At 38.1% G+C, this 144,179-nt stretch overlaps 1 protein-coding gene across 1 annotated transcript; it reads right to left on the bottom strand.

The window, feature by feature from the left end:
- Nucleotides 1-14,803: 14,803 nt before the first annotated feature.
- Nucleotides 14,804-18,717, bottom strand: LOC128470178 (placenta-expressed transcript 1 protein-like). Its single transcript, XM_053452020.1, has 3 exons — nucleotides 18,473-18,717; nucleotides 15,955-16,147; nucleotides 14,804-15,041 (listed from the first exon to the last, which is right to left on the bottom strand). The coding sequence occupies exons 1-3, from the start codon at nucleotides 18,672-18,674 to the stop codon at nucleotides 14,969-14,971; spliced, it is 468 nt and encodes a 155-aa protein (XP_053307995.1). The 5' UTR covers nucleotides 18,675-18,717; the 3' UTR covers nucleotides 14,804-14,968.
- Nucleotides 18,718-144,179: the final 125,462 nt, after the last annotated feature.

A 144,179-nucleotide genomic window follows, 5' to 3' on the forward strand; every position in this document is an offset into this window, starting at 1 on the left:
TCCTCGGCAAGCCTTATTTTATTTATTACTCCTACAGTACTTTTATTCTTTTATCGAAGAAATGCCCTTGGAAATGGTGGATGTTTTTATATGAAAATAATGTAGTGACATGAAGGTGGGAGCCATGAAAGTATATAGTGGAGAGGGTTGGGTCAGGCCTAAGGCAGTCTCGAGACAAGATATATATCGCTGGCTATGGCTGTCGATATCCATGCCGGGAGATTAACCCTCCATATTGGTTATGTTTTTTTTTAATCAATATATATTAATTTATATTGAACACTGATCTCTCCTGACCAGCCTACTGAGCTGTGAAATCAACCAAGGTCTCTGCCGTGACACCATTGACCTCGATCACAGCTCAAACCCCAGCTTCCATTTCCATAAATGTAGCTCATTAACTTTGTAAATGTTTAACTGCTGTGTGCATTAGAGATTAGACTCATAAATAACCAAAAAACCCAACTAAAATGTATCATGGAATAAACTTTACTAGATCTAGTCTACCAACGTCACACGGAAAAAGTAGCAACATTCTCAATATGTTTAATCTGTATGTAGCCTGATCGGCAGATCAGCCATTAACTGATAGTATTGCACTTATCTAATCTGTGTATCTATTGCTATGCCACCGGTGCTCATAAAAGTAAAAGCAGTTCACAGGCATCTATATAAAGCAAACTGACTTTTTGCTTCAAAAAAAAATCAAATGATAACATGATTTTAACTCAAATTAATTATTTTAATATACAGAGGAACCAGAAATCCAAATTTGAATATTACTGTTAAATTATAAATGATAAGATATTTCAATATAATGCTAACTTGAAAGTATTAAAAAGTGTTTATTTTACTTCAATTTTAGCTACTATGACATTTGCCGTGTGTTTGCCACTTAATATGCAGATCAAGATTTCTAGTTAAGGACATGGCGCGCACAGACACCAAATATATTTTATGACAATAGCATTGCCTAACACCATTGAACATTTCACATCACAAAATGTTATAAATGAGGTCATTCTTACAAAAACTAAAAAGGAAGTTCAAGTATAATCATTTGCAAAAAGCACGACCTGTCTTATTGAGGGGTCAGGTGTAGGGACAGTGAGAATAAAGGGGTTCATATTTCCTTTTTGATAAATTAAAGATCAGATCTGCAGATCCTTTTCATCCTTTGAATGGATTTATGGCCAAAATAATGGGAGTGCCACAATAAAACTGTTACTTCTGCATACTTTATAATAAAAAAATAAAGTTATTAGATATATATATATATATATATATATATTATACAGACTATTTATAGTATAGGTAGGATGTATTATTTGACAGTAAAAATATGGTATTGCAGTATTGCAGTTGAAAATTTGGTGGCACCGCCACTAGTAGCAGGCAACGCTAGTCACACTTAGGTTGCCCCATTGAGGTTGCCCCAAAATGGCTAAGATTTCTTTTTGGAAGGATACAAGATGCCCAAAGTGCCAGATGATAAGGAAACATGTTGTCATTTAGAATATTGGAATGATAAGAGGCACTCTGTACTTTGTGGGTAGATGTTTGTCTTTTGAACCTGTTTCTTAGATATATATATAAAGAGCCACATTGACCCACACACAACCAACAAGGCCCCTGGGAATTAGCATAGCTTAATGTACAGGACACATGTATGAGTGTGGGTGAGTGCGTAGTGATTGGTGGGTGCATGGCGTGGGGGCGTACATGTCAGAGGGTATATAGGGGTGAACTTTAGGTGACCTGGGTCATTGCCATTTTAATAGCCGGCTAGCTGTCACTTCCCTCCCTCCCTCCCTGTGGTTTGTCTTATGTTATTTTTCTTGGTCTCACTTTTCTTTCTTTGTCGCAGCAGGCATGTGGTAAGGTCAATGATCTTGGTTGTGCCCACCGAGCTTATGGTCGGCTGGTGGTCAGCACTGGTAGATGGCAGCACAGGGAGCTGTTTTTGTGATGTTGGACGAGGGGGGAGGTGAGTTTTCAAGTATGGTAGCCGGGCCGGCAAGGACAGAGTTAATTTATTACTGTGTTTTTGGCTCTTTTTTCTGTGTGAATTATTTATGGTTAATGTTTGTTTGTTTATAAGTGTGTTTTCTCTTAAAATATAGGCACACAGAATGGTTTGAGTTTTATGTAATAAAAGCTGTGGCCTGTTTTCATCCATATTCAGTTGTCCATGTATTATTCGGTAAGTGGTTGTGGGTTGGTTAATGGGTGGTATTTTGCCCGGAGCACTATCCCCTCTTCTTCATACATGTCACTTTTCACAGAGGATTCAAGCTGAAGCAGATTTAATTCTTTCTAAACATAATACTTTCAGACAGAATTCTTCAAAACGTGAGATCCTGGCATTGCAGATGTTATCTATGAACCCATCTATAGTGATTCTGCTGATAATGAAGGAGGCATGGTGGACCAAAGCCATAAAATGTATTGCAATTAAATCATTTTTTAACTATCTGATTATTTGATCTTGCATTATCATTGGGTTACAGTGATGAAAGTACATTTGAGTTCTTACAAGACAAGCACCCTGCGTCTCCAGTTTTATACACACTCCCCAATTTGCTTAAGGATGCTAAGCGTCAAAACACGGGCACTACATTGCACTGCACTCTTGTTTTGTTGACAACATCTTTTTGTTCTGGATGTCCACAAAGCTGATGCTTGGGGAAATGTTCAGATGTTCAGATCTCTAAATGAGCTGGAGTCACTGATACGCCTCACAATGAATTGTATCAAAACCCCATTGTGTGAGTGTTACCTGCTTTCTGCTGGCTATCATAACCCCATTGTGTTAGTATTACCTGTGTTCTACTGGGATATCCCAACCCCATCATGTAAGTATTACCTGTGTTTAGCTGGAGTATCATCTTTGTGCCTACATATTGTACGCATATCAAAACTTCTGTACAGTGTACTTATTATATGACTGCACTTTTTCTACCTTCACCATAAACTGGGCTTAATAAACTATAGATGCATCTTCACCATATTGGCTTGTGTCCTAGGAAAGATGTTTCGGTTGGCTCATTGAGGTTTGGTTGGCTCCTTTGACTCTGTGTGTTTTGCCCATCACAGCTAGATCAGTAGGATATCGCTACAAATTGGTGAGCCATGGACTTTTCAACACGCAGCCACCCACTTCCGCAGTAAACGACACCCCCAAATACACTGCTGTATAATGCAGTTTGTAGACAACGACTTGCGCTATGCATTATTGTAGTGGTGCTACCACATGTTTACAGTCATTTTATTCTTCAATATGATATTATCGATTTTAGGTAAATAGATCAATATTTTGAAATAGTCTGCATAAACTCTTTTCATCCATTTGTAAATAAAAAGCTTCAAAATAAGTAAATTTTATAAAGGTCTAAAATTTATTAAATCAGTTACAAATATATTACATGCTTTTCTTAACAAAATATGTCTACGTTTAATATACATTATTACATAATTGTAACTCAATGTCATATAAAAAGTGCTCTGAATGTCTCATAGACCATTGGAATAATAAAAACAATACTTGGGCCAACAGAAATTATAACATTGGTTGCAGGTGCTTTCGGGGTTTTGGCAACAGGTTAAATCAATCAGAATAATTCCAAATGATTTTATATAAAACTAAAAGATAATCATCAATGTATCTTGCTGGTTTTATTTTGGACCCATATTTTCTCCCTCTTAACACAGGACATCACATGTAATTAACTAAATATCTCAGCATTACTGCATTTTCTGTCTGAGTTACCCAAGTAGGCTAAGTAGGCTATATTTACCCAGATTTATAATTATGCCTTCCCTTCTGCCCTCTTTATACACGCATAAACTTTAATGTCAATTGAGTTTTCACATTATGTTTCATATCAAGGCATTAGCAATATCTTATCTACCACAACCCACTAAAACAACATTCGGTATCAGAAAACACCAAGTAGATTTTACTTTCAATTATTAACAAGTAAAGATAATATTTCTGTTCAAACTTAACTTGATCCATTATTGGTACAATGAACAATGTTGATATTGTTGTCTTATCAAAGCTCCCTTATAGTGTTACAATGTTAAATACGTATACAGTTTCCATTTTGTTAATTTCTCTTATGACAGCAGTCTGCTTGTAATCAAAGTAAAACCAAATATCTCGATCAAAGCCATTAAAATGAAACTGGGGTGCTTTGCAGAACCCACATTTGTGACTTTTGAGAGCAAAGTTGAATTTCCTGGGGGGAAAAAAAACGAGATCACTTTAGTAAAAAATATCCAAGATGTTATAATTTATACTTATTTATTTACAATTTACAATGCAAATAAAGTACGAAATCATCTTCACAACAAGAATGGATATGTTCATTAGCAATAATGTATAGCTAATAAGAAGATGATAGATAAATGGAACAATCTTCCAGCAGAAGTGGTAGAAGCTAATACTGTGAGGGAATTTAAACATTGCATGAGATATAAGGCATATGGCTCTGGGATCTAAGACAAGACTAAGGACTGTTTAAGGTCATGGTCTTTACACCAGGAAAAATGGGTAAATTCAAATTCAAGTTTCAATTAGCTAAAGAGAAGATGGATTTTTTAGTCAAACATTTGGGACCTCCGATGTTTTTCTGTCCATGTGAGATCTTGAAAGCTTTACATTTTTTTTCTCTGTTCGATAAAAGGTATCATCTTTGAATAATTTTAAGCATTTCAGAGTTTTGTAATTTTGGGACTAAATACATTTACGTTTGAATTGTAATAATTATTTAACAAGATCTCCATATGTAGTTGGATTTAGTTTTTTATAAATTGTTGGAATTTATACTTTTGTAATATAAAAAAGTTTCAATAGAAAATAGTTGCATAACCGGCACTGAACTACAGGCTATCATCATATAGCAAATATATTTCCTACTTAATTATCAAATATCTGGTACAAATTAAACTCTATGCCATTTTTCATATTTCAGAAAATGAATTGTTTCTTTTTAACTAACCTGTAGTGGCAGTTGTGTTTCCTGAGACGCTGGGTGCTGTAATAAGGAATGAGACATATAATGTTATTATGGCAAACTCTCCCCGATCATAGGAGCATACCTGGGAACTCTCCGGGTTTGACCCAGAGATTGCCGGGTGAGCGCTGCTCCTCCGGTTCTCCGGGTCAAGACCCGAATCCTCCGGGTCGCGGGGTCTTGACATGCCCCGCTCCCCGCCCATTTTTCCTTTAAATGGGGGTGTTTCCTGCTGCTGTGAGCGGGAACTACCTGACGTCAGTGGGAACTCCCCCGCTGTCAGTGGAACTGCCCACCCGCATCAGCAGGACCGCCCACCAATGTCAGCGGGACCGCCCGCCGACATCAGTGTGCAGTCCTGGCTGCGTCCCGCGAGGGAAGGCTCCAGGTGGCCGGAGCCCAGAAGTTCCCAGGCATGCATAGGAGTCTAAATACATGTTAACACAGACATATTAAACTTAATACTATACACAGTAGTTTATGTATTTCATATGCATAAAATGTAATTTAAAAACTATTTACTAAAACAATAATAATGATAATAATTACTAAAACATTCATAATTGCCTAGATTTTATTTATTTTTAAAAGTACCAGCATTGGGAGGGTTTTTGAAACTCTTTTTCATAATATAAGGTTGTATTTTAGTTTCAGTTCATATCAAGGGGATTTGGACACACTTTTACTGCTAGTTAAGCTTATTTTAAAGTAATTGTTCAATTATCTTGATGTAAATTTGCTGCCTGGAAGTTTGCTTTCAGCTGCAAGCAGTGATTTTTAATAAAAAGATAGCATTCCTTATAAATTAACCTGCACTAAACATGCACATGGGCTTGAAAAGTTAGTGCTTTTTGCTTGACTGTGTTCCCTGGGAGTTGAATTGCTGACTTTATTTAGGACTCATTGTGTTTTTTCTGGAAACTAGTCATTGAATCTTGTCCAATGTTTTGTATAGAGTCTAATTTGGAAGGCATAGTTTAGTTGAATCTCAACTAACCTGTAGTTGCATTTACAGTTGTGTTCCCTTGTACAGGTGGAGCTGAAAAAAATAATTATGATAAGTAAATATGATGCTACAAATGTAGTTTAAAAGCTTTCCAAGCACGTATCGTTGGCATTGCACTACTGTAACAAAGCTTGGCCGCCCATTGCTTTAGGGGCCCATATAGTTTAGCTATCTCTCCAGACAACATACATTTTAGAGGATGTCATAACTATCTATGTTAAAACTTCTTCATTATTTAAATGAAATATAATGTGATTAGGGAGACTTTTTCCATAGAACAGAGCAAATGTCTAGAGTCCAAGCATCCTCGGGGGGGGGGGGGGGGCACTGCTGTCTCAGTTCCTGTCTGAAGGTCAATTATTGGGGACGGAAAATAAAGAATGGAGTGTAAATCTCTATTTTCGTTTATCTAATTTCCCCATTGCAACCTTTGCAAAGGGATAGATTTATCATTGGGATTGAATCCAGTTCAATATGCAGAGTGTGGCCTTGTGTTGTATTTTTGCTTGACCATAGAAACTGTTTGAATGTGTGCATTTACATGAGAGGATTATGATTTACTTACCTGTTGTGCTTGGATTGTTAGTAGGTGCTAAAATAAAATAAAAAAAAAATCACATTAGATTCAATCATGGCCATGGGTTTACAAGGTTACTTTTAAAATGATTTTTATCTCATTAGGCACGTTAGGTAACAGATTTGTAATGATCAAAAAATAGCCTTGTATCAAACGCCTTATGTGTATCTGCTCCACGTCATAGACTTAATTGTCCCAAACTAAAGATATTTATACCCTGACTGGGTGACATTGTGTTATGGTCTAGCTGCTTTTCTGCTGCATTGCTGGAGGCTATACAGCCTGGCTGGGTTGCCATGGCTACACTCCTGTCACTCCTGTGACTCAGCCCATTGTCCAGCCCACAGCCAGCCCCTTTTGGCTATTTAAGCAGCTAAACTTCACTTCCTCCTTGCCCTTGTGTTGTTTCCGGCTGCAAGTGCTATTGCTGTGTTCCTGTGTTCCTGAATTCCTGTGTATGACCTGGCTTTCTCTGACGTCCATCCCGGCTCCTGATTCCTGGCTTGTTCCTGACTTCGCTGATCTCTGTATTCCTGACCCCGGCTTGTCTGAGTATCTGTCTTGGTTCCTGACCCCGGCTTGTCTTTTGGTATATGCTTTTGGATCACGATTTGGCTTTGTTCACTATTGTCATTACAATAAAGGTGATTGCATTTTACGTTTTGTGTCCGTCTGGTTCCTGGTCCCTAACATTACACAAGGGCCATGAACCCAGTAGGGGCAGGCAATCCACCAAATGTTTTTACCAGGCTGGACCAGGTAGACCAGCGCATGGACCAATTTGCACTAGCTCTCCAGACCTTGTTGCTCCGTACTGCACATCTGGTTCTGCCAGCTCAGGTCCCCACGGCACAGGCTGCCTCTACACCTGCTGCTGCTTCCGCTCCGTCTGCCACTGGTGATTTTAATACTGCCAGAGGCTTGACAGGGTCTGCTCCGCTTCCCGAACGTTATGGGGGCGACCCTAATTTGTGCAGAGGTTTTCTGAACCAGGTCAGTATCTATCTGGAGATGGTACCTCAGGCCTTTCCGTCTGACAGGAGTAAGGTGGGCTTCGTGATTTCTTTACTCTCAGACAGGGCCTTGGCATGGGCGAATCCCCTTTGGGAGACACAGAAACCTTTAGTACACAATTACCCTGAGTTTGTTGCGTCTCTAAAACGGGTATTTGATGTACCGGCACGCTCTGCTTCGGCTGCCAAACGATTAATGTCCATTCGGCAGGGTACAAGGACGGTTTCGGACTATGCTATTGAGTTTCGCACCCTGGCCGCTGAGGTTGGTTGGAATAATGAGGCTCTCGTGGCTGCTTTTTCTAATGGGCTCTCGGATATACTTAAGGATGAGATTGCGGCCCGGGACCTTCCCAGTGATTTGGAGGAATTGGTCTCTTTTTGTATCCTTATTGACTCACGAATCCGTGAGAGACCATCCTTCCGGGAGCACCTGCGGAGGCCTCCTATACGCTTAGCCCCGAGCTTTTCATTCCCACCCGTGCCTCCCTCTCCTCCCATGCCTCCTGGTCTCGACACTCCGGGCTTTGTGGAACCCATGCAGCTTGGATTTACTCGTCTCTCGGTTGAGGAGAGGGCCTTTAGGAGAAGGGAGGGTCTCTGTCTTTACTGTGGTAAAGCAGGGCACCTGCTGCGAACTTGCCCTACACGTCCGGGAAAACGCCTGCACCTAAGGCTCCAGAGGGGACAGTCCTTAGGTGGCGTCTCGGCGTCCCCAGATGTCCAGAAGGATAAACCTCTAGTCTCGGTGGGTCTCACTTGGGGCAAGATTTCTGTCATTTCAGAGGCACTCATTGACTCGGGGGCAGCGGGCCTTTTTATTGACAGCACCTTTGCTCAGAAGCACTCTATTCCGTTGCAGCTTCGGACTGCTCCGCTTGCCATTGAGGCGATCGATGGCAGACCGTTACAGCCCCCGCAGGTCACCCATGAAACTGCTCCTTTGTCTATGGCTGTCGGGGCTCTCCATCATGAAATAATTCAACTTCAGGTGATACACTCTCCTCATTATCCTGTGGTTTTAGGATATCCATGGTTGCGCAAACATAATCCCGTGTTTGATTGGGTAAGGGCCGAAGTCTTGGCATGGTCGCCTAATTGTTCCAAAACATGCCTAGGGAGAGTGGTGAAGGTGCTAACCACTTCCCCGGTCTCTTTGTTGCCTGAGGAGTATCAAGAGTTTCATGATGTTTTCGATAAGGGCCGGGCTGGTGAGCTCCCACCTCACCGCCCGTACGATTGCGCCATTGAGCTGCAACCTGGTGCCATACCCCCTCGAGGTCGAGTCTACCCATTATCTGTCGCAGAGAATAAGGCCATGGAGGAGTATGTTGTGGATGCGCTGTCCCGGGGGTTCATCCGTAAATCCTCTTCCCCTGCTGGGGCCGGATTCTTTTTTGTGAAAAAGAAGAGCGGCGAACTGAGACCCTGTATAGATTACAGGGGGCTCAACCGTATCACGGTTAAAAATGCCTACCCGATTCCACTCATTACCGAGTTATTCGATCGCTTAAAAGGGTCCAAGGTATTTACAAAGCTCGACCTGCGAGGGGCGTATAACTTAGTAAGGATAAAGGAGGGCCACGAATGGAAAACCGCGTTTAACACCAGGAGCGGGCATTATGAATACCTAGTTATGCCCTTCGGTCTCTGTAATGCCCCCGCGGTTTTCCAGGAATTCATAAATGATGTCCTAAGGGACATGCTCCAACAATGTGTGGTGGTATACCTAGACGATATTTTGATCCATTCCACCTCCATAGAAAGCCACCACGCTGATGTAGCCCGAGTCCTACAGAGGTTACGAGAGAATAATCTCTTTTGCAAACTGGAGAAGTGCGAATTCCACCGCAAGCAGGTCACCTTTCTGGGGTACGTAATTTCAGAGGTCGGTTTCGCTATGGATCCTGAAAAACTCTCGTCTGTTCTCGAGTGGCCACGACCTGTAGGTCTCCGCTCCCTTCAACGGTTCCTCGGCTTCGCTAACTATTATAGGAAATTCATTCGGAATTTTTCCTCTATTGTTAAGCCTCTTACGGACATGACCAAAAAAGATGGCAATGCCTCTCTTTGGTCCCCAGGGGCCATCAAAGCTTTTGAGTCATTGAAGGCCGCTTTTGCCGCAGCTCCTGTTTTGGTACACCCGAAGCCTGAACTTCCATTCATACTTGAGGTCGATGCGTCTGAGACAGGGGTAGGCGCCCTCCTGTCTCAACGTCCTACTCCTGAGAGCCAGTTGCACCCATGTGGGTACTTCTCCAAGAAGCTAGGTGCTGCGGAATGCAACTATGAAATTGGTGACCGTGAGTTGCTTGCGATAATACTGGCTCTCAAAGAATGGAGGCATTTGCTTGAGGGAACTTCTGTACCAATCCTAATTCTCACGGATCATAAAAATCTCACCTACCTGTCCGAGGCTAAACGCTTAACTCCGAGGCAGGCCCGTTGGGCATTATTTTTATCCCGTTTTAATTATGTGGTCTCGTACCTGCCGGGGACCAAAAATGTCCGGGCCGATGCTCTCTCTAGACAGTTCTCGAAAGCTAAAGAGGAGTGTCCTCCTAGTCCGATTATTCCCCCTGACCGAGTACTGGCTACCATACGTACCAGCATAACATCTCCCCTCGGGGACAGAATACGGGCCGCTCAGGTGGATGCACCTGCTGAAACCCCCTCAGGGCGATGTTTTGTACCTGTCAACCTGCGTACCAAGTTACTTTCCACCTATCATAATCCTAAATCAGCAGGTCATCCCGGGAGGAACCAACTTCTCTGGTCGGTTTCCCGTCTCTACTGGTGGCCAGGCATTAACAAAGATATTGTTGCCTTCGTAGCAGCCTGTCCAGTCTGCGCGCAGACTAAATCACCCCGTCACCTTCCAGTGGGCCTTCTCCAACCCATACCTACTGGTGAGAGGCCATGGTCTCACCTTGCCATGGATTTCATAGTCGACCTTCCGCTGTCTAACGGTAACACTGTTATCCTCATGGTTGTTGACCGGTTTTCTAAAATGATACACTGCATACCATTCAAAAAGCTCCCTTCCGCTAAGGAGTTGGCTACAGTTTTTATCAAGGAGATCTATCGGCTACATGGGGTTCCCAAAGTCATACTTTCTGACCGGGGTAGCCAGTTCGTCTCGAGATTTTGGAAGGCCTTCTGTGCGCAACTGGGTATCCAACTCTCCTTCTCCTCAGCCTACCACCCACAATCTAATGGGGCTGCGGAAAGGGCCAATCAGGGCTTGGAGCAATTCCTGCGGTGCTACATCTCGGACCACCAAAATAACTGGTCGGATCTGCTATCCTGGGCGGAATTTGCTCATAATAGTGCTGTCTCGGCCTCTACCCGGTTCTCCCCTTTCATGGTGAATTATGGGTATCAGCCCTCCATGATTCCTGATAATTTCACTTCCCAGGGGATTCCGGCACTGGAGGATCATCTCCAGCAGATCCGTTCCACATGGGTGCAGGTTCAGGAGGCACTTCAACGCTCACAACAGTGTCAGGAGCTCCAGGCTAATCGTAAACGCCTACCCGCGCCTTCCTATCAGGTCGGGGAGAGGGTCTGGTTATCCTCCAGAAATCTCCACCTCCGGGTGCCCTCCCAGAAACTGGCTCCCCGGTATGTGGGGCCTTTCCGTATCCTTCGACGGGTAAACCCTGTGGCCTATGCCCTGGATCTTCCTTCTAACATGCACATCCACAATGTGTTCCATGTCTCTCTGTTGAAACCTCTGATCTGTAATCGTTTTACTACAGTCACTCCTCGCCCCCGTTCGGTGACTGTAGACAACCATGAGGAGTTCGAGCTCCGCTCCATAGTCGACTCTCGTTGGTTCCGTGGGAAGCTCCAGTATTTGGTCCATTGGAAGGGGTACGGTCCAGAGGAGAGATCTTGGGTTCCAGCCTCGGATGTCCATGCTCCCGCTCTCCTTCGTGGCTTTCATTCGCGTTTTCCCCTCAAACCAGGCCCTGCTCCGCAGGGAGGGGGTCGTTGAGGAGGAGGTACTGTTATGGTCTAGCTGCTTTTCTGCTGCATTGCTGGAGGCTATACAGCCTGGCTGGGTTGCCATGGCTACACTCCTGTCACTCCTGTGACTCAGCCCATTGTCCAGCCCACAGCCAGCCCCTTTTGGCTATTTAAGCAGCTAAACTTCACTTCCTCCTTGCCCTTGTGTTGTTTCCGGCTGCAAGTGCTATTGCTGTGTTCCTGTGTTCCTGAATTCCTGTGTATGACCTGGCTTTCTCTGACGTCCATCCCGGCTCCTGATTCCTGGCTTGTTCCTGACTTCGCTGATCTCTGTATTCCTGACCCCGGCTTGTCTGAGTATCTGTCTTGGTTCCTGACCCCGGCTTGTCTTTTGGTATATGCTTTTGGATCACGATTTGGCTTTGTTCACTATTGTCATTACAATAAAGGTGATTGCATTTTACGTTTTGTGTCCGTCTGGTTCCTGGTCCCTAACACATTGTTCCACTTACTTTTGGGAGTCAGTGCCACTTTGCCAATTATATGCTTATTACTGTGTAGTCATTGAAGATAAATGTTATTTTACATGCATGTACTTTAAGGCTTTGAGTTATGGGCACTAGTGAAGTATTTTGGCTGATTGCTACCCTAATAAGATCATATCGCAGTGCTCAGCCTCTTAAGGTGCCAGGCACAGCATGCTATGGAGACAGGGTGGGCAAGACCTCCATATATATTATATAAATCTTTTCACCACATCACATTAAAAGATCACACACTTTCTCAGGGGCATCTTAGATATATCCTGCATCTGCCCCTCTCATCCATCTTTGTTTACTTCACCCATGCTTTGAAGAACAAGTTGCTTGGTCTTGTCTGAATGTGCTCACAGCCATGGAAGCCAGATATACTTATAAAAAGCATGGTAAAAATTATAAGTTTTAGAATTGTGTTAAGACATCGACCTTGTCTATGTTAATAGCCATGGTGGCATGGTGATGCATGACTGAATATAATTCATTATTTAAACACATTTAGAATTGTAGAAGGAATTTTTATGGATGCTGGCAGGCAGAATGTCGAAATCAAATGTAAATGAACCCTTTTGGTTTCATGTCCAATTGTAAATTAACCATTTGTATTAAAGAGTACACTGAAATGTACATTTAAAACTACTAACTTTATGTAGTTTAATCAACACATAAGCTGACAAAATAAAAAAACTTAGTGAGGATTTTCTAAACAAAAATGTACCAATTGGCCTCAACCTTGTCTTTTAGTGCTCCAAGGCTGTATATTCCACGTTCTCTGTGTGTCACTCGTGGGATGTATGTGTTCTTGTGTGTATGTGTGTGAGCATGAATGTGTACTTGTGTGTGAGAAAGGGCATTTCATAAATTGATTTGCATTTTACTCAGTGAAGTAAGTATTTGACCCCTTTGCAAAACATGACTTGGTGGCAAAACCCTTGCTGGCAATCACATCAGGTTTGCACACATCTCAGGAGGGATTTTGTCCCACTCCTCTTTGCTGATCCTCTCCAAGTTATTAAGGTTTCTGGGCTGACATTTGGCAACTCGAACCTTTAGCTCCCTCCACTGATTTTCTATGGGATTAAGGTCTTCAGCCTGACTGGCCACTCCAGGACCTTAATGTGCTTCTTCTTGAGCCCCTCCTTTGTTGCCTTGGCCGTGTGTATTGGATCATTGCTGGAATACCCATCCATGACCCATTTTCAATGCCCTGGCTGAGGGAAGGAGGTTCTCACCCAAGATTTGACGGTACATGGCCCCATCCATCGTCCCTTTGATGTGGTGAAGTTGTCCTGTCCCCTTAGCAGAAAAACACCCTCAAACCATAATGTTTCCACCTTCATGTTTGACGGTAGGGATGGTGTTCTTGAGGTCATAGGCAGCATTCCTCCACCTCCAAACACGGCGAGTTGATGCCAGATAGCTCCATTTTGGTCTCATCTGACCACAACACTTTCACCCAGTTATCCTCTGAATCATTCAGATGTTCATTGGTAAACTTCAGACGGGTCTGTACATGTGCTTTCTTGAGCAGGGGGGCCTTGCGGGTGCTGCAGGATTTCAGTCCTTCACGGCATAGTGTGTTATCAATTGTTTTCTTGGTGACTATGATCCCAGCTGCCTTGAGATCATTAACATAATCCTCCCGTGTAGTTCTGGGCTGACTCCACACCGTTCTCATGATCATTGAAACTCGACGAGGTTAGATCTTGAATGGAGCCTCAGACCGAGGGAGATTGACAGTTATTTTGTGTTTATTCCATTTGTGAATAATCACACCAACTGTGGTCACCTTCTCACCAAGCTGCTTGGCGATGGTCTTGTAGCCCATTCCAGCCTTGTGTAGGTCTACAATCTTGTTCCTGACATCCTTAGACAGCTCTTTGGTCTTGGCCAAGGTGGAGAGTTTGGAATCTGATTGATTTATTCTGTGGACAGGTGTTTTTTATACAGGTAAAAAACTGAGATTAGGAGCACTCCTTAGTAGAGATTAGTGCTCCTAATCTCAACTCTTTACCTGTATAAAAGACACCTGGGAGACAGACATCTTGCTGATTGATAGGGGATCAAATACTTATTTCACTGAGTAAAATGCAAATCAATTTATAATTTATTTGAAATGCGTTATTCTGGATTTTTTGGTGGTGATTCTGTCTCTCACTGTTCAAATAAACCTACCATAAATCATGTCTTTGTCAGTGGGCAAATGTACAAAATTAGCAGGGGATCAAATAATGTTTTCCTTCATTGTATGTTGGAGGGGGGCAAGGGGCAAAGAAAGCACAGACCAGTTGTGTGATGACACAGACTAGCTGTTGAAGTTGGGGGGCCCCCGGGGCACTTTTCGCACCAGGGCCCAGTGGTCTCTTGTTATGCCCCTGAGTTCTTAACTAACAAATAAAAAACATTCAGTGTTCTAAGCAGCTTGGAGACTGGAGGACCAAGGATTCTATCTTATACCAAGCCGTGCATTTCAACTAATGTGTAAATGTAGTCATAGAGGGGTAAACTGGAAATGGCTTTCATCTGAGCTCCTGGCCAACATATCTATGAATATATGAAGTATATGAGACAGATCTGTGCAAGGCTCAAACTATTCTTCTCGCATAGTATTACTTTACTTTGGGGCATTTATTCACATACTTGCAAGGGCTTTCCTGTATATATTTTTATGTTGTCGGCAAGTGCATCTTGGCACATGTGCATATTAATGAAGGAGATCCAGCTCAGTTTATGTCACTCTATTTGCCGTATTGTCTACCTTTAAATTTACTGGCTACTTATATACTCATATGACTTTAATTGTTAATTAACCTAATAATTTAATCCAGAACGAAATAAAACTAAATTTAAATAAATGACAACTTACCAATATCCAATAATTTAGAAATGGTAACATTTGTATTGCCAGTGATGTAAGCGCTGAAAGAAAGCCAAAAAATAGTTTACTGCAACAGTGCCCCAAACATCCTTGAATCACCTAAATAAATTTCACCTAACTAAATCAATTAATAGAAACATACTATTGTAAGGCACTAAGCCCACCACCCCGGGGGACACCACCCCAGACCGCCGGTCTCTCCGTGGTGTGGCCGTACTTCTGCGAGGTGGGCTGCATCTTCGCGCGTGCGCTTTTGATGGAGAGGGGGCGTGGCTTAGTCTCCGTGGGTGCAACAGCCCAATGGAGAGAATCCAAGAGGAAGGGAGGTGGAGTGTTCTGACTTCACCTCCTGCCTGGTGTCACGGGAGGGAGGGGACAAGGGAAAATGGGGGGATCCTGCATACTACCCCTATGTAAACCCTCCAGACACCTCACACAGGGCTTACTAGTTGAGCTGTGTACCTTGCTACCATATAATAACTACATTGAAGTCTTCCTGGTTCTGACCCCTGGCTTGTGACCCCGATACTGTTTGATTGCTGCCTGCCTTGACCCCGGGATTGTGACCCCAACTTCTCTTTTGGATTTTCCCTCGTGATTGGATTTTGTGGTCCTGTTTTCCTGCGCTATGCTCCACATCCCGGCCTGACAACCATCTAGTCTGTCTGTTTTTCATGATGTAAAGACCTTAATCAGTCCTTAGGCTTATCTTAGATTCAGGACAGCTTAATGCCTGTCCCATGCATGTTTAAATTCCCTCACTGCATTAGCCTCTATCACTTCTGGTGAGAGGCTGTACCCCCCTCTTAGTAAAGAAAAACTTCCTTACATTACATCCTCTGGCCCTCTAGTCTCTAGAACATTTTCCCTCCTTTGAAATCAACTTCCATCGTGTACTTTGTTAAATCTCTTAATACTATATTTCAACTTCATATTTTTACTGCTGTTATTTACCTTATTTGAACTGTGGATATATTATTTGGTGAGGTCCAGTTTGCGACTATAGTGTTACTTGAATTCTGAAATGGGTTCACATATGAAAGACTTCCATTACAACTGCCATTTGCAGCTGCCCAATTTCCCACAGAGGAAGAGTTTGAAATAGCTTGCAAACTCACTGAAACATTACCACTTCCATTCACCGTAACTGTAGAAAGAACAACAACAACATTACCATTAATATTATACAAAAACGCACCACACATTTCACATGATGATGATAATACCATAAACATACACTTCCTAATATACTGAGATAAAACTCTATCATTGCATGAGATGTTCTGGAAAGTAGATGTCAAGAGCAACTTTACTAACATATGGTGTTTGCACTGCTTAGGCTATGGAAGGAAAATGTATCAGCTAGGATTTGAGAACACTAGAACATATAAAGCATAATTTTCGTAGAACAGCACGTACAGCATTAATAAAGCCTTTCTGACTCGGAGGTTCATTTCTGGAGGAACTTGTTGAATGTCCCATTATAAAAAGAACAGATATTGTCCTGTTGTTTTAAGAAATATTGGACATTTGTTCTCCATTATTAAGGTAATAGTCCTGTTGTTAAACTGTCCCAAACATATTAAGGAGAATGCTACATCAACACATCTATATGGTTATCGTAACAAATCACAACATTAAAAAATGACAGGTATGTTCTGTGTCCATAGGCTGATTTCAATGATCAATGTATTAAAGTGTCATAAAGATTATTCTGGGAAACAGGTGCAGATAACAGCAAAGTATGAGAGTATGAGAGTATACTTTGAAAAATAAGGTTTATTGAGTAGATTTCTGTAAAAGGTATACAATGCAATAATATTATTCTGCACCATATCATTCTTTGTAAGTAAAGGACTCCCAACATAAAGAGTCAACTGTAGTTTACCTGCAGCACATGCCCTCTAATTCTACTTGCACAACTTTTGACTTTGTTTTTGCTACACTGCTGCCATTCACTGCCATTCTTTAATTATTACATTTGTATCTTGTCCCACAGGTACTAAATTTGCTCGTTGTTAAACTACAGCCCTATTAATAAATTACAAAACCAATTTGGCGCAGACCTCTGTGGATTCTAGGGCTAAATGCGTCCATATTCCCATTCTCTGATAAAGCTATAATGGCAAAACATGAGTTTACTAAGGATAATACTACTATTTAGAGATATTCACATTCTGAATGTGAATATCTCTAAATAGGTGCTGTAACCTTTAGCTCACGTGATAGATGAGTTTAGATAAGGGAAACCTGAAAAAGTTAATTATATATCTTTGTTAAAATGTGTAACATACAATGAAAGTTTTATATAGTAACCTACTCTTTCTTTCATGGACGTCTGTTTGCACCTCTATAGTACCTTAAGAGTCCAGAAGGCAGAAAACTGTGATATGGTGCCATATGCCAAGGCTCCGCATGAAGAAGATGCCCAGAGGAGGAGAAAGGGCACCCCTTGAAATGGAAGTTTGGGGACTGTCATGGGTAAGGCTTAGGAAAGCAACCCCAGTAAATACATAATTGAATGTAGTCCAGACAATTCATAAATTATCACCATTTTCGCTATGAAAATCGAATTGCAATTGCTATTACTTAACTTGTTAGCATAATTACTTAATTAATATTAATTGCCCTAAGAACTATAATTATTACAAACAATATCAAAAATTGAATTGGTTCCGTGGTAGTAAAATGTTTGAAACAAAAACAAAATTAACCATTGCCTTATAAGCTTCTATATAACCAGTCCAAAGCGAGTGATATATGATATTATATGGCTATTTATCCACCAGTCTTTTAATTCATAAAGGACTTGCGCTATTGAATACATAATAAATGTATATATATATATATATATATATATATATATATATACTGGAATATTCAAGTTGAGTATTACACCACGCCCATATAAAGTTTTATGAAAATAGAAAATAATTATGTTTAAATTTATAGAATTAATTTTATTTTAGATGTAACTATCAATACATTTTAACCCTTGGTTTCTCATTAAAGAACAGAAAGTTCCTTTAAAAAGTATATAATAACAGAAAAATCTGATGGCTTTTCATACAAAACACAGTTAACCGTTTATTTCCACTCAATATAGTTTTTCTACTCAATTAAAAAAACAATGTGTGCTAAAGATACTTTTTTTTAGCATTTAATGTTATTGTATAGCATTGAAGGGCATGCTATTTTATAATCAGATATTTAAAATAGAATACAAAGTGAGTAGTGCGCAATAAAATTATATAAATAATATGAAATACAATTATACAAGCTACTATAAGATATTTAAAATAGTTCAACTTAAAACTATTTAACAAGTAGACAATTAACTCCAGTTGTAGATACACTATAATTCTTATTATCCATGCTCTTAAATCACTCACTAAGAGATCAGTAACAATTACTATTTGAGAATAAAGGATTAACTGTAACATCAAATAGGCAGATAACGAGATTCACTTACCTGTGTATACTGTGCTCCCACTCAGAGTGCTAGGTGACACTGTAATCGTGAAATTGCCATTACTACTGGAATTACTACTGGCAATATTACTGGAATTAAATGCATTGCAGACTGGATTAGTGTCATTCGCACTTATGGCGGGAGAGACCACAATACTAAGGATGCAAAGGACAGCGAAGGCTTCTCTCAGTGCCATTGTCATAGGAAGTTCAGTCCCGTACAGGTGATGAAGAGCAGTGAAAACCAAGGACCATGCTGCTATATAGCAAGCTACCAGGATGCAAATTTTTAAGGGCAGGGCTAGGTAGTTAAAAAAAAAATAGCATGTTTCTTCCTCCTTCATGATCTTCCTTCGGTGGAAGTTACCTATTAACTATTTCACATGTAATTACTAACATACCTGGTGAGCTCATTGCCCACAAATAGCAAGATAGCTATATGATAGGTTAATAAAAAAATATATACAAATCTAATTATCCCCTAATGTATTGGTCTTGCGTAATGCTGTGGATATGTATCCGTTTGAATAGATTATTAGCCTGTGCAAACATGCGATTTGACTTACTGTGATGCATTAATTGTAATCGCACAGTTTGCCTACATTTATAAAAGGAGCAAAATGAGTGGTGGAACAAAACTTTTATATAGTTTTATACTTATTACTACTTTTATTACTGGGTGCAGCCTGTAGCACTTCATCACTTGTAGTCACAAGGAATACGCTGGGACATCTGTCTCCTACAAGCGAAGTCCCAGCTGAGACTTGGGAATTTACTAAGATACTATTAGTCTGCCATTAAACTGATGTGTGGCTTGGGGAACACAACCAGGAATGGAAAAAATTCACAGGGGTATAGTGTCGAGAAGACATACTAAAAAGATCATAGTTAACCCATGGCTGTGTAAAGAAAATCCTGGTATTTTTACTCATCTGCTGGGTTTTCTGACTCATGGAGTCAGACATGACCATCCATGGTGTACTAAGTGCATATGTGGATACTGTGTTTTTAGCTGGATGTGGCTAGAAATTTGCCACAGAGTTAGCTGTTACTTAGCCTTGGCTTCGACACACATTCGCAATACACCAGTTAGGAAATTGTGTGAAATAACAAATCTTACAAAATATGGGATTGTAACAATTTCATTTTTAGATTCGTATACAAGTATTTTTAGTAGTCTCAGGGCTACCGTTATTATTATTATAATAGCGTCGGTATTTTCCACTAACAGTTCCTATAAGTGTTCTATTTTAGTTTGAGCTATAATTAGGTATGTGATCACCGGCAACCTCAAGGTGATTACATGTTATCAACATAAACTTTAAGCAGAGTTGTAAATGATGACGTTGAAATCTAAGTCACAACGCCGATTCATTAACCAGGCCGTTGTTTTATGTTAACGTTTAGGGGTTAACGTAGATTAGCTTCATGACGTTGACATATAAAATCCATATATAGATTAAAGGTGTGAATAGTAATACAACTTCAGGCTAGTCATTTCTACTTTGTGTTAATTATTAGCTCCCCCTTGTGCTCATAAATACAATATACATAATAGCGAGTGCTTTAAAGATTATCAGAAGCAGGGGCCTCCACACCCAAAATGTGTGCAAAAACAGCAAAATCTCTCCTTATATAAACTTATATATGTAACAAACTCAATCACACCAAACTAACAACTCAAAGGAGCGCAGACGATCACGTATTTAGGTGTTTTAAGGGAACGTGATAGAAACACTTGCATGACCCTTGTTTCATTTTACTGTACATTATGAAGCTCAAAACCCAGTGAGCTTCTGCTGAATGAAGAGCTTGACTAGGCCTGCATAATGCATTGTTAAATTGGTGAGTTTCCTTCAAAAATATCCTTACACATTGAATTATGCATTATACAGGGCTAGCTCAGCCTTTCTCGTTGGAGAAACCTGTAGGGCAGTGTTGGCCCTTCGTAATGAAATATGAGAGTTACAACTACAACTTACAAAGTTTCTTTCCTGCACCTCCTTTAGTGAATAAACCCAAGCGATTTTAACTTAGTGTTACGATGTGAGCCCAGACGTGAACCCCGTGGTCAAAGAAAACTAACATAACTCACATTGACCTGGTCTAACAGAGGCCAACACATATATTTGTGCAGTGCTAGAAATCTGTCTCATCAAATATCTCAATAAAATCTACTTTACTGCAAGGCTGCTCCTGGTTACAGAAACAATAGGATAATATTTTTATGGTTATGGTTATGATGTTTTGTTTGGACATCAAAAAATAACAGGGTTGATGTTACTAAAGCCAGAACCAGAAGTATTCGTTAGTAACAGAAACTTTTTTTGTATATCTATAAATTAGAGTCATAATTTAATCTAAAGCCAAAAGGTACACATAAGTAGGTCATATTTATTAGGGATTGGTTTTGACATTGGGTAATTTATGAAAACAACACAGAACAGGCTGTAGCAAGAGAAAGTTATTTCTTGGTGTTACATGGCAGAGGTCATCTAGAGCAATAGTATGAGATCAGCTTGCAGAACAGGATTGACAAGTACAACAGAGACAGGAAAGTAAAATACCTATATTGTTTGAATGTACCATGATATGTACCATGATATGTACCATGATATGATTTAGATGCCCAATGTTAAGATCCTTTAACGCGTCCTGGTAAGTTTTATCTTGTAGTCCATGAACCATTTTAGTAGCCCTTCTCTGAACTTTCTCCAACATATCTATATCCTTCTGGAGATCCGGTCTCCAGTACTGTACACAATACTCCAAGTCTCACCAGTGATCGGTACAACGGCATGAGCTCTTCTCTCTTTCTACTGCTAATACCTCTCGCTATACAACCAAGCATTCTGCTAGCATTACCTGCTGCTCTACTGCATTGTCTGCCTACCTTTAAATCCAAAGAAATAATTACCCCTAAATCCCTTCCTCACACTTTGAGGTGAGGAATGTATCAAATATTCCATAGTCACCCAACAAAAAAAATCAACATGTTATTTTTGATCTTGAAATCCATGTGACTTCAGATGTTGAACAATCCTGTCCTTTAACATAGTTTGCATTAATTTCCCCACTACAGATGTAAGACTTACTAGCCTGTAATTGCCCAATTCCTCCCTACTGCGTTTTTTGTGCATGGGCACAACATTCGTTTATTTCCAATCCCCTGGGTCGACTCCCGTTACCAATGATTCGTTAAATAAATCAGTTAACGGTTTTTAATAACTTGGGGTGTATCCCATCAGGCCCCATCAACTTATTTCTCTTTACCTTAGACAACTGAAGTAGAACCTCCGCCTCGATAAACTCACATATTTCAAATGACTCAGTCTTTTTTCCTAATTGAGGTCCCATTCCCTCATGGAAGAAGGGCTAACCAATGAGAATGAATGGTTGTCGAGAAGGTAGGAGTTCTGGACAATGAGAGACATGAAACTACAGCCTGTAGAAAGAACTTGCTAAACCCAGAGCATTAAAGGAGTCAATATACTGCACAAAGCTGGACAGCACATCTTGAAGGTTGCAGATAAGCTAAAAGGAAACAGTCACCTCTTGATATTTACAAAGCTAGACCTCCAAATGGATGTGCAGGGGCAAGCTAAATTGTGAATTGTTATCATCTACAGAATAGCTGTTTTTAAGTAACAAATCCAATGTGTTTTCGTTATGATTTTTCAAAATTATGGTATGCGTGAAAATTTAATTTTTATCTAGTAATAACATTAAATTAAGCAGTTTGAGTAACAAACATATTTTTATTTAGTAAAAGTGACAGATGCCACTTTGGAGTGTTATCACTATAGTAAAGTTAGGGAACTGGCCCTAGCCATTGTGTACAGGACTGAATTTCCCCAATATTTGTAAAAGTAAACAAATAGTTCCCTCAGAGTATGGGAGGAGATGGAGGAGCAACAGCAGCAGTAGTAGGGCACTGGTTTTGGACAGGCACTTGGTTAAGTATTAAAAAACATTTTTAAGTATTAGTGTCACAATACTTAAAAAATGTAAAAAATTATCCCCAGGAATAAGGAAGGAGACAGAAGAGCAGTAGAAGTTGTACGGCATGTGCCCTGGGCAGTCACTGACAGATAAAGGGAACACATAGCTGCTTGGTGCAGGACTGAGTTTCCTCAACATTTGATAAATCAAAAGAACTGGTCACCCTGAGTTAGGAATGAGACAGAACAGAAGCACTAGACTATTGAGTGCTGGGTAACCTAATTTGGGCAGAATTTCAAGGAAGCCATCTGCTCCACCAGGTATGGGGAGAGCTATGTTTTCTGGGTGTTGAGTATGTTGCCTGCCACAAAAAAAGCAACTCAGCGGGTCAGTAGCAGGAGCTAGTGGCAGATTGTGTGGTGGCAAGCGCTAGTCTGAATTTTTGGCAGATTGCGTGGTACACACTAAAGTATCAGGGCCTCTGCCCAAATGGGTGTTGTTCTGACAGCTCTGGTACTTCATAGGTGCAAAGTGTTATGAATTGGATGTGTGGCACTACTGCCACTGCCACTGGGAATTTCAACTCCCGCATCTCTCCTTCGTTTAGCATGCCCGTTTTGTGCTGCATCTCACGCAACCTATGGACAAGAATGTCATTCCGAAAATAATCCCTATTAATTATGAAATCTTGATAAAAAAACCTCTCTCTTCTAATAGAAAGGATGAAGTTGGTGGAGGTGTCCTGGCTTAAAAGAGTGAATTTTATAAAATCCTACTTGATTCCTAAAATTTTGTACTTGTTTAGAACTATAGCACTTCGTGTCCCTGGGTCTGTCTTGGATAGACGTTCGAAATTACTTTTCTCATTCGTATGGAAATCTGGGAAACCTAGAATTAGGCAAGAAATAATTGTAAGAAGTTGTAGATACCTGGGATTAGGCTTCCCAGACATAAGAATCCTACATGAAGCCTCAATGTTTATGCATGTACTTCACTGGGATGTTAAAAAGATAAAAAAAGTGGAGGATGGAAGATGAGAAAGGTAAGAGATGGGGAGAAAGGGGTGTAAGGGCAATGTATGTATGTATATATATATAGATATATATATATATATATATATATATATATATATATATATATCTATATATATATACATATATATAGATAGATAGATAGATAGATAGATAGATATATATATATGTGTGTTTGTAATCTTGTGTGTGTGCGTGTGTGTAAGAGCAATGTAGGTATTTGTGCGTTTGTAATCTGGTGTGTTTTTGTGCATGTGCATATATTTGTGTGTAAGGGCAGTGTATGTGTCTGTTTATGGGCAGGTGTGTGTATGGGCAGTTGTGTGTAAAGGGAGTGTATGTGTATATGTGTGTTTATGGGCAGGTCTGTGTAAAGACAGTGTGTACGGGCAGGCGTGTGTAAGGGCAGTGCATGTGTATATGTGTGTTAATGGGCAGGTGTAAAGGCAGTGTATATGTGTGTTTATGGGCAGATGTGTTTATTGGCAGTGTATATGGGCAGCCATGTGTAAAGGCAGTGTATGTGTATATGCGTGTTAATCGGCAGGTGTGTGTAAGGGCAGTGTATGTGTCTGTTTATGGGCAGGTGTGTGTAAAGGCAGTGTGTGTGGGCAGTTGTGTGTAAAGGCAGTGGATGTGTATATGTGTGTTTATGGGCTGGTGTGTGTAAAGGCAGTGTATGTGTATAAGTGTGTTTATGGGCAGGTCTGTGTAAAGACAGTGTGTATGGACAGGCGTGTGTAAGGGCAGTGTAAATAAAATAGCCTCTGTAAAAAAAAAGGGGGGCACAATTTTCCATTCCTGCCTTGGGCACAAAAGGAGCTAGCTACAGCTCTGGTCTCACACTCCAACTCTCATCACTATGTAGCTGCTACTGACAAGTTAAAATGGTGTTAAAACACATATATATATATAGCTATGCTTGTCCCTTCCCTGAAAAGGATAAGGTAAAAAAAAACATTAATTATAAACATAACCATCAATGAGACCATCCCCCAGTTTTGTGGTTACTTCTACAGTCATATGTTTGTATTTATTGCACTTAATTTTGATTTCAATTGGCAGGCGTCCTAGGTGTGCTTGGGGAGGGTGAGGGTTGGGGGGTTATTGTAAGTAAAGCGCTATGTCATGTTAGTTGACTTGCAGAACTTGGGAGTGGGCAATATTGAAAACGTTTCTGCTGTCTTGATTTTCGTTAAGAAAGGCGCAGCTGTTCCTTTGTCTTCTACTGTCACCTGTATGCAGAGCAAGATGCTATATAGTCATGCTGAGCTGATTGGTTTTGTTTTTTTCTTCCCGGATCATACTATGTACTCTGCAATCTGTAACATGGTTTGGTGACAAAGTACATTTTCATATGCTTTATACTTTACGTGCCAATAAAACTTTTCATTGGAAAAAAAAAATTGGGCCATATTTTACTAGGTATGTGGAAAAAGAAAAAAAAATTTCCATTGCAACAATTTATTTTACTACATTGTCAAACTTTTTTAAACACAAGGTTTCTGAGAATTAACACAAATAGATAAATATTGATCCCTTTATTTCTTTTTCCTAACATGCAAAGACAATCAAACCCTTGAAGCTGGCTTTGGCATTTATTCTTTTTAGAAATTTTACAATACAATAATAAATCATCTTTGCAAGAGGCTCACATTTTGGTAATGTAGATATTGCTAAAATGTATGGCATGAAAAAAATGCAGAGATGAGAAACACCCAAAAAGCGGTAAGAATGCTATAATATGCCCTTAGAGTTTTCATAGCATTTTTCCACTGATAATGAAGAAACTAAGAGGATGTTGTCAGGGGAATTTACAAAATATTTTTACATGAGATTCCCCAATCAGGTTCTTTTGCACTGTCGTTACAATTAAATTACTTTACATTTTATAAGGTGATTTCTGGTGATTACAAGCAGACCTTAAATACCTGAATTGTAAATATTACCACTGTGAATGCTTTTTTACGGAACCAGAGCATGTTGTCGATGGGATAGGAGTTGACGTCGAGAAAACTGAAATTGTGGCTGAATTTTTTATTAAAAAAATGAATGGAAAGAAAATAATCGTAACTGTACCATGTTAGTGTAGCACTGCTAACGGAACCCTTAAAGCATTAACCCCCTATTTGAAAATATTTACAGTTGTCTTCCCTTTCTGCATGTTTTTGTGGTGTTTAACCCCTTAAGGGCAATTGGTTTTGCCATGAAGGGGTTAATATATGTCTTTAAAATACTTTGTAATAGTAATGTGGTTAATGGTGCATATACACCTCCCAACCACAATGTTAAGATACTCATCTTCTTTCCTTCCATTACTATTACTGACTTCTTAATACTGCCCTATCTGAGACTGATTTATAAAACAAAAAGCACCAATCCCGCCTCATTTTAGCCTTCAGCGCTGAGTAAGCATAAACTCCCCACTTGCTTGCTGTTGTCCTATGCATGGTAAAATCTTCTGCTGGGATGTAGGGAAAGATACTGAGGTCTGAAGGCTAGGCCAAATGGCAATTGTGGATTTGGGGGAGGAGTTTTAGAGGGGGGGTATTTAAGGTTGGTGGACACAGGGGTAAGGAGCCATTTTTTTGTATAACTTTACCTGGTGTTGTTTGTCCCACCTTCCCTCCCCTTGTGTATTTGATCGTGGGGTGAGTTTTCACAGTCGTGGGCGGTAGCTTGCCAGGCATCCAAAGGGTTCATGTGGTGCTACGACCATTGGTAGTCATATAACAAGAAAGGCAGTCAAGATTTTTTATCAGAACCATTGTGTTATTACCTGACGCAAACCTAGCTGTGAGACTGTCACAAAGTCACATTTTTCTTTATGCACGCTACTGGCAATTCAAATATTTTGAGGGAAGGACGAACAAACAATGTTCCTTTGCTAAAACTGCTTTATCACGGCATAAAGACATAATTTACAAGCATAGATTTAGTTGTTAAAATACTGCATAGTACAGTGATGTCTGTAGACATTGGTGTGTGTGTGTGTTTCACCAGGTTGGTATGTATCCCATAAGGATTTTATTACATTCTATGCTCGCTATATGTTAATGTATACACAAACAGAGTTATTAAAAGTAAAAAGGCAGGGTAATCCTAACACCTAAATCCTAAAGATCAGCACCTTGCAGAAGTAACTTTTATTCCTGTGTCTATGGTAAGAACACACTAATGAGAGAAACAAAAACAAAAATGGGGAAAACGCAGTAATGCATCAATTTGATACCTTCAAAGTCCATTGCAAAAGGTCATAAAAAAACAATTTGCTGCCAGATCTCCTGTAACAGTGTTACAGTTTTTAGTGCCTGATCGCGTGATTGAGGATTCCCTTCTGGGATGCGTCACTGCTGAAGTCACCCGGAAGGTCATCGGAGGACAGGATATCCCCTGCAGGGTCTGCCTAGACCCTGCTGGGATATCTGATCGCTCCGATGAGGCATAGATAAAACAGTGTAATCGGTGCAGGGGATCGCAGGGAGGAGAGTGAGAAACCATGTTTTCACTCTCCTCACATGTTGAAACACAAAACAAAAAAAACACTTAAATAATACAATAAATAATAATAATAAAAAGTGAGCCAAGTGATGTCATTGTGACATCACTGGCATTAAAAACATATTCAATAGGTCCCTAAGAAGACCTCTAACCATACTGCACTGATAACATTTTTTAAAAATAAAAATACAACAAATACAATAAATACAATAATTTTTTTTTAAAAGATAATAAAAAAAGCCCTGCATGAAGAGTGCCCAAATACCCCTGATATGATAGTCTGGGTTGTTTGTTTTGAAGAAATATATACTTTTGTGGGTATTTTTTGTTTAAAATTAGAGTAGTTAAAAATGCATGTCTAACGTGTATATATATATATATATATATATATATATATATATATACACACACACATCTGACACTGTGACAGATATTTGATCCGTAAATATATATAAAATATTATTTTATTGAGTTGCGTTAATTTCAGGCTGAGACTGAACATAATAATCTTATATTTCACCTTTCTTTTCACCCCGTGGGTCTTTTTGCGGCACTTTTTTTCCGGGGCGGGGGGGGGGGCAGCATTTCACACTTCGCCCCAGGCAGCACAATGTCTTGGGCCGGCCCTGACTAGAATACATGGTATGCTTCTAGCAAAATGCATGTTATGTATGGTTTCATATTTTCTTGCTTCATTTTATTTTTAATACAAGTAATTCATAGAAAAAATAAAATGACAAATAAAATAAACAAATACATGATATTTATTAATGCTGTGTTAGATACTGCTTAATGCTTAGACACAGAACTTAATTGAATCAGTATCCGTGTCACACCCTGAAACAATAACTCTGCTTTAAACATGACACATTAAGGAAAACATTTTTATTAGTAGTACTTTCCAGCTGCTGTGAAACATCATCTATATAACTAAGAAAATGTTTTTACACTTCCTGTAAACTTCGTTTTCCACCTAATTGATATTCATTTAATTTCCCAGATGTTGCTTGAAGTTAATTGAAATTCCTGAATCATTTTTTTTATCCAAGGGTGGTACTAGTATTTAATTGTTAGTTACTGTGCTCGAATAATTTCCATTATTGCAAGTCAAGCTTAAACAAGAACTGATTGGTCCAGTGCATACATAGGTAGGAATGAATGATGAAACATGTTCCTGATCTTACAAGCCAAATTTCAGGTATCAGCTATGTCAAACATGGAAGAATTAAAAAAACAATGTGAATATTTCCATGTTACAATTACAATGTATCTAGATGAGTTGGTACTATTTTACTGCCCAGGGATTTCTTTATTTCGAAACTGGAACACTATGATCACATTTGTTTTATTAGAACTCATCTTACTTATTTTGCTCTCTCTTGTTTTTCCTCCTAATATTTTTCCTATTCGTTCCACACTTGTATCTTTGGTCCATAATGTATCAGACCCCGTCTGAATGATGGCCAAAACTTTACTGATGATTTTTAAAAAGCTTTATTGTAAACTTTCCTTTAACTCCAAAAATTCACCGTAAGAGCTAAACAAAATACAAATAATATGCATTAATGACTTATCCCTAAATTATCTATCTTTTGCATATTACTAATACAAAGTAAAAAATATACAGACCTTATGCCTTTTCAGGGGTTTGCTAAACAACCTTGTATATGAGGATGGACTCTGATAACTCTTGTTGATATGCTGGCTCTCTTGTATTACAGTTATGACCAATATGACTGTTATGACCAGTATATCCCAAGACCATTTCCTTCTGAGTAACAGTCCTACCCCAAACACATTCCCCCTGCAACATGGACAGTGTAAACCCTATCCACATTTAAAACTTGCAAAAACTATGAGAACATGAATACAACAAATTATAACATAAATGACAGAGTTAAGTCTGTTACACTCCCACCAAATTATACATGTTTTCCAAACATGAGTAATTTCCACTTAATAACACATTAATAACTATAATAAATTATAGTGAAGTCCTTTAGAACATTCAGTCATTCAGCTTCCAATAATAAGATCCACTTCTGTGCTGGTCTCTCTACTGCTGAGATCTTGTTTATCCGTTCTCCTTTCTTGCTTAGTGTTTTATCACCAAGTGCTATTGTGGCCGTCCTTACTAGTCCATCTGGGCTGATTATGGTGTCTATAATCCGTCCAAGTCTCCATTCATTTCTTGGCAAATTATCATCTGCATCCATGACCACATCACCAGTTTGAAAATTCCTCTTGGAAGCATGCCAACACTGCCTAGTAGCGATGTTGAGAAGATACTCCTTTTTCCATCTGCTCCAAAACTGTTCAGTAAGATACTGTACTCGTCTCCATCTCTTTTTCCCATATAAATCTTCTCTTGTGAATTCTCCTGGTGGTGGAAGGGCTGTGGTGGATTTCATGGTAATCAGATGGTTAGGTGTAAGTGGTTCTAAGCTCTTGGGGTCATTTAGGTTGTCCACTGTAAGGGGGCGACTATTGACTATAGCCATGGCTTCATAAAACAAAGTGCGTAGTGAAGCATCATTGAGTCTGCCCGATGAGAGGGAAACTGTAGCATTAAGAACACTCCGTACAGTTTTGATTTGACGCTCCCATACACCACCTGCATGACTGGAATGAGGGACATTCATAACAAAATCACACTGTTTATCTGCAAGAAAAGCAGTGAGCCTTTTTGAGTCAAGCTCCTGTAATGCTAAGTTAAGTTCATTCTTTGCGCCGATGAAATTGGAACCTTGGTCACATCTGATCTGCCGTACTGTGCCTCGAATTGCAATAAAGCAGCGTAAACTGTTGATAAAAGCATCCGTGGACATATCTTCTAGCATTTCTATATGAATGGCTCTTGAACAAAAGCAAGTTAGAAGCAGACCATACCTTTTGTGCTGTTTCCTTCCTTCTTTAGTCATGAAAGGACTCAGTTTTCTACAAGTTACACAATTGTGAATGTAAGATGTGACAGCTCTGTTTATTCCAGGTATCCATTATCCGCTAGATCTGATTTCATTAATTGTGAAACCTTTTCCTTGATGCTTTACACTTTCGTGATAGTGTGCAATTATCAACCTTGTTATATGATGATCTTTAGGAAGAATCAGTGGGTGCTTGAATGAGTGAATGCACGACGAGTGGTTTAATCTCCCTCCCACCTTGATTATACCATCTGTATCTAAGAAGGAGTCAGGTGATGAAGTTTATTATGACCTGGAAGTTGTTTTCCTTGACTCAGAGCATCTATTTCTTTCTGATATATTTGTTTTTGGACACCCTTAAAAATCAAGCGTTTTGCATCATCTTGTTCACTTACGGATGCAGGTGAATGGGTTTTATCTTTCTTAATCCGCCTCAGAAGGCGTGCAATGGCCTTGACAGCCTTAGACCAAGATGAAAATTTGGACAAATGGTCTACAAGATCTTTACTTTCTGTTGTCTTTGTTTGTAATGTCTGAATTTTTCTTACTTCTGGGTCTCCTACTGTGAGTTCCAATACAACATTTGAGGTTGGTATTTCTTTTTTCCATAAAAATGAGGGACCGGAGAACCAGTTAGATAAGAGTAACTCATTTATTGTTCTTCCTCGAGAAGCATTGTCTGATGGGTTTTCATCTGTTGGGACGTACAACCATTGTTTGGGTACCGTGCGTTGGCGTATTTTCTGGACTCTATTGGCTACAAACGTATGAAAACGACGGGCGTCATTATTTATGTAACCCAGAACCACTTTTGAGTCTGTCCAGAAAAATTCATTGACATTGCTAAGGTCAAGCTCATTTCTGAGCATATTGCTCATTCTGACGGATACCACTGTTGCCGTCAACTCTAATCTCGGAATTGTAGTAATTTTTGTAGGAGAAACACGAGCTTTGCCAATGAGTAGAGTACAGTGAATCTCTTCCTTCTCATTAATCACTCTCAGATAAGAACACTGACCATAACCACAGATACTCGCATCAGAGAAATGATGTATTTCTGTTTCAACAATTTGACCGAATTCAGCAGGTACATAACATCGTGGTATATTCACCTTTTCTAGATTGAAGAAATCATTCTGCCATCTCTCCCACAAAGGGCTTAGTGTAGGGGAAAGTGGATCATCCCAGCTTATACCTTGACGACACATTTCTTGCAGGATCCTCTTACCATTGAGAACATATGGCGCTACAAAGCCCAAAGGATCATATATGGAAGCAACGGTTGACAGTATGCCACGACGTGTTGTAGATTGTCCCTTTAATGGGCTGTAGAACTTGAAACTATCACTTTGTATGTTCCAATGAATTCCTAAAGCTCTCTCGAGTGGCATGTCATTGAAGGTAAGATCCTTTGTTTCAAAGTTTACAGCACATTCTGATGCTGGTATACTTTGCAGAACAGTTTTGTCATTTTAAATAAACTTGTGAAGTCGAAGACCACCTTTTGCACACAACTCTCGTGCTTCCCTTGCCAACTGAATGGCCTTTTCTACTGTCTCTACACTTGTGACTCCATCATCTACATAAAAGTCCCTTGTGATGAACTGAGCGCCTAATGAGTGTGTTTGACTATGCTCATTGGCTATATATCTTAGTCCATAGTTTGCACAACCTGGTGAGGATACTGCACCGAAAAGATGCACTTTCATTCGGTAATCTTGAAGCTTTGAATTTGTGTCTCCATTTTCCCACCATAAGAGGCGCAGGTAATCCCGGTCACTTTCTTGAACATGGAACTGGTGAAACATTTTCTCAATGTCACATATTATAGCTATATGATGTTTTCTGAACCTCAGAAGGACACCTGTGAGATTGTTTATCATGTCTGGTCCTGGTAACAAATGTTCATTAAGACTTGTGCCTTTAAATTTTGCAGAACAATCAAAAACGACACGTAGCTTATCTGGCTTTTTTGGGTGGTAGATGCCATGATGAGGTATGTACCATTTTTCGCCGTTAGATCCATCCTCATTTACTGTTTCTACATCACCTCTTTCAATTATGTCCTTCATGTAAGCAATATAGTCTGTCTTGTATTTTTCATTTTTACAGAACTTCTTGTGCAACTGATTAAGTCTGACTTTAACATGTTCTCTATTGTCAGGTAAGTATGGACGTTGTTTAAACGGAAGGGGCATTTCATAATGTCCTTCAGCATTTTTCTTTATGCTGCCCTTCAGTTTGTCTAGGAACGCAATATCATCTTGTGAGATTGTCTGGTCATCTGCTGTGACGTCCTTAAAGTCTGACTCTAGTATACGGATTGCATCCACGGGTGTCAATGCTGGTATCTCCTTTGTGGTTAATCTGTGACAAAGACTGATTGCTGATGATACGTTGATGCGTGGTGTGCAGAAGCCCACAATACTCCATCCTAAGTCTGTCAGAATAGCATAAGGTTCATCTTCTTTACCTAGTATGACTTGCCTGGGAGCTAGCACTCTAGGGCAGTTGTGGCCGATCAGTAAACCTACTTCGCAATTGAGAAGAGGTGGCATTTCGTTCGTAATTACCTTCAAGTGAGCCCAGTTATTTGCTGTTTCTTGCGTTGGTATGTGATCATGATTAATAGGAATACACTCCTTTGTGTATACTGGAGGAAGATTGATATACACTGAGGAATTGTACCCTCTTACACGAAGATTAGACACTCTTTTACTTTTGATGACCATATTGTCTCCTATCATGGTGGTAAGTTTAAGTTTTATTGGGTGAGTATCTACTTGAAGTACGTTACTTATTTCTTCGTCAATAAAAGTACTGTCACTCTGAGTGTCTAACAAAGCATAGACAAGCTTTTCATCGGATGGATTTTTAACAGACGACACCCATACAGGTACTATCATAGATGTCATGACTGAATGACTTGTGCTTGTGATGTTAAGTGACGTGGCATTAGTAGTTTCACCATTCTGTACATGCGCATTGCTTACCATGGACAGTGATTGTTTCCTATCTTCGTTAGCCTCATAGCTGTAATCGTGAAGACATGTGGGATGACGTAACTTGCATACGTCACATGTGTGGCGACGACGACATTCTTTGGCGCAGTGACCTGGTTTTATACAACCATAACAAAGTTTATTATCTTAGACATATGCTCTTCTGTCTTTCAGAGACTTTTGCATGAATTCTGGGCACTTACAAAGTGGATGATTGTCATCTTGACACAACATGCATGGTGTTTTTAACTGTCCCTTTGCTTTTGTCTGTTTATCATTGTTTAAAGCTGTTTGAGTTTTAAAGACAGTTGCTTTGTTTCTTTTGGTTTCCTTTTGAGACTCACGTAAATGCAGAGCTTGAAAGGAAGTAATAGGATTACACATAATCTCTGCTTCCGTTGACATGAATTTTACAAAGTCTTTAAAGGTTGGAAATTCTTTGCTATCCATAAGGGATATTGTGACCTGGCGGTTCCACCTGGAGGCTGCCCAGTCAGGAAGTTTCTGTACCAGCTTTTGGTTCTCTTCACAGTCATTTAATATGTCCAGGCCTTTAACATGAGGTATGGCTTGCAGACAGGCATTTAAGAAGTCTGAAAATGCTCTCAGACCTTCTGCATCTTTGGACTGTATTCTAGGCCACTTTGATAGCTTCTCCCGGAATGCTCTTTGAATGATAAAGGGCTGCCCGTATCTTTGGTTAAGCTTGTTCCAAGCATCTTTGTAGGATTCCTCATCATTTCGATAAAAGGTGCCTTCAAGACATCTGTGTGCTGAGCCACTCACGTACCTTTTCAAATAATAAAGTTTGTCAGCTGCAGAGATGCCCTTTCTATCTATAAGTGACATAAATGAGGCTTTCCAGTTCACAAACTGAATTGGGTCTCCGTTGAAGACTGTAGGTTCAGGTGTGGGTAACCTGTTGATGGCAATGCTGTCCTAAACTGCTTGAGCAAGGAGAGCCACTTCACTGAGATTTGTTGACTGAACAACATTGTATTGTGGATGTGTTGTAGAAGAGATTTCGTTTCTCTCACTTTCATGTTCATTTTGTATCAAGTTCAATTGACCTTTCGCTTCTTGTTTTATTACTTCATCATATGATTTTACTCTGGCACGTGCAACTTCTAAGTCCTTTTCTAACTGCAGCCGTTCTAATTCAAACTTTTGAATTTCTAGCTCTTTTTTGAGTTGCTCTTCTAGAGTTTTTATTTTCTCCCTTTGCTGTCTTTCTGAATGCATCATCTTGTATGCAGCCTCTTTTGCAGCAAGCTCTGCCACAGCATCTGCTCGTTTGCTTGTTGCACCAGAAGATTTAGAATAGCTGCTGACACTTGCTTGTGAAGCATTAGAATCGTATATAGAGCGAACATAGCTATGAGCTGAAAGTTCACGTAGACGGCTCCTTTCCCTTTCTGCATCAAACTCATCATCTGCCATGGTTAATCTTTCTTACACAATTTTGACAATGTCATTGGTCACAGCTTCACATGCATCAACTTTACGTCTTAAATCAGACACAGGTGTTATATGTTCCCTTATTTCACTAAAGATTTTCATAATACAGTTCATTTTATTTTCCAGAGAATCAGCAATTTCAGTGAGCTGCTTATCAGATATGTTTGATTTTAACTCATGTCTCGCCTTACGAACATCTATTTTCCATTGTTCATACAAAGTATTTAGCCTTTTTTCTTTCTTACAACATTCATCTTTCTGGTAAGCAAGCATTTTTTCTGTAATAATATGTGGACGTTCTGACCGTCTAGGTCAGGGGCGTCCAACCTGCGGCCCTCCAGCTGCTGCAGGACTACATCTCCCATAATGCTCTTTCAGCTAACTGGCTGACTGAGGAGGATGGGAGATGTAGTCCTGCAGCAGCTGGAGGGCCGCAGGTTGGACGCCCCTGGTCTAGGTAGTTCTTCCCTTTCTTGTACATAACACTGTAGTTCAGATATATTTTTATCTTTAAGTTTCACTGCTCCCTTCATATTATTTTCCCTTTTACCTTCTATTTCTGTATGAGACAGGCTTTCATATTCTTGATATTCAGTGTCCATCTCCATAGTGAACTCTTTTACAATGTCCTAGCACCTTAGACCATCATGCTGATTCCAATATGCTGCAGTCCCTTAAATATTGCCACCTTAACCCCTTCGAGACAAAGGCTGATTTTACTTTTTGTACCCTTTGTGACAATGGCCTTTTTAACATTTCTGCGCTGCTTGTGTTTAGCTGTAATTTTCTTCTTTCCCGTTTACTGAACCCACACACATTAGATATTGTTTTTTTCAGGACAAGAAGGGCTTTCTTTAGATGACATTGTTTTGATTGTATCATATTATTTACTATTAAAAAAATTATAAAATATGGTGAAAAATTTAGAAAAAAATGACTGTTTCTAACTTTTAGTTGAAAAATCTTTTACTCATCTATAAAAGGTAATGAAAAAACCTGCTAAATAGATTCTACTATTTGTCCTGAGTTTAGAAATACCCAATGTTTTTATGTTTTTTTGCTTTTTTCTACCCATTATGGGGCAATAAGTACAGGTAGCGTTTTGCTATTTCAAAGCCATTTTTTCCAAATCTGGTAATTCTTCCCCCCTTGTGCCATTTCGGGTATCTTTGAACCCGGCCAATGCAATTTACCCCATCAAGTCATATATTTTTGAAAACTAGACAGCCCAGGGTATTCCAAATGCTAGTATTTTAACTCTTTCCATGCACCATATCTACCACCAGTCTTTGTCAAACTTTATGGTAGTCATTTTTTTGCATTTGTTTTGTCATACACATTTTACTTCAGGTATGAATTAAAATGTTCTCGTTTATGTCACTATCACAAAACACCCCAATATGTGTTCAGCAACATCTCCTGAGCGCAGCGATACCCCACATGAATGATTTTGCCTGGCTGTTTGGGGGCAAAAGGGCCACATTTGGGGCATGCGCATTTTTCAATGTTGAACTTTGGCATTTGGGGATCCACTGCCCATGCCCTATTTGGTACATCTTTGAGCCGGGCCATTTCAGTGTGCCCAATAAACCCATATATTTTTGAAAACTAGACACCCCAGGGTATTTCAAATGCTAGTATTTTAACTCTTTCCATGCACCATATCTACCACCAGTCTTTGTCAAACTTTGTGGTAGTCATTTTTTTGCATTTGGTTTTCCACACACATTTTAATTCAGGTATGAATTAAAATGTTCTCGTATATGTCACTATCACAAAACACCCCAATATGTGTTCAGCAACATCTCCTGAGTGCAGCGATGCCTCACATGAATGATTTTGCCTGGCTGTTTGGGGGCAAAAGGGCCACATTTGGGTCATGCGCTTTTTCAATGTTGAACTTTGGCATTTGGGATCCACTGCCCATGCCCTATTTGGTACATCTTTGAGCCGGGCCATTTCAGTGTGCCCAACAAAACCATATATTTTTCAAAACTAGACACCACAGGGTATTTTAAATGCTGGTATTTTAACTCTTTGCATGCACACATTTTACCACCAGCATTTTTTCAAAGTTTGCAGTAATATTTTTGTGTGTGTATTTTTCCCACACACACCTACTTTATGTATGAATTTACAGCTCCTGGTATATGCCGCTGTCACACGACACCCCATAATGTGTTCAGCAACATCTCCTGAGTGCAGTGATACCCCACATGCATGGGTGTGTCATTTTTGGGGGGAACTAAAAGGCCACATTTGGTACGTGTGCATTTTTCTAATTGGAAATTAGATGTGTGGCCATCCTTCCCCCCGTGTTAATTGGGACGTTGTTGAACCCGGCCAATTCAATTTACCCCATCAAATCATACATTTTTTAAAAGTAGACACCCCACGGGCATTTAATATGCCAGTATTTTAACTCTTTCCATGCGAGAATTGTTTTAAGCTAATATGCTAATTTTAGGACTTGCTCACAAAAATATATTTTTTATATATATATATTTTTTTTTATTATTATTTTTTTTAAAAAAAATTTAACATTTTTTTTCAACTTGGAGGTTCCCCTGATGATTTTTACATTTTACTGTTTTTTTACTATTTTTTTCTAATTATTATTAATTTTATTTTATTTTTTAATTTATTTTTTACTAATCACACTGTGATTAGAAAGCTGGGCTCCATTGACTTGCATGGTGAATGCAGTACCTGTATTCAACCTGCAAGTGGAGCCAAAGTTCTCTAGATGGTCTGGACCATCTAGCGAACTTTTAAAATTTGTGGTTCCTGTTACAGGACGGCGGCCATCTTCCTTGATGGCGAAGATTGCCGGCAGCTGCGGCTGTGACCGCTCTCAGGAGCGGTCACAGCCCATCAAAAGGTTAGTGTTTGGTGTCGCTGGATGCCTCCTGATCGAGGCATTCCAGCGACACCATTTAAGTTTAGGAGGCGATCGTCGATCGCCTCCTAAACGCTTTTAAAACGGGCGTCCGCCGCCATACAAAGTATGGCGGATGTTGACGCCCCGTGGAGGGGCCAGAGATGGCCCCTTCGCGCCGATCGCGGCGTTGCTGAATGCCTCGAGGTCGAGGCATTCAGCAACGCTTTTTGGGTGCAGAAAGCGATAGTAGATCGCTTTCTGCACCCGTTTAAAGACGTGCCGGTCCTGGCACGTCAATTGTCGTAAAGCACATGCTTTTCCGTGCCGTGCCAGGACCGGCAATTGTCATTAAGGGGTTAAGCAACCATGTGCAGCAGGTATTTGAACCAACGAAGGTGAAGCTCTTACTGTAACAGACCTCGTCTGAATGATGGCCAAAACTTTACTGATGATTTTTAAAAGCTTTATTGTAAACTTTCCTTTAACTCCAAAAATTCACCGTAAGAGCTAAACAAAATACAAATAATATGCATTAATGACTTATCCCTAAATTATCTATCTTTTGCATATTACTAATACAAAGTAAAAAATATACAGACCTTATGCCTTTTCAGGGGTTTGCTAAACAACCTTGTATATGAGGATGGACTCTGATAACTCTTGTTGATATGCTGGCTCTCTTGTATTACAGTTATGACCAGTATGACTGTTATGACCAGTATATCCCAAGACCATTTCCTTCTGAGTAACAGTCCTACCCCAAACACATTCCCCCTGCAACATGGACAGTGTAAACCCTATCCACATTTAAAACTTGCAAAAACTATGAGAACATGAATACAACAAATTATAACATAAATGACAGAGTTAAGTCTGTTACACATAATTCACCCCAACTTTCAAGAGAATGCAGATAATATTCATGTAAGGGGACAATCAATACAAGTGACTCTACAAAGGTCTAAAATATATTTGGCAACCATTATGGCTAGTGCTTACTATCCCAACCAACCGCAACCCAACACTCAACAAACCGTACACTCACCAAAACTTATGCCTTGTTATTCTAGACACTCTGCGGATAATGTGTAGTCACATGCAAAATCCAAGGAAAGTTGTGTTTGTGATCCAAAACCTTGAAATTAGCGCACTCCAGTGATCACACACCCCTTTTGCCAGCCCATTCTCTCTTTTCAGTTCCCCATTACTTCCCCCTCTCCAGACCTAAACCCTATTGAGCATCTGTGGGGCATTCTCAAACAGAAGGTGGGGGAACGCGAGGTCTCTAACATCCACCAGCTCTGTGATGTCGTCATGGAGGATTAGAAGAGGACTCCAGTGGCAACCTGTGAAGCTCTGGTGACCTCCATGCCCACGAGGGTTAAGGCAGTGCTGGAAAATATTGGTGGCCACACAAAATATTGACACTTTGGGCCCAATTTGGACATTTCCACTTAGGGGTGTACTCACTTTTGTTGCCAAGGTTTAGACATTAATGGCTGTGTGTTGAGTTATTTTTAAGGGAACAGCAGATTTGCATTGTTATACAGGCTGTACACTCACTACTTTACAATGTAGCCGAGTGTCATTTCTTCAGTGTTGTGACATGAAAAGATATAATAAAATATTTACAAAAATGTGAGGGGTGTACTCACTTTTGAGAGATACTGTATTTAAATGATCTGTTAATCACAATAGCTATAATCAGAAATGTTAATTAGAGACATTTTAATTTGTGTTAAACAGATGTTATCCCTTGTGCTATTACCAAAGACAACATAACAAATGATACATTAGATCATTTGTCGGAATTGATAATGTACTTATTCCTTAAGTCTGTTCCCAAAATACTTTTAGGGCCTGAGCAAGGCAATTTTTTAGAACAGAAGTTGAAATATAATACTCTATATAAGAAAAATCTTTGGAAGCAATGTATAAGAGCATGGTATGTGATAAAATGAATGAATTTTGGCTAATGTATGCTGCACAGTTGTTCTGTGATTCAATGAAATGTAACTCAATATGTGTGATACAGTATATCCAGACTTAGTTTACAGTTGCAATCAAAATCATTCAACCCCTATTGCAAATCAAGTTTATTGTCAACCTTACAGAATTTCAGCAGTTTGCAATGAACAAATAAAACAAAAATAAATGAACTAGCTCAACACAACAAATGCTTCAAGTGGTTTCCCCAAATTCTACTGAAAATGTAACTTATAATGACTTTACAGTCTCAAAACTATTCAGCCCCTTCATTACAAGCATCTTTAGTACTTAGTGGAGCACCCTTTTGCTTTTAAAACCTGCTGCAAATAAGGTGCCTAGCCAGACATCATGTGTTGTTCAAAAACGAATTGACCCAAAAAATGTGCTGAAGGACATAACAAATCTGCGTAAAAATCTCCTGTCCTCTGTAGCCTCATTCACTACAGAGTTATAAACTGCCTGAAAGCAACATTAGCACAATGACAGGAGAATGCTGTTTTTCAGGATTTGGCTAAGCCCCTTAGTTCAAGTGAAAGGGGGACAGGGGGGACAGACAGGGCGATCTGTCACAAAGACCGGGATCGCCGAACAGTGTGTTGTCTGCCTGGCGCTCGAGTTCGGCACATCGCGGATCGGGTTGACAGATTACTGGGAGGGGCTGGAGAAGACCCAGCTGTCATGGTGCACATTGGCACCAATGACAAAGTAAGAGGTAGGCGGAGTGTCCTTAAAAATGATTTCAGGGACTTAGGTAGCAAGCTCAAGGCGAGGACCTCCAAGGTAGTATTTTCTGAAATATTACCTGTACCACGTGCCACACCAGAGAGGCAGCGGGAGATTAGGGAGCTAAACAAGTGGCTCAGAAGCTGGTGTAGGAAGGAGGGGTTTGGGTTCATGGAGAACTGGGCCGACTTCTCTGTCGGATACAGGCTCTACGGTAGGGACGGGCTGCACCTCAATGGGGAGGGTGCAGATGTGCTCGGGGAGAAGATGGCCAGAAGGGTGGAGGAGTGTTTAAACTAGGGAAAGGGGGGGAGGGAAACTACAATATAGAAGGGGAAGATAGTATAGCTAGAGAGCTGGGGCTTATAAATGTACCTGGGGGTGGAGCGGAGGGAGGGGTTAGAATAGTTAATAGGGATAGGCTTCCTAGGAGAAAAAACCATACACCTCTAAATTGTATGCTTACTAATGCCAGAAGTCTGACCAATAAAACTGACGAACTGGAGTTAATAATATCTGCAGAAAATTATGACATAGTGGGTATAACAGAGACATGGTTGGATGATAGCTATGACTGGGCGGTTAACATACAGGGTTATAGTCTATTCAGGAAGGATCGAAAAAAACGAAAAGGGGGAGGAGTTTGCCTTTATGTAAAGTCCAGCCTAAAGGCCACACTGCGGGAGAATATATGTGAGGGAAATGATGATGTGGAGTCATTATGGGTAGAAATATATGGAAAGAAAAATAATAAAATACTGATTGGGGTTTGCTATAAGCCACCAAATATAATTGAAGCAGCAGAAGATCAATTATTAAAGCAAATAAACAAGGCAGCAAATCACAATGAGGTGGTTATTATGGGGGACTTTAACTATCCCGACATAAACTGGGAAACCGAGACCTGTGAATCTCATAAAGGAAACCGGTTTCTGACTATAAGTATAGATAATTATCGGTCCCAAATGGTACAGGACCCAACCAGAGGGGGCGCTCTACTGGACTTAATATTAACCAACAGACCTGACAGAGTAACTAATGTGCAGGTCAGAGGGCACCTAGGAAATAGTGATCACAATATAATACATTATAACTTGTCGTTCAATAAGGGAACTCTTAGAGGAGCCACAAGAACTATAAACTTTAGGAAGGCAAAGTTTGATCAACTAAGAGAAGCCCTTAACAATGTAAATTGGGAAAATGTCCTCAAAAACAAAAGCACAGATACTAAATGGGAGATTTTTAAAAATATCTTAAATTCTCACTGTGAAAAGTACACACCATATGGGAATAAAAGTGTCAGGAGCAAGAGAAAACCAATGTGGATAAATAAAAATGTAAAGGTGGCAATAAATGGCAAAAAAAGGCATTTAAGCTACTAAAACAGGAAGGCAGTGAGGAAGCACTAAGAAGCTATCGGGAAAAAAATAAAATATGTAAAAATCAGATAAAAGCAGCAAAAGTGGCGACAGAAAGACTCATTGCCAAAGAGAGTAAAACAAACCCCAAAATGTTCTTTAACTATATAAATAGTAAAAAGGTTAAAAATGAAAGCGTCGGCCCCTTAAAAAGTAATGAGGGAGACGTTATAGACAGGGATCAGGAAAAAGCGAATCTATTAAATATATTCTTCTCTGCTGTATTCACAGAGGAAAATGAAATGCCAGGTAATATACAGCAGGATGAGATAAATGCCCCAGTACATGTCGCCTGTCTAACCCAGGAAGAAGTGCAGTGCCGCCTAAAAAAAATCAAAATAGACAAATCACCAGGTCCAGATGGCATTAACCAGTTAAGGGAGTTAAGTAATATAATAGACAGACCCCTATTTCTAATATTCAGGGACTCTATAGTGACCGGGTCTGTTCCCCAGGACTGGCGCATAGCAAATGTTGTGCCAATATTCAAAAAGGGGACAAAAAGTGACCCGGGGAATTATAGGCCTGTTAGTTTAACTTCTGTTGTATGCAAACTGTTCGAGGGTTTCCTAAGAGATGCTATTTTGGAGAATCTCAATGAAAATAAATGTATGACTCCATATTAGCATGGGTTTACAAGGGATCGGTCCGGTCAAACTAACCTGATCAGCTTTTATGGATCGGGGAGAATCGCTGGATGTCGTATATCTTGATTTTTCCAAAGCATTTGATACGGTGCCACATAAAAGGCTGGTACATAAAATGAGAATGCTTGGGCTGGGGGAGAATGTGTGTATGTGGGTAAGTAACTGGCTCAGTGATAGGAAACAGAGGGTGGTTATTAATGGTACATACTCTGAGTGGGTGACTGTTACTAGTGGGGTACCACAGGGGTCAGTTTTGGGTCCTATTCTTTTTAATATATTTATTAATGACCTTGTAGAGGGATTGTATAGTAAAGTATCAATCTTTGCAGACGATACTAAGCTCTGTAACGTGGTTAACACAATAGAGGACAGTGCACGATTACAAATGGGTCTGCATAGGTTGGAGGCTTGGGCTGGGATGTGGCAGATGAGGTTCAACACAGATAAATGTAAGGTTATGCACATGGGGAAGAAAAATCCAGGCTGGGAATATGTATTAAATGGGAAAACACTGGGGACGACTGACATGGAAAAGGACTTAGGAGTCTTGGTTAACAGTAAATTTACCTGTAGCGACCAGTGTCGGGCAGCTGCTGCTAAGGCAAATAAAATCATGGGGTTCATCAAAAGGGGCATGGATGCCCACGACAAGGAAATAATTCTACCATTGTACAAGTCACTAGTCAGACCACACATGGAATACTGTGTACAGTACTGGGCACCAGTGTACAAGAAAGATATAGTGGAGCTGGAGAGGGTTCAAAGACGGGCAACCAGAGTAATAAAGGGAATGGAAGGACTACAGTATTCAGAAAGATTATCAGAATTAGGGTTATTTAGTTTGGAAAAAAGACGGCTTAGGGGGGACTTAATAACTATGTATAAATATATAAGGGGCAGTACAGAGATCACTCCCAGGACCTATTTATACCCAGGACTGTATCTATAACAAGGGGACATCCTCTACGGCTGGAGGAAAGAAGGTTTCTACACCAGCACAGACGGGGGTTCTTTACAGTAAGAGCGGTGAGACTATGGAACTCTCTGCCAGAGGAAGTGGTAATGGTAAACTTAATAAAAGAGTTTAAAAGGAGCCTGGACGTGTTTCTTGAAAGCAATAATATTACAAGTTATGGATAGTAGATTAATAGGGACAGAACGTTGATCCAGGGATTTATTCTGATTGCCATATTTGGAGTCGGGAAGGAATTTTCCCCCTGGTATGGGGCAATTGGCAGCTGCTTCATAAGGGTTTTTTGCCTTCCTCTGGATCAACACGGTAGGGACACAATATGTATATAGGTTGAACTTGATGGACTTTGGTCTTTTTTCAACCTTATGAACTATGTTACTATGTTACTGCAAAAGACATTTTAGATGACTGTTTATTTCCAGCTTTGTGGCACTAGTTTGGGGAAGGCCCTTTCCTGTTGCAGCATGACGTGTCCAAGTCCAATGTCCATGAAAACTAGAGTTGGGTACCAGGGAGATCTTCGTGTTCGTCTTCGGGGGAAAAAAAAATCTTCGTATTCTGCGAAGATTGGTTGATGGCAGACGAGCCCCCTGCTGGCGACCAATAGAGTCGCTCGTACAGACTTTTAAAATCCTGGTGCCGTAACTTGACCGGCAGAGACCCCTTGTCTCCCTGCTCTATCAGTTAAATGTCCGTACAAGTGACTTTATTAGTCGTTCGTACGGACTTTTAACTGTTGCAGCAGGGAGTACAGTGGTCAGGTTGCACCTTAAGGAGTTAAGGGGCCATGCAAGTGAGCCTATTGGTCGCTTGCACGGCACTTTAACCTACGGATTTCCGGTTCCGTTATCTAACCTGCGGATTTCCGCTTCCGTCAACTCCTGCGATTCCACGAAGATAAGGTAGGCTAGATGGGGAAGGGACCAGGGAGATTAGTAGACGAAGACGATCACGAAGATTCTTCGTGTTGTGTGTCTTCGTCTTCATCTACGTTTTACCGCCGCTATCTTCTCTTCTTCGTGTCTTCGGAACGAACACGAAAACACACTCTTCATGTTCGCCCAAAGACGAATGCACAAGTCTAATGAAAAGATGTTTTTATGGTTTGTTGGAGAAACACAAGTAGCCTGTATAGAACCACTGAACACATTTGGGATGAATCAGAACACGAATAGCGAGTCAGGCCTTGTTCAACATCAGTGGGTGACCTCACAAATGCTCTTTTTGGCTGAATGGGCAAACTCTGTATTATGAAGCAGGAAGAAATATTGTAAATAATGTTTTCTATTGTATCACAATAGAACAGAGATAAATATAATTGTTGCCTCTTTCAGCAAATGGAAAAATGGCTGAGCTTAGTGAATTTAACACCACCCCTCTCTAACCTTAGTCTACCATAGATTTGTAAATTAAAAACTACTCTTAAAAGGAACACAGGAAAGCCAGGCTTCTGCCCTTTGACAAGATTAGTGATCAGTTAACTTTCTTCACTTTAAGAAGTCAAGTTGATTTAGTTATCTGTGAACAGACAAGTTGCTATATGCCTTCCATTTGAACAGTGAGTTAGGAGTCGCTTCAAAATTGACTTCAATTACGGTTAATTGAATAGACCAGTTATTTATTGAGAGTTGTTCCATTTCAGTCAATGGACTGCCAACTCCATTCAACTCGAATAATAGGGAACAGATCTATTAACATGGCATATTTTCAAAATAAAAAAGTAATAAATGTGATAAACATATAAAATATTAACCTCTAAGGAAGAGATTCACATTCAGTTTTTTACTGTAGGACCACCATGACATGGGCATGGCTGATCATCAATTACCCAATAAAGACAAGGAGACCTGCTGGATTTTAAAACGGTCACAGATTTTATTAAAACATAAACGTAAACTTAAAAAAATGTAAACATATTAATATCCCTCAATTAACCCCAGCTAATAACATCATAATAAAGTGCTTAAGCAAAAAACGTCCTAGCTTACTAGAACGGGATCCCCAGGAATGCTGGCGCAGGCGTAAACAATGTTAAGAACGCTTACCGGCGTCCTCCCTGCACCGTAGCGAAACCGATATAAACTCCCCGGGGCCATCCCATGGGGAGTCCCGCATGCCACCCAAGTTGCCATACCTCAGATGGCCAACTCCTGTACTGACTCCAGACCCCAAGGGACCCCCTGCCATACACAGAACACAACAGAACACAACAGAACACAACAGAACAAGGGAGGGTGGGGGGGGACTTCATTTCTATATAACTTTCTAAAACTGAAAGGAAATCCCCTCTGTGCAGCCAGGGGTACTTCATTGGTTGATGGCAGAGGAGGCCCCTGTAGGCGACCAATAAAGTTGCTCGTACGGACAGTTAAACTGCTGGCGCCAAAGCTGCTGGCGCCAAACCGAACACAGGAAGGGCGAATACGAAGATTTTTCCCCCCACAAAGACAAACACAAAGACGAACAGGAAGAGTTGTCCGGCGCCCAAATCTACTACAGGCCCTCTATTGGATTCTCCGTTATTTGACCTTTGGCTCTCCTATTGGACTACCCAGTTTGTCTGTTTCCTGACCCTAGCCTGGACTACTATTTTCTCTGATCGCCTCCGCATTTAAGACGAGACCAAGGACTGAAAACATTTTCAGCCAGGGATTTGCAATGCATTTGGTGTAGTCTCAGTAGTTGGCAGGCACAGAATATTAATATCCAGTAATTACAGATGTGTCATACTGTATTCTAAACATAAGAAAACAAAACCAAAAGTGTATGGCGTAAGGACACCAAGACAACTTGAAAAACAATAAATATTGCACAACAGTGAAATAGATAAAATAAATGGATGATAAATGAAATGGCAAGTAGTTGCACTCACAAACAGATGGGTAGAAACATATGAGAAAAGATGAGTTCTTTCTTCTTCTTTAATAAACACTTCAATTAAAACACAGAAATACCACCAATTACGTATTATCTAAGAAACACGGGAATTCCACAGCTAAAGTATACACTTACAGGAGCCACATTGAAACAAGTGTGTAAAAAATGTAGGCAAGATAAATCCAGAAGTTCAATACAAACGAATCAATAGAATGTCCTCTCTATGCGTTTTGCCCACAAGAATGGGATTCTTCAGGAGAAAATGTACTTGCATCCTTCTACAATGCTTGACCGGATTAAGAATTAGTGAAACCAACCATAAGTAAACCATAAGTAAAAAAACATAACACGATTTTGGCTACAAACAAGCTGTGGTATTTTATTTAGATTTACAATTTACAAACACTTCACTCATAAACATAAACAAACAACTGTTTATACCAAGCCATCTGCGCTTAAGCCAGAAGCCCAATTTAAATAACCAGTTAACCCATTGAAAAAAAAACAACGGACACTGCTTGCTAGCGCAAACGCAACTAGAAGCTTCTAATCTCTTTTTTTTAATATCACAAGCCTACCTGCCTGACCTTTATTTGAATCCCTATCCCCACGGCCACATGCAGCCCTTTTCATAATTTCAGTCAGGGCTATTTGTCATGGTAACCCCCTGAGGCTGAGGACACATAGGGGTAGGTTTGAGTTTGGGAGGGTGGCCATGGCGGATTCAGTCCCCTCTTATGTCTATTAAGAGGGGACTTTATGTTTGTGTATAAATATCTGTGCTGTTCTCAATGAACCTAGTTCTGTTTGCACCCTACACTAAGTCTTGACTAGTGCTTGGTTGATTACAAAGGGTTAATCCCTTGAGCAATTGAGCTGTCAGCACCAAGGAAGATCTCTATGGCAGAGCTACTCTGAGCTAGTCTGAGTACGGGTCTCTGTCACACAATTCATTCACAGAGTGTTATATTTGTGTTAATTAATCTTATCTGTAAGAAAGAATAAGCTGTTATATTAGAAGCCCTGCTCTTAGGCCTCAATTATATCGAATTGAGGTGTAGGTCTCCAAATGTGGTTACTGTTTTTCAGATGTCAATGGACTTTAACAGAGTTAATCATTCACAACTATACCAGTTGTAGACAGCAGACATAAAACATACATTTGTCATTAACCCCTTAATGTCCAATGACGTGCCAGGCATCTAAGATCGATTTCTTTGTTTAAACTGTGTTGCTGTAATGTCGAGTCATTCAGCAACACCAAGAACTGCAGCAGGGGCCCAGTGTGGCCCCTCTCCGGGGCATCAACTTCCACTATATGCTATATGGCAGCAGATACCTGATTTAAAAGTCAACGATCCCTTCCATGGAAAGATTAAAATCCACGAAAGGGTCCGTGTCCATTGGGGAGTACCAAGGAATTCCCATCTTGTCGACTATTTTAGAGATGTTTTGTTTTTTACGTTCATGTCTCAGTCTGCGTGCAAGCATTAGTTTGGCTTATGGAGTGCCAACTCAAAGATGTCTTCTTTTGTAGCTTTTATCTTGTAGAATATCACTATTATATATGCTTTATGTGCCTGCGAGATTGTGTTGTGATTAACTTCTGGAGTTTTATAATATAATGAATGTCTTAATCTTTTGTCTCATTTCAGCCAAAGTGGGTCCATCAACAAGAAGTCATCTAGTCTCCATATGCTCTTTGTGCAAGTTTGTTCTGGCCCCATGGTCAGACCGTGTAAACAGGGATATTTTAGTGAAGGCAAGTTGATTAGTCATGGATTGGTTGATAAAGATCATATTGATCCTTGTGTAAGTGGTCTGGTAATGCAAGTACTATGTGAAGTGTAGTAGTTTAGGATGGGTTACTCTCCTTGAGTCTACCATGGTAATTGTTTTAGGAATTTGGTATTAGCATGTTTGGGCTTAATGAGGTTACGGGTCCTGTGGTCTATATATTTATGTTGTGTTAACATCTCCAACACCATTAGTTGGAGATGTTAGTTAGTCAGTCGCAGCAAAAGATCAGTTAGTGTAGTGAACTGTAGTGTAAAATTAATCTGAGTGGGCAGGTGCATATACATTGAAGACAAGTTGTTGTGTGAGCCTATAAGGAGTAGGTATCTACTGTCTTTGTCTGTCTTCAGTGTTTGTAGCTGGAAATTGAGGTGGGCCTTTAGAAGTATTCATTATGGAATGGGTGAGATGATATGTGAATATCCAATGTTTCTTATATTATCCAATGTTTCTTGGAGTATGTATCACCTACAACTGGTGTAATAGTGGATAGCTTGTCTCCTTTTCCATGGGAGCTTAATCTGTTTTCTTATTTGCTTTATATGGTTATTATAACCTTTCACCAGTTGACCATTTTCCATTGCCTCACTATCCACGTCTGCTGGTTTACATTGCTTTATTGCCCCTTTCTGACCAGTGTTTTGTTCCTTTATACTTGTTATTTGGCTCTGTGTGCCTTTTAAACAATTTACTTGTTTAATTAGCCTGTTTAAGAAAAACACGATTCTATTCAGTTATGTTCCACCTGTTCATCTAATGAAAACTCATGTTAAATGAAATAAAGCATTGTAAATATAAGGTCAACTTATATTTGTTGTGTTCATTAATTGGTCAGAATGAATTACTCATGAATCCCTCTGTGCAGGTTCAGGACCCTGTTCTGGACTTTTGTTTAAAAAAGAAACGTTCCAACCAGGACCAACCCATTCGCGGATGTGGAAACGTGGTAGATAGCACGATGTTTCATGACCCTGTAGTAAAAGTGTGGCTGCTTGCACAGTGTTTTTGTAGCTTTCACACAGTGTGCAAGCAGATATTAAAAAAGGCTCCAAACAAGGTAAGGGAGTGTATGTGTAAAAACGTTTAGAAAGTGCCCTTCCGACCTGGAGCACACCGTAAGTGGGGTGAGATGAAATGTGTGCTAGTAAGTATGAGTAAGTGTATGTAATTTGTGTGTTTACATATGTAGTATGTTGGAGCGGGGGAAACAGGCAAAGAAGGCACAGACAAGTTGTTTGGGCGCAACGATTGCCCAGATCAGCTGTTGAAGTTTGGGGACCCTGGGAAAAATTTTCGCACCAGGGCCCTGTGGTTTCTAGTTATGCCCCTGATGAAATTTACCAGTGCTGGCTACCCACAATAGTTTATGCAGAATTATTCTTGGGGTCCCATATTACTATATTCAAAGTTCATTATTCAGTAAAGCTCACCTAACACATTGTACCAACATTACTTAATCCCTTTGTCAAATTGTATCTTGTCAGTTTTAATGTTATTGTTAATTTTTACTGTTACCCTATAGTAAGAGCCTTACAGAATCTGTTGGTGCTCATTAAACAAATGTGATCTAACAAATGCCCATAGTGCATAAAGGTTTTTGTGAAGTGTCCATAGCAAAGCCTGTTGTTGTCTACCTCGGTTCCCACTAGGTTTTTTATGCAAAATGTGGCAAGCACTTTAAAAAAGGACCATGACAAAGAAAATGCTAAAGACCTGCGAGTAGACGTAAACTAATGCCAGTCCAATTAGGATTTAATGCACCTTTTGCCATCTACTGAAATCCTTGGAAAAATATGCATATATATACCAACTAGTCAACTTGTTTGGTACTCAATTAACCATATGCTTCCTAAATTGAGAAGATTCTCGTGGGACTATAATAAATTGTAAAAAATAATTGTAAAAGTAATAGCTACTTGAATTATACTGACATCTAGTGTCATTCTCACATACTGCTGTCTTAATGCACTCTAACACATTTTTGTAACCAGTGCAAGCAGTCTCAAACACTAAAGTCACTTTAAACCGATATCTGACTATTATTAACCTAAATAACCATTTTCTGTTCATAATTTGAATCTATTTTATACTAATGAATTGTAATGAATTGTTAATCTAAAACATAATAAATGTCGGTCTATATATATGTATGTTGGTGGTTTGCTTTCTTGATGTGCAGGATAGAAATATGATATATGATTATAATGAGACTACGAGCACAATGATTTATAGCTGACACCAACTGTGTCCATCAGGTCCTCCATTTGATATGGCTGACCATTATTAAATACTAAAAGTATTTGTGATCCCATATAATGATATATATTGGTTCAATAAATTGCTGGAATATGTACTTTATATGCACTTTAACACACATGATGAATGTGAGGTCCATTTCAATTACCATGGTGTACATTGGCCAAAAAATAAAAAATGTGTATTTTGTTTTGTGACTTGTGAGCCTGTGAACTTTCAACTTTTATTGGTAGAGTTTTGTTGTTAAAAAATTGAAAAATTAACATATTTAAATAAAGAAATGTGTCTTTATTTTACTTCTTGTATCTCTCAATGGCAGCACGGATTTGGCTTTTTTTTTACCAGCATACCATAACATCTCGCAATAGATCAGCTGGCAGCATGGTGTAACGTTTACATTTTCTTCCTGCGTTTGTTGCCATAATAGCAAGCAACAATATTAGGCTGTCTGCTCCATGGACTGCACAGCAAGCAAACTTAAATGTTGGTTTTTATTTTTAGAGAAGCTGCTGATTGGAAATATGAAGCATTCTCTTCAGTTCAGGGGAAGCCAGCGCGTTTAACACTAAACATGCATCTTTCCTCTCTAGCAGAAGTCTTGTGCCCACTATTAAGTGAGTGAGATTTTCACCTCAAGAAAGTAAGAAGGCTGCTGGTCAGCTCAGGAGCTGATCAGCAGCCATCACTACCAAAACGCTGCCATTACTTGTAGCTACATGGAATTATGGAGAAGGAACCCCTGAATGCCACTTCATACATGGTACGTATTTGCCACTCTAGCCCTTTTGAGACGCTAATATCATATACATAGTTGCCACTACTCTTTATGTATGAAAACCGTAAAGACACAGTCATGTCTCCTGACAAATCAATTACCGTATTTGCTCGATTATAAGACGACCCTGATTATAAGACGACCCCCCAAAATCTGAATATTAACTTAGGAAAAAAAGAAAAAGCCTGAATATAAGACGACCCCAAAGGAAAAAAGTTTTACCAGTAAATGTTAATTCATGTAAACTATTTTTTTTAATAAAAGCTATGATTGAGAAAAAGATTTTTTTTGTTTTTATTTCTTGTATTTTCCAACCTGTCCCCCAATTACGCACATCTGCCCCCAGGCTTGCCACTCCAATATGGCACTGTGGCCCATGATATGCCTTTTAACCCTCTATATGCCACTGTGCCCCATGGTATGCCTTTTGACCCCCTATGTGCCACTCTGCCTCCAGAAATGCCTTATACCCCTATATCCCATTCTGGCATTTAGGGGGTTAAAATGCATATTATGGGGCAGAGTGGCATATAGGGAGGTATAAGGCATTTCAGGAGGCAGAGTGACATTATGGGAGTTAAAAGGCATTGTATAGAGCACTCTGCCTCCAGAAATGCCTTATACCCCTATATGCCACTCTGCCATTTAGGGGGTTAAAAGGCATATTATGGGGCAGAGTGGCATATAGGGAGGTATAAGGCATTTCAGGAGGCAGAGTGCGCTATTAAATCCCCCCTTAACGCCACTCCAGAAATGCCCTATGCCCCCATTTAACACACACACACACCCTATACCCCCATTTAACTAACACACACACACACACACACTCTCTCTCTCTCGCCCCCCCTCCCTCACCCCCCTTCCCCCGCTCTCCCCCCTCTCTTACCGGTGCTTCCAGCCGGGGCAGCGGGTTGACGTCGCCTTCTGCTGCAGCCGGAAGGATGTGTGGCTAGCAGCGGGGGTTTGTATGCGTCCGTCGCGTATACTTTCCCCGGCTGTCAGAGATCAAAGTTCCCCGCACCGGTGCGGCACCGGTGCGGGGAACTCTAATCTCTGACAGTCGGGGAAGGTCTATGCGACGGACGCAGACAACCCCCGCTGCTAGCCACACCTCCTTCCGGCTGCAGCGGACGTTGTCTACGCGGATCGCGTAGACGTCAACCCGCTGCCCCGGCAACGCAGTAGGAAGCAAGGAAGCACCGGTAAGTGTGTGTATGATGAGGGGGGGGTGAGACAGGAGGATCCAGGTCCCCTGCAGCAGTGCGGGGGATCTGGATCTTAGTCTCCTAATCAGACCTCTATTTGAGGTCTGATTAGAAGACGACCCCGATTAGAAGACGAGGGGTATTTTTCAGAGCATTTGCTCTGAAAAAAACCTCGTCTTATAATCGAGCAAATACGGTATTATCTGCACATACAAAGAATTAAATGTGTAGCTCTAAACTGTTTGTTCCTAACAGTTTATTGAGCTGACCATTTCAAATATTGTCCTCCTTTTCCCCATATACACTAGTTGCTTGAAAGAATGAATAATTAATAAAAGCCATCTTGGTCCATGTTATAAACTGGAAGAAAAAATGAAGTGGTTTTTCCCATAAAAAAATCTTGAGATTTCATGCATAGACTGAATTTTCTAATAAATGTAATTTTTTGTAAATATATGGAAAATTTTAATAGTAAGTAGTAAGTCAACTGAGCATCTAGAAACTTCAAAGTGCAAATTTGTGAATGTTAGGAAATCATCAGCTTTCAATTCCTTTTAAAAATGAACAATTTAGATATTGGCATTTATATCAAAGTTTGAATAAATTAAGCAAGTAATATTATTTGAATAGAGTGATACAAATATCAGGAAAAATTAGGGTTTTGGCTGATTACAGAATTTTCAAAAGTTCAATTGCACATTACACAGCATGAGGGCTATACAGATTTAAAAGGTTTTCATGTGAAAAAGCATTATGTTCTTCTCTGGTTTCTAGGAGAACATTTCTTTTTTGAAGGTTCTGTGCTGAATATACCATTTTCCCCAATAACATGTATCTATGTTACTTATTATTTCATTCTAATATATATGTCTTATATTATCTGAATTCCAAAATGCATACTCATATAAGTGCTTTTAAAGTACTTAATGACAATTATGTTTTTGATTCTCTGACACAACCTTTTCTATGAATATTTCAAGGACCTAGCGGTTTAATGGGAATTCCTTAAGCAATCTACACAACAAGGACCCTTGGTGGAGAAATGTAAGCATGACTGAATCTATCAATATTTCTTAGGCTTGTGCACTCAGATTCGTACAAATGGCATATTTACAGAATATTGGTGAATTTGTCGATTTCAAAAAATGAGGCCAGACCCCCCACCACCACCACGAATCGGACAAAAATGAAGCAAAAAGCTCTGAATTTTCATCCAAAATTTGTGATCCACATTCACTCACTCTCTCTCATTCTCGGTCATTTATCTACCTTCTGTGCTGACCACTTCTTCTTCTGCTGATGATTTCTGCTTCTGTCGATCACTTCCGCATCTTCTATCTTCTCTCTTTTCTTCTTTTCTGCTATCTTCTATCATCGTCCGCATCTCTGCAGACATAGCCCGGAGGGAACCTCCACCAAATTGGCGGTGCTTGCGGTAACATCCTCTCCCAGCAAACGCTCGAAAGTAGCACAAAAGTCCAACTCGCATTTCCACTTGCAATTAATCACACGCAACTGGCATACACTGCAAGACAGCCCTGTATGAATGTGTCTTGATACCATCTGAAAAAGGTCCAACTCCCCAAATTCCCCAGGAGGTTTCAATAATAAAAAAAAACTGCAAAAAAAAAAGTGGAGGACACTAGGACCCCCAATTAACCGAAAGGGGGCAAAAATGCACCCCCCCCCGCTTAGGTAATAATTGATGTCATTCTTTTAAATAAACAAATTGTTATATTTAAGATAGAAATAAATAAATTATCTTGGGATTAGTTTTTTTAAGAAATAAACAAATGAGCTTCAAATGTTACTTTGTGCTTATAAACTTCTAATAACAAGTATTTTACAAACTGTTGTAATAGTCATTAGATCAACAGTCTTATTGTTCAATAATACCAGTTAAGGTATGATTTACAGCAAACACCTTTTGTAAGGTTCCAAAAGATGGCAGCAGATAGCAACAAGTCTTTCTCCACATTAAAATGGCATCAGGATATTTTCGCATTGGGGGTCTCTGCTGTAATCTAGTTTTCAGGCTACAAGTAACTAAATGAAAACCACTATTGTATAAAGATATATGCAGTTATAAGAAAGGCCAGATTTACGTTTTTCATTCTGAAGACGAAAGCTCCTGAGATTATCATTCTGAAAGCTTTTTTTTAGACACGCAGTATGGGAACCTTTCATTCAAGAGCTTTGAATTTGAACAGAGCATTTAATCATCCTTTAATTCACTTATTACACATCATATAACACATTATAATAGTCTGGCTCTTTCCAGAGTGTAGTGTATCCTGATTGTAAGTTATATCTTGCCTTCATATACCTCATATAACAAATGCATGCTTTAACACACATTATTAACACAAATAACCATCACCATTTTATCGTCATAACAGAATTCCAAGATTCACCTTCTTGGTATAGAGAAATTCATAAAAATACATTTTGAGAAGTTCAATTAGATTCCTTTAGGCTTTTTGTTACCCATTTTAATAGAAATTCACCCACAGAGTATTAATATTATGTATCAGGCCTTCAATGTGCTACTTATCTGAGAATAGAAGCCCTTTGGGATACTTCTTGATTCTTGATCCAATTTAAATTCAAACTCAGCTTGTGAATTCCTCAAGGACTGTTCACATATTCAGTTGTAAGGAAGGCAACCTTCTATAATGGAAAGGATTGATTACCGGTAGATCTAAATTTGATGTGGAACTGGGTTAAAAGCAGAGACTTATCAATTTCATACAAATACAAGTACTTGCAATAAAGGCAGCAAGATAAAGTAAATTACATTATCCCTATATATAGATTGTCTTTGATTATCAGTAAATCCTTCTGTAGATCATTGAATTCTTTTTATTCAGAAAAAAATGTGTACTAGAATATGTAGACATTCATTTTGAAGTCATTTGATTATGTTGCACCAGGGGTGACCCATAGACTAGATGAATATTGATATTCGTTTCAAAATGGTCTGTAGAGAAACAGAAGACAGACAACAGGACTGGGGAATTAGGAGGTAAAAATAAAGGTAGATCAGGAAAGCAGAACTCCAGCCATCGGGCACTACAAACAAAACAAGAAGTCTCTTTGAACATAAGCACTTTAATCAAGTTCAATCATTCTGACTAAGCTGCCTGTGCTTGAGGGTTACCAATGTTTCCCGTCCTGTCCCAGAAGGTGAACCCCTCACTACCGGATAAGAGGCTGTTATAATTGTGTAATCTTCTTTATGATCTACTTCCAACAGTCTGTTGGCTTCACAGTCTACAATGTCTGGGATTGAATAAACATGGACACAGACTGTGGGATACTGACGGCACTTTAAACCAACACCATTAAGAAATCAACAACTGGGGTGCTCAGAGTTAAAAAGTAAAAAAGGAAGCTTGACTTTGGGACCATAAGGCTAAGGAAAAAACCTAACAATACCCAAGTATGTCTACTAACCACCCACCCTCATAGTACCAGTTAATGTTCACATGTCCATTTATACTAGGATGCTTAGAAGTATAGAGGTATTGTGTAAAATATATAAAATAGTGTTTCTATCCTGGTCTATTTCGGTCTGCAAGGTTATTGGCAGGATATTTTAGGGGGAAAAAGCCTGAATATAAGACTACCCCATAGGAAAAAAGTTTTACTAGTAAATATAAATTCACATGTGAACTATTTTTCTATATTTAATAAAAACTATGATTGAGAAAAATGCATTTCTTTGTATTTCCTTTTTATTTGCCAACCTGCTGCCCCACAATGCACATCTGCCCCCTGGCTTGCCACTCTGCCCCCCAGATATGCCTTAAACCCCCTAATATGCCACTCTGCCCCCCCAGGAAATACCTTATACCCCCATATATGCCACTCCACCTCCCTGATAGGCCACTATGCCCGCAGATATGCCGTATACCCCTCTATATGCCATTCTCCCCCCTCAGACTTTTCAATGCATCCCCATACTTGTCCCCGGTGCTCCAGACTCCCTAGTGTCTAGTGGGGGCAGCTGGTGGATGTATGCGCCATGTGCATAGACAACCTCCGTTGCTTCCCAGCAACTCCGGCAGGGCTTCTATGACTGAAGGTCGGAAGGTCATGTCACGCCGGCACTCATAGAAGCCCCGGCGGATATGTCGGGTAGCAGCAGAGGTTGTCTGCGCGCATCGCACAGACGTTCACTGGCTTCCAGAGAGGAGAATCCAGGTTCCCTGCAGCGCTGCAGGGCATCTGGATTTTAGTCTTGTAGTCAGGCCTCTATTTGATGTTGGATTACAAGAAGACCTCAAATATAAGAGCAAATACGGTAATCTTAAACGTCTTTTAGCAAATGCAAGTAGCTTAACAAGCAAAATGCGTCAGAAGGAGATATTTAGAAAGGGAGGCGAGATTTGTTTATATGGGAACACTAAATTAAAGCCCAGTGAAATTTTAATCATGGGAGATTTGAATTACTCACAAATAGATGTGAATTTTGGAGAACAAGTTCCGCTAAGGGCAGCAAGTTTATGTCACAATTAGTAGAGACCCCAACCAGAACGGATGCCTGTCTGGATCTGGTAATAACCAACAATCAGGAGCTTATCCCAAACACCCAAGTAAGAGAACACTTGGGAAATAGTAACCATAACATTTTCATTGTTTCATTGGGATGGATTATTTTCCGGACACAACACAGAAGACAAGCGGAATACCTTTATGTACACATGACAAAATTACACACATCAATGTATACCTTTGGGAAACAAATAAAAAGACAAATTAAAACCATTGTGCTTTACAAGTGTAAACGAACAAGAACATGCCATTTAAACATTATATAAGGGATTAGCAGAATCATTTATAGTGTAGAAAGATGCCAACAAAGCCTGCAAAAAGGCGATTAAAACTGCTAAATTTGAAAATGAGGAACTGAGAAGGAGAATAAAACTAATCCTCCCAAATTTAAGTATGTCAATGGGAAAAAAAAGCTAAAGGCAGAAAATGTTGGTTCTTTGTTATCAAAAATGGTGAATTTGGTTAGTAAGGGGAGAAAGATATTTGAAATTATGTTTTTAATTCTGTTCACACCAAACTGATGGCTGAGCCCCTGCTGGATGATTTTACGGAACCATTACAACAAACACGGGATTGGCTGTCAATCAATTTAGGAATTCTCTCAGTTTAGGTATAGTGATAATAGACTGGTGGAAAGGCAGATGTGGTGCCCAAAAAGGGTAGAAGCCGAAAGGCGAAATGTGTTAGGGCAACTGTTTTATTCAAGAAATCTTGTTGATAATAATACAAATACGGTTTTATCATATTTATTGTAGTATATTTATTGCGAATAAAATTGTAATTTTATAACCTGTATTTGGTGCTGATGCCTACAGTACCAATAACTACACACACTCAACACTAACACACATGCACACACACTGATATACACAGACACCCACACAAACATATCCAGAGACTCAAACTAACACAACCAGACACACCAACATATAAACATACCCAAACAAAGACACATGTCCACACGATAACATACCCAGACCCAGACACTAATGTATTCAGGCAGATGCACATGCATACCCAGGCAGACACATGCATAGCACTAACATACATAACAAGACAGACTCTAACATAACGACAAACACACTAAAATACCCAGGCTGAGACACAAAAAAATACCCAGGCAGACACACACTGACATACCCTGGGAGACACTGACATGCATACCCATACACACAGACATTCACATGCATACCCAAACAGACATGCGCTAGAATGCATACACTGACATGCATACCCAGACACACAGACACTGACATGCATACCCAGACACACAGACACTAACATGCATACACAGACAGACAGACACATATACACAGTCTGTCTTTGAGTGAGCTCCTGTTCCTATCCCCCCTAGGTGACACAATCTGATTTTTGTGACCCTGCCTGCTCCTCTTTCTCCTTTAGTCTGTCTCAGGGGGAGCCATTTCTCCCTTGCACTCACCCCCTCCACTGGATCTGCCAATGTGCTGAGCGCCGGTAAAGGAGCAGTGAGGGATGGTTGGAGGGAGATCTAAGATCCTAACTCGCCTGCTCCTCCAGTGGATCTGTGTCCAGTCCACAGCAAAGGAGGCGCCCCGTGTAGATCTGGGCCCTAGGCCTTTCCTATATGTAGCGCCAGCCCTGTTTATCACCCTATTTTCTCCTTGATTACTTTAGTGCTCACGCTAACATATTATTACTGTTAATTTTAATTCTCTATAAAGCGTTCTTTCTTGGTGTCTCCTTGAGCTGTTAGTTTCTTAGTATTTCAAATATATTCCTTTTTCACTCTACTTCTACTCTATTTCTTTTTCCCTCATTGACACCGACCCACATAGTCTTTCAGTTGCCAAAGATGCCACACACTTATCGTAACTTCTGCAGGAGGCAGTCTTTAGGATTGTAAGTGAGCCGCAGGAGAAATGCCTTTTGTTTTCTTGGAAGATAAAGATTGGTGAAGCAAACATAGCTTACTTTACTTTGCTAATAAAAAAACCTCATTACTGCCTTGGGCCAGTATTCTGTATCTTACTCAATAATAAAAGGGTTAATTGGCAAAATCTAGTGTCAAACGACTAGTTTCAATACAAATACAGCAGAATGTATTTTAGTAGATGGCAAAATGCCTGGTTTTGTATTGAAAGGTTTCACAGACTGCTGCGTAGAAAGGAAAAAACATGCATTCCTATTTTTAAAGCATAATAATGATTTTCCAGTTTCTGCAATAATAGCAGCAATTATCCAAACAAACACTGAAGGGAAACTTTGTGAATATATGGATATTGCCGAGCTATAGAAAAAGCTCATAAAACAGCTTTACAAGAAGTGGAAAACAGTAGACTTCTGCATTCGGATTTTATGGCTCGAGGGAGAGGGTGTGTGCGGAGGCTCTGCCCTTTGTGGAAGTGCTCCGGGTGGCCTGGGTAATGGAGCTGATGCCGGGGACAAGCAGACAAAGACAGAAAAACAAGAAGAGGCAAAAGAAGACGCAGAACTGTGGAAAAGGGAGATAGGGACACAGAAGTGGTCAACAGAGAATGTAGGGAGACAATGAGTCCAGTCCATTTAAAGAGATTTAATTGCAGGAGTATTTAGCAATGTAGCATTATTTACAAGCCTCTTCAAAACCATTTTATCACTTGAATTTGACTTTTTGAAACGACAGTTAAGTCATTACCTGAATTATAGGGCATTTCATTGTAACTGTATTGATATAACCGTTGGGTTTTATATTATAAAAACATATTCCATATATCTACTTCAATACAACATAATAATTATTCCAGTTTCCAAGTGCTTATTTCAATGACACCCGTACAAATCAACACAATTCCAAATATAAAGACAACAAGATGGAATTTCACCCACTGAGTACCAACGAAGTAAAGCATACATTTCTCGTATTGCTCACACCTGGTATTGGAGGGGCGGATAGTTGTCTAATGTTTTTTTTTTTTTTTAATTTAATGTATCGTAAATCTTGTTTGAAACCCAACAACTATTTTAAGACTTGAAATACATTTAACATTTTATATTTGCTGATGCCCCTAGTCCATATATATGCATGTAGAAACAGGACGGCAAATACTGCTGCTCCCCGTTTCCTGTTGCGTAAGAATAAAATGCGCATCAGTCATTTTAATGGCAAGAAGAGTAAAATGATTATAATTATTCACATTCTGGCTCAATCCCATGCTAGTTTTGCACACGACATAGCTGCTGGTTCAATCAAAGTTGTAAAAGTGGCCTAAAGAATTGTCTTCTTGGTTACCTGCCAGCTTGGTGGTAAATGGGCAATCATCATAATTTATTTTCCCCATTGGTACCCTTAAAGCAATGTGACAATGTGTGTTAAAAGCTGATATGGCAAACCCAGTGGGAAGTCCTCTTTAGCAAGCCTGTAAAATGCTGCCGGCTGTGATCTCTTCATTTACATTTCATTACCAATACAGTCTTCCATTAACAGTCGCTCTGCCTACTGTGTGCTGCTGTTACTTTTTATGATAGTAAAAGTCTTTATTTAGCTGCCTTTTGATAGATGCAAAAAAAAAACGTGTTACTTTTAAATAGCTAGAAGCTGTTCCCTAGAGCTCCTACTGAATGTAGAGTCTGAGTGATATGGATCATAACAACATCCTTATTTATCAGAATGTTTAATTTGCGGTTCACTCCTACACATTCATTGTGTTAGTCAGTGCACCATTAAGTGTATGACAAGAATGATTGCATGTTTCTTATTTTACGCACAATGGAAAAAAAAATGTACTTACATTAACAAATGCTTAAAAGCTATTGTTTCATGACAATACAGATATTTAGCTTTGATGCAGTAAAGTTAAAGAAAAACACAAACATCGTTGTAATGAATTCTTAGCTATTAAAAAAAATGTGTTATGTATTACAAAGTACATAGCAGAAACTATTTATGAAGCCGTTGCTTTTTGCATGGATTTTCTTTGTTCCTCAATATTATTTTGCACATCTACTGTTTGGGTGGAAATGACCATTACGACCTCTGGTCTGGGAGTGAGTATGGGCCATCATAATGGACAATTAGGGCATTTCAAGTTTTAGGAAGCTGAAAGAAAATAAGGGAGGCATATAACATACATATGTCTTAAATAAACTTATGATGCGGTTGCTATTTCCTAAAGACATATTTTCCTAAGTTACAGTTCTGCAATCTGCTGTAAGTGTAGTGAAAAACATAGACACACACAGACAGTGAATAATTTCTATCCCAACTAAATGGATATCACTACATTTATTGAAATATAATTACAAAAAAGTATCATAATTTCATTGTATGGACGTTTAGAAAGAATAATTTAGAAAAGAAAAGAAAAAACATTATTATGTATGTAAAATAAAATGTAACAAATACATCTAAAGTACTCAATTCTAAATATATATAATGTACTCAGAGCAACAAGCGCTCAATTTAAAGTAAAACATACAGTGCTGTCTATGATAAAGCCCATTTAGCAAATATACACATGGAAAATAAAATTGTATCTTTTAAGGATAAAAATTAAGGAGACAAATAGCTAGTTTCCATTATTTTCCTTCATTCTGACACGTGCTTATCTTACATTTTAGTTACCTGTGGCATGGTAAGCGGTTTTTTTTCCCATATATATGTGTATATTTGCTAAAGGGACTTTATCATAGACAACACTGTAATATTCAATTTAAATTGAGTGTTTGCTGTTCTAAGTGCTTTATATACTTATTTGACTTTAGTGCTGAGTACTTTAGATTAATTTGTCACATTTTATTTTACATGATAGTTTTTTTATTATTCTTTTTATACTTCCATACAATGAACTTACGATACTTATTTTGGAATTATATTTCAATACATTTGGTGATATCCATTTAGTTAGGATAGAGATTGTTTGTTGTTTGATGTATAATTACTTTTGTTTGAAGGTACCAAGCAACCCAATGAGTAGGAAGAAGTTTACCTTCAATGTAAAATATGCTATTGATTATAATTGATTAATAACCAGTGTCATGCCCTAGAGGCAATTTTTCCCTTACATTTTCCAGGCAATTTTACTGGCCTCATCCCTTTAGGCTAAACATATTGTGCATGGCTGCAAATGGCAGGTAATCTAAATAATACAGAATTTGTGGCCAGCCCGTAAGTCATCCGGGAACCCCAAAAGCATACACTCTGAATGATAATTTTGATGCTAAAAGACATCCAATTGATGATATATCTGACATGCAAAGTAATGATGTAATAGAAACTGATACAGCTAAAATAATTTATCGTGCTTCTATAAAAAAGCAAAAACATTTGAAAAACAGAGCTGTTATAGACAAAAAAAGAAAAGCTCTAGGCCGGAAATCTGCTACAAATACAAGAAGAGGAAATATAGACAGAAAAAGCCACATGATCTCAAACTTTTTGCTCTGAAAACACTGGACACCATGGTGGATTTAGACAGAAAAAGGCCCAATCTAATACGACAATGTTTGCTCCAAGCACGCAGAGCAGAAAAGCAGATTTAGACAGAAAAGGTAGAAGAGCCAATCAAATCTGAAAGATTTCTCTTGCAACACTCACAAAAAAAGAGTATTGTAAGAAAAAGAAAGCAAATCAAAGCAAAACATTTGAGCAATGAAAAGAATGGCAATAAAATTCAGTGCTATAAAAGCTAAGTAAAAAAAAAAACACAAACGCAGCCGAGGGAACTATTGATTCCGATTTGCAAGTCCAAAAACATTATTGTGGGCCAGTGAATATAAAATGTTGCTCTTCCCTAAATTTTCTTGCTGAGTGCCCAGCTGATAAACACAGTAAAACTGCAAGAAATACAAAAGCCGCCCGAGCTTATCAAATAACGATAACTGGAATTCATGAGCATTTACAGAATTTACAGAAAAGTCGTGGACGTTCACACAATAGCGCAATGGCATTTGCATTTATGGGTGCCGAAACTGTCCATGGTCTGTACCAATAACAACACATCCTTGCTACATCCATCTAATGGGCAAGTTTGCCCAAGTATGCATATTAGACTCAAAAGCAGATCCTTTGAAACAAAATACGTTTGCACAGTTATACAAAATGATGCATGAAATTGAATAAGCAGAACATGATAAGGCATGCCAAAAAATCTTGAGTCTCCAACAGTAACTATGAAAATAAACAAACAAAACAAAAAGCGATCTTTACAATTACAATGATCAAACATAAGAGTATATAACTGCAGAGATCGTAAAATATATCTGATCTTTTGGTCATGTATTAGACCTGAGGTAGAATTCAAAGACATATGGTAATAGGGGAGCATGGACACCAGATGGACGATATATACTACAGTTTACACATATAGTTTTCATAATGTGTTATGTAGCTAGATGTACCTGTAACATAGAACACATTATACTGTAAAATTTGTCATTTAATAAAAAGCCATAACAGAAGAAAGTCTTGTGTCTTTTTCTTCAGTTGCTGGAAATATAAAAAGCTAAATATGGACATTTGTAACAGAAATGTTCTCCAACTATTGACCTGGCGTGAGAAAACCTTGATACTGAGGACGTTCGACCATTTGAGCTGGAGTTAAATGCCAAGAGGAAGATGCCTCCTTGTTCCAGAGGCAGGGACAGGGTGAAGAAAAGACACAACGGGGAAATCTGTAGATGGTGAATTTGTGCTTCCGAAGCCAAATCCAGAAACATATATTATAACTGATAACAATGAAGGTAGCGTTCAAAGATATATAAAGATGGAGCAAGACATAACCAGAGATGTTAGTTTGCGTCTCATTGACTATGAGCAGCAGCACACTATAATCAGTTTGCTGAAATCATGAATTTCATCGTCATTATGTAATGAAGTGGTTGCGGGAAAATGCTAGCTTCCCTTTCTGCCAACCACAGTTGTCAGAAAACAAAAGAATACAAAGAGCTGAACTCATGGAAGTATGGGTCAGTGTTGCCCTATATCTCTTCTTGTTTGTTTCTTCAGCTCACATCCATCCATGGTCCATATATGATCATTTGCCTTGCAAGAATAGTATTTTACCAAACTACTTTGTGAACTCATTTCATGGTCTATGTTTTCTTTTGCTCTACAGTAATGTAGCAACAATAGAAAATATGTAAGAAATGGAAAAGAAAAGATTATACATTTTGCATTAAACATAAGGAACGGATATTAGTTCCCTTATGATTCGCAACTGAGGCCTCATCCTAAAATCTCATCCTAGTAATCCTTGTCTATACATCATATTACTATGCCACATTAATAACTGATTTTACTATCATAATTATTATGTTGCAGTCATAACTTTTATTATAGGTTTACAACAAAAAACAAAGGCAGTATGGGTGCAATGAAAACAAATGGAAAAGAAAAAAATATCATTCCATATATCACTATAGTAGAGGAAAAAAGGGAATCAATACAACTCCACATCGAACTTTTGAAGCTCTTTTTATAAAATTTGACTCCCATGATTTATATGAAGTGAAAAAAAACGTATTTATTAAGAGGTGAAGCAGTACCTTTGTTGGAACCAAAGTCAGATATTGACATATTTTATACAGTTTGTGTGTCAGAATCTACAATGTACACAGCTAGGTGAACACAAATGTAGATGTATGTGTATATCAGATGATGTCTACACTGAGAATGGACATACATGTCACATCAAAAAGGCACATACATGCAATGTGTCAGGACAATGATTCTGCCATGAATTATATAACAATAATGGGATATTTGTGCCACAGTTCCTATACAATCATGGTCTTTTGGTGTGCCTTGAGAGCTGATTTGAGAGTCAGTCACAAAAAGTTGAGAATATATCTCAACCTGTATAGCTTGGACGAGAGAAAATAATAAAATAAAAAATAAATAATTTAACTAAGTATGGGGGTTTTATTTCAAAGGAAGAGACATTTTAGGACATGGTATCAATCTGAAACTAGAGGACCAGAGGGTTAAATGTAATGTAAGGAACTTTTACTTCACTGAGAACATTGTAGATGAGTTGAAGGCCATCCTAGCAGATGTGGCAGAGGGGAATACAATGGAAGAATTTAAACATGCATGGCATATGTATATGGTTATCCTACATACAAGACAAGACCAAGGACTGATTAAGGTTTGAGCGTGTACAGTAGAAATAATGGGTAGAGTATATGGGCCAAATGGTTCTCACCTGCCATCTAATTCTATGTCTGTGTTTCTATATGGGAGGGAGGCAATTTTTACAATCTTGGCAGAAATCTTGGGGTTTGTTTTAGTGCTTTGATAATTATTGTGTGATAGTTTCATTTAAATTGCATCCTATCCAGACTGCATGAATAAATAGGGATTTGAATTTAATTTCCCTGCTTTCTTCACTTTATGATATTCTTAAATCCATCTGCAAGTTCTGAACTCCAATGCTTGTAATTACTTTGCAGATGGACAGCATCCTGACTAGCTATACAAAGCTATACATGAAAGCATGCTGTAGTCAAGAGAATTGATGTCTTTTACACATTTTTATACATAAGCTGTACATATTGGAAGCACAGAAGATGACACATAAAAGTTAATCTTACAATGAATTTTGGCATTAAGAAGTTATGTACGTTGAGGTAGAAAATGTTTTGCTTTTTCTTTTAATTGACAATTACCATACCTAAACAGCTTGTTGTTTTTTAAGTATCTTTGGGAACATATTTAGCAAATTATTTAGACAAAGCATAAGTGTATTTGTAAAAAGATATGTGTTTTGTTGAGAGGTCATCAAAAACATTTTCAGTTAACAATGCTGGGCACTGTTAGTCACAGTCAACAATCAACATTAAGGAGCAGTGGCGGAACTACCGGGGTCGCAGGGGTCGCGACTGCGACCGGGCCCTGAAGTTCTGCCAGTCAGGGGGGCCCAAGGGGTGCCGAGCGGTCGTTTTCAGCAACCGATCGGCGCCCTTCTGTTTCCTCTGCCGCCGCCTGTCTCAGCGCTGCCCCGACTGCAGTGGTGGGAGCGTGAGGCATCTGTCTCGGATGCCGGCACTTCACTCTGAGCGCCGGCATATGACGTCATATGACGGCGCTCAGCAGTGAAGCCGCTCGCACCGCGGCAGAGCAGCGAGACAGAGGTCTCGCACCCCCACCACAGGACTGCATGGTGAGTGACCTACAAAGTGGGGTATGGAGAGGGTAGATAGTGAGAAGGAGGGGTAAGGGAGAGGGTAGATAGTGAGGGGGGTAGGGAGAGGATAGATAGTGAGAAGGGGGTAGGGAGAGGGTAGATCGTGAGAAGGAGGGGTAGGGAGAGGGTAGAAATTTACTATGAATTAATAAATGCCAACAGCAAGGTTGTTCTGCAAGAAGGTTAGGCTTGATTCCACCTAAACCATCTATACATTATGTACCACCATCTTGGCTCACTTGGCATAGCAAAATCGATGATTGGTGATTTGAAATATTTCAACTTGTGTACAAACCCAAAGGTTTTCCACTAACCCCCCTCCACTAAAAAATATATATGATATATATATGTTAGAGGTGCAATCATCCAGTATAACTTATTCCAAACCTGGGTACTGCAGAAAAAAGGGAGTTAAGTCCAGTTTTTTTGGGGGCAGACTAAAGGGAACCACATAAATTGAAGGAAATCACAAAGTTGTACAGATGTTCAGTGTCCCTAAATGTAGCTCCCTCTCCCCCAGACAGAGTAACATAAAAACTGCTTCTTGACATCACTTCTGCTTAATTTAAAGCTAGCAGCTACCCAAAGTGATGATTTCACAAATTTAGGTTAATCATATTACTTATAATTATGTGCTTTTTAGTACTCAAATGCATTATTATACATTTATTGATGTTAAACTTCATCTGACATTTCTCAAACCATTCTCCAAATTTAAGTAAACCATTCTGCAACAAATCATTCCCTGGGTTCTTAATCCTACACGAACAGACTCTGTATAAAGCTCTACCTAGATTATAGAACCCTGTTCTTTTAGTGAGCTGAAACAGAAAGAGGGTTGTGGTTATTAAAACAATTCTTTTACTGAGTCCGATGGAATACTTGACTTTGGGGTGTATATTAAACCTGCCCAAAGCAGCCAGTTCCATAGAATTTAATGTTGGCCTGTTATCTTGTTTTTGCATTGTTTCTGTGGGATTTCGGGCAATTTATTATAAATCTATTGCATATAATCTTGCCAAATCCACTAATAATTGTAATGATGAAAATCCTTGCTTTAATCAAATTAAGGCTAGAAACGGTGTTCTAATGATTGTCAGATGGTAACTTCTGTTACAAATTTGCTTCCATCTGGACAGCTTGTTTTTCAGGGAAATAGACTGCTCTGATCCAGCTTAGATGATGAGGCCCACTCGAAGAGGGCACTAAAAACAGTACCCATAGCTATCAGAGGTTGAACATTGTTTAAAACCAAAAATGCACAAGCATAACTAATATAAACATACTGTATACAAAAAAAGTCGAATCATTTGATTTGGAACCCAGAACATCAATCTACAGGTAGCTATATAAATATATTTCTATATACATTGACTCAAAGAAATTGCATATAGCCCAAGCATAGTACATTATACATTAAGGAAAATTACGCTTTTCTTCTCTAGGGAAATGCAACTATTTTGGTGTGAAATACAGAATTCAGAGCTCTCAAACTTTTAAAAATATTCATTAAAAAAACCCTCTGTATGAGCAGATGGTGTGGCTGATGCCCTGGATCCTTGGAATTAGATGTTTGCTGTGAAATCATTTTTTAATTCATTGGAAGTACTGATTGAGGCGGCAGAGGCTGACGAAGAGAATAAACAAAATCCGTCTGCATAATCCATATTGCTTCAGAAGGGCTCCCTGCAGGATTCCTTTTGTGTTCTCCAAATATAAGCCAAGTGAACCTTGCGTGATTAACAGAACACAGCTCTTCGAGATAACAGCATCATTAAGAATGTCAGAAAAGATGAGTTATCAAAGTAAAAAGTGTGCCTCAGCGATGCTCACAAAGACTTCTGAATATTCTAATGTGGGAATATTATCTGCCTCTCTTCTCTTAAATTATAGCACCCCTATCACAGACGTGGTTCTAATGAGCATCATCCATCCTATTGGCTTAGTTTTGCAACATTGATAGCAACTGTTGCGGTAGCTGGAAGAGATCATAAGCATATTCATGGCATTATTAAAAGTACTCAAACAAAAACTCATTGTAGAAACAAATGTATAAGTATCTGGATTTTGACCTGTGGCTTTGGATTATGTCACAGTGCAGTAATAGACAATTTTTTAGAAATGTGACCCCCAGACAGGGCCGGCCTGACAATGGAGCCGAGTGGGGCAACAAGCCCCTTTTTTTTAAAGCGGAAGAGAGAGAGAGGGGCGCCGAGTGGTTTTATCTTACCAAGTTGTCAGTACCTGCTCGGCGCCCCTCTCTCTCCTCTGCGAGCCCTCTAGATCGTTCTCGGTGCCGGCTTGTAATGCTGAGCGCCGGAAGAGGACGTCATTTCCTGCGCTCAGCATTACAAGCCGGCACCGAGACCAAGCAGGGAGACTCGCTGCAGGACTGCTGAAAGGCAAGTACAAGAGGGGGGGGGGTAGTGTAGATAATAGGGAGGGAGATGAAGGGTAGATAATGGGGGGTGCGGCAGGGTAGATAATGGGGGGGGGCATTTTAAACTTCGCCCCAGGCGGCATTTTGTCTTGGGCCGGCCCTGCCCCCAGAATATGACATATGTGGTTATCTTGACATGGAGGGGTGGACAGTAAATTATAAATATACAGAATTGAACTAGTAGTTGTATCTTAGGTTAATGACAAACATGTCCCTACATTTAGGATGACTGAAACTCAAGGCTGGGTTGCAGAAATAGAAACAGGGAATGTGTCAGGTTTAACTATAAAATAATAATATATGTATTTTGCCAATATTATCATTATTCATAGTAAAGAAAATATTATAAATATTTATTATGTTCTGTAAACCGGACAGTTTTTATTATTCTGCTGTAAAACCAGTGTTTCACAACATATACATTTATGGAAATTATTCAAAGTTTTTAGTGCCTTGATGTGTATGAGGCTCACAGTATTTACTATTTGACACATTTCAGTTAATCCGATTTCTCACTAATTTGATAACTGAACCTTTAAATTGTGTCTTTTAAATTGTTATTCATTTTTCATAACATCATCCAACACAAATGTCCATTTCTCCCTCGTAATGGCAATAAAGCGCAATGCGTTTGTGACAATATAATATACATTTCTAGTTAATACACAATGTTATTTGTTTTATAAGATTGTAGCCCCCCATTACTCCTCGTTCCTGTATGCCAAATTGTTATATTATATACTAGTTGCTTTGTCCTGTTTACCCATTGTCCAGCGCTACGGAATATGTTGGCACTACATAAAACAATAAACAATAACATGGTAATTAGTGACGTTTCAAAAAGTTTACACAAAAGTTTACTCAAAAGTTTACACACAAAAGTTTACACACTGCATATATTTTGGACTTGAACGTGTGTGCTTTCGATGTATTAAGGTATAAAGAATTAACAGATTCTATTAAACTCATGCACCTAACTAGCAAATGTGGTGGCCAAGATAATACACAACACTAACATCAAAAGACATTTTATCCTACCACTGTGTCAACAGACAGAAATTTGGTCTCTTGGTGCCAAGTTATGATGACATTAACCCCACTCAGGCCTGGGGGTATTCATAACTAAAGGACCAGAATATTTTTGTATTTTTAACATATCTTTGTTAAACCATGATTCCCCTTTTTCCATATTTGATGATTTTTTTACGTATATTTTTTTTATTTCATTGTTTATCTTTTATTTGTTCATTTTTTTTCTCCCTCAATGTGACCAACAAGCAGGGCACCAATTGCAATACAGTAATTGTGCTAGCAGTGGGAGAAATAGGAGAAATGGGAGAAATACCCTGCTGAGGCTCTCCTGTCCTTAAGTGAACTTCCGGTGGATGTCGGAAGTGATACCTACTGGAAGAGAATGCCCAATTGTGTGATCGTCATCCTTTGAATCACTGTGTACTGGCCCTCTGTGCCAACGGGGGGGAAATACTGTTACTGTAACAAAGTAAGGGCGTACCTGCACGTCCTTACAGGCTTCTTGCCACATGTTTCGAGGATGTGTGTAATATAAAGCAAAATAGTGTAAAGGAGCTAAAAAATAATGACGTTAAGTAGGCTGCTCACTTTCAGTGTAAAAACCCCTTAAATACAACGGAATAGAAAATATGTGAAAAAGGAGTGATAAACAGAAGTGCACACCTCAACAAAGTGTACACAATAAAAAATGAAAAGTCATTTTCTTTCTTAACACTTTGTTGAGGCATGTTAATGTTGATAATGCAGCAGATGTAGATCCAATTATGGTCTGAGTCTTTCCAACAGAAAAAATGGGCCGACTAGATGGGCCGAATGGTTCTTATATGTAGTCAAAAACATAGACATGCACCTATAGTACGCGCATCCAATAGGAAAAGTCTTGGCTTTTCTGTATCTTTTTGGTATTAAGAAAGAAACATTTTACCAATTATACATCTTGTGTATATAATGCCACAAAGATGATAGCTAAAAATATTAAACAGCATCAACATTTTTACTTATGTGTACCATCTTCAAAATTCCTGTATATTATCCCTGCCGCCTCAATTTAGCATTTTTTTAAAAAGAGAACATATCCAGATTCAATAATACTCATGCATTTACACCTTTTTTTTTTTAAAGTCAGTGTTCTTCACATATTCACGCTCCAGGTTCCCAACTGTTTTGTAAATCACATGCAGAAGCTAAAGATGCATTTCGAAACTAATCAGAATATTTTTCAAAAGTAAGACATTAATACTGAACATTCATAATTATTGATTTGCAAGCCACATGACTATAAAACAACAGGAAATCACCATTTTTATGATTCAACGGTAAAAAAAAAACCCCGACTTTTGCTGGAAAAAGAAGAACTTGCTCATTGAATCTGTCAAAGATAAAAAATGGATAGTCATCACCAAACCTTTCCGGCCATTTCATAGAAGACATTCTTGTCACTTGGTCTGGTTCACACAAATACGTCCTACATTATTGGAACACAGTAGTGCCAATTCATTGACTGTAAAATTTTGGAGATTAAATTCTTGAAATCTTAGGTCTTGGGTGATGGCTCGGACTTATGTTTAACCAGTTGGCGTGAAGGGATACTAAAACGCATGCAATTGTCATCGCACAGTATGGTTAAACAATATTTCTTCTTGGACAATACACACATATTCTGAGAAACAGGTGAGTTCATGTAAAATAGATCCTCTGTTAGATCACTGGCAATATGAAAGCATATACTGTGATAGAAACATTGCATCACAATAACAACCATTTCATTGTTCTTTTAAATACAAAGCCATAAACACTTTGGTAAACAGGTCATGTATTAATCCTGAGTCCTCAGGGTTGAGATGCTGGTACATTGAAACAAAATTGGTACAAAATACAATGGCGTAACTTTTTGTGCCCAAAAAAACAAGGAAATGACAAAACTCATAGTTTATAGCATAACAACAGATTTACAAAAACCACCTACCGTTTTTACTTGTGTTTTAATCAGCTCATACGTTACAGAAGATGAGATGTGTGTGTGAATGTGGCACAACCGGCATTATCTAATTCATATCATAATGTTCATTAACAATAATCATGCTGATCCTGAAAACAAGACAGCTGATCCTGCCGTATACATGTATGCCTTGTCATACAACTCTGTACATTAAAGTTTTATGACAAAGCATGTAGAAGTAAGTATTGCAGTTAAAGACCAGCACTAAATAACTTTCTTATTCCTGTCATTCTCTCTCCTCCATCGCCCACTCCCTATCCCTACACGTAACAATGTACTACATCACCCCACTCCATTTGCCACCCTTATATCTTCAATGTCCATACCAGTTCTCCCTATGCATCATGACCTATTCGCATATTAATGTTGAAAGTTAAAGCTAGTATTTTACATTTTATTTATTGAGCACCTGTGGATTCTGTATTGCTAGCAGATGCTGTGATTGTATTCTATGTATATATTTTTCCCTTTAATATTTCTACAGTTTTTCTTTTTCCCAAATATCTTTTTTTTAAATTCACTGCTACTAGTACCAATTTTTTTAAACTCTGAAACTCAGTATCTAAACAAAGATTAAGGTTAAATTTTTCAACTTTATTATGTTTTTAGCACTAAATAAAATAATAAAGAACCAACGTATTAAAGTGTTTTTTTTATTTCACCTTTAAACAGTTTGATTTTACTTCCTTGTTATGAAAAGTCATTACGGGCACATACAAAAGCCAACAAAAGTAGAGTTTCTCAGATATTTATTCTGCAAAAACAGGCTATAAATGCATTTTTACAGTTCTTTGTAATGCTATACACCTGCACTCTAAACATATCATGATTCAACTTTTCTCGCAGCTGTTTCTGTAGATATGAAATAGCTATTTGCAACTTCCTTCTTTTACAAAGGATTTTTTTTAATCAGCTTTATATTGCCCCATTATACCCGTCTCCCTCCTGTCCGCAGGAACAGCTGCAATGCTGTTATTCAAACAAAGCAGTCACCGTTTTTTATTTAATGCTTTTTTTTTTTGTACGGTGTAGCTTCTGCAATGTTCTGTTGTTATTGCTTCCATGGAAATGCAGGCTCTGAGATGTATTTACAGAGGGGTTAGTATCATAGTCAAGTCCACATTAATGCACTAGAATTCTAAAAATAGGCCCTGATATGAAAAAGCTTTATTAAAAACATATTACTAAGTATGCATTTTGGAGTGGCCACATTTTATTTCTGCTATATATCAGTTGTGAATTATACTCCCATGATCCCTAGACATGTGGACACCTAGCTGGCTGAGCATCATGGGAATTGTAATTCACAGCTAACATCTACTGTTAACTGCACTTCCCATGATGCCCATCCAGCATCATGGAAGTAGTATGTCTGGCTGAGCCTCATATGAACTGTAGTTAACAGCAGATGATATGACAGGTGTTAGTTGTGAATTTAAACTCCCACGATCCCTAGTCATGCGGACACCTGGCTGGCTGAGCATCATGGGAATTGTAATTCACAGCCAACATCTACAGTTAACTGCACTTCCCATGATGCCCAGCCAGCATCATGGAAGTAGTATGTCTGGCTGAGCCTCATGGGAATTCGATTTGTTAATGTAGCGTGTTTTAAGTAGCGATGCAAGCACGGCATTGTAAAGTGCAATTGTATTGATGAGTTCCGCGAGAGTGATTAAAAAAAAGTGTCCCTCACATTTTGAAATGTTGGGAGGTATGCTGTATTAGAATGGTTACTCCTGTGGTTACTCCTCGGTATATCATGTGTTACTGGAGTCTCTTCTTTGTCACCACAAAGAACAGTGAGGGTTTGACCTGAAATCTCCAGAAATCAGGCCTTATCTCCTAAATGTCTGGTTTTGCCCACTACTCAATATATTGAGAGTCGGTCCTATAGCGTCCCTATTCCTTCCTGCAGGAGAGGGAGAGCTACAAAGACCAGAACTTGAAAGCACCCAGCCTATCAAGCATCATGCATTAATGAAACAAATTTCCGGTATTTTATGTTCCTTTCATTGCCCTTCTCCACTAAATTAATTTAACTTGGCTTCATAATTCAGCTGTTTTTACATCTATTGAAGCGCCTGGAACATTAAATGCTGTAGCTTCCCTTTTTTCTTTTATACAGTTTATATTTGCTGACAAAAAAAGTCCTGGTGGTAAATTGTCTAAATTGGTTTATGCTTTGGATGCTTCTTTAATGTTCTAGGATGCCATTCTCATCAAAGATTGCTTGTAAAGAAAAAGAACATTTTTACTCAATTAATTTATGTGCCGTGACTTTTAACATGATTATTTTGAATATTTAGCTAAAATGAAAGTGGTTATGTGGGATATTCAAGCAATAATTTAAATTCTGCACTGTTAAATTAAATTGTTCTTAATGAACCAAACATTTTGAAACAGAAGTAAATGGAAAACAAATATAAAAATGAACATATGTTTAGACACCATCCAAATGGTATTATTGCTGAATCTAGAAAAGAAACCAGGTGATGAAAAGTAACTAAAAACCATGCATTTTATTTTTTGAATGTACTGCTTATTTAAGTGATAAAATTGATTACCGTATATTTGTTAGCATACAGAATACGAATAAAAATAAAGCAACACAAAAAATTGCCTTTACAAAAACCCTCGATGTGCAAAAAGTGATAAATTTGCAGGCAATTGCAGATGACCTGGAAATATACATCAACTATACCAAGAGGTAATTTCTTCCTTCTTATCCACCTTAAAATTCCTGCAATTAGATATAAGACATAAGGAATTTCTTTGAAGTCCAATTACGGAAGCAGAAGTTAATAAAACTATTACCTAAAGCCTAACAAAGCTCTAGACCCTGATGGATTCTACAAATCGTACAATAAACAATTTCACTCTCTTCTATCCCCACAGTGTAAATCCCCTGAGACATGTCAGAATTTTCGTCCTGTATAATGACTGAATACGGATACAAAAATATAGGGAAAAATAGAGTAATCTTCAATCAAGTATTTTTTTTATTAAGAATTGTCAGTCGTTTGACAACACAAGAAAACATTTACCCAGCCTTGTGTTATCTTGAGATGCAGAAAAGGCTTTTGATTGCCTTCACTGGGAGTTTATGCGACTCTGATGTTAGTTAAGTTAATACAGCAAGTTTCTTATGTAAGCTATTTAATATGGCCAATGGGACTCGACAAAGGTTATCCCCACTTTTATATGTGCTGTCCTTTGAGCCTTTAGCAATGTGTGTCAGGTAGAATCACGGTATACAGGGCATTAGTTTGTCTGAGGGATTATCATCAGATTTGGGATTATTTGCAGATGATACAGTACACCAGCGAATCTCCTAATATCAAATACCAAATTTACATAATTATTTCCTTCTTCTTGGTCAACTGTCATATCATAAATGTATCAAAGTCTCAAGCTTTTTTTCTACCCTCAGATACTCTGAACATCTTACAATCAAAATTCAAATTTGATTAGAGCCAATCATACCTTACTTGGGAATTCAAATCCCTAGGGACCCCAACTGTATTCACAGTCTCAATTTCCTCTTTTGGGTAATTCCGGTTATGATCACAAGGTCTTTAATAGGCACCCTAAAAAAGAGCATCTTGAATGTTGTTTCAAGTAATTTGAAGTCTGGAATATCTATTGCTATTCTTTAGAGACGCAACAATCAAGGGGGATTGGGGATCCCAAACGTTTATCTATACCACAGGGCTGCTATACTGTCACAGTCACTTTTATGCCATTCTAACCCCTGCACCCTGGCATGGTAAGAATAAAGCTGTTGTAGAGAATAAAGCGTTTGTCTCCTATCCTATGGCACAATTTATGTGGACACCAAAAAACAAGCACCCTGCCTGTCAAAGGTGTCACATACCCCACAGGGCCTTAGTAACGATAGTATAAAAGTGCTCTTATGGACCACTTCTATGTTGGTGAGGCCTTTTATAGCAATAGAAAAAATAGAACTTCTTGGATAGCATAAAAGTGCATTTTTGGAGCTCATACAGAGTAATTGATAGCGTGCATAATATATACAGTGATACACAATGGAAATTATATTTTTATGCAAATGTACAATAATGGGAAACTTAATTTTTCTAAGGGTACTAATTTACATTGTTTGGTATCAGCTTAGATGAACTTGTGTATTCTAAATTATTCACAAGTAATATAATGAGGAAAACAAGTTCCAACTTCTATATCCTTGTAAATAGCTAGAAAAGCTTAATGGTAAAAATGTGTAATCTATTGTACTGCAGTCTTGCACTGTTCATATGAGATTAAGGAGTTCTGCTTCTGTATGCGGACATTTGTTTATGGCTGAAATAAAAGCAATGCAGATGACCTGCTTTTAAGATGCCTGGCTAGGCAGTAAATTGACTATAGGGGTAAATAAAAACTGCTGCTGTAATCAGACCTCTCTAACTCTTGCCTGCTCCTTTACCAATCTACTGCATAATGATTAAAAGTGATAGGTATGACATCACATGGTGTCACCCCTAAAGCGACATACCAGTGTCTTTTCGGATGGAGCTGCAGCTCTCCACCTTCTCCATCCAACATTGTTCAGTAAAACGCATCTTCTGTATGGCAACTAGCAGGGGCTGGGCAGTCTGAGGGGCAAATGAATATGTGGGAATTTCACAGAATCACCCATGTATTCCCAAAATGACACACCTCATACATTTTAAGGGACCACTCATCCATCATACCAACTATGCAATATAAACCCAATTTAATACAGTGGATGGAGTGTTTTTTACAGACTGCTAGGTTTGTTTCCTATGCACGGTATATTATAACTAAACATTTTCAACATTATCACAAACTTTCTTCATTTTTCACTCACATGGAAATGCTCAAAATTTACCTTATTTACATTATTTTTATAAGTAAGGTAGTAAAAGTTAAAAATAATTGCTATGATCTTCTTCGTAGTTGGAACAATGGATTTTTCTTTATTTCAAATAATTAAAACAGCAAAAGCAGTTTGAGAAAATTGGAAATTAATTCACCATTTCTAGTATGGTACAGCCAAGTCGTAACCCCCTGTGTATTCTCTAATTAGAACATCCCTATCTAACATGCTGTAGAAATGCTTTCCAAAACCTCTCTGAAGTGGTTCATTAAGCACAATAAAATCAAAGAAAATTAACTGTCAAAGGATCTTCAAAGTTATAAGATGTTGAGCATCAATGGACTACCAAGACTTAATTGAGAAGAACTCAAACCTACAGCTGCTTAAAAGAAAAAGAAGGCTTCATTCATTAAAATGTTGTCATTTTCATTATTACCCCTGATCGCAACGAAAACACATTGAACTATCCATTGAACTGTCATAAATAAATAAATATAAATATATATATGCACTCACCATACATTATTCTTGTCTAAAAGCTTTAAAGTGACATTATTGATAAGTATGCATTCTTCTTGGCTCCATGTTAATGAAAACAAAATAAGGAGAGGGCATTGGTGTAATTCCATAAGCACTTTATTTATTGTTAGTGTTTGTTGTAAATTGTGTAATCAAGGATATACCAGCCCTCTTTACTCAATAAGACCACCTGGAATCTATGTATATGCCCCAGTATATAAGCCTGTGTGTCAGGATTGGGCTGGGAGCGTAAGAACAGAGGATACTCCAAAGCGGTATCAGTAAACAAGCAATAGGTCAAGGGCAGGCGGCGATCAGAATAAACGGTAGTCCAGGCAAGGGTCAGGTAACAGGCAAACGGGGTAGTCCAATAGGGAAGCCAAAGGTCAGGTAACGAAGAATCCAATAGAGTGTCTGTAGCAGAGCGACCAGAGGAGAACAGAAAGCTGAAGTCCACGGACATACAGGAACCAAAGTTCTGAAACACTGGAGTAAAGTGTTCATAATTGGAGGGGTTTTTATAGTGCTGCAGGTATCTACTCCTCCCCTGTGCTGAACAAGCTCCTTACTGGATTGGTTACCAGGCAGGGGTAAATCCATAGCACCTGGTTCATATGTGTGGTATGTGGCCTTCATTGGTGGATGCTTAATGGGGATTACAGGTGTTACCACCCTGCTACAGGTGTACTGCATTGTGTTGATGCTTGGGGTTTGCTGAAACTTTAGGCCGCAGTTTCGGCCTACAGCGCTACCACGATCGCGGGAAGATGCCGCTACTACAGACCGCGGCTTTGGCCTACTCCGCCAAAAGGAGGACAGCAGGGGAGAGCAGGTAAGGGTGAGAGGGGCATGTGAGTATCTGAATATATTTGGGAGCCCCACCCCTCCTTGGTTCTTGGTTTTGTACAGTAAGTGTCGAGAAACTCTTGGTTTCTTATTTAACCAAATAACCTTCTCTATTGTTCCTTGAAATTATTTAAACAAATTCTAGGAATCTGGAGGGGGTTATGTTAAAGTAATATAACAAACTGGGTAAGATGTAAGCTTTTATGATGTTAGTTTTGTCCTTCCAAGCTACATTCCTGCCTTTCCATTTAACTAACTGTTTGTACAGAAATTTAAATAATGAAGACTTCCAGCGAGTCTTCTATCCTCATGGGAATAGTTAAACCCTGATAATAAATACAGTCTTCTGACCACTGAAAAGCATAACTATGCTTCATCTTAACTTGTAATTCTTTACCTATACCGAAACACATAGCCTGGGATGTATTTATATTAAGTTTACAATTCAATCATTTCCCATAGGATTCAGTTTCCATACCCTATGTCCCTTCTTTACTCCTTTTATTCTCTCTTGGTGACAGATATTAGCCGCCAGGGGTTCCAAAGACAAAATATACAAAAGGGGGACCTAGAGGCATTCTTGTCTGGTGCCATTATTTATGCCAAACCATCCAGAGCTGTGACCTTGACCCACTAATTTAGCTGGGAGTGCTGTATAAAAAAGCCATAATAGAGTTCATTAAGTTGTCCCCAAAGTCCTGAGTATTTCATCCAAGAACAACCAATCAACTCTTTTGAATGCCTTTTTGGCATCCAAAGTTAGGGCTATTGTAGGGATCTTATGATACGTTACGAAGTCTATCAAGTCACTCGTCTTCCTTGAATTAGCATTCGCTTGACAACCTTTTTACAAATCCTACCTGATCATCGTGAGCTATGGTAGGTGTAATATGTTTTAATCTTTCTGCAATAATAGCCAAATATGTTTTAGTGTCAGTATTGATCAGAGAGATAGGTAGAAACTTAACCACCATTGTGATATCCTTCCCTTGCTAGGGGATAGTTATTATAGCAGCCTGAAGCATTTCCGGTGGGAATGTTTTGCCAAGTTTAATTTTGTTAAAGACTTTTGTCAGTTGAGGAATAATTGTTCGTGCCACCTTCTTATAAAATAAATTTAAAAACCTGTCTATTCCAGGTGTTTTATTTAATTTTAGCTTCTCAATGGTTTTCATTACTTATATTTTAGTGAAAGGGACTTGTAATTTATTCTTTCTGTTCTATTGATGCTTCTTGAAGTTTAGAGTTCTTTCAAAATTCCCTGATCCAACCTCTTTTTTAAAAAAATATTATACAAAGCTGAATAATAGTCTCTGAAGACGGAACAATCTGTTTGTAGCTTAAACAACCTTTTCCATCTGTTACTATATTATGTACTCTTATTCTCAAGTTTTGTTTTTTTTCCGTTGATCTGTTAATAATTTATCAGCCCCATTTCCCATATAGAATATTTTTTTAAGTAATTTTAGTCTGTTGGCTTTGGATATCAATTGTTCAATATTTTTTTTTGCCTGTTATAATTTTATTTTGCTCTATAGTTTCCATTATTCCTGTTATGCACAGATTCTTCCTGGAAACTCGGTCCTCAAAATCTTATATTTTTTTCAGGGCTTTTATTGTTTTATTGAACTCTTTAACCTCAAAGTCCAGATTATCAAATGTTTCTGTTTCATTTTCTTCTACTCTTTCCTTTAATCTAAGAAGGTCTTCTTTAATTTCAAGAAAATGGTTCTTCAGTTCTGTTTTAAATTGGACCAATTGTGCATCTAGGCAGTGTTGCTGCTGGTCTAGAGTAATAATCTCTGCCACGCTGGGCATAAGGCTATCCCTCTGAGACATAGTGATGTCTGATCCTGCCTCTAATGAGACAGTTGAATCATGTTCAAAGGAAGTATGTAACTGATAAGACTTCCTTAAAGTTTGAGGAAAGAATACAGTTGGCATTCTTGTTGATATTCTGTTTCCTGTTTTTTTTATTATTTTGTTTGAATTCCATTTCATTTTTATTTGTCATTATAACAGATATGAAGATTAAGCCTATACAGAGTTCAACTCTTTTACACTACATTTTATCAGTAGCTACAGGACTGAGTGATGAACAAAACTTGTCCGTACTGGTGATTTGAAGATTACTAATTAAAGGCCCAAGCCAAATTATTTCGTCAACTTCTTATCTTGAAATTTATTTATTACCCATTATTTATCTTGTATGAAGGTAGGGGGTACTGTGCTATGACCCCCACCCAAGCACATCATAACCCCAAACCCAAATAAACACAAGACACACGCAATTTGGATTAAAACAGACCACATGTTTTATTAAATACACCATAATTACACTGTGTTGGCCAAAATATAAAAATTCCATAAAATAACCATAAATACATAAATAGCCAATAAACAAACCGTAGAAAAAAAAGAAACCCCACACAAGTGTCAAATATAAAAAATAATATAAAAAAATAATAATAATAATAATAATAACAAATAATTAATACTTCTCAATGTTTGCAGCAACAAACAGTGCACTGAAACTAACTCGTCCTTGTCAGCCACCCACCAACTATCTGGTCAACAGCACAGGTACCTTCCTACCCCCTCGTCCAAAACACTAACTTTTGCTGTCCCTCACCAATGCCAACCACCAGGCATCCATAAGCTTGGTGGGAATGTCCAAGGTCATTGGCCATACCACATCAGAGGTCACGGGAGGATTGAGCCCCAACTTGTCTTCCTTAACACCAGCATCCATCTTTGTGGTTTACCAACCCAGGCTGGCAAGGACATACTACCCGCCTGCTGTGAAGAGGAAAGAAAACAAGATGTTAGCAAAATAACAGTGTGGGGTAAGCAGGTAAGACTGTTAGCTGTTGCTCCCAAAAGAGGCATCCAAGAGGCTAAAATAAGCCTTTTTTAACATTATGGCAAATAATGTCATAGTTTTCAATGGTATGATTGTACAATACATATATAGTTAATAACAGCTTATGCACATGAGTTATTCACACATATATGGTTCAAAGAGAGATGACGTTTGGTGTCAAGGATTAACTAAGTGTGGGACACAAAGTTTATGATAAGAAAATATGTTTATTGATATCATTATAATCTCGGAGTGAAGCTAGAAAAATGCATAGATGACTTGTTTACCTGTAACAATGGTGGTTGCTGTCTCTTGCTTCCGTAATATTTCTGTTATAATGTGCCTCTTTAAGGAATATGCTGCTTGGATGTTTGAATAACCCTAGAAAAACAATGAAAAATGTTTAAACTTAAAAACATCTAAAAGTTTTGTTTGTGATGTTCTTTTTGCCACGTATTCCGATAACTGCTGGAAAAAAGTCCCCCCCCAATGATTGATAATAAAATGAATAATTAAGAATGACTTTTTAGCTAATTGTGTATTTAAATAGTAGCATGTTTACGTACCCAAAATGTGTGTTTTATATGCAAATTATATTTTAATCTCTTCATTTTCGTTTGCCCTTGTAGATATTGTATAGCTTCAAGCAGCCAAAAGTGGTATGATCCTCAATGGGGCGATGTGCTGCAACTTCTCATAATGGCAAGTGCCAGGTAAAGAACTTACACATTAACCCCTTCAGGACCGACGTTTGCATACTGCGTCTTCCCTTGAAGACCGCAGTTTTTTTTTTAAATATTTAAATTCCATGCTCGTGATTCGCTTCAAAGCTGTCACGTGCATGGAATTGAGGGGGAGTGGCTGCTACGGATCGTTGGGGACACCCAGCAGTCAGTAGCAGCCGCCCCTCGCGATCCCAGCTTTCATAGCGACGCTGGATTGTGCATCATCGATGACGTACCTGCTACGTCCCGGTGTGCCGGTGACCTTTAACCAGGAAGTACCAGGTACGTCCCAATCTTGAAGGGGTTAAAGAACTTACAAAGTAGTGAAATATGCGTTCTTTGTTAACCAAGCTACATCGGACAATAAACGGTCCCTTTAATCAACCCAAGATGGGCCTAACCTCTTCACTAGCTAGCTAGTTCTGATCACAGGCCCTGTTACATTTCCATCTTCAAGCGGGCTTATTAAAACAATAATTAATGTTTTTAGGTGCCTAAGATTTATAGAAGACATGTTTTACTAACAATATGATTCCAGGAAATTAGCTTAATTCATTTAGATTGTCTGTGTGTTAAAGGCGTGATATTTACATTTGATTTAAATGTTAATAAAATGAATCATACCTAATATTAGTTTGAAGTTTATAAAAGAAAAAAAAAATATGTTACATTATTCTTGATAAGAAAGACAGTTTTGGAAAGTAACATTTCTACTTTAATTAAAAATCTAGTCCGTGGTAAAATATGCATGCACCCACCATGTATCTGCTTTCACATGCATGAAAAATTTTCAATTAGTGCCAGAGATAAGTCAATTTAAATCTAGGCAGTATGGTAATGAGATTGTGAGGCCATAGAAATCACATACCACTGTAAACAGGAATGATTAGCGGCTGGTTACATGATAAAACAAAAGAAGAGTCTCAAACCAAGAAACACGTAAATGCCAAAGACAAAAAAATACATTAAATAAACTGGAGCCTGGCATTTCCATACACTTTGTATGAATCTTTCATTATCATTTATTTAAACAATCTATAATGATCCGTATAACCATGGTGATCCTATGTAATTACTCTTTGCCTGTAGTGAAAAGGTTATATACCTTAAGGCAAGGGAATACAAACAAAAGCTTATATTTAACCCATAACTTGTAAAGTAAGGCCTACTGAGATTATAAATTTGATCTGTCGAAATGAGCTTGGAGGTTGAAGTCAACAATTCCATAGAATTACTAGTTACCCGTTTTTGACTATTCACTAAAGGTCAAGTGCAGTCAAGTCATATTTGGCAATTATTATTATTATTATTATATTTTATGCATAGAGGTTCATTAGATCGGCACCCCTGCCGGGAGCTTAATTTGAACTCAATTCTTAAGTTGACCTCTAGTAAATAAGAGGAGCAGTGTTTACAACAGGGAGAACATTTTCCTGGAACAACAACAAATAGAAATGTATTATATAGCAGCCCATGAGCCCCGCTGTATAAATGTATCAATTGTTTAACCCAACAGTGAACGTTCTAAGGAATAGAATATGATCTGCGCATAATGATTTGGAAAACAACCACTCCTGTTCTGACTTACAAATAATGGACAACTAGCTTGTCTGATCATGGCTCATAATACAAAAATAGATATTTTAACTTAATAGTAAGTCTCCTTTCCGTAGCACAAATAACTGATGTTATTAATGTAGTGTTTTAAGTTGCTGGGATGCTAGGTTCCCCTATAGGTAGAGAACTGAGATTATACAATAATGTTTATGCGAGCTAAAGATATAGAAATGGGATAGATCCATGTTTCTGGTGATGAAAATGTCTTCTGTTCCCACTATAAGAGGAGTGAAACACAGGAGGAATCTGAGCCATAGGACGCAAAGTTCTGCTAGCCCCCAAAGATTCCTTCCTGGGAATAGCTTCATGTCTCCTCAGTCTCCCCCTTTCCAAAATTATTAATACTGGTACTAAATCTAATGTATACAATACATTTCCACCTCTTGTTAATACAATAGGAATGATTTCGCATATCCTTAGTTGTACTAAATATGTGTTGCTTGGCAGAAAAAATATCAGCTCTTGTAAAAATCAACGCGATCTCAGAGATAACAAAAAACAAAATATTTAAAGAATATGAAAAATGCTTTGATTAAATTGATTGTGTGTAAACCAATCAAGGACACGAGCAGTTTAAAGAAGCAGTTCTGAAATAATTATTGCATTGTTTTTCCACAGCCAAGGGCACATCCGACTAGAGACAGATTTTGCAGAAAGTTGTCATATTCATTTTTCAGATTTCCCTGAATCCAAAACAATTGATTTTTATTTATACAATACATGCCATGTTGGTCAGAATGGAGGAGGACAGTAAAATTATTTTCAAAATAGGATTGCAAAGTGGGATCTGAAAGTTGGAGTAACTATGTGGCACCAACTAGATCCATCATGTTATTGCCCCATCAAAGTACCCTCCATGCTAAAAACAAAAATAACACTCAATCGCTTTCTTCCCAATATCTGATTGGCTCTTTCACCATGGTCCCTATGTTTTAAAAAAAAAATCTTACCCAAGGTCTTGTGTCATGCTGCTACCTATTTCCAACCATTTTATTGAAATATTTACATATAAATAGTTGCCAATGCTGCTTTAAACATATTTTATTTGAACTCCCAGTATAAAAAAAGTTATCAAGTGGCAAAAATATTTATTGCAGAAAGACAAAAACATTAAATTAAACATTATTATAAAGAGTTTATAACTCACTGTGGGGAGCATTGCTAAGCAGTTTTCATACTGAATGAAGCGCATGGAGATATTCCTTGCTGGTTGATTATTAATACTTGATTTCTGTTTATATGCACGTTCATGATGTCTACTAACAAGTGTTTTGATGTACTTTTACAGAAATAATGTATAGAACTATATTATCTAAAGCAGTCTTTATGAACCACAAGTTTAGATACCCCAATGAGAACAAAAGAGGATTATTGGACATTTTTGCTAATTGTAAGTAGAGACTGCAGAATATTCAGTGTAACAATCAACTTTTTTTAGGGAAGTAATTCAGATGCAACTTGTATTAAATTATATCACAATCAATAAACAGCTTGTTCTAGAACCAAAGACTTTGAAAAATCTGCAACCACTGATTGAAATCTGAGACCTTTGCAGTACATTGGTCAAGACATGTGAGGCTTGAGTGATGCAAACATGCATGATGTCACTTTTGTGACTGCACAATATGTTCAGTGTCTGAAAATCAGATTATCAAACTAGCAATTTCCTTTACATACACAAACTTTTTTTTTCTACAGGAAATATTAGTATAAATAGGTATTTTGATTTCTTTTGGATCTACAGATAGGTTGATCTTGATTGACTTGTCACTTTTTTAACCTTAATTAGTATGTTACACCTAAATGTGTGCTTATAGTAAACATGGGTTGATGAAATCTCAACTGAAATATCGAAATTTTGCTTGGCAGCAAATTCCATGAAATTAATAAAAAAAACAAAAAATGGAAAATGCACATATTTCTCAAATATGTTTCCTTCTCAATATTAATGGAGTTGTCTATCATAGGGAAAGGCAAATATGTTGCAATAAAAAGTAATAATCTATCTACTCAACCGCATAAACTAATTTAGATGCAAGCAGAACACCACTTTCCTATTGCATAAAGCGCTCCATTAGATAGGATAATTTTAAAACACTTATGTAATTTTATATTTATAAAATCTACTGTTTCAATGCTTGGAAATCCTTTGGTTGTCTAGCTGTTGTTGGACTACAAATTCCACCCCATTCATTGTTTCCCAAACCTAGTTAATTTGCTATATTTGCAGTAGCTTTGGCAATGCATGAGAAATCGGTATTAATTATCATATAGTTCTTGACATACTCCTATGTTATTGCGAAATCGTTTCTATTATCTCTGAAAAACTGAGTTAGAAGACAGAGTCCATTGGATAGATGGTTATGTTCCATCCACCCAGACAAGCCTAATAAAATCATTGGAGGTGTGGGTTCTCTGAGCTTATTACAATGAATCAAGCAGTCTCTGCAGTTTTAAATTGGCCAGCCAAACCCCGACAGCTAGGTAACATTTTTCTCATTGATGATTTTGTGCTGGAATGCAGAATTTGAATCCAACTAATCAGAAGCAATCCCTTCTTTGCCCTGTTTTCTCACTTAGACACTTTCATCTCCCATGGCTACAGCAATCTCCATGCAGCTTAATTAGCAGTGTCGCATTATGCTCAAATTATGCGTAAAGAGAATAGTGCATCAGCACAATAATTGTCAAGAAGGGTTTATGAAATGCTGGAACAAAAGCAAATGTTTTCTAGCATGGTACATAATTCTCCATAGATAATTATTCCAATGTGCTTTCATATTGTCGATAGTATAATGAAGACAAATTGGCAAAAAACTAAGGCTATTCAGAGACTGTTTTAATGATATAATAATGGTAATTGACTAACACTAGAGGTGGAAGGTTCATGCTTGTTTTTCAGTGCATGTATTTAACTATCCCACCAGTTCACTGAACTTTTAGGCTTGCTCCAAAAGATCTCCATTTAGATTTTGTATTTTATTTATTAAGCAACCAGAGTCTACTAATCCTGTAGCAATTTACCACTAAGCACTTAGCAAGAACATTAATTGTTGATACAAAACATATATTGACGCTCATTAAAATATGACACTAAAACGGCTGAGAAAGGGACATTTGGTATACTGCGTGTGTTAGTACGTGTGTGTTATGTTACATGTAAAACATATCTGTCACTGGTGCTTTTTATACCTGCTAATTCTCCAGGTTTAACCTGGAGTCTCTGGATATAGCCCTGCTCCCTGGGTCTCCGGGTCAGTTTCTTTTTTCTATGGACTAACCCTGCCTACACACAGATAATTCTGCTCCCATACGCAGTTAGCCTCACCTCTTAAAAAGGCCACTCTCCTAGAAGAAAGGGAATTTGGGGTAGCTTACCCTGGGAAGTCCCTTTGTATGATTCTAGTTTAATGGAGAACCATCACATCATATGACATAACTCAATTTAAAAACTAGCTCTCATTTGTGGAAGCAATGATCTGTGTCTGCATCAATACCTAATCTAAGTATTGTCCTGAAGATGTCATCAACTTACAAAGGCCACCTACATGAATCCATGACAATCTAGAACATAGCAATGAGGCAGACATAAGTTAATGGGAAGGGATTTGCGTCAGAAAATGATGACGAGAAAGGATATGCACACGTTAGAGAAACCGGTATGGCGTCAGTACGGGAAATGATGTAGAAAGAATGGCAAGTGGGCATAAGGAAAAAAAGGGAGCAAACTGACAGATAGGATATTAACAACGAGACCAGACACATTAGGGAATCAGATACAGCAGAAACAATGGGCATAAATATATATTTGGTATCTTAATGAGTGGGTGGGAATGTTGAGGAAAAAAGGTGTTTCGGCACAAGGATCATGCATTTTTACTGCATACTTAATGTATTTAACAGACAGAAAGACAGAATAAAATACATACATTGACAATGTCATTCCTTTTCCTAAACCTGATGTATTATTATATGCTGTAATATATGAACTGCCAATTGAAACAGCTACACGCCAACTCGCCTATAAGGAATGTTGTTTTTTGTTTTTTTTTTTAGAGTAAAATAAATGAAAACTAATATGTAAATGTGCTTCGATAAGAGTGAAATTTTTAACTTTAGCTATTCTGAATTGGGGATATAAAAATAACGACAGATGAAATAATAGGAATTATTGGCAATTTACAATAATTTAATTCTGTTCTTTGTTCGAGTTCAGGATGCTGTATCTTTTTTCGGTTGCCACTTGTTTGTACATCTGTTTTTCCGATTAAACTGCCGTGTGTGACATCCAACCTGATCTATGTTTGAACTGAAGAATGCATAATAAGCATACTGAAGCTAGCTTTGAGGAACCATCGATTAATTTGGAATCTGACAGCTACAGCATTCCCATTAGCTTTATCTTGAGTTGTCCATCTCTAAATCTTGCAATGGATCGATCTGAAGACAGCCTTATGATTAAGACAGGTGCTAAGAGGTTTTGTACCTTAAAGGACTGATAATGAAAATCTAGCAAATTCAACACTTTTTTCAGATTATACTGAAATAATTTTACTTATGATTTTAGCAATAACGATGGCAATACGATAAAAAATACCCATAATATGGAGTTTTCAGAGCCCTCATTAGGGCTAGAATTTGCTCTATTATCTATTTAAATAGACAGTGTTTTACAGATCAGTGAGAAGTAATTAATCCCACTAATTCAGGGTTTCTTAACCTGTGGGGTACGCCTCCCCAGGGGAGGTTTGGACCGACTCTAGGGGAGATGTGAGTAGCCTCTCAACTATGAATTGTTTTATACAAACTCATCCTGCCTAAGCCTACATTTTGAGCAGGAGGTGTGGGTCATATGATTTTTCACAAGTGAGGTATGACGCCAAAAAGAACCACTGCACTAGTTGGTTATTGCATCCCAACTACTAGGGCTGTCTATTGGCCAGGTTTCACCAGGAAAGTCACGGAAGGAAGAGTTAAGTCCCAGGTCCCAGATCTACCTCTCTGTGTCCCCCAAATCTCAGAGCCACCGGCCATGTTGATCCATATTCTGTAGTGGAGGGAACTAGGAACACAGAGAGGTAGATAACAGGGCCCTAGAATGCATGTGAAGGGAGGCATATTATGTTCTTCATAAATCCTGTTTCTTTGTAAATCTGTTTCTACCTCACAGGACCTTTTGTATTGACAACTAGGAAATTTGTGGTATCACCTCTCCTTCAAGGGTCCCTATTTACAAATTATCTATTCTGGATCTATTCTAGATCTTCATTAGTGCCCCTCAAAGTGTCTGTAGTCCCTGACAGCCCTAGTAAAGAAGAATACAGCTTAAAGTATTTTATGAGTACTTTAATATGCACTCTAAAAAAATGCTGGCGGTGAGAAAATGGGCAAAAAGCATATGAGTGATATGAAGGGACACCACAGAAATATGTATTACATTGCATATGATGGCTGGAGTGTTCCTGTAACTAAGCAACATTATAAACAATAGAAATAAAGGAACTTAATGCATGCCACTTCAGGCAATCTACTTCACAAGTATTGTGATAATACTACCTTATAATAGCCCCTAATATGTTAAACTTTGCCCTAATCGTGCCTAAAATGATGAGTGCATTAGCTCTACCATAGTAAATACAGCTATGCCAGACTCCAGCAGAGACCAGTATGATTTGAGGTTAAAAAGCTGCTTCTGTTACCAGGGCAACCTTTAGATCTGTGTGATTGTCACCAAGCTTCTGCTTCTCTCTGCTGTCATGCAAACTTAATCACACTGATCATTTCCACCACTAAACAATACTATGCAACCATGTTACACTGAATGACATGGCTCTGTGGGCATTTGTTCCTATCTAGACATCAAAAATATTGCACATTTAGACATTAACCTTTCTGCAGTACTATTAGGTGATGGAAAATATGTTATATCAGTAAACTAGTTCAGATCTCAAAATAACAACACCAAAACATATATAGTTTATTCCATCACAGGTTATAGAAGAGCATATACTTAGCTCTGGGTCACTTTAGCAATAGCGTGGGGGAAGCCTGTGTCAGGATCACCCAACACCCATGATCAAGAGTACGTTATACAATAACAGAACACAACAGCAGCCTAGCATTCCATCATTCACAAGTCATAAGGTATGAAGAAGATGTTAGGGGTGTATTTAGAGAGGAGGGTAGGGGTATAGGGGGTGCAGATTTGTTAAGTGCTCTGTAGGTCAGGGTCAGAAGTTTGACTTTGATTCTGGGGGGAATGGGGAGCCAATGGAGTGACTGGCACAGTGTAGAATCAGATGAAGAACATTGACAGAGGAAGATTAATCTAGTTGCAATGTTGAGAATGGATTGGAGTGGTAAAAGGTGGGAGAGGGGGAGACCAGTTTGTATGGAGTTGCAATAATCCAGATGGGATATCACAGGGGAATGGATTGGTATTTTGGTTGTTTCTTGTGTGAGGAATGGGAGAATTCAAGAGATATTTTCATGTGAAGGTGACAGGATTTGGTGAGGGACTGGATGCGAGGGATAAAGGAGAGAGCAAGTTTTACAACAGGGCAGCAAACTTGGTCAGTTGATTAGATGGGGTGGGTGAGGCAGGTTAGAAGAGAGAGTGAAAGGTCAGACAAGAAGATATAGATTAGGGTGTCGTCTGCGTAAAGGTACTGTAGTTTTGTAAACCTGAGGAAGATATGAGTTGTCCAAGTGACGAGGTGTAGATGGAGAAGAGTAGAGGCCCAAGAACTGAGCCCCGAGGAACACCAAGAGATAGCAGTAGTGCAGAGGAGCAAGTTCAAGTTAGGAGACATTAAAAAGGTATGGTATTTGGTATTTGGACCAGGAGCTGTGTCACTAAAGAGGAGGTACCAGAGAGATTAAAGACATTGGTTAGGGTTGGGGTAATGAAACTCAGAAACTTCACTAAGGGTGACTGGACTAAAGCAGTTGAGAGTGGCTTGTGGAGAGTAGCATGGTCGGGGTATCGTTTTGAGTAGTGGCAAACGTGTGTTAATAAGCTGTCGAATGTTAAGGTCATGGAGGTTGCAATAGGTTTGTGGTGTTTTTTTTAGGTAGAAGAGGTGTGGAAGGTATAGCAAGGTAAAATGTTAAGAGAGTGGAGAGTTAGAGAAATTAGATATTGAACAAAAGTGGGACAACACTAGGTTAATTTGTTGACAATCACAGTATGCGGGGAGATCATCCATTGTGAGAGGCCAAGAGAAGAGGAGATTAATGGGTAGTTTAGAAGCAGTAGGTGAGGATGGGTCATCCATTGGAATATTGAAGTGTCCCAGGATTAGTATAGGGATGGAGGAAGAAAGAAAGTGAGAGAGCCATGTGGCAAAGATAAAAAATTGGGAAGCAGTGCCAGAAGGCCAATGGATCACATGATGTCAACATGCATGGCAATTGAAGTGAAAAGACAGAAGCAGTCCCTAAAAAAAAGATGGGTGTGGAAATTTTAACATGAATAAATAATTATTTTTGGGAAAGGATTTACTGTTCAGCTGTACTATACATGACTTCTCTAATAATATATCAGGTTATAAAAGTGTTAAATTTAAGGGAATAGATAAAAGGAAAGCAGAATCAATTTTGCCTTATACAGTACTTGCCCATACACTTTTATGGTGATACGTAAAAAGTTAATGTTTGCTTCGATGTTTTACTCGTGCATTGTTTTGCTCTTTCGTCTTAATTGATGAAGTCCAACAACCCTCAGAGACTTCTGAAGCCTCAATATGAGAATCTTAAAGTCCACATTATTTGCTTTCCATCCTGTATTCTATTAAGTACGTGTTGCTTTTTGACCTTCCACTTGTATTTCCACCAGTAACAGGCGTCCCCAGACGATGTCAAAGGTAGCTGTTACCAAATAGACAAATTCATGTAATTTCACAGTTCGCCAACCCAGCCTATGTCTACTCCATTTAAATTGACTTTACTAAAACTTTCTCAATTTCACAAAATAGATTCCAGCTGTAACCTAAAAGGCCCATTTCTCTCTTAACCATTCTAAATTATTTTTCTTTCTTTCCTAATAATGGAGCCTAAATTTAAGCAGTATCAATGTATTCCCTGGACGTTTTTGTTCGGGGAGACTTTTACTTTCTGTACTGACGGTACACAGCAGCAGCATTGAAGTTTGAAAAGTTCTGATTTTCTTTGTTCTAATTAATTGCTTTAAAGACACCCTATTCTTTAAATTTGAATAAAAGTAACATTTTCAAATGGAAGTACATTTTTTCCAAAGACTTTCATTTTTTCTGTAAACCTTGTACAGCCCATGGGAAACTATTACAAGATGTAATATCTTTTCAATGACTGCCAAACCATTCTAGAAACAATGAAAGGACAACTAATACATGGGGAATTTAATGTATTTATCTAATTTTCTACTTTTCACATTTATCTTATAATAGCATATTTGATGTATCAAATAATATAAGAATATGTTCAGTGAGTCAGGTCCCATGTTTTCCGTGCTGCCACTGTAATGTGCATCCGGTTCCCTGTATCTCTGCACAACGTGCTTGTTCACGCGATCTTATTTTGTGGTTCTCTGTTCCTTGTATTTAACCTGCCCCACTCTGTTCCTCAGTTTGTTTCTTACCTACTAAAGGTAAGCACCTTGGTTCTATTCTTGAAGTGGTGGCAAGCTTCCATCTTATGGCCATATGATAAACTAGGCTTTCACATGTTTCCATCAGTGTCAGGTTAACCTATTTGTTTGTTTTTTATCTTTATTTTGTTTCATGTTTGCCTGCATCCTTGTCTGCTACAGCCATGTCTGCTTGTCCCCTGGCTCTCTCTATGCATCTGTACCATAAGACCTTGGCCTACATTTATCTTTGCATATGTGCTAGATGCCTACTACGGTGTAGACCTCTGCTCTGTGGAGTAGCGTTTTTGTTCAGCAGCCTGTTTTTATGTGGTTCTGTGTTTATTTTTCCTTTGTTCTGGTCCTGTTACTGTGCCCATTGTCCAGATGCCTTGGGGTCTGGCTCCCAGCTCCTGCCCTGGTTTTGCCCTTTCCTTCCCCTGGAGTGCCCTGTTCCTTGTGTCTGTGGTTCCTTGTTTGCCTCTTGTATACCTAGCCTATCTCGTTCTGCTATTAGATGGGAGTGTTTTGTTCCTTGTTTCATGTTTCTCTATCTGCATCTTGGAACCCTGCCCTAGCTTTTTTCCAGTTTGTGTTGGGTGGCTTATGTTTCTAGTTGATGTACCTACAGCCTTCTGGGGTGTGTCCCTGGCTAGGTCTGCCCATTCATTGGACACTGGCCTAGCCTTGTTAGCTGGGTCAATTTCTCTGGACGTTTACGTTGGAGCCAGTTGTACTGTGTACTTATGGCCCACAGGCACATTGGTGACCCTGGCCATTGTGGCCTTGGTTAGTCCCATGTGCTTGGTTGCTTTGCTGCGTAGAATGTATATCAGTCTGTCTACAGGAAGCTTTTAAGCAATAGGCTGCAATGTGGACCTCGTACCGCCTAGGTTCTTGTTCTAGTTTATTTGCCATGGTGGTTCTTGCTTTGTTTAGTATCCTTTGCTCTTGGGTTTTTTTGCACCCACTTTTAGCCGTGGCCTATTGGGCGTCCTGTTAGTCGCATCCAGAGGCTGCTCCTTCAGGGGGTTTATGTCATGCTCCTTGTTTTGTGTTCTGCCCCAGTAGTATGCATTCAGTTCCATGTTGTCACAACTTACCTTCCTCACTGCACAGCTCTGTAAAGATCCCCTGCTGCCTCCTCTGCTTCTCCATCCACATCGTGGGTAGGCCGATTCCAGGCCTTCCTCACTTAGCGTGGACACGTGAACGCACAGCGTGCTTGTTCATGCGATCTTCTTGTCGAGTGCGAGCTGATGGCATAACTTCTTAAAGGGACCAGTTGACCTTAGTTGACCCATTTTCCTCTGGGTTTAAGGAGTCAAGCATCATTTCCTGATTGCACTTTGTCGGTGTATCCTGGTGTTTGTTTCTGAGAGTACTTTGAGAGATATTTTGGTGTTGCCTGCTGATTTGGTTTTGTGCTGCCCTGTTGATCCCGTTGCTTACCTGGCTATCCTCCCTGACTTTTGGCTTGCTTGCTGATTATACTACAGTACTAGCCTTTATCTTTGTTTATCTTTGTTTTGTTTGGTGCTTTTCTGCTTGTCACCTGCATCTGCCTAGAGGATCCTTCAGGTATGGCTTACATTTTTCTGGGTCTTTCTATTAGACGCCTACTACTGCAGTCCCTTCGTGGTGCAGTTTCAAAAAATCATTTATCAAACAATACCTAAAGCTAAGATTGGTCCCTTTCGTGTTTGGATAGTAAACTAAACATATATTAAGGTCTACACTGTCTTGTAACAGCCCAAAAAGTCATGTTGGCTCAGTAAAATTAATAACGAAGATAAAAAGATGACATTGAACACATCTCACTAATGTTACTATGTATTATACAAGGAAAATGTATTATTTCTTACAGTAAACTTACTAAAGTTGATCATTTACAAAACACACTTAAACTTGCAAAATAAAATGCTTGAGCCACAAACTTAAATACTGAAGAAAATGCTAAATCAAAGAATACCAACGCCTGCTGTAAATTTATTTAAATTTGATTCTACTTATGCTCTTTTCAGGAAACTCTTAGAATTATGTCCATATGGCAACTCTTTTTTTTTCTGTGGAGCATTTATATACTGCTAGGTTTATTTTCTTAACAATGGCAGCTACAGGGAATGTAGTGCCAACATAGTCCTTTTTACCAGGAGCTCTATTGCGGGGAGATATTTCTCCTAGACATTTTGGGCAATGCCATGCTTCGACTTTGTGGGAACAGTTTGAGGAAGTCCGTTTTTTATTCCAGCATGACTGTGCACAAAGCAAAGCCCATAAAGACATGGTTGGATGAGTTTGGTGTGGGGAAACTTGACTGGCCAACGCAGAGCCCTGATCTCAACCCCATCGAACACCTTTGGGATGAACTGGAACAGAAATTGTGATCCGGGCCTTCTTGTCCAACATCTTGTGGAAAGCCTTCCCAGAAGAGTGGAAGGTACTATAGCTACAAAGAGGGGACCAACTTCATATTAATGTCAAAGTATAAGAATACAATGTCCCTGTAGGTTTAATGGTCGATACTTTTGCCCATATACTGTAATTAGGGATGGCTTCCTTGTTGCTTGTTTGACTTGTGTGGCTACTATTAGCTACTGAAAGCAGGATTAACTACTAATACCATAAGACTAGGGTGTGCCTATAGTTTTTGAATGTAGCAGTGAAGTAATATTCCTGGTGGCTCAGTGTTTCACATATTTCCAAAGAAGAAAAACCTTAAAAAAAGTATGCATTACTGCCCATCTTTTATTGCTTGGCATTTTAGACTGGTGTATCATTGTGGATAGTTTTGCTATGGGATCAGTGGACTGTAAAAGGTCTTGGTTCTGATCTGTTCCCACAATGAAAATGACAGTATAAAAACTTGATGGAGTGATTCAAATGTGGTATATAAAGACATGTAAACTTTGTCTTGGAGACAAATGGCTTAAGGTTCTACCGAAACAATATTCACAAACTTTTTTGTTTGACATCTTTGTTGTGACACGTGAAATATATGACATGACTATTACTTTAACCTTTTGAAAATGACTATTTACTGGCTTTGGATGGATTACTAAGAATTATATACGCATGTTTCAAGGCATTTTATAAATATTTTCTTACCTTCGATGACAGCTACTGTTTACATAATAGGTCTCAGTGCATCCTGGTCATTATCTTTGAAAATGCCAGCTGCCTGAAATAAAAAGCCACACAGAATGTGTGCAGAGTCACACTGTGCAATAGGCTGTTAATGCCCTTATTTTACAGGAAAAATCTAATAAACAAAGGGAAATGTTCATATTGCTGATGGATTGTAAAAAAACAAATACTTCAATAAGAATTTTCTGTGTGTCTGAGAAGTAGTGTGCTTTATCAGGAGATCCCATTTGTACTATATTTGGTTTAGCAATACGGGTTCCAAGTTGTCTATATTTAATGACCTAAGGTCTCACGCTAAATTCATATCTCATAATCTCAGCATAGTGTTGTACTGTTCTCCCATCCTAACCAGTCTCTAATGGATTCCTCTAATGGAGGAAATAAATGTCAATAAGGACATTTCAGTGTTGGGTTTTTGCCTTTTTCTGCAGCGGAGACGGGGTTAAATGAAGCATTAAACCGGGTAAAGTTAAGGTTTCTTTTTTAACCCAAATTGTTATGGAAAACCTCTAATTGACATTATCAGACACTGCCACTGAAGAAGTTCATTACAGGTCTTTGTGGTGCAGGAACTAGTTTGAGTGCTGTTAGTACTGTTATGTTTGCTGATGTTCATTTTGATGTCTGTTTACTGCTGTAACACATTAATGCTACACATTTGTCAAACATATCTGTTTGGAAGAACTGGAAATCACCCCAATAAAAGTAATGAAAAATGTATTAGAGATATTATATAAGTCTGTATAACTCCTAATTGGCATATTTAGCTTCAGAGTATCATAGTGGCTCCTTTTTTATGCAAGTCCTATGTGTTAGCAGTGAAATTATCACTGCTATATATGTTTACCTCTTTGCGTAAACTAAGAAGGTTTATTTCAGCTTTCTACAGCTTATTAATTGTTAGTCAAAGCCTCTCTTATACTCCAAATATGCAATTAAATATATATATATTTTTTTTAAAATGTGCTTGATTTTAATTTGGCCTTTTTATTAGTGGTCTCAGTCTAGAATTCTCATTTGACTTCTACACAGGGAAACATATTACTAAATATGGGATTTGAAACATCAACTAGGGTTTTTTAGGTGGTTCATTGAACAGACCCTTCTGTCCGTATCATTAGGATGACTGGCACAGTTTTCTTCTATGCATTTCTTTAGTCAACTATATATATATTTCTTATTTGTTGTTGAATATTATCCGATAAGGCAATAATTTGTTAAAGGGTACCAACTTTTTGGACAGTTTGAAATTAATTACTTTAGAAAATGTTGGGGTTAATTAAGGGAAAAGCTTTAACAATATTTCCTTTTTTTAAATTCCAAATCTCTATATACTTTTCTGACTGTACAATAACTACTTTACAGCAGGACATCAGTACTCAAGGAAATGTTCCTATTAAAAGTAAAGTATTTACCCTTGATTCTCTTCAGATCTCTGATTACACTATTGCAATGTACTGATTTAATAATGCGCCTCAGCTAGGAATTCTTATCCATCGTAATAAACTTTTCCATAATCTCACTCTTTGTAGGCAAGGTACTTAAGAATCTCATTAAAAATCAAATGGATACGACACGCACACCGTTAACTCAGTAGTGATATTCGTTAGATTGTAGAAGTAACCGAAGCATCACACTTGTCCTGAGAGTATCAGGCGCCGGATTGAGACAATCAAAACAGGAGAATAACATTAGATTAGTAAGCATCCTTATCTAAAAACTATATTTTCAATCACTGCTTGTAAAATCAAGATACTAGCTGTACAAATCAAGTAGAAAGTTCACAACAGCATTTATGAGTGTAAAAGAAAACTATTTCGGAATTACTAAATGCACTTCAGACATTAACACTTTGTAGGAAAGTCCAAGTTAAGAACTCTTCCTTTCGTTTATCTAATGATCTGTGAAAGACCTGTCTGCTAGAGTTGATGGGTCAGTTTAATGTCAATTTAAGGTCAAATGCTTTTGCATGCTTATACTTCCAGGATAACTTGAATATTCACTAAATTTCTACTAATTCTGATAGAGGGTATTCAAGTTCTAAATCCCCCACTTTCCCCGAGTAATATAATAATAATAAAAGATATTCTGCCGAATCACTCCATGCACTTGAAAGTAGGACCATACAAAATGTAAAGGAACCACTCAGTTAATAAATGCATTAAAGTGTTATGGTGGCTGAAGTGTCCCTTTAAGGTCAATTTTCTTTCCCTTCATACACCCACAATGACTGGTGCTTATTAGACTTGCGGATTCTGATTTGAGTGAAATTTAATTTTAACGAACTTTGTCAATTGTTTTAATTCATACAAATGTCCCCAAAAAGCTAGGAAAGTCCCCCAAAAGTTCTTCTGTCTTCTATATTCTGTCTTCTCCTTACTCCTTTTTTGGTCTGCTTCTCCCCACTATATGCTCCGGTAACCTGGTGTCCCTGAGCACTTCTGCAAAATAGCAAAACCTTTGTGCACACCCATAGGGGGACGTTTAAATTTAGACAAATCCAACAGGTGTCTCATAAGCGCCAGTCAGTAGGCAAAGGGAAAGGAGAAGGTAGGAAGACAATCAGAAAGAGAGTGAATGAGGTTGAGTGACAATTTTGCTTTTGAATTGAAAATAAGAAATAATGGACCAAAAATGAAATGAAAAATGTGTCCGAATGTGTTTTTTTTACATTGTCTTGTGCTTATTATTTTGCTTCAGATACCATAGTCCATCATGGAATCCCAAATTTAACTACAGACAGGAGGCTCATAATTGCTTAATCTTCTTTACTGAGTCACCATAGCAGCAAAGACATATTATCAAAAGTAAAGAACCAATCAAAACACAGTATATCCAATAAGTGTGTTCAGCATTCCAGAATCCTCCTCTTTCTCCGTTCATGTCACTAGTGTCAGGTCAGTCAATATCTCTCCTTTGGGATTTTATTTTTTTCAGTGTTTTTGGCATGCAATTTTGACTATTTTACGTGTTTTTCCCCTTTAACATTGTTCTTATATTGTCTTTTCTGGCTATATTTTTCTATACTTCTGTGTTTTTTTTATTTTACACTTTCTTTTAACTTTTTTTCTCTCTTGTATTTCTTCTGCGGGGATTCGGGTGTCCATGTGTTTACCCGTGTTTTCTGTTCCTTTTTTTATCTGTCCTTCGTTCTGGCGCCGAGATTGCGTCCCCGTTTCCTTCTTCTTCTTTCCCTGTAGTCTGTAGTTAAATTGGGGATTATTCTAGCCTTGGTGTTTGAATTATCTAAATTTAATGAAGACAGGATGCAAGTATTTACCCGCCTTCCTTGCCCTTATTAAGATTTATATTTATTTCGAATGCGTTGATAGATTTGTGGAGATATTATTATTACTATTGTGATTATATATCGTTTGGCATTCTTTGTGAAGACATGGTACTGTTATGTTCCCTCTATTCCTTTTTCAGGTTGAATGGTGCTGTTTGAAGGAGAAGTTCTTTTGTTATAGTCAAATTTGTTTCATGCTGTTGATGTTGAATTGAGATCTAGTTCTTTCAAGATTCCCTGTTCCGCTTCAAGCACCAAAGAAAGAGAAGGATTCTGGGATGCTGAACACACTTACTGTATATACTGTGTTTTGATTGGTTCTTTACTTTTGATATGTCTTTGCTGCCATGGTGACACAGTAAAGAAGGTTAAGCAAATACTCACCTCATGTCTTCATTAAATTTAGATTATTCGAACACCAAGGCTAGAGTAATCCCCAATTAAGTGTAATCCATTGCGTGATGATGATTTCCAGATTACACACTAATTGACTAATATTTAAAGTCTAAAAACTGTCTATGTTAAAAGTACACAATAATTAGTAAGCAGAAATTTGAGTTGCTATCCAGTTTCTGGAATTATAAAGAAAAAAACACACTAATGTTCCATGATTTAGATATGCAGTTGAATTCACTGAATATTAAAAGCAATGAAACATTTTTTTTAACTTTTTGAGGGCTGGGTAATTTGTAGTAGTTTTAACATTTTAGTTTACAAATTATGAGCAACCAGAACACGGCTGCTCAAAATGCCTTTAAAACGTTTAGTTTATTTTATTATTCCCTTTCTTGATTTTAATTGGAATAAATCCTATTGCATTATTTAACTATTTTGTTCTATCCTGTGGTGGTATACTATGGCAAATATTTTGCTACTTTATATGTGTATATTTTGAAAAAAATAAAATAAAAATACAGTAATATGTGTTCATTCTTTGTTGAAACAAAACTCACAAAAGCAATAGCTCTCCATAGCATGATAACTATTTTCAGTCAGACCTTGGCACCATCATCTTGGCACATTCTTTTCATGCCAAGTCAAGAATAAACATTGCCAATTTCAATTTTGTTAAAATCCATTACTTCCTGTGAGACTTGAAGCTGCACTTTTAGCAACTCACAGCTGGTAGCATCACAGTTGGTAGTAAAACTTTTTAATTTGGTTTATTCCCAAACAGCAGCCCTGCCAAATATATAATATTCAACGTGCCAGAGTCTACCCCAGGACTAAGGGCCTTGAGAACTAACATAGGCATCAAACATCTGAAGGAACATATTTATAAACTAGGTATGAATACGAATATTTCAGGTTTTAGTAAACCATCTGTATCCAATCACACCTTTTTTCATTAAAAGTTAGGGCAGACATCTTCTATAATTGAACAGAGAGAAATTTGGATTATAATTTCTACTTCTATTTGTAAAGAATGCTGGACCCTCATTTTAGTAAAACTATTTTACATTTATTTACAGGGGTTAAATTGTAACATTGAGCATTTACCCTCATGTTTCCGTTTGTATGTGAATTAAGAATGATTCATCCACTAATCTATGTTTAAAGTCACTAATCCTTCTTTCTCTGTTGTGTATGTGTGATGAGACTAGTTTGGTCTTGATGTTATGTGCAGATTTGTCATTGTACTGTGTGCTAAATTACTTACTTCCTGTGTTTGTCAATTTCCCTTCCCCTGGTAAAGTGGGTATGTAAACTATACCCAGACATGCTGAGTGGTGTGTTGTGACTGGTGGTATGATTCTTTGGGAGACCCTTTTTCCCCAGAGGAGCGCCTTTACTCTGAGAATTGGAGCAGCTAAACATCTTGTTGCCGGCTTTCACTACGAGGAAGGGGTCTGCCACAGCCACAGCCAGGGACGCCCCACTAGATCCCCCTGGTTCCCGTTAGACTGTTGGAAGCAGTAGGATCTAATAAACCTGGTAGACGGTTCAAACAATTATATCATCATCATTTATTATCATAATATTTTGTTATAAATTGCCAGGACAATTAGTTTATACACATTTGTTTTCATTAGTTGTAATTGTTGGCTGTTTACTAATGCTCTTCAATCCAAATCCACTGTGGGAAAAAAACATACAGACCAATATCCAACAGGCACTATGAGTTATATCACAGAAAGTAACAATGTAGATGGATTTTGGGTTTATCTTTATTGAGAATGTGTCATCTGCCAAAGATTTATAGATGAGACGGCATAGCTAAAAGTAATTGTGCCAAGGTTGTTATAAACCACTTTGATTCCGCTTAAATGTTTAATCAATAAAGGGCAAGCCCTTGTGCAGAGAAATGAGTCAGAACACCAGTAGGAAATAATTAAAGGCTTTATTTAGAAAAATAGATACAAATGCATCATCATTAAATCGCAAGTAAAGAAAATGAAGAAAGTATTACATAGTTGATATGTGGCAAAAGACCCACAAGTAAAGTAGATCTGTCGATTTCACAAAATTCTACACCATCTTACGTGTACACCATGGGGACAGTCATCTTAATGTTTCTAAGGATCTGTATTGGTTATGTATTCCTGTTAAGTTGCTGATTGTTGTTGATTGGTTCAGGCAGCCCTTGTGGTGGGGTAGGAAAGGAGAGAAGAACTTCAGGTAGGAAATTGACTATAAATTATATTTTACCACATTTTAGCACAAATCCCAGTCTTCTTGAGATGAAATTAAGCATATTGAAAAGTCTCAGTATATTGTGTTCACAAAAAGAGGTGTTCTAGTCAAAGCTGAACTAATTCAAACGCCATATAGACACAAGCAAGACCCTTTATAATGTAGTGGGTGTCAGGGTTTCGGCCTACCTGCACTGGCTTTCCTCCTCATGGCTCTCTGTTTGTTAGGCCGCGCCCCCTTCCTCTTCCAACTTTATGTCCAAGTTAACCCCTCCTCTTCCTGCAGGCTGTGACTATATTAACCAGCTAGTTCAGTTGCTGGTTGCCCTTTCGTGGTTCCGGACCTGTGAGTGCGTGCTTCCTTCCAGTGTTTGATTCTTGTGTATGACCCGGCCTGTCTGACTCCCATTCTGGTGCTGACTCCTGCCTGCTTTTGGACTACATGGATTTCTGGACTCCTGACCTTGGCTCGTATGACTACCCGTTCTGGCTCCTGACCTTGGCTTGTTCTACGACCACCCGCTTGTCTTATGTTTTGGATTCTTGTTATTATTTTATTTTAATAAACATTTTGACCAGTACCTTTTTGCCTCCGTCCTGATTCACTGGTACCCTGACAGTGGGCGAGTCCATCTAAAATCCTCACATCTTGAGGACCCTATCCTGGGCCTGGCTTGGCTGTGGCTCAGCTTGTGGTACAACCAAACTACTTGTCCAGCTATAATTACTCTGAATAATCAAGTATATTTAAATCTGAACTCAACGTACCCTATTTCATTTACCTGTATCATAAACAGATACTTGCCCTGGAATATCATAAGAAAATTGTTAGCTCATCCGAGCACGGCCCTTCGCACCTTTAGTTATTTAGTGCAATGTTATGTCATGTTCACCTGTTGTGCAGCTGTGTCAGCTACAGTGCTATATAAATCAACAATCGTAATTATAGTTTGTTTCCGGATGCACTTATTCATGAAACAACTTATGGCGTGTGGCAATAAACATTACAGTAATTATTTGTGAATGACATTGTAGATGAATGGCTCACATTGGATAATTACATCATTTTAACAGAGCATTGAGACAACTTCTGAAAAATTGTTTCTAGAGCTCCTGTTCAGTGAAAGTGAAATTTAGCTTTAAGTATAAATAACTATAGATACAAATTCATTTGGCTAATGATAACATAGCACCCCTTTAAACATGTTCATTCTATTTTATGAATATAGAGGGTTATGGATCTGCAGAATTTGTATCTTTATATGTTAATGATCTTTATACGACATGAATGTCTTCAGCTTTTTAATCGTTGATTGCAAATCTCATACATAAACTGTGGTTATTAAGTTTATCCTATCTAGTTGACCCTTACTATTTTGCGTCTGTGGCATGATTATTTGCTTAGTATACCACTTCTTTTAACGGTGATATAAGATGCAGATGACTCTAATAATTGTAAAATCATGATATTCATATTTTTAGCACCCAATCTAGGTTTCACTTATATTCTGCTCCATTACTTCCTATATCCGGGACAGAAAGTCCTCCCAAGGTCTTTGGAAGAGTCTAGAAATGCTTGATATAAATCTGTCCATGGCTATACATAACTTAGTTACTTACGTAGCTCTTAGTTTAGTTATTTTAAAACATGAGGCCAATAAATGGTTTGCCTTAAATTCTTCCTGCCCTAAACATGCTCAGCATCTTCATATACATTTAATGTGCAGATGGCTGTTGATGACTGGCCTTTGGAATTCAAAGGATTCCAATTATAGCCAATTTTTTAAGTCATTATGCGATAACTGATATGTTTTTGCGTTATAAACATCACCTCTCGTAATTCTCTGTCACTAACATGAACCCAAGCACAACTTGGGCTGTTGTGTATGACAGCACATGGATAAATAATATAGAGAATGTCTGGGTATTTATATTTTTCAAATGCAGTCTTTATCGTTGTAAACTAGTCTTACGTAATTCTTTAGCAATGATTACCTACTAAAAGTTGTGCTTTGGATTTTTTCCCCAGTGTGAGGAAGTTTTTGAAAGAATCAAGAATTACTCTCAGAAACCAGCACGTTTTTATGCCAAAGGCAGAGACTGAAGCAAGGATTTATGTAAATAAAATAAGAACATATAGATTAACCACCAAGAAGCCCAGAACCTGGCCATGAGCCATAGCATGCGTTATAGGAATTATTAAAATCACTGCAGTGCTTCTGGTTTGTAAATGATTAAAGTGCAAACCAACACTGCCCCTATTTGGCCCCTGTGGTGAGGTTGTACAGCAATCCAGGTCTCAAATGAGATTTATTTTTTGAAGCAGGAACCAAATGATTAACTAATATTTGGATAAATGCAATGCATTCACTAGAAAGGCAAAGTTCTGTTTGTTGCAGAAACTCTACCAGTCTGGACAGGAACCACCTTGTTTAACACTGCACCTGAGTGCTAGGTGCTATGGGTTAACCCATACTATGCCTGTCTTTCAACGTAAGGTTATACAACCTGAGATTAATCCATTTTACCGCCATCCGCTAGAAAACCGCACACTCAAGTGTTTTGTTTTTCGAAATATAAATTAAAGCAGAAGACTTGAGAGATAAAAGTATGTAGGTCAACTCCTATGCTCAGGAGTCATTGGCAGTTTAAGGATTTTGGTATTTCATCTTTCAGCACAGGTGATCACACAGTCTTCCTTATAATTCCACCCATACTACCTGAGAAATCTTTGAGAATAGTCTAAAACTGTGAACCTGGATCTTAATGGGTTGAGGTTCTCTGCCTTTCGTTACTAACGTTATACTTTATAAATAAAACCACTGCTGCAGTGCATCATCCTCACCCGTGCCGTTCTGGTGGTCACATTGTGATATTTAAATCAAAATTTTACCCTAGCAAAATACAGTTTCTATGTAAATGCACACCTGTATATTTTTTTAAAACAAATAAAATAATTAGAAACAAAAGTTACATTCACTTTTTCCACAAAATAAACTGCAGACGTTGGGTAATGTCAGGTAAATACTAGACAAAACTCTGACTATTTTTATTAACCCTTCAGAGGAAACTGGCTTACTCCTACAGTATTTTTGTCAACCCTGTTTTCCAGGCAGTAGGTGTTAAAATAAGCATTTGCAAATACATTTTCCCCTGTCCTCTCTAGTGCCCTGGGCGCTGAGTATTATATTTTAAACAATACAACCAAACATTTATTAGCTGGTGGAAAATATAATTCAATTGCAGAATCAACCTTTTTAAATGTGGTGTTCACTCTGTAACTTTATAATATGCTGGAATGTAGATGAAGACTTATTATACACAATATGCCTGCCTTCTGGAATTCTTGCCTATGTTATTTTGTCACTCGAACTATTAATAATGCAACATATAAAACTATAGCGCAGTTGGCAGACAAGCCATGTGGCAGAAAGCATACGGCATAAAGGCTCCCACTGTGCCATCAATTACATATTTTCCTCTACCTAATATATTCCTTTGTTTATTAAGTAAATAACTTTAATGCATCCAATACAGACACTATGACCAAGTATCACTAAATGTTAACATTAGAGATACACGTAATATATGCATTTATATCGGATATTGATAATGTCATTGATGAGTGCTGGGATAATGTCATATAGCGGTGCTCATCACTGAAGCCACACGCACCACAATGGAGCACTGAAACAGATGTCTGTATGAACAGACCTCATGCTGCCAACACAGGACATCAGAAAGGTAAGAGATGAGGAGAAAGGGGAGATATAGATAGTGTAGATGGAGTGATAAAGATAGATATATAGGAGAGAGATAGCGAGAAGGGGAAAATAATGAAGAAATATGAGATATGGGAAAAAAGGGAGAGATAATAAGAGACTCTGGGAGTGATGATGGGGGGAGGTTTTAACCCCTTAAGGACAATGGGCAGTCCCTAAGCCCATTGAAAACAATGTATTTTGTGCCCGTACATGTGCAGGCTTTGTCATTAAGATGTTAAGGGGGTGGCCAGCAAACCAACATTACCATCTGATAAATATGCCATGGGGAGCAAAATAATTTAACATAATTTGGCTTCTGTATCTAATATTTTCCACCTAACAGCGATCAGACAATGGATGTGTGCTATCAGAGGCAAATGTCTTCTATTGTCTCCCAAAACAGAGAATAACTGCTTCAGGTTCTGGGCCAGGGTTCAACCGCAGTGATCGCACCAATCAGACAGGACCTCTAAACTTTTTGCCAGCTCCCTGTTCTTCCTGTTCACAGCCTTATTGTTTGTACATATCTTTCTTCTGCTTCTTGAAGAAGACATTAATGGTATCCTAACTGTTAATTTCAATCCATAATTAAAATGCTAATGTGTCTCATATTGCTTGCTTTTTCTAAGGCACATCTTATCATGCTTTTCTAGGTGGTAATGTATTTGCATAATTGGTAGTGTGTGAATGTTCTTTTTCTCTGACATTTATATAATGATTGTCAACCTGTAGAGCCTCCTACTTTTTATCTGTACTTACTTGAACTTCGTAATGTAAACTCTTAGCAGTGGTAATGGCATAACGAAAGAAAATATGGAAAAGGATTTCTCTTAATTTCAGGCTGACCTAGTTCTACTTTAGCTGTGACAGGGTAGCATCTATTAATTTTAAAGGTTTGGATTATTATTACATATGGAAATCGACTTTATGTAGCCACTCATCCACTACATCTAAATGAAGAAAATTTACCTACTTAGAAAACAGATTCCTGACTTTATTATAGATACTTATAACATACAGTATGTTCCCTAAGACAAGAATGCACAAAGAAGAATTGCATTTCCTGCTCTCCCAAAAGATTAAAAAATAAACTCAGAAATCGCTTCAAGAGTATAGGGAGATATGTAAATCACAAGAGAAATAAGATGAAAAAAATCAATAAAGAACAGTAAATGTAATTAATTCAGTAAATCAAAATAGGTATTAGTCGTTCACCTAAAGCAAAATTCATCAAAAAGGCTAAATGCATGAAATACTCAAATGGCAATCACAGATCATAATCAATCAATAGACAAAAATGATCAATTGTACCTAATTAAAAATAATACTGCAGATAGAAATCCAAGCAGTCACAAACACTGAACATACAACGTGCCCAGCACTTTTCCCAGTACTTTTCCTCCGGTACAGAAATAATAACCTTAAAGATCTAGATGGACTGGCCTGCACAGAGCCCTGACCTCAACCCCACATATGCCTTTGGGATGAACTGGAAAGCAGATTGCGAGCCAAGCCTTCTCATCCTTATCAACAATAGTGCCTGACCTCACAAATGCTTAACTGGATAAATGGGCACAGAAACTCTCCAAAATCTGATGGGACACATTTGCACTGTAAAAGGTATGGCAAGTAATAACTTCTTTAATATAATATTCAACTTCAGCTATATTGGAGTTAAACTGATTATAATTTATGATTTACAGGAGTTAAGTAATTCTGTATAGGTAACAGTCTCCCATTCAGTTCAAATTACACGCAATGGGGTCAAGTCAGTATTCAAGTTGGCCATATGGCTCATTGATCAGTTGAGTCAGTGGCTGTTGAGTTTGGCAGCCCTCTTGAGGTTAGTTGAGTTTTGAGTCAACTCCCAATCTTCTCTGTTGACAACAGTTGAATGTCTGTGAAGAGACACGTTACTATGCTTTTCATGTAAACTTAGTACAAATTGGCAACGGAGTCAACACAAGAAGATTCAGAATGAATTGAGGTCATCTTGAAAGTTGAGTTTAGTTTAGTGAACAGATTCATAGATGAATTTCCAAGAAGTCTAAAGGACCAGAGCAATTTGACATAACTGTCAATCTGACAAAACTGGAACATTTGTGAAATTACCCAGAAATATATTCCTCTCTTTTATACAGTAGGCCCTTTGCTTTTAAAAAAAAGTGTTTCTCTATGGTAAATTATAAACATTCAACCATTAAATAAATCTAATTTATCTAATCCAATATTGGATTGCAGATAGATTAACTTTACAATGGATCACCATGCTGCATAAATAATAAATGATGGTTATTATCCCTCTTCAGTGTAGAAACCAATGTAACAGTGTCGATTTAAAAATACATTACTATCTTTATCCCTGCTTCTAATCTGGAGCCATGTAGCACTTTTGTTTCATAGATTGGCTGATGCTATGTATCTGTGTCCAAATTATTTCAGTCTATTTCCACCAACTTCTTAATCTTCTAGACCAGGGAATGAGATGCCTACCAATGTGGGTTTCATTGATTCTCCATTGTTCTTTCTTGTGAATGGGTGAGCACACTAGCAACATCATATATAAAGTAAATGTATCCTTGATGATGCAGTTACAGTAATTTCTTATCTACAAAAATGTCCAACAGTGTTTTCTGACAGAAACCGATGTAGTTGACCTACAACATTAATTTTATTCATTGCAGTATTTGGATCTGACCTGCAGCTAAAATCCAATCAATTATTGATCTGACTTCTGCATTTATTTTTCTCAGTCTCTCTTAAATGTTTAATTTTCAGTCCCTAAGGTTAAATTCAAATGAGCAGGAAATTTCTCACATCAACCTTAATTTCATCTTTTTCCAATTCATCTTTATATAACGTTTCAAAATAGCATTAAACTGTCCTAAAGCTAGCATTAGCAAAAAAAATGCCATACACAGAAATATTTCTATGTGCCCTTAAGGTTAAGGATGGTCAATTTTCTAAAATTTGTGTTGTAGGTTGCTTCTTAATGTAATATAATATTTGGCAGGTGCACTTTACAATTAGTTAAATGTATCTGAAAACATTACTGGGGGTTGTCTATTAGTTTAAAAAAATACTTTATATTCACACATTTGTGGACATTTATCAATTTGGACAATCATTAAACTAAGTCAGAAGATATATTTACTGGACTACATATGTTATATTACGAATATTATCATATTTTTATGATAAGACCAAGCTTAGAGTTAATTGAGCTAGATAGGAACTTGAATCTTAAGTGTTTTCTGCCAATTCCCAGCCAGTTCAGCTAAAAGCTTGAATCCGGATTCAATCAGTAAAGGACATTTCCAGACAAGAAATCAACAGGGACTTTATGCAGCTTAGTCAGTTGTCTAAAATGTTCTGCCCAAAATGTCTTTTTGTATAATAATAAAGCAAAATTCTTAATACAAATGGCTCCACAGACAATAGTACTGCATAGTCTAAAGCCAAAATATGTTCTTGTGAAACAGGTCCATATACATATATACCAACACTTTTGAATCCTTGTTCCATTGACAATATAAGCATTTGAAGAGTACAGAAAATATCAGCAAGGGAGTTATAATCTGTGGTTAGTATTTTGAAATTATGAAGTATTTTATACTATTTTAGACTATGTGTACTACTGGTAGAGGTACATGTGGTGTTAGTGGGAAATTATTCATTTATAATAATTTTGGATTTCTGACTTGGATTTCTAGTTGTCTATAATTAAATTACTTAGACCTGGAACCCATAGGGCAGAGGATGGGGGTTAACCCCCTATTCAATGGTATTTGTATTACTTTTAACCTCCCTATCTTACTAGGCATGGAATGGGGGGGGTGAGGAGAAGGCACAGAATGAGCTCTACGTCACGTTACAGAGGGATCACTAAGCGCTGGCGTTTTTCAGCCATGAATCACCTAGCAAGCAGTTGAGCCCCAAGCTAAGAGGAGGCTCAGGTGTAGGCAGATAAAATTCGGTACTGAGTGTAGTAGACAAAGCACGGACGGATCCAGATACCTGTATAGGTAAACTGCAGCCTGGAGTCTAATGGGTGACATGGGAGGCCAGTGGTTAATGCAGAATGGATGGTCAGACACAGCCGGATACAGGTAGTCATACAAGCCAGATGTCAACTCACAGAGCAGGAAGTTGGACAAGCCAGTTAGACAAAACACAATCTGCAACTAAGCACAAAAGCAGGACCACCACAGGGGATCTTGGCTGAGCAGTTTCAGATTTTTAGGTCCAGGACCCACCTTGCCGCGCCTCACTGGCGCGCCTCCTGCTGCGCATTACCAGCATACCTACAGTATTTGACTGCAGGTGGGATCGCACAGCCAGCCGGGTACATGCCACTCTAGGCCTCCAAGCCGGCTGGCAGTGGATCCCTGCGATGTGACCCTCTGCTTCCCGTCGGATCTTTTCCAATATTTTTAACTCCTTTTCATTCAGCAGGGCATGGTGGTCATAGGAGTATAGGTAGTATCTATATATCCCCGTGGTTAATTATCCCCCATGACACGGTGAACAAAGAAGCAATAGTCACAGCCATTTCCTTGGTTAATATGGGGTTCTGGGGGACTCTTGCTTAATCTTTTTTCAAATTAGTTTAATTTTAAATGTTTTTAAACTATTTGATATAAGATGGAAGAGCCATAAAATCCCAACTTTTTCTTGCATGAGCTCTTGACTTTCCTGCATTATTATGCATGTATGTTGAGTATGATTTAAAAAAAATAAATATCAGTTTTTATATATATCAATTTGTGAGTTAGATTTTAGTACATCTAACATTTAGCAAGTTTGCTTCCTTAAACTTGGGGGAACTCACTCTTTGATGACTAGTCCTCACTCACATTATTGACATTCTTATTAGTCTAATATTCTTCTGTATGTATATTTCTTAAGAAAAACATACACGAGAAGTATGTTTGTAGTGAAAAGTCCTAGCATTACATCTGGCAAGATCATGCTGACCAAAATGACAGACTCAATTTGATCAAAGAGGGCAGCATTAATTTTGTCTTGCAGTTTTGTTCAATTTCTGTCTTTGTAATCCGAAGACAAACTACTTTTGCCTTTCAAAATATGCAACTATGCAAAACTCTGTATTCCTAAAAATGGGTTTAATAATCTAAATGCCAGGGATAGATATCAGATCCCATAGGTTAACTACAATAGCAGAAAGCCATCTCTAACAACAATGCAGTTGCATAAATGGCTTAATTTTAAATTACTGGGAAATGTAACTAGTCTAAATGGTCTTTATATGAATACTTTATAACTCCTGTATTATTTATCGCAAGCAAATTGGCTGCTTATTAATGCAGTTAAATGCAGCATTGTAACACAAAAAGACAAAAAGAAAAATGAAACTTTAACAGAAACTTTAAAAAGTGCATTTTTAAATCTACCCACACTGAGAGTTTTTAAGGATATATATAAGGATATATATAAAATGAGAGAGGGACTTGTCCAAATGGTCAGAAAATGAATTAGACAAATTTTTTGTTTAGTTTTTGGTCCATTCATTTTTGGGCAACAAATTTAATTTCCTGCCCTTTCTGATTCGGCCAAAATTCAGAGTGCTTTTTCCATTCAGAAATTAAATTTGTTGTCACTCACTCTCATTCACTCTCTCATACTCTCATTCACACTCTCGAATTCTTTCATTCACACTCTAATGCTCTCAATGTCTCGCTACCTTCTCTGCCGAACGTTTCTGTGTCCCAGTCTTCTTTCTCACAGCCCAGCTTCTTCTCTTGCATCTTCTTTTTTCAACCACGTGTCTGTGGACAAGGCCTCCCACTACACTTTCGCATAAGGGCAGAAGTTGTGGCCCCTCCTCATATTCAGATATTCACAAGAATTGGAATTGAAATTGGTAGGAATTGAAATGCTAAATTCTAACACACTGTGAGTGCTTCCTCTGCATAAGAAGTCTTTCACATGAACCAGGGATGGAGCTGGGTAGAGATGAGTATGTACACATTGTATAATAAGTACTTTGCTTTTATGATCCTGTACTATTGTGCAGTTGTATTTTATCCGATGAGTCCTTGATTGTACTAAATCATATTGGTGTTATTTATATTAAATAAATGTAATTTTTTATTAGTTTAAAATAAAAGCAAATTGTAGAATGAGCATGGCATCAGGAAGCAGACATGTTCAGTCACTAGCTCGGAGAATCTGCAGCCAGCAGGGGAGCGTCATCTGGCATTGAACGTATAATGGTTCACTTCTAGTGCTTAAAATGATGCCAATTCGTAGTGCTTAAAATGATGTATTCCCTTTATCCTTGGTGAATTTGGCTCTATTAAGAAATAACCATGAGGGGAAAAATCCAAAGATAGATTTATGACCACTCTTGCTCTGATGTATTAGACACTTAAATTAGAAATAGACAAATGTTAACAGCTTTCATTTCTTTTGTGGATACCCTTGTGTTTGGCACCATAAAATATATTGTTTGTACTGCAACATGTAGGGTTAACTTTTTTCATAAATTATTGTCCCTCTTATTTGCCTAATGACAGCAATGTATATATGGAACTAAACAATAGATGTTGGTGAGTGAGCATTGATGTGTATGTGTAAGTGGGTGTGAACATGGATGTGTATGTGTATATGAGCGTGTATATGTAATTGTGTGTGAGTAATAATGTGCATGTGTGAACATGGATGTGTATGTGTGTGATAAAGAGTATGTGAGTGAAGGTGTAAGTCAGTTTGTCTAAAAATGTGTGCCAGTGTGTATGTGAGTTACCAGAGTTTGTATGTGAGCATGGATGTGTGTGTCAGCATGTGTGGCTGTATATGAGCATGTATGTGTGTGAGCATGGATGTGTGTGAGCATGCATGTGTATGTGTAAAAATGGATATGTATGCGTGTGTGAGTGAGCATGGATGTGTAAGTATATGTGAGCAAGAGTATGAATGTTGTGTGTGTAAAAATATGTGCCGATGTGTATGTGAGTTACCAGGAGGGGCGGCAAAGGACTATGGGAAGAATGCCAAATATAGGAACGGTGAGGCTAGGTTCACAGTGAGGCAGAAAAAAGACACGGGGAGGAGCGGAAAAAGTTTGAAGACAAAAAAACAAGAAGAGGCAATAGAGAAAGCAGAGCTGTGGGAAAAGAGACAGGGACATGGAAGCAGTCGGTGGGGAAGGTAGGAAGACATTACCAGAGCTTGACAGACAGTATGTGAGAGCATGAGCATGAATTTTATTAATTTATTCCTTAGTGGACGTGGTTGTAGTGCAGTGGGGGCAGCATTTCATCTTCAGACCAGGCAGCACAATGTTTTGGTCAGTCCCTGGCCCATGGAAATCTAGACCTATATACAAAACTTCACTTTCAATGTTTCAAAGTTTCTATATCTGAATAATAAGATACATTCAACCTCCATCAAATAGTTGTGAGGCGCCATTTAACCATTAATTTAATACTGGCATGGGTCCTATTAAATCCATTTTGTAATGCTGCCTAAAATTTTGTGCACTTTTGAATATCTGTCTAACATACCGTAATATAAATCAGGTTTTATTTTGAAATGGTCACTCTCTGATAAACAAATACTGACTGAGACAACATTACTAATTAATTTGCTTTCAATTTTGAACTGTATGAAACACAGTTAAAACATTAATTTTGTTGAAATATTTAACTATGACAACTTTACCATTCTTGCAGGACAAATCTACCAGGGTGGTAAATAGTTTCATGAATAAACCCCTTGGGACAATCCCTGCTCAGCCCGCTAAATTGTATATCTCGCTATGATAAAATGCTTACTTTTAAAAACCCTAGCTATGAATAACTGTTTAATCCCAGTAAAAAGACAAAATGTGTTTTCCAAGTTTATTCTTAAAATCATGAATGTTAAAAAGTACGTCAACATTTTTAACTTAAAATCCCCTATTTTCAGGCACTATTGTCATTTTCTAATAATGAACATGCTAATTCAGAAACGCTGCCAATGTTTAAGTTCAGTTGAGTATTAAGTATATACAGGAACAAACTACACAACAAGAATCTGAATCATATATTTTGTACAGTTATGTGAAGCAACAGCGCAGACTTTAATCAATATGCTGTTAGGATTTTCCATTAAGCCTATGGGTTTGCTCACCTAAAGCCTTCCTCTTGGGTGACCATGCCCTTCAAAGATGATTGATTCATTATAGTGCAGCTTGAACTGTGTCATAATAAATAGTTGGCCAACAGGGATGATATATAGTAATCACGGCTTCTGGCATAGATGCTTCTTGCTGGAGAGAAAATTTGGATTTTCTTGATGGGACCAGACTTATTTGTAATTTATTTCTTTTTATTCTTTAAAACCTATGATGGATTATTATAGATATAACTTCAACATGGCCAGTCAAGGTAAACTCAGAAACTTATGATATACAGGGAGTAGTAAATAAAGCAACTTCTGGAACAAATTATTGCGTTGATAGACTGTGAGTTATTTATAGTGATGAGCTTAATATGCCCATTATATGACCCTCCATAATTCAATTTTATGTGAAAAGGAAAATTATCCTTCCACTTGTAATTTCAGACTGTATTTAAACTTGATTGATAAAGCTAGGCCGTTTTGTGATGCTTCCTAAAGCACATCTTGTCCTATTATTGTGGGCTGCTTACACTCACAACCCATTTCTATTCAAGGTTCTTTATGGTTTTGATCAATTTTGTTTTTTTTATAAGAGCATTACAAGATCTTCTCTAATTAAACTGTCAAACTTTTCAAGTTCTAGGGGTTATCTTAGGCATCTTCCATTGAAAATGCAGATGGCTTTAAATAGCAGATACCTGAGTATTTTTGCTGATACCTGAGGATATAAACCATGCAAAATATTTTTGTTAAAACTTTATTAGTGTGTCCAAAAGTAATCTCTGTTCCAGTTCATTGCAAAGTTGCTCAATGAGATTGAGGGCAATAAGTTTTTCAAGCCTTGTGATCATGCCACCAGGACAATTCAATTTACCCCCATCAAACCATATATTTTTGAAAACTAGAAACTCCAGGGTATTTTAAATGCTGGTATTTTAACTCTTTCCATGCACTAATTCTACTACCAGCCTTTGTCAAACTTTGTGGTAGTAATTTCCCCCCCACACACACACACAAATTGTTCTTCAGGTATACAAATACAGCTACTGGTATAAGTCACTTCCAAACAACATCACAATATGTGTTCAGAAGCATCTCCTGAGTACAGTGCTACCACCCATGCATAGGTTTGTGGGGTTGTTTGAGGGCTGAAGAGATCTTTGCATTTTTAATTTGTAATTTTGACATCTGGTCATCATTCCTCCATGTCCTATGTGGGACATCTTTGGAGCTGGCCAATTCAATTTACCCCATCAAATCATACATTCCAGTATATTCAATCATTGATTTCTTCGCTTCAATTGATTTCTAAGCCTATTTAATGTCATGATGTGGCATTGTTAACTGAATGTTTTTCTGTGAGATGCCTGGCACGATTTTCACACATGGCTTCTCCATTTTGGCTTTATTTTTGTTTAAAAACTCAAGAAATGGTGTAATATGTAATGCTTTGTTCATCTGAGGTTGTTTTTACTTAATAAAAAAAATACAGAAGTAGGTGATGCGCAGTGAAACCAATATAAACACAAATTATAAAGAGTGCAGCAAAAACACAAAAGACAAACTTCACAATTGTCTAAAAACAAAAACAAAAATACCAGAATATCGCCTGCACCCCTTATAAGTGAATTAGAATAAACCAAGGTAATATGACGTTATATGAATGCGCCAGTAAATGCAAATGTAGGGAGTCCCAATATCTATATATATATATATATATAGAAAACAAAAAGGAAGCAGAACAAACATAGGATAATACGTAAAGAGAAAAACATAAAAAATATATAGTAGGAGAGCCCCTTACAATATGAATGGCAATATTATGCCCATATGTAGAGTGACGTCAGAGGAAATGGGAGGAAGCTGCATAGACGCACACAACATAGAAACTGTCTGGAGGGATGCTCTTATGGTGAAGCTATAACAGCAACAGTCAAATGACAGCCTGATCTCCCATGTAGGGGCAGGGATGTGTCCCTGCTGCTGCAAGAAGCTCAGGGCATACCGGTACGTCCATAGGGGATTCTTGAGATGTGTTTTATGGACGTATCTGTACGTCTATAGGGGACTGAAGAGGTTAAGGGCTGATTTGGGTATAAGTTCTGAACATCTGTTTATGTAATAAATGGGTTTCGTGTTTATTTCTTTTTTTGGGAGAAATACATAACCATATATCCCAATGCTATATTTATTGCAAACAAAAAAAATAAAAATGTGCTAAAACACATGTATTTCAAAGTTGTTTGTGACGCTCTGTGCTAATAGATTATTAACTTGTGATTGTGCTATTGTCCTTAATAGGAGCTTTCAAGAAAACACTTTTGTATATTTATTTTGACATTTTTTACCAGTTTTACTATGGAATTTATCACTTATCCACTTGCAAAAAAATCATAAAAGACAATTTTGTGTTATCAATTTTCAGTATATGTTTACAAAAACTGCACACATATACATTAAAAATATACTCAGGGGATGTTGTAGTTTTGAAAACATATTTACGTACTAGCCAAAAGTCCTGGGAAATCACTTCCGGTGCCCTGAAAAATTAATGCATATACTTTATTAAAAAATAAAAATATGTACACTCAAATGAATGCTGAAATAATCATTTAACAGATTACACCAATGTGCCTTTGTACCAAAATAAGAGTATTTGTCTTAGCCTTGACTTGGGCCGTCTCATCCATCTCTTGTGAGCAGTAGATTTTACATGACCATATCTGTTATGTCTAATATCAAAGATTAATGTTTATATCTGTTAGCAACTCCTGACAAGTTATCATGAATGCAGGATCCTTTGTGGAAGTTAGTTTGACATTTATTTACCATTTTCATCGAAAATATAGTCATAAGTTATATATATATTCCATGTTCCATATCCATAGCATACAATAGCAAAACAAATTGTGACTCACAACAAATACAAACCACTTCGCCGCACAAATCATTGTTGTTTGCTTTCAATGATATCTTTAAGTACTGGTAATTTGCTTTATACTTCAGGAACAGCCTATGTGTTTATCAAATGGCTGGAACAAGAGCTGAACTTCATTCAAGCTCAAATGACCGAGACTTGATTTGGCATTACGCAGGTTTAAGTATTGTATAAGGATTGGCATTTGTTTTAATGGCAGTGTTTCAAATGAGATCATTACAGTCTAAATTATATTCATCTCCTACTGACTAAGGTCCATTAAACCTTACACAGAATAATAACCCTATGCCTTTTAAGTCATATGAAACTGACATTTTTCACATACAACAGCAGAAACCGGGCAGAGAAAATATTAGAAAACAGAGAGAGAGAGGAAATAAAATGTAAAAGTCTTTTCAAAGTCCACAACTTATTTTCTCCTAGTATTGCATAATGGTGTCTTAGGGCAAAAAAACTATCTGTCAAAGACTTGTAAGTTCATGATACATTCAGCAAAATAGTTTTTTCATAAGTATGCTGGTGCTCTTTAAACAACATTGTTTTCAGATAAGTTTTTTTCATATAAGTTGCATAGAGTTTTGAATGATAATTGAAGGACCAGGAGGACCAGAAGTTATGAACCTAGGATGATTTAAGGGATATATTTTTTAGACATATACCGTATTTTCTCAATTATAACATGACCCTGATTATAAGACGTCCCCCCAAATTTTGAATATTAATTTGGGAAAAAAGAAAAAGCCTGAAAATAAGACTACTCTATAAGAAAGAAGTTTTACTAGTAAATTATATTCATCTCCTACTGACTAAGGTCCATTAAACCTTACACAGAATTATAACCCTATGCCTTTTAAGTCATATGAAACTGACATTTTTCACATACAACAGCAGAAATCGGGCAGAGAAAATATTAGAAAACAGAGGGAGAGAGGAAATAGAATGTAAAAGTCTTTTCAAAGTCCACAACTTATTTTCTCCTAGTATTGCTTAATGGTGTCTTAGGGCAAAAAAACTATCTATCAAAGACTTGTAAGTTCATGATACATTCAGCAAAACTATTTTTTCATATTTAATAAAACTATGATTGAGAAAAATGCATGTTTTGTTTTTATTTCCTTTTATTTGCCAACCTGCCCCCAGTTATGCAACTCTGCCCCCAGATATGCTTTATACCTCCTATATGTCACTCTGCCTCCCTGATATACCACGCTGCCTCCCTGATATTCCTTTTCATCCCCTATATGCCACTCTGCCTCACTGATATTCCTTTTAATCCCCTATATTCCACTCTGCCAGAAAGCCCTTATACCCCTCCATATGCCACTCTTACCCTCCCCCGACTCACCAGTGCTTCCTTAGACTTGTCCCCCATGCTTCAGGGTTCCTTGGTGTGTAGTGCTGGCAGCCGGTGGAGGTCTGTGTGATGCACGCAGACAACCTCCGCTGCTGCTCCTGGCACTTCCGCTGGGGCTTCTATGAATGAGCACTGGAAGGTCATGTGACGCCGGCGCTCCATCATAGAAGCCCCGGCAGAAGTGGAGGTTGTCTGCGCACATCGCACTGACCTCCACCGGCTGCCAGAGAGGAGGATCCAGGTCCCCTACAGCCCTGCGGGGAACCTGGATCTTAGTCTTGTAGTCAGACCTCTATTTGAGGTCTGATTAGAAGATGACATTGAATATAAGACGATGGTAATTTTTCAGAGAAAATATGATTTTGGGTAATTAGCTTAGTGGTCTAAGTTACCAGCATTTTTATTTTTGTTTGATAGTACTGTTTTTTGGGGACTGTAGCAGATGGCCACACTGTGACACAATACAGCGCCAAAAGGTGGCTCTTTGGGTATGTTGGGTTGGTGGTACCCCTAACTATGTCCATGCAGTTTTGGTCTCACCCCTCTCCACTTCTAACCATACTCCAAATACTGATGTCCCAAATCGGACAACTCAAAGGTTGGGGGTATCAATGTGTTATAACAACCCTCAGGGTGGGATAAATACAGGATCTAGTACAAGTTATATATTTGTAAATTACACTGCATCCATCATGAACAAGCCTCTCTGATGTATGTATTTTACTCATTGTGTAATCTTTGCAATTGATGATTGCATGGGATTTGAAATCAGTTGACTCTAGCATTTGATACACAGAAGCACATTTCATGCTCCTATAGAACAGCCTACACAAAAAAAGATGCGCTTACGTGTTAAAATGTAATATTGCTTTGGTTATAGAAATCAGCAGATTGAAGGCCAACAGCATTGTATCCTTTCGAAAAGGCATTGTGATGAAATATATAGAATTCTAATCTCATGCATTGTCTTGCACTCTGATGTTTATTGAGCAGAGAGGGATTTGTTAAGTAACCTATTTCCTTTCAGGGAAACAGATTTCTTTACTGTGTGAAGAAAATTAACTCGCCCAAGAACAAGAAGAAATTCTCTTTTAACTAATTTTCCATGAATGTATGTGATAAAGCTTGTTTAAGCTAGTTGTTAATATTTAAAATATTATGCTGTAAATCAATTTTAAAAGCAGATCATACTTGTATTAAGAAAATACCATATTTGTAAGAATTGAGAAAAAAAAGCCCTCAACATACCTGCCGATGCTGACTTCTACTTGCTGTCTAGGCATTTAGTGTGCAAACCACTCTCCAACATTATGGTAGTCAAGTGCACTTTTTGGACCTCTTTTACAAGAATATATAACTCTTGAGCCCTTTGTCATTTTTTCCCTAGGAGCTAATTTTTTTTCTTTTAAAAGTCAAAGTAAGATCAATGTTTTTGATATAAAATACCCATAAAACGAATGTTCATTCATACATATGTGGAGTTTCATTAAAAAAAGGCTTCACGCACAGTCTCCATTTGGTATGTGTAGCTAAATGATGACTGTTCAGCCCCAGCCATTACAATGGGTATGCAACTATGTATATGGCGCATTATACAGTATTTTTTCTGCTACAGAAACTGTACTAAAATATCCATCTTGTGACTGGCCTTACTTGAAATATGATGATTTCTTCATCCCAGTGCATTTTTTTCTGATTTCATTAATGTCTTTCTCACTTGTAATCATCAAGTTCTTGTTTTCTTTTTCCGGTAAAGCTGTAATTATGTTAAATGTAATGTTTGAATGTGCAAAACATCATAACCCTCTCCTCTATCAACCGTAGCCAATTAACAATGTTAAAAGATGCATACGTAATATAAAATCATCTGTATTTGGTTCAACAATAAAGAACCAAGATAAAAATGAAATGAGAGATGGTTTTAAAATGCTCGTTCTGCATCAGCCTTGAATAAGCAATTGGATTAAACGTACACGAAGGTGAAGAAGCACAACACAAAGAATCTTAGTCTACTAGGTAATCTCCCTGGTCCCTTCCCACTGCCTCTAGCCTACCTAGTCTACGTAGCATTGCAGGGGTTAACGGGAACAGGAATCCGTAGGATCATGCCAGGAGTTAAAGGTCCGTAAGAGTGACTCTATTGGTCGCCAGCAGGGAGCTCCTCTGGCATCAACCAATAAAGGGCAGCTGCACTGAGACAACCGCTCTGAGCAACTTGGCTTCGGAGGAATCGGAACTTGAGTCCCCCTGGCAAAAGGCAGGGTAAGTTACACATTGGAGCAACTTGACCTGGGGAGACTAATGGCTTCGGTGCTAGGAGTGAAAGGTCCACAAAAGCGACTCTATTGGTCGCCACCAGGGGGCTCGTCTGGCATCAACCAATGAAGATCAGCTGCCCTTCATTGGTTGATGCAAGAGGAAAACTAAGAACAAAGAGAACTTGAAGAACGAACATGAATATTTGCCCGAAAAGAACACGGGAACCGGTGAATATTCATGGAATATGAAGGGATTTTTTTACATGAAGACGAACATGAAAACATGAAGTCTACTAATTAGCATTTTTACTTATTTAGCAAATGACAATGGTGCCTACATGTTATTGAATGGTTCTTGCATCTTCCTACCCAATCAGAGCTAGCCACAACCTCATACACAACTAGTACCGGAGCCAGCTCTGCCCTTCCTAGTTTCTATAAGAAGTTATGTTACCATAAATTTCTTTTGGCAAGTCAATCAAGGCATTTACTCTGTTCACATCAGAAGTAATCTTGAAACAATCGATTACAGACAGAATTCTTTAAGCTTTAATTAACTACATCAGAATTTTACATACACCAAGATTTGAGAGCTTTTTTGCCCTTTGAGCCTTCTTGCCCTTCATACCATGGAAAAGGTACAAAAGTATTTTAATTTAGTAAGAAGAATATCAAGAAGAAGCCCTTACACCGAGACTGGCATAGATGGTAGACTGCTTAATTGACTCGCCAAAGTAAATGTATGGTAACATGAAATTAGTAAAAACTTGAGTTTGAATGTCTTTAGCCTAGGTCTATGTAAACATAAGGTCTCACAATATAGCAGGGGCTTCATAATGTAAAAAAACCTGGGATTTTTACCATAGTAGTGGCCTTCAGAAATAGCCGTATTTTCCTAGTGGTTACTTTCATCTCCAACTCTTAAGGATTGTTTTCTAAATCCATATATTTGCAGTTCTATATACTTAATAAAAAAACACATCCCCCAGCATTTCTGCTGCCTAAATCAGACTGACAGACTTTGTAAGGATCGGAGAAGTAAGATAGATAACTGGTTATAGATATTGGTTACACAGGCACATCCAGACACAGATCTTAACTTATTTGAGGTGAACTTTGAAAATACAAATAATTATACTGATCAATAAACTCGCAGACGCCTCAACTTTTTGTATGAAGTTTTCCAGTAGATGGCAGTCTGATATAAGAGGTTAATGGTGATTTTTTTTTTTTCAGCAAGACAAAATGTAATAAATGCGAGAGCAAGGATTTTTACCGTCCTTTGGGAATGTCGTTCAAAAACAGGGACAGAAAATCTTTTCGGAAACAACAAATCCAGTTTGGGAATTTCTGGAGGAAGGAGAGGCGGACGGAGTTGTTTGATTTGAATGCAATTGTGTGATGGTGATTGTGCTATGGTTACTGCAAGTTCATCAAGAATGGTAGGAATAACCAACTGAGAACTGGATTAAAATATACTTATGTGAATGCCATATGTATATGTGTTTAAATGCACAATTGATTTATGTAGTGCACTAAGAACTAAACTAATGTACTGTACTTAACACTTTACAGTCAAATAAGTACAGTCTGATCGGTGCAATAATAATTTTCCATAGGGTCTTAACTCCCTGAAGCCAGAAGTTGTATGGCAAACGGTAAATCCATCAAGCATTCCTACACTGTGTGTGTTTCAAAAAATGGGCCAGTACCCCAAAACATGTAAACTAAACCCACAGTATTTTTTGTCAACAGTGTTAACCCAGAGAGAATAGAATCTCAGACAAAATGGAAGCAAAATTAGCAGATCAAATTAGTGAACTCTCCATCACACCCACATCATATATGAACCCATCCACAACAAACAGTAACTGAACAATAACTAAATTGAAATTGCTGACAACAAAAATGAAGATTGCTGCTCCCATGTTTACAAGATATGGTTTTAAAAACATTTAACACATACTTTAATCAATCAATTCATATTTACTTTAATGCATATGATGGCTTAGTGTATATATACATTTAGGGTGCACCACCCCAGCTCCTTAATTTGCCTTGTAGAAAGTTGTAGAAGTTAAACATGCATAATGAGGTTGAGGCAGTTTGGGATAGGATGGTGTATCTCTAAACAATGATAAATACATATGAAAACATGGCCACAAATGTGTACAGTTTTCAGAAGGTTGTCATCAAGAGCATATACCAGTTTTTGACACAGTTCATGGTTTCCAAATTATATAAATGGCATGTCACAATGTGAATTATGTTGAATACTTGGTGTAGTATTATTAGACCCAGGGGCACACTAAGGCAGGAGCCATGGGGGCACTCAGCAACTGAGGAACCCTGCATGGTCATGTTACACGCATTAGCAGTACCTGTAGCATGCAACGAGAGTGCGAGCTGCAGTGAAGAAGATGGGGATCAGCGAAAGTTAAGAGGGAGAGAAGAACAAAGAGCTAGGGCTGTGGCACCATTTATACTAGACTCACTTTTGATTGGACCCTGGTCAAGGAGAGAGATTTGTTGGCACCTCATTTTAATGACAGGGATATATTCAAGTATTACAATGATATTTAACTCATAATAACTACATGCACATTACTGTCAATTTTGGATCTCTCTCTATAGCTTTGGAACAATGATTGCCTAAAGGGTTAAATCATAATCATGATCCTTACATATGGCATAAGAAAACTTTTATTATTTAATACTGTAAATAGATAAATGCTCTGGGTCATTTCCCTAATCCAATATGTACAAAACCTCCATAACATGTCTGCTTTTATCTGTTTATATCAAGACATAATTATTTTTATATTCCACTCTGCTGGAGTTTTGGCTTTCTAATTTTAGAAAACCCTAACTATAACTAACTTAACTAACCTACCACAACTTATATACTTTTGCATTTGTAGAAATTTTTTTTTTAATGAAATTTTTCTATTTTGTGTGTCTATACCAACAACTGAAAATGAATGGCAAAATATCTGAAATTTGGTCAAGATTAATTTGGTGCCATTACAAGCCATTCTGGCGTTCTTTCACGATGTGTGTGGAACTCTGTGTAGGAGGGGAACATACAGTTGTGTTTACAAATTATGAATGGAACATGAAAAGGTTAGGGAAAATGACAAAAAAATCATCTGTTCTTGGAAGTTTTGTGGAGGCTATATATGACCTATAAGTATAAGAGCGGTGTCTTTGAAAACCTTGAAGGCTTTCAAGCAATACGGTCTATGGTTTTACATATCAGGACGTAATAACATTCACCTGTTCCGTAGCAGGTTCTTAAAGTTAGAGCATGTCATGAATTATTCAGCAAAAGCCATTAGGCATTGGACTATGTGAAATTCCTGAGTAGGGTTATACATTTTTTTTTCTAATTTTTACTGGCAAGCACAAAACGCTTGTAAATGTCTGGGAAAAGGAGTGATTTCAGTTTTTGAGGGTAAGGCTGAACTGGTGGAAGGTATGTATAAAAGTAGTTAGGTAAACCCTGGTATGCCAGTCCAAAGCAATCTGAGCCTTCTTGCTCAGAGCCAGAACTACCACGAGCTGCATGCGGCAGCACCGGACATCCTCGCTCTAGTAGTGCTAAAATCTTGTCCCCCCAACCTGCCAAAGTAAGGGACAATTTTAGTTACTACCAAAGATTCACAGAGGGGTCATGTGCTGATGACTTGGTGGGATCCAAGGTGAAGATTGCTTGTAGGCAATTCTATGGTGAAGCACGGAATAAAACAACCTCCAGTGGTACCACAACACCACTGGTGCTACAAATACCGCAAGCACTGCCAGACCTCCCCCTTACAAAGATAACAGCAGATCTATTTTTGGTCCAGGAGAGGAAAGTTCTACTCTTGCAGCATGAGTGGGGCTTACTAGATGTGTTGCTGCTGCCACTCTATAGAAGCAGCAGTTCCCTGGCACCACTACTAAAAAACAATCGTACCACTGTTACCTTGCATGGTAGGCAGCACCATAGTACAGTGTGGGATCATTGTGAGAGTGTGAGAGATGGCCACACTGCTAGATGTAAGTTGTGTCACAAGGAAGTGAGCCGGGGTAAGGTGTTAGGAACTCTCACCAATTCTGGTATGAACCAACACTTATGTACACACTACAGTGCAGCTTTGCTGTAGGGTGGAAATAGCAGCATTGGCACCAACAGAAGCAGCCAGAGACAACGGCATGGTGAGGCCTCAGCCTTCTCTAAGAGTGTGACTAGGGCAGAGACATACACTGCACCAGCCTACCCTAGCCTACCCTAGAATACTTTGGAGTGGATCCTAGAGCAGCAGCAAGCTATTTACTCCATGTCAGAACACGACCTGCATACTAAAATGACAATATACCCTATAAGAAAACATACACGTGTTGAAACATGATTGTGTTTCATATTTAAGGTAACAAGGGCAATAGTCTGAGTAAAGGTTTAATGCATCACTGAAGCATGAAGTAGTTATCTGTTTAAATTGTTTAAGCTGTTGGACATTATCCATATAAACTCCAGAACGACTTTAATTTTCGGTACAATCAATTCCTTGACAATATATCAATGTGGAAACAGCCTATGATAGCGCAATAACGATCCCATACATGTTATGTTTTATTTTGTAATTTTAAAGTGCTTTGATTGCTGTTAGGGGAAGTATGTGGCAAGTATAGTTATTATTATTACTGGCTTGCACACTGTTTAAGCATTCCACAAACGTACACAGTCTCCTACCGTTCTTATAATAGCACAAAGCGCATTGGTATTACAGATGTAGCCACTGAGAAAAAGCAAATGAATAATTATCATCTATACTTGGTCCACAAATACTGTGTGTAGCAAAGCTTTGATTCATGCATTTAGTACCTACGGTGTGCAGTCATTATCCAGTTCTTGGTGAATAGTAATATAGAGACAATTTAGCAAGGGAAGTCTACACTATGCCTTAATTGTTCCACAATATTTTTAAATGCATTACTCTTACGAGTCATTTTCAACAGCTTGTGCTTCATCAGCTTTTATTGTTAAAATTTACCAGAAGTGCAAAATACCCTTTCCTAAAAAATAGACATATATAATAATTATGGGTTGTTCAGCGATTTGTAAAGTTAGTGGTTGGCTGAGAGTGAGGTTAACTGGGAAACATTTAATGAAGACATATTGTGTGAACCCAGACATGGGCCATATGCAGAGTAACAATACAAGACACTAGATGTTGTTATATTCCAGGGGACATCATCCCCAGTGATCTAGTGTCGGTAGCATGGTTTGTGTCTTCATCAATTGAGGCTTATCTTCTGTGTACATATTTAAAAGAAGTGCTACTAAGATATAAAATCATATATATCATCCGGTGGAACAAAGAGCCAAAAATGAATAGAAAGAAACACATAGATCTCATTCTGTCTGGTAGATTTCTTTAGGGAGATCTGATGACCCCAACTGGCTCTTATCATAACCTTAGCAGGCCTGAAGATCAGTGTTGCTGGGACCACCTGATGCTCTATTGGCAGTTACCCAGGGTATATAATGGATCAGGTCTGTTTATACCTATAGAAAAATCTTCCCAAATAACGTAGTTGCCTGGGCTTTTAATGCAGATGCATGTTGAATTTTAATAATAATAATAATAATAATAATGAAAAAAAAGCTTTTTCAAAAACTAAAGAAGAAAAAATGGTAAGTTTTTTTTTTAAATCATATTGTAATTTGATTGTGTTCTTAGCCATCAAGAGACATAGACTAAGAACAGTGGCTGATAAATCATGGTATACTTTAGCTGCCTACAGGTGGGCACAAGTATAGTGGTTTCATTGTCCACCTGAAAATACTTACAATTAGGTGGAAAGTGCTATAAAGTACTGGTCCACTGGAATTCCTGCTTTTGTGATGCTACAGAACCATGTGAGCATGTTGTATATATTTCTTTGCTGGTATCATAAAATACAAAGCCTTTTATTATTTTTCTCATTGACAAAAACATCTGGTTTCACTGGGAGATAATCCATATATAATGTAATATGAACAATATGTGTATTGTTCTTATGATATTAACAAGTAACATTTTAGGAAGCAATACTAGTACATTAAGTAAAATGTCTAAAAAATGCAGAAACTAAACGATTTGTAAACCGATTATTTATATCTTCAGGTCTGAACGCACCCTTCTTTAAATATCCACAGATGTCAAACTATTTGAGGTCTTTGTATGCATGTATATAACTCATACGTAAGTTGCTCTTGGACGTCACCTAAATGTGGCAAGCTTGTTACATTAAAATTGACCTCAGAAGAAGCACTTTATAATCCCTCAAAAAGTACCTGTTTGTATCCTTAATGGCTTTTTGTCTGACATTTGCGCCACTGGTAATAATCTGACATCACAAGTAAAACCTTTATGAGCATCCAGCTGGTCCAGAAAAGCTTTTTATTCAGAATAGTTTCTTTGGAGTTTAGACATTTAAAATGGAACAAACAGCAGAATTAGATTTTTTTGATTTGGCTTTGCCAGTCGTTGAAAAGTAAACATCACACGTGTTCAGTATGTGTACAAACTGGAATTCTATTGTGCCTAGGTTTTTTTTAATTAAAGGTCGGCTATACAAAGGCCATATTTATAATGCGCAATTTATAACAATGTGCTAACTATGAAGAACTCAGAAAAACATTCCATTGGTTGCTATGTAGACCGCTAAATATTTAGCAATCGGAGGTTAATGGATGACAATAATTCTGGTGCAATACTTATCACCATAGAAAGCAATGGAGTCCAATCAGCAGAACGACATAGTGATCACAAAGAATGCGCTTTTTATTCATAAGCGCAATTTGCTTACAAAGGTGTATTCACTAGAATGAAAATAATGGCTTACTTTAAAGTATCCCTTAAATAGTGTTTGTCAGAACATTCAGATTGTTTGTAACACGGATCATAATCGTTAAATGAGTAATGTTTGTTTTTGTGAGGATGACATTTTTCTTTCCTTTGTTGAAGCAGTATTACACATTTTTACATTTTAGGCGATGCTTGATAATTTTGTTTTATGTGAATTTTTTTTACACAAAAAGAAGAGAATTCAATTGGATTTTATTTATTCTTCTTCTTAGTGTTTTTTTAGTGTATTTTAAGATTAAATGTACCTTTATTAAAACTACGAAGAGCTTTGATGGATGGATTAAATGATTGGATTAAATCTAGGTGGCAATTGTACATCACAAGCGTAGAACAATTTCTCGCTTTCATCCCCTCCTATAAATGCCGGCCTGGACAAATCAACAGCTAACGATTTTATAACAGCGGAAAGATAACATAATGGACAGAGTTATTCCTGCAGATCCCTAAAACAAGATGGCAACGACCATTGGACGAAAAAAAGGTGGAGATCTAATACATTCATTTGTTTAATACATAAGCATTATAGACTCAATGTAATATGAAGATTTATTTAATATATTGAATGTAGCATTGAAAAATGTATTTGCTTTAATTAATAGTATTAATAGTATTGTCCTTTTTTTTGTATTTGTTTTTTTAAGTTAAAGTGTTATCAGCTGCCTTCTGTCATCTGGTATGTGCACAATCACAGAGGTAACGTTAAAGTCTTCAATGCAAACTGTAAACCAGTGTCTAATCCGGAGGCCAAAAGAATGAGGCAGCACTCTGTGTGTTCTGTCCGTGCTGATTCGGATAGGATAACCCTAGAATAACAGAGAACTTTAATGTTATAGTTTGTTTTCCATTGAGACAAAAAATAAATGTGTGTTTACTTGATTCTATAGTATTGTTAAAGGTAGATTCCATGTCTGTAGTGGGCAATAGATTCACTGTGTGTTATATCCTTTTTGCTTAGATCTTTTATTAAATGGCCTCTTCTCCAATTAGTTGACATCTTATAAATGGGTAGGAAGGATAATTGACCAGGGCCCTTCTGGTGCTTCCACAAAAAATGGGCAGATACACTTGTTAAGCCCCGACGGATGCTGGTGTCTGGTGGTCTGCACGATATATTGCATGTACATTGCAATAAATAGATTACATTAATGGAGTTGCATGTTAAAAACTTATTTGCTACTGGCGTCCACTGATCGTGGAAGAGAAAGAGACTACCTTTTGGTTATTCTTCATGGACTCCTTGCAAGGTATGCATTTTCCGCATCTATAGTATCCAGAGCCAAGGTTGAAGGGATCATTTATGTTTTGTTTTTTCATGTAATGTGTAAGTTTTCCCCCAGATAGGAAGCTCCTCAAAATATTACTTTCAGCCTATCTCAAAAGTTGGACCTAAGGATAAAGTCCTTCAATAAAATATGTCAGTGTTTGGCCAAGATGTTGCCGGGATATTGGATTCTTGGTTTTGAGTAGGTGTAATCTTGTATTTGAGTAAATCTGCTCTTTTGGTTTGGCCTTTCAAACTAAACTACCCATAGCTTTTACACATCATATGTCTGATGGTATCTGATCCCCCTTCTTCGGTTTATACATATTAATTGTATGGAGGCCTCCATATTTTAAAAGTTAGTCAACAGTGCTGTGGACGATTTTTACTTATTTATGAAGACTACATGTGCATATATATGCATTCAAATGAAAATGCTTTTATTCACATGAATCCATTCTCTTAACAGCCTAGCACTTAACATAATGGAATAGGATGTGTCACATACAGATGGGGATGCAATATAGGTGTGAGGAATGTGTGAACTGAAAAATTAAAGTTTTATTGCAATTATGTTGTTATTGGTGATAAAGAATTTAAAAACACATTTTTTTTCTCACTACATTGCAAATTTTTGTAATTTGTTTTATAATTCAATTTATTTTCAAGTACGCTGCCAATTAATGAATTTGTCCTAAAAATCTACTGACCCTGTTTGTTCTACAACTGTCAGGTTTAAAGGACTGGCAAAAGAATGTAAAATACCAAAATCCAACTAACTTGGCAACATTGGAACATTTGTATTTAACACAGAAAGAACGTTGGAGCTTACCGACTAAGGGCTTTTACATAAACTAGAACTAGCAGAATGAGAACCCTGAAAAGTTAAGACTTACCTTTTATTACTCATTATAAAAACCCCATACTGAGTTTAATTCTGCCATTAGTATTAACCCTAAGTAATCCTACATAAAATAAAACTACCTTTATTCATTGTATAGCTCCTTAAAAATGGCTACAAACTAACTAATGTCTGGTCCCTACTTTAAACTGGAAACCAAGTCCCACTCAAAACCTTTACTTATATCTATAAAATATAGGAAAATATACGTTCTAAAAAAGGCACTGTGTACCACTGGACTACTAACGAGTTTCGCCAACACATGGTCAGCTTCATGGGGAAAAACAAAAAGTGCCTATTCTTCGGCTGAGATTTTAAAGGGGAGTACAAAATATGGGCTCTACCTCCTCATTTTGCGTCAGTGATGTTGCTGATTTGTTGGGGGGGCAGATGGCACAGATTGGTTTGATTGGTCTGGGAGTGGGCAAGTCCACATTAACTTGATTGGTTACATAAGCCCCCAAGATCCACGTATCAGGTGCACCATTCAACAGAATGAATGAAAGCACATCACCAGCAAAATGAATGTAAAAGTATCAATGGGCGATTGTTGTTTAGCATCTCAATGGATTCAGCCAGCAGGCATGTATGCTGCCATAGAATGTATTATACTGTTTTATTGCTAATAAACACATCTATACTTGTATGGAAACTATCCTGGGTATCGAATTAAGTATATACAAAAACACAGTTACAAGATTTGCCATTGATATTTACTAATCTATACATATGTCAATCATCTTAATTAATATCTTTATTATAATGTGTATATTTATTTGTTGATGATTTGTGCCTTTTAGTAGGAAATGTTTATATTTTTAATTCTCATGATTCAGAAAAAACACACTACATTTTACAATGTTTTTTTTACAAATTAATGGTTATTAATTTAATTATACTTTTTATTAATAATTTAAATTTGGGGTACAAGTTTCAGGGTATTGGGTAGTATTGTAATATGGGTTGCTTACTTATGTACCTGATTATTCAGTGTCTTCCTTGTAGTGACCAAAATAATACAAGTTGCTTTCACTGAATATTTTTTTTTTTACTTTGAGGGTGACAGGGAAGCTGTAATGCTGATTTTGTATTTTGAATTGTAAAGGAATTACCTATACAGTAATCTTTTAATTTATAGTGGTAGAGTCACTGCATGGAATATTGAAAAAGCAGAATATGTTTTATGTTTCTTTTTTTTTGCAACCAACTTTCATATCCGATAGAGAAAACAAAATTAACTACATTTAAAAACAGTGACATGCTGTCAAATAAAAAATGAAACATGTATAAAACCAATATCAAGTTAACTGAAGCAAATATGGATCTTCCAGCTTAAAATTGATATCATGTCACTATTGAGTTAAACATCCATCTTAACCTAATTCAAGAACACAGCCTTAGAAAATGAACCCTGCATAATTTTATTGTAACCCAATAACAGCGTACCTTTACTGTAAGTTAACCACACATGGAATTCAGAATTCCTTTCCGCAGAATCTTATTTGGCAAATAAATTTGGACAATAACATGTTTAATAACCTCATATCTCATAAACCAAGTAAAATGATTAAATAAATAAATGTTTTAGATATATATTTATATATCGGAAAAATATATATATTATCTGCAACATCATAGCATGTTATTCACTTGAGATGTTTATAAAAATATTTGTACTCATTCCAACAGTCATAATAACAGTCATATCTTAAATCACCAACGTATTCCTCAGTGATATCCGAAGCTGACAAAGGCCCTGGTTGGGGGGAAACGTTGCTTTTTTTTTGCTTTCTCTAAATAAAGTATCGTGAGGATTGGAAGCTGTTTGGAGTGCTGGGATTCCTTTTCTTTGTTCGTGTGCTTCAAGAGGGTTTATGCTGTCCCTTTTTTTCCTGCTAGCACCCAGCGTTCTGCAGAGTTGGGTGCAGAACCATTTTTCTTTTTTAACACAACCCTGCTTGAGACTGTTCTTTAAAGACACCTTTATGGTGGAGGCTAATGTTAATTGGCTCAGGGAAGGAACAGAACCTATTCAGTTCAAAGACAGAATCACTTATCAAACTATTGAGCTATCAGTTAAATCAGTTAAACCAGTGGTTTTACTTTTCCTATAAACCTTACCACTTATATTTAAGGCCGCAGTACTGCTATCTGCAGTCAATCCAACTAACATTCTTTATGAGCAACAAGACAATAATACTGAGAGTTTATAGTCCATGAATCTGCTTGGACAACATCTTAACAATGAACACGCATCAAGGTAACAATGGCGCCCATGGTGTTGATGCTTTTTTAATACACTCCAACAGATTTTGACAAGGTTCTTATTATCAAAGGCATTTGTTTTCCTTCAGTAGAAGCACTTAGTCAGCTAGCTTTTTTAATCAAGTCTGTGGTCTACCAAAGAGATAATGATATAGTGATTTGTATACAAGTATTAGTAATATCATCGAGAAACATCTCATCATCAACCTTATGAAGCTACTGCAAGCTGTCAAACATGTTTTAAGAACCGTAACTGAGAAAATCCAATATGTTTTTCGTGAGACAGTCTTCACATCAAAAATAATACAAAAAATGGCCATGTACTAATGCTGATAAGCAGATTTTGGGTTATTGTCATAGAAAAAAATACGGCCCTTGCTTTGATTGCACTCTAATACCATATATATTTGATATAATCTGCATTACTTGTACTGTGTGCTTATAACATAGACATTAAAATGAATGTACCAGGCCTAGTGGTTTCAAATTTTCTAATATTTGAAACAAAACTTGTTTTAGGGAGTGTGGTTAGAGGTTTGGCTAAACACCCCTGATGTTTTCCAAAGTGTCAGTCTTTGTCCATTTAAGCACTGGGATGTGTGCGTGATGGTTAGCTGTTCCCAGCAAAAATCTGAATGTGATAAAATTGTGATTAAGCGTGATTACGCAATTATTTCCGAAAAGGGATTAGGTATTCAACCGTATTAGGAATAAATCTCTATTGCTGCAAGTTAGTCCGTTAAAAATAGAAAACTTGAATGGTGGCAATACAAACTTTTGAAAGAATAAAACACGTTACTAGTATAGTTTGAAGGGAAGTCTGTCCAGTCAGCATTCAACATGTATCTTAAAGTTCGATGAAATTTCTATTCTGTCATTATTTCAAATTAATTTGAGGTTGCATTTTAATCAACTTACACATTATTTTCAGCATTTTTCATTACAGATGAATAGGTTCTACAATTGTCAATTAAGCAGAAAACCGAACAATTTAGCGTTCTTCACACTGCAGATTTTTCAGTACTTTCACATAATTAATTAAAGAAAAACAGGTCTAATTATGCTAAATTGCTGATGAAGACGAGAAAGCAGATTTTATTTATTTTCTCCAGATGGAAGTTTATAAAATAAAAATTAATTATAAATATGTTAGAATTTTCAACACTTACCTATCTCCAAACACTTGCCATATATTAACTTTTTGAGAAACTGTTTTGTGTGTGGAATAAAAACAGGTCTGTCACTTGGATTTAAAAGCCAGCGGGTAAAATCTCAATAAACACGTAGGTTCAATAATGGACATTTTGTTAATTAAATTAGAAATTTCTACCCCTGACAAAATTAGGTGTCCTTAGTCAGTTTTTTTTTCTAGTTAGCAATAAAGTGGGTCATAAAGTAAATGAAACAGGCACCAACACCTGTCGCCTACTGATTTTTTTTATAATTATGATATGATTCATAGCTAATATGAACATTTACCTGTACACGAGATGTCCATTAACAAGGAAAGCTTTCTCTGAAGAAAGGAGATAGCTACTGATCAGTCACAAACTGATTGACAGCGTCTCCAAGTATAGAGGACAAGTGAATTACAATAATCCATTTTCAAGCTAAAGAATATACTTATTCGCTTTAAAACACTTGTGGTTAGAGATGCAATAGGATAACATGTAATAGAATGCAATAGAATAAAACATATTAAAATGAAAGCAACAAGAAAGAGAAAACATAAACAAAATGATAACACAGATACAAAATGAATAAATAAAAATGATAAAATTAGTGGCATGACAATGGCCCACAGACAACAGATTTACATGTGTTGCTGACCTCTGTAATTAGTTATTACCAGGCATGTGCAAGGTGCTTATCATACAATAAAGAGAAGTTGTTAACCAGTCAATAAGTTGAACATTAAGATGGAACTAAATATAATAAGAACACTGGCGGGATTAAATAGGGCCATCTTCTAATAAAGGATATTGCAACAGAAATATTAGGTCCTGCCTTTTGTTCAATTTGTAGAAATTGTACTTGTGCTTTTGTGGTATAAAATAACTTATTTTTATTGAGATTAAAATACATTCCAGCTGATACAGATTTGGTGATCTTATTTTGGAATGTGCAGCTTATTTTATTGATACCTTATATAATAGTTTATTGTATTGGTAGACAACTGTATTGTTTTTTGAATAAAGTATTGCTAATATCATATTGAATGAAATGTATAATTTAGAAACAGCTAAAAACCAAAAATTTTACTTTAAGTTTTCTGTCCGCCTTCTTGTTTCTTGTATCATTTTTTCTGAAAGATTACATTCTTAATTTACAATACCCAATATAAAACGATAGCACAGATGATGGAAAGATAACAAAACAAATGTATTTTACTGTGACCTTTCCGGTGACCTATTAAAAAGTTATATATATATATATAAATATATATATATATATATATATATATATATATATATATATATATATATATATATATATATATATACAATAACATAAGTTTTCAGCTCAATGTGATATACTGTTACAGAGATAAATTGCTAAAAGCCATTTTGCCAAAATCACTACCCATTCTAGGCAGTATATTAATGTTCAAAACGGAGATAATTTCACAGTGAAAACTATCTGTATGAATTTACTTTATGACCTTGATGCCTTTTCCCTCAGTTTAACTAAATTTGTCATTATTGATTACTCAGTATGAATCTCCTTTAAAAAGAATGATTAGGAAATGCTCTCAAAAGACGTCACAATTAATCAGGAACAAGAAATGAAGAGTCAATTTCCTATTGTCACAACTCATGAGCATCCGGAGGTCAAAAGAAATCCTTTATAGATTGATTTTAAACAACTTTATGTGATGCCCTTTAAACAATAGTAAAAAAGTTTTTTTTCCAGTTTTATTTTATAATGTTTGCAGAATAGTGCATTCATATTACAAGATTACAGTGCCTAATTATCAGCTTCAGAATAATACAAAACAAAATAGACAGAAAATTGCCAATATCAAAAGCAGTGTAAAAACATTTCTTTCATTTTATGGAAAATTCCAGCAATCCCACCATGCAACCGTTGTACTAAATGTAATCTTAATATAGAATATTGAATTTTCAAGTTAAGTGCAAAAATACATTTCTAATGTTTTGCCCAATTGAATACTTAATCATTTTACACACCTGAGTCACATTTATAACTGCAGTCCTAACACCAACACAACAGTGTCCAGCTGCCCATCTACTACTATCAAGCATCCTTAGAGATGAATGAAATATCTCCCTCGTATCGAAACAAAGTACAGAAGAACTTTCCTCCTTATGGAAACCAAGTATAGGCAAACTATGCGTTTAAGGACACCGGTGTCTGTGGTTGGCGAAGGTTCATTCCATTCAAGAAAGCTTGGAATGTTTATAAAGCTATCCTAAAAGATAAGTAAAATGTGATTAAAAGAGCGAAGACTAAATAGGCCATCTGCACACTACACATGTGCATCAGACCAGATATAGGGGAGTTATGTGAGGCTGGGGGTCTTCCTTATACCAGCCGCATGTGCAGTCTTGATAAAGGGTGTGTAATCCCGACCTGCTATCTAAGCAGATGCACCTGTGTTAGGGTGTCATAGGTTGTTTGAAGTGTTTTGCGTTGATTGCTATAATTTACATAATAAGACACTTGGGTACCTGAGTCATGCAATATGTCATCATATTGATTTCAAATGAAAAGGCTCAGCCTATGGTGAGCATGTGGGGTTGCTTGGTTGTGGGTGGACGGCCCTGTATGGTTTATCACAGAGAGAGTGAGAGGACAAAGCAGGAATACATTATCATCCTCTCCCACTGTGCCTGCAGCACCATGGACTTTATTATCTAATATCTAGTATATTTGTTGGAATGCATTGCGTTTCTGAATTAAGTACTTTAGGTTATATGCAGATATGCTTTGCTATCTGGGGAAGCAATTCCCACGGCTAAAACTGCATATTTGCAACAACGTGGGTCATAAAAAGAATATATAATGTACTTAGGAGTACTTATATTTAATGTTCTGCAACAAGAAAATAGTTGTTATGAAGATAACTATACAACCAAGGGTTTTATCCACTATATCCTTTTAGTGCTGTTGCAGCAATGGAAAGAGAATCATTATAACAGCATAAAACAGTGAAAAAAAAAATATAAATCCCAGCAGAAGGTGTCATCCATCCCTAATTAAATATCATAGCAGGATTTCACAAAGCTTTATCTGGTTCCAAGGCTGAACTGACAACCTGCTGACCTTTATTGCTACCAGACTGTCAATGAAGGTAGATGTGTGTTTTTTGATATATAAAATATAAGTCTCTGGCTAGGACAGCCTATGTATAAAGGGCAAACATGTTTAATTTCTGAATATTATCATCAGAGGTGTATGCCTGATCGGAAAATGTCATCAGTGCATGAAAAATCTAAGAAAAAAAAAAAAGAATAAGGAAACTTTTTCTCACCTAATATTATAGAATCATAAAGAGTAGAAAAACACAAAACCAAATGTTCTCTATTTGTCCTAATTTCTATATGCTCTTATCGGAATGTATGGTTCTACATTCAAGGATAATAATGTATTAATTATACATAAAATAACACAAACATTTGGCCTCAAAGTAGACCACACTGTCTATTTCTTACAGCCACAGTCCAATTAGCCAGCAACCGCCGAAAACTTTCCTCAAACTATCAAATGCTCCCACTGTGAACAATAATAGTGTATCATTTCTTCTTGAGGGATTTTGTATTTTTGTATGGACAAGGTAAAATTGTAACCCTGAGTTATTGGAAAACAAAGTGAGATAAATTTGATCTATCAACCCAGTGGTAACACACAGGGATCCTTATAATAGCAGTTACAATGAGCTCAGCGGTGCTTTTAACACAGGACCAGAACAATAATCTCAAATTTCTAGTATCTGCCCTTAAATTGCAGAGTCCTGCAACGAGGCAATTTGTCGATAGAAACAATGCATCAACCGATTCTTTATTTCCTTGGCTGGACTCCGCAACTATATTTAAAGAGGTCAATGGCCAGCATTTTTCTTCACTCGATTATCCACTTAATAATGGAATATAATGTTTTTCGCGGCATAAAAAACTGCCATTAACAAGTTTCACTTGCACAATGTACGATATAAACATATTGTATGGGTACCCGTAGGTGTGTAAACAAATTGAATTTACAAAATTCTACATACCGTATTGGCTCGGATATAGGCCGCCCCCGTATATAGGCCGCACCCTAAAAGTTTGGTGCTTTTTTAAAGAAAAAGTTTTTTTTCTTTAAAAAAGCACCAAAAAAAACATGCTGCCACTCTGTCCTCCCTCCCCGAGATATGCTGCCACTGTCCTCCCTCCCCGAGATATGCTGCCACTGTCCTCCCTCCCCGAGATACGCTGCCACTGTCCTCCCTCCCCGCGATACGCTGCCGCTGTCCTCCCTCCCCGCGATACGCTGCCGCTGTCCTCCCTCCCCGCGATCCGCTGCGCTCCCTCCCCGAGATCCGCTGCCCTCCCTCCACGAGATCCGCTGCCCTCCCTCCACGAGATCCGCTGCCCTCCCTCCCCGAGATCCGCTGCCCTCCCTCCCCGAGATCCGCTGCCCTCCCTCCCCGAGATCCGCTGCCCTCCCTCCCCGAGATCCGCTGCCGCTGTCCTCCCTCCCCGCGATACGCTGCCGCTGTCCTCCCTCCCCGAGATCCGCTGCCCTCCCTCCCCGCGATACGCTGCCGCTGTCCTCCCTCCCCGCGATACGCTGCCGCTGTCCTCCTCTGCCCCCCCTCCTCGACTTACCGGAGCAGACTCCCGGGTGTCTTCAGGGCCGGCGAGGGACATCTACGCAATACGCGTATGCAACTTCCGGTACCGTTACCGGAAGTTGCATTTGCGTATTGCGTAAATGTCTCCCGCCGGCCCCGCAAGACACCCGGGAGTCTGCTCCGGTAAGTCGGGGGTGGGCAGAGGTAAAACGCTTAGATAACCTCCCGTGCCGGCACCCCCCCCCCGTGGGAAGTGCTGGCAGGGGAGGCTGTCTGAGCGTATCGGGGAGAAGGATGCGGGTCCCCTGCACCGCTGCGGGGGATCTGTATCCTAACCCCGCTGCCTGCCCGGCGCCCGGGACTGCATGTCCCGGGCGTCGGGCGCTAGACCCCGAATATAGGCCGCACCCCCACTTTAAAAACTTAAAGTGGGGGAAAAAAGTGCGGCCTATATTCGAGCCAATACGGTAATTTGGTTGTATGTATTTGGATCTATACAAATTCTGTAGTTTAGTTCAGTTTTCACTTAACCATTATTAGAATTGGAGTAGTAATTGCTAGCATGAACATGTTATTAAGCAGTTTTTCCTAACTGAAGAAATATGGTGTATTAGGTATAGCTTAATGCATAGGTCCAATGGTTCATTATGTTTGGTAATTTGGAACTTTAACAGTTGGCAAAGTTAAGTATGTTTTTGTTAATTATAATTTGTGAAACTGATTTTTTGAGGCTTAAAGTGAGTCACTTTTCAAGAGTTACATTTTGTGGTTTAGTACACTAAATATACCTATTGTATGTAATCATGCTGACAGGCAACATATACACGTGTGGGTTAGAAACCCACTTTTGTGTATAAAGGATCCTGTTTTTTAGGAGCTCCATTATTATTTGTCACCATTAAGTTCCCATTTTTGATGTTATTTACCTTCTGCATTGTTAAAGATGGAAATACAGAACATTGTTTAAGGAGTAGCCAGGCCTTTTTAAGTGAAGCGCTTACTATCTGCATCCCTAATGCACTTGGAGTTTTCAAAATTGATCTGATTACAATGGTTTATTTTTGATCACATAGAGAGAGGAGTGTGATGAGTACTCAAATAGGAATAGTTTACAGTAAACTAGGAGGCTGGGGTAACTTAACATCACAGCAGTAAATCAGAAAAGGAACAAGTTATTGTAATTTAGCATATAGGACTACTCAAATCATTCTATTTACTTACTGGTAAAACCACAAATATAAGGGGAAATTAAGATTCCTGATTATAGTAAAAAACAAAATGAGACATTAGTTTTCACAATAATCATAGAATACTTTGTTCCTGGAGGTACAGTCAATGTCAAATTAATAATAAAAAGAATGCCATTTTGTTCACTGATTCCTCTCTGAAAGGAGATATTTAATGAGCGACAGATTTGGAACGTCCCCACGGGTCACTAATGCATTGACTGATTGACTTTATCTGTCCCCCAGAGGATGAATGCATGAGTCCTGCTGGCACAAAACCCAGGTTGCGATTTTGACCTTGAATCGTTTTGCAAAGAGCAATGCATCAATACTAGTAGCCAGACAGCATTAGTCAGCATCTTGTTTATGCCAATCTGACCTCGGAGCTATGTCTAGTTGTCAGTGCAGAGCTATCTGAGCCATCAGACTACCTTGTTTTAAGCCTCAGTCATAACAATCTAATTAACAAATATAAAATAGAATGTCAAAGCACAAAAATACACCCATATAAACTATTTAAAACTTTTTTAACAGTGGCCAAACATTAGCATGGCTCCTCCTGATAAAGTCACATTCTTAGCAATACATTGTGAAAGCAAAAAAACATTACCAGTGTTCTACAGGTATCGATATACTTACCACCAGTCAGCTTCGAGCAGCCAATCAGCGGCAAGAATTGTCAATGCTTTTTATTTTTGTTGACAAATCCATATCAAAGTATTCACAGTACTTTAGTATGAATTCTTCTTTAGTGGGCTATCAGGGACAGTAAACATTCTTTTTAACACACATGAAAATAAATACAAGCATTAAGCAACACATTTTTGGACCAAGTGCATGCAATACGCTCGGCAATATAGTGGTGACAACAAATAGGGATTTGTTTAATAAAAAAAACAGTTACAAGTAAGTTGTGGTCAGATTAAAAAGTTTAGTACAAAAAATGAAAGCCAATAATGAATTTACGATTAGTCACAGTATTTGACTTAATGCATCCAGAGATGGAGTGGCCCTACAACTGTTTTAGAGACTATTCTGAGATGATCATTTATGAGAATCAGTCCATGGTTCAGCAAGAGCAACTCTGGGCCATGAATGAACCTCATCACAAAATTTTCTAAGGAATACATGGCAGTTGTATACCAGAACATACAATCAAAATGTCTAACAGGTAATAAGATCTGCATAACCTGTATGGATCAAAAAATAAAAGTGCACATTAGCAGCGCGACATCAGATCAATAGGTAGCAGGCTGCAGAGAGCCAGAACTAACATCAAAATTCTGTGAAGGTACATAGATCATGCATAACAAATCTTTGATTTGCATTTATTCAAAGAGCTTCTTAAAAAGTCTAATTCCTTCAATGCTAAATTAATAGCAATAAATGCAGTAAATAAGTAAATGTAAATCATTTTCATACGAATTACTTAAGTGATACATGTTTGCAGTGTTTATTACCACTGTGCCTATTAGATTATTGTAGGGTAAGTAGTTCTGGATGGATATTAACTACAATTAAATTGAGTCATTTGGGAATATATTAAATAGGAAATAAAGTAATAAATGTTAAAATTCAATAATACTGTGCAATTTATTGACTGGAATGTACCTTACAGAGACCAAGTAGGAATTTTGCTATGTTTACAGAGAGCTGGACTCTCAAAACAGTGTGAATGGAGACTGAAGATAAGAGTAATTAAAAATAAGGTAAAGAGCTACAAAAAACCCAAATGTGAAAGTAGGGCACAAAATAATTATTAAAGAATAATTAAATTGAATAATTAAGTGCACACATACTGCGTTTAATGAACAAACCTAAAACACATATCAGAAGTACAACTAGACAAAGGGAAAGCGTTTAGCCCACTCAATCCAGTCTGCTTAGACAGAATAAAATTTGTTGGTCAACATAGTCGAGAGAGGGATTTCACATGTAGGTGTATTAGACAAAGAGTCTATATTAATTTGTTGAACACAAAAAATAAAAAAATTAAAATACACAGATTGACTATACAGTACATAAAAAAGTTAAATTAATACCCCATGTTATAATTATTATAACTTATATTAAGAAAAGTTTGTATAACCACTATACAGTCCTGCACACAGTTCTGCAACATGGATGGTGCCCAGTTGCATCCATCCAACCAGAAAATATAGTTAGATGATGAGCACACTGGGACTTTCAAGAAAATAGTGAATCTAACATTGCGTGTGACAAGCGAACCCAATTTTGGATTAAATGAACACAGTGTACTCCTCATCACTTAACTACATATGTGTCAGGACCTGGGCAAGCAGGTTGAGTAGGAGCCCAGTTGCAGGGGATACTAGGGAGTCTGTCTGTACCCCTTGATGCATCTTGGTAGGTAGGTGGGTACAGACAGGCACACAACAGATCGAAAAGCAGGACTGTAGCAAGGCCAGAGGAACTGTAGCAATGACTAGGGAACTGTAGCAAGAACTGGGGAAACCAGATCGACAGGCACACAGCTTGGAAGCCCGCTGGCAGAGCAGACGGCTTGGAAGCCCTCAGGCAGAGCAGACGGCTTGGAAGCCCGCTGGCAGGGCGGACGGCAGGAAGCCCGCTGGCAGAGCAGACGGCTTGGAAGCCCTCAGGCAGAGCAGACGGCTTGGAAGCCCGCTGGCAGAGCAGACGGCTTGGAAGCCCGCTGGCAGAGCAGACGGCTTGGAAGCCCGCTGGCAGAGCAGACGGCTTGGAAGCCCGCTGGCAGGGCGGACGGCAGAAAGCCCGCTGGCAGAGCAGACGGCATGAAGCCCGCTGGCAGGGCACACAGCAGGAGAGTGGTCATTATCAAGCCGGGCCAGAAGCCCAATATTAGAAGTAGGATGCCATTTACAATTCAGGGCCAGGTACAGAGCCACAGCAATAGGCTGCTAACACTGCAATGCAAAGGCCCTGACTGAAAGGCAGAGCAGGTATATAAAGGCAAGGCTCCGCTGATCTTCATAATTAGTTCTGGGTGCTCCAGGGAGGAAAGGCTGGCCACTAGTGGTTGCAGGAGAACAGGAGAGTAAATAATGATTGTGTAATCCAGGCTGAGTAGGGTGGTGCCTGACAATATGTGTATAAACACATAAATACATATACTAGATCTTTTTATAGATAATCAGATTCATACAGGCAACCACAAGGAATCCTTTGATACATTTCACAGTTGGAACTATGCCCAGATTAAGCACTCCAAAATACTCCCACATGATACATAGGGTCACAGCTATGATACCATAAGGAAGACTGAAGAGTCTAAGCTTTTCAAAAACTACTCTTAAAAATCATTTAGCTTATACTGTACTCAGACATGCCAGCCTTGAGAGGCCACTTGAGAGGAAAGTAAAACATCAATGGGGTCACGGCAGAATGGTATACATATCATTACACATTTTATTTTCAATGTTTTATTCTACTAGAGTGTACATCTTTATGCTGAAACCAATGCTACTAATAATTCCTGACCAATATTAACAAAAATAACAATTTCTTGTATTACTTTTATGACTTTAAGTCTTGCTACTGTTGAAAGATGCACTGTAGTGAAATAATACAGAACTAATGCATAAAGCCACACAGACCAACAAATATCGATACTGACACATAGGAGGAGTTACATGAATAGTCCAGATACATGTGGCAAATTTTCTGTTGGAGGCAGACAAGTTTGTGTGGGCTTAAACTGGCCTGGAGGCCAAAATTTGGCTCAGTCCAGGTCATTGGGAAAGGAGGTGGATGCACCAGTGAAAAAATACTCCGTCTTTTTGTTTCTCATGTGCATCAAGAATAAAAGTTGCAAGAACACTGCACTGGTGCTCAGAGGCTGAACCTGGTATTATGAGATTTTCTATAATATTCATCAAGATACCCATGATCTCAGTATGAATATTCCTTAGGTTTATTTTCTGTTGAATATATAAATACTATAGACACGTTTTGGTAGACATATTATTGCATTAATGCTTAGATTTTATTTCTCCATTGCTGGTTCCATTTTTGGCTGTATATGTGTATGTATGTGTACATATATATATATATATATATATATATATATATATATATATATATATATATATATATATATATATAATGCTTCTTTATTCTGTTTAGAGAATAGAAGAGAATAGAAGCTATGTTCATGGTTTGGATATTTGTCAATATAGAATTAATGTCTTGGGTATAACTGGGTGATTTCATGTAAGGAAGACTAACTATTTTTAAGAATTGAGTAATAGCTCTGTTCACCACTGTTTACTGTCCACTACACAGATACCACCCACATCTTCCCATTAAAAGAAACTTAAACACACACCATTAGAGCATGGGATGGAAACGCCAGTTGACCATGACCATAGACTAAATGAGCCTAGGGGGACCTGTGATATAAAATCAGCCCCTGAGACAATTAATACTTCTCTGCAAATTCACTATATTAGTATCTAGGGTAGAAAACCATCAAATAAGTAAAACTACAAATATAAATTACAATTTCAGTCACCATAACCTAAATGAGTTATACCTGTTAAAACGTGTGTCTGGAATTTGCATCAATATTATTAATGAGGGCACTTGACCATTCATTTTTTGCAGATCAATATAACACATTAGGGTATTTGAGAATACATTTATTTGCTTTAATTAAATGTCGTTTGCTGAAATGATGTTGTTATTCTACAGACCATCAGAATTTTCCTCCCATTGTACCCCCATGAAAATCAATACATGATGTACAGTAAGTATTAGGAATTATCTCTATTTGCACATGATGTATTTTAATTTTTTCTGAAACTCATGTTAAGTTTGATTAGCTAACATATGGCTTCAGGGTGTATTTACTTGTTGTTTTGTATATTAAAAGCCAGTTTAAAAGTAATATAACTACATCTGACCAATTTATAATAGGTATATATTGATAAAAGACTGGCCTTTTCATTTGTGAGCAGATATTATGCTACAATAAATCTAAGCATTGATAGATTTCTGAATGTTGGAAACCATATTTACTTCTTCTATATAATGCTATATTTAACCCTACACGTTAACTGGATTATAGATCAATGATGGTCTTTTTATTAGGTGCCAGACCTTGCAGTCACTTGCAGTCAACAGTCAATAGCAATGTTTAAGTTTGGCCACAAGAGACAAAAATGAATCACTGCAAAACTAGAACACATCTTTATAACTATAATATCAATTTAATAATGTACATGTATTGTTCAATTATTTTTGGCAATATATGTTGGACTTACAGATAACAGCCAGAATTGCTCATCTGTTTGGTTTGTTGAAAACATTTATCTTATTCATTTTGTATAGATTTGCTCGTTAAGGTAATTTAAAATGACTGTACATAACTATATTTGTTTAACCCCTTAATGACAAAGCCCGTACATGTACGGGCTCAAAATGCATTGTTTTCAATGGGTTTAGGGACCGCCCATTGTCCTTAAGGGGTTAATAACACATTTCTATAGCAATGTCACTTCATCTGTCTTTCAAATTCACTTCCAAGAAATATCTAAAACTAGTTGTTATACTTATCATATATGATGTAAAAGTTTATTAGGTTTTTTTAAAAATATCGATTATATTGCCTTTTAGGAATTGAAAGTGCCGACTTCATTCTTAATATGTTCTAAAGAAGAACGGAAGCATATTAAGTCCAGACATTTGTAAAATACAGGCATCTATAATACAATGATAGTGGTGAAATGAAGAACACATACTAAAAGCATCGTGTAAATGTACCATTCACACCTGAGACCTTGTAATACTAACGAGTCACATGACACTGGGGAAGGGAAATGGCTAATTGGGCCCACTTCCACATTTCCACTTAGGGGTGTACTCACTATTGTTAGACATTAATGGCTGTGTGTTGAGTTATTTTTAAGGGAACAGCAAATTTACACTGTTATACAGGTTGTACACTCACTACTTTACATTGTAACAGACTGTCATTTCTTCAGTGTTATCACATGAAAAGATATAATAAAATATTTACAAAAATGTAAGGGGTTTACTCACTTTTGTGAGATACTGTATATATATATACAGGCCCGGACTGGCCATCGGGCACACCGGGCATTTGCCCGGTGGGCCGGGCCACGGCAGGGCCGCACTGACTTAGGGGCTGATGGAGCTGTAGCTCCAGGCCCCTACCCTACCTACGGCCGCATTAACGCAGGGCATAAGGGGCACCTGCCCCTTAAACCCGCCGCAACTGCGACCGGGTCCGCCACTCTAAGGGGCCGGGAAGTCCCCACCAAGGCCGGCCTTACGGGTCTGCGGCCGCACAGAGTTTAAATTAAAACATCGGGGTTTTTTTTTTAACTTTATTTAACATCCTCCATGTTAAATAAAGTTTTTTTAAGTTGAAAAAAAAAACCCGATGTTTTAATTTAAACCCTCTAAGGCCGGCCCTGGTGGGGGCTTCCCGGCCCCTTAGGGCAGGGCCGACCTTTGGGGTGTGCGACCACCCTCCAGGGGGCGGCGGCGGCGGCGGGGGGCGGTCCGCACTGGGTGCCGCCAACTTGCGGCACCCGGCACCCCTCCAGAGACGGACAGTAATGTCCGCCGCTGGAGGAGCAGGCTCGCAAGGGAGCGGTATCGGAGGTCTTTGACAGACCTCCGGTTCCCTTGAGTGATTTTAAGCCGGGTTCAACCCGGCTTAAAATCACTCAAGGGAGCCGGAGGTCTGTTAAAGACCTCCGATACCGCTCCCTTGTGATCCACGCGGCAACAGCTGCTGTGCGCCGGGGTTTGTTGTCAGATCCCGGCGCACAGCACTGAAGCCGCGCCCACCGCTGTCCGTGCCCTCTGACCCGGAAGAAGACAGAGAAGACAGAAGAACTGAAGAAGAGGAAAAGAAGCTGAAAGAAGAAAGGAAAGGTAGGAAAGCATTAAGTGAGAGTGGCTTGGTGTATATGTGTGGCTTGGTGTATATGTGTGGCTTGGTGTATATGTGTGGCTTGGTGTATATGTGTGGATTGGTATATATGTGTGGCTTGGTGTATATGTGTGGCTTGGTGTATATGTGTGGCTTGGTATATATGTGTGGATTGGTGTATATGTGTGGATTGGTATATGTGTGTGGATTGGTATATATGTGAGGATTGGTGTATATGTGTGGCTTGGTATATATGTGTGGCTTGGTGTATATGTGTGGATTGGTATATATGTGTGGCTTGGTGTATATGTGTGGCTTGGTATATATGTGTGGCTTGGTATA

This window comes from Spea bombifrons, chromosome 12 (assembly GCF_027358695.1).
Source record: "Spea bombifrons isolate aSpeBom1 chromosome 12, aSpeBom1.2.pri, whole genome shotgun sequence".
Classification (NCBI taxonomy): Eukaryota; Metazoa; Chordata; class Amphibia; order Anura; family Pelobatidae; genus Spea; species Spea bombifrons.

Bases quoted from the DNA above. Each gene is read 5' to 3' on its own strand.
- LOC128470178 (XM_053452020.1), bottom strand. From the start codon at position 18,674: ATGACAATGGCACTGAGAGAAGCCTTCGCTGTCCTTTGCATCCTTAGT. The intron at 16,148-18,472 runs GTAAGTGAATCT...TTCTTTCTACAG, and splicing joins TGGGAGCACAGTATACACAG to TTACGGTGAATGGAAGTGGT. The intron at 15,042-15,954 runs GTAAATAACAGC...GCTTTCTTTCAG, and splicing joins ATATCCACAGTTCAAATAAG to CGCTTACATCACTGGCAATA.